General features: G+C 47.0%; 13 protein-coding genes, 2 non-coding genes and 3 pseudogenes across 31 annotated transcripts; 7 read left to right on the forward strand and 11 right to left on the reverse strand.

Moving 5' to 3' along the window:
• Positions 1-529: 529 nt before the first annotated feature.
• LOC120694897 (importin subunit alpha-1a-like) lies at positions 530-10753 on the forward strand. Of its 3 annotated transcripts, XR_005683695.1 has the most exons (11): positions 530-889; positions 1451-1547; positions 1623-1714; positions 1790-1915; positions 1996-2178; positions 2278-2441; positions 2547-2625; positions 3685-3813; positions 3971-4098; positions 4195-4640; positions 10667-10753. XR_005683695.1 is itself a non-coding variant. In XM_039978211.1 (10 exons), exons 1-10 carry the CDS (start codon positions 587-589, stop codon positions 4586-4588), a joined length of 1695 nt encoding a protein of 564 aa, XP_039834145.1. In that variant the 5' UTR covers positions 530-586; the 3' UTR covers positions 4589-4765. The 3 variants fall into 3 exon arrangements, 2 of the variants coding, with proteins under 2 accessions (XP_039834145.1, XP_039834146.1); XM_039978211.1 differs by lacking the exon at positions 10667-10753 and having other exon boundaries at positions 4195-4765; XM_039978212.1 differs by lacking the exon at positions 10667-10753 and having other exon boundaries at positions 723-889; positions 1628-1714; positions 4195-4715.
• Positions 10754-14489: 3736 nt separating this feature from the next.
• Positions 14490-16444, reverse strand: LOC120694898 (transcription factor JAMYB-like). Its single transcript, XM_039978213.1, has 2 exons — positions 15964-16444; positions 14490-15856 (listed from the first exon to the last, which is right to left on the reverse strand). Exons 1-2 carry the CDS (start codon positions 16130-16132, stop codon positions 15093-15095), a joined length of 933 nt encoding a protein of 310 aa, XP_039834147.1. The 5' UTR covers positions 16133-16444; the 3' UTR covers positions 14490-15092.
• Positions 16445-27113: 10669 nt separating this feature from the next.
• Positions 27114-30897, forward strand: LOC120694899 (pentatricopeptide repeat-containing protein At1g13040, mitochondrial-like). The gene is made up of 2 exons (XM_039978214.1): positions 27114-29756; positions 30242-30897. The coding sequence occupies exon 1, from the start codon at positions 27545-27547 to the stop codon at positions 29531-29533; it is 1989 nt and encodes a 662-aa protein (XP_039834148.1). The 5' UTR covers positions 27114-27544; the 3' UTR covers positions 29534-29756; positions 30242-30897.
• A 3352-nt stretch (positions 30898-34249) lies between these two features.
• On the forward strand, positions 34250-35628 carry LOC120694900 (annotated as a pseudogene).
• A 719-nt stretch (positions 35629-36347) lies between these two features.
• On the reverse strand, positions 36348-41189 carry LOC120694901 (transcription factor TGA2.1-like). Of its 5 annotated transcripts, none has more exons than XM_039978219.1 (9): positions 40685-41189; positions 39118-39298; positions 38616-38699; positions 38472-38531; positions 37961-38038; positions 37816-37867; positions 37421-37692; positions 37066-37311; positions 36348-36914 (listed from the first exon to the last, which is right to left on the reverse strand). In XM_039978219.1, exons 2-9 carry the CDS (start codon positions 39181-39183, stop codon positions 36768-36770), a joined length of 1005 nt encoding a protein of 334 aa, XP_039834153.1. In that variant the 5' UTR covers positions 39184-39298; positions 40685-41189; the 3' UTR covers positions 36348-36767. The 5 variants fall into 5 exon arrangements, with proteins under 5 accessions (XP_039834153.1, XP_039834152.1, XP_039834150.1 ...); XM_039978218.1 differs by having other exon boundaries at positions 37804-37867; positions 39118-39299; positions 40692-41111; XM_039978216.1 differs by having other exon boundaries at positions 37804-37867; positions 40685-41111.
• A 427-nt stretch (positions 41190-41616) lies between these two features.
• Positions 41617-41689, forward strand: TRNAA-CGC. The gene has a single exon. It is a non-coding gene; the product is annotated as a tRNA-Ala (tRNA).
• A 114-nt stretch (positions 41690-41803) lies between these two features.
• Positions 41804-45011, reverse strand: LOC120694902 (rhodanese-like/PpiC domain-containing protein 12, chloroplastic). The gene is made up of 8 exons (XM_039978221.1): positions 44660-45011; positions 44318-44443; positions 44067-44158; positions 43467-43567; positions 43270-43380; positions 42490-42598; positions 42234-42284; positions 41804-42130 (listed from the first exon to the last, which is right to left on the reverse strand). The coding sequence occupies exons 1-8, from the start codon at positions 44898-44900 to the stop codon at positions 42050-42052; spliced, it is 912 nt and encodes a 303-aa protein (XP_039834155.1). The 5' UTR covers positions 44901-45011; the 3' UTR covers positions 41804-42049.
• A 197-nt stretch (positions 45012-45208) lies between these two features.
• Positions 45209-47322, forward strand: LOC120696269 (SNF1-related protein kinase regulatory subunit beta-1-like). Its single transcript, XM_039979389.1, has 4 exons — positions 45209-45352; positions 45875-46062; positions 46201-46363; positions 46894-47322. The coding sequence occupies exons 1-4, from the start codon at positions 45209-45211 to the stop codon at positions 47206-47208; spliced, it is 810 nt and encodes a 269-aa protein (XP_039835323.1). The 3' UTR covers positions 47209-47322.
• Positions 47323-49371: 2049 nt separating this feature from the next.
• Positions 49372-54491, forward strand: LOC120694906 (esterase AGAP003155-like). Its single transcript, XM_039978227.1, has 8 exons — positions 49372-49583; positions 50578-50933; positions 51461-51670; positions 51758-51850; positions 52067-52165; positions 53323-53364; positions 53725-53956; positions 54096-54491. Exons 1-8 carry the CDS (start codon positions 49508-49510, stop codon positions 54248-54250), a joined length of 1263 nt encoding a protein of 420 aa, XP_039834161.1. The 5' UTR covers positions 49372-49507; the 3' UTR covers positions 54251-54491.
• An 11-nt stretch (positions 54492-54502) lies between these two features.
• LOC120694905 (CBL-interacting protein kinase 3-like) lies at positions 54503-58959 on the reverse strand. 3 transcript variants are annotated; one of them, XM_039978224.1, is made up of 15 exons: positions 58667-58957; positions 57893-58133; positions 57731-57793; positions 57531-57602; positions 57230-57337; positions 57050-57130; positions 56890-56943; positions 56680-56805; positions 56490-56579; positions 56148-56270; positions 55948-56055; positions 55368-55481; positions 55130-55186; positions 54970-55044; positions 54503-54884 (listed from the first exon to the last, which is right to left on the reverse strand). In XM_039978224.1, exons 2-15 carry the CDS (start codon positions 58079-58081, stop codon positions 54801-54803), a joined length of 1344 nt encoding a protein of 447 aa, XP_039834158.1. In that variant the 5' UTR covers positions 58082-58133; positions 58667-58957; the 3' UTR covers positions 54503-54800. The 3 variants fall into 3 exon arrangements, with proteins under 3 accessions (XP_039834158.1, XP_039834159.1, XP_039834160.1); XM_039978225.1 differs by lacking the exon at positions 58667-58957 and adding an exon at positions 58500-58523; XM_039978226.1 differs by lacking the exon at positions 57731-57793 and having other exon boundaries at positions 58667-58959.
• A 969-nt stretch (positions 58960-59928) lies between these two features.
• On the reverse strand, positions 59929-65495 carry LOC120694903 (alpha-L-arabinofuranosidase 1-like). 2 transcript variants are annotated; one of them, XM_039978223.1, is made up of 17 exons: positions 64696-65491; positions 64483-64537; positions 64086-64297; positions 63830-63951; positions 63591-63744; positions 63320-63389; positions 63082-63227; positions 62956-63001; positions 62825-62877; positions 62037-62181; positions 61691-61809; positions 61536-61607; positions 61345-61448; positions 61112-61168; positions 60724-60922; positions 60469-60612; positions 59929-60350 (listed from the first exon to the last, which is right to left on the reverse strand). In XM_039978223.1, exons 1-17 carry the CDS (start codon positions 64882-64884, stop codon positions 60231-60233), a joined length of 2007 nt encoding a protein of 668 aa, XP_039834157.1. In that variant the 5' UTR covers positions 64885-65491; the 3' UTR covers positions 59929-60230. The 2 variants fall into 2 exon arrangements, with proteins under 2 accessions (XP_039834157.1, XP_039834156.1); XM_039978222.1 differs by having other exon boundaries at positions 60469-60922; positions 64696-65495.
• On the reverse strand, positions 59955-60027 carry TRNAE-CUC. Its single transcript has one exon. It is a non-coding gene; the product is annotated as a tRNA-Glu (tRNA).
• A 1187-nt stretch (positions 65496-66682) lies between the features above and the next one.
• On the reverse strand, positions 66683-69209 carry LOC120694908 (annotated as a pseudogene).
• Positions 69210-69361: 152 nt separating this feature from the next.
• Positions 69362-73341, reverse strand: LOC120694907 (RINT1-like protein MAG2L). 2 transcript variants are annotated; one of them, XR_005683698.1, is made up of 5 exons: positions 73054-73341; positions 72850-72960; positions 72204-72313; positions 69539-71962; positions 69362-69459 (listed from the first exon to the last, which is right to left on the reverse strand). XR_005683698.1 is itself a non-coding variant. In XM_039978229.1 (4 exons), the coding sequence occupies exons 1-4, from the start codon at positions 73283-73285 to the stop codon at positions 69998-70000; spliced, it is 2418 nt and encodes an 805-aa protein (XP_039834163.1). In that variant the 5' UTR covers positions 73286-73341; the 3' UTR covers positions 69495-69997. The 2 variants fall into 2 exon arrangements, 1 of the variants encoding a protein (XP_039834163.1); XM_039978229.1 differs by lacking the exon at positions 69362-69459 and having other exon boundaries at positions 69495-71962.
• A 613-nt stretch (positions 73342-73954) lies between these two features.
• On the reverse strand, positions 73955-74936 carry LOC120694909 (calmodulin-binding protein 25-like). Its single transcript, XM_039978230.1, has one exon. The coding sequence runs from the start codon at positions 74826-74828 to the stop codon at positions 74298-74300; it is 531 nt and encodes a 176-aa protein (XP_039834164.1). The 5' UTR covers positions 74829-74936; the 3' UTR covers positions 73955-74297.
• Positions 74937-82397: 7461 nt separating this feature from the next.
• On the reverse strand, positions 82398-93927 carry LOC120695627 (annotated as a pseudogene).
• Positions 93928-93986: 59 nt separating this feature from the next.
• On the forward strand, positions 93987-99156 carry LOC120694910 (rho-associated protein kinase let-502-like). Of its 5 annotated transcripts, none has more exons than XM_039978233.1 (6): positions 93987-94153; positions 94683-95080; positions 95525-96108; positions 96200-97458; positions 97751-97957; positions 98672-99156. In XM_039978233.1, exons 2-6 carry the CDS (start codon positions 94737-94739, stop codon positions 98984-98986), a joined length of 2709 nt encoding a protein of 902 aa, XP_039834167.1. In that variant the 5' UTR covers positions 93987-94153; positions 94683-94736; the 3' UTR covers positions 98987-99156. The 5 variants fall into 5 exon arrangements, with proteins under 5 accessions (XP_039834167.1, XP_039834169.1, XP_039834165.1 ...); XM_039978231.1 differs by having other exon boundaries at positions 94002-94153; positions 96188-97458; XM_039978232.1 differs by lacking the exon at positions 93987-94153 and adding an exon at positions 94277-94456 and having other exon boundaries at positions 96188-97458.
• A 133-nt stretch (positions 99157-99289) lies between these two features.
• LOC120694912 (ABSCISIC ACID-INSENSITIVE 5-like protein 3) lies at positions 99290-101472 on the reverse strand. 3 transcript variants are annotated; one of them, XM_039978236.1, is made up of 3 exons: positions 100568-101462; positions 100311-100382; positions 99290-99598 (listed from the first exon to the last, which is right to left on the reverse strand). In XM_039978236.1, the coding sequence occupies exons 1-3, from the start codon at positions 101102-101104 to the stop codon at positions 99464-99466; spliced, it is 744 nt and encodes a 247-aa protein (XP_039834170.1). In that variant the 5' UTR covers positions 101105-101462; the 3' UTR covers positions 99290-99463. The 3 variants fall into 3 exon arrangements, 2 of the variants coding, with proteins under 2 accessions (XP_039834170.1, XP_039834171.1); XM_039978237.1 differs by having other exon boundaries at positions 99449-99825; positions 100568-101472; XR_005683699.1 differs by having other exon boundaries at positions 99458-99598; positions 100156-100382; positions 100568-101471.
• Positions 101473-137862: the final 36390 nt, after the last annotated feature.

Here is a 137862-nt window from a genome sequence, read left to right on the forward strand (position 1 = left end):
TAGTCTATGGGTGTGTTTGGATCCCGAGGACAAATAAATAGCCCTCCGAAATCTCGATATTTAGAATTATTAAATGTAGATTACTTGCAAAACCTATTCCATAACTCCTATACTATTTCACGAGACGAATCCAATAGCCTAATCAATTCATAATTTATTATAATAATACTATAGTAATCATCCGCTAATTATGGATTAACATACCTCGTTCGATTCGTCTTGTGAAATAGCCTACAGGTTCGTTACGGCGCTGTAGAAATGGATTATCTCCACCTGGTGTCATGAAAAGATGTAGTGATTCTTTTGGTTGCAAGCCAAAAATTGCTAATATTTCTTTTTTTAAAAAAAGGAAAAGTGTTCAAGCATTCTAGGCCCGTCCCCCAAATTTAGTTAAAGTGCTAATCACTACGACTGTTAAACCACTGGAATACTCTACTAGGTATTATTGTTATTGAATCTGGGATGTGAATTTGATTCATTTATAATCGATGTTCACAGTTTGGTCAAAATTTTCAAGTTGTGACCAAACTGCCCTCCGCCAGCTCCCGGCCGCGGACAGAGCTCACCTCTCTCTCCGGCGACCGGCATGCCGCGCGCCCCGCGCCGGCCGTCCGACGAGGCGCGCCGCGGGGCCTACAAGCCGCGTGTTGACTTCAGCCGCTCGCGCCGCCGCCGCGAGGACGGCCTCCTCGCCCTCCGCCGCCTCGATCGCGACGCCGGCCTCTTCAAGCGCCGCCACGACGAAACCGCTCCCGCCATCCACGCCTCCGATCCAGCTCCTACATCCGACGAAGAAGCCCCACCCGCATACAACGCTCGTCCTCCACCCGGTTCTCCCTCGCCGCCGGACCCATCGGCTCCCCGGAACCGGAATGCCGCCGAGTCAGAGGTGCGTGCCTAGGGTTCCTTCTACTTATTTCGACTGTTCTCGCGCCTTTAATAACTCCTGAAGAAGTTACATGAAGCGAAAGCTCGTGGTGACCTCACTACCTGAGTGAGGCCAATACAATTCTTTTTCTCTTATGCAACTAGTAAGTCATGTCATACATCCACCAGGATTCGGAACCAGTAAATTCAAACTCAGATGATGAACGTAGTTTCAAGCTTAAACATTCATAATTACTTCAAGCCCGTGATTCATGTGCAAAAGAAATTCTCAAGATAATTAGATGGCTACTGTGCCTTTTTTCCACCCAAAACCTTGTTTACACTACCGTGTCAGTAGGTTAACACTTAGTAGAGAGATGCAGAAAAAAGTTATATTCTACTACCTTTTGAAATTATGGACTACTCTCCATGTTTCTTATATGACTTCGGAAATGGTGAATAGCATGCGAGGTGTATGATGTTTTGCTATTTGGAGGTGTGAGAAAAACATGATGCTTTTTTTTAATAAGAACCTTTTGTATTTCTTTTCAATTTCGTTAGTCTGTCTTTTGTATCCAGTTAGCTTGAAGGCCTGTCAGAATTGGTCGACAAAGTATGTTCAGATGACACCACCAGTCAGCTGGAAGCCACAGTCCAGTTCAGGAAACTTCTTTCAGATGGTACTTGACATGTTTAATGCTAGATGCAATTCCTTTCTTTTTGTTATATACATCTGATCTTAGCTATGTCTGTAGAGAAGAATTCAACTGTGATAAGAATCATTAGAGCGGACGTCCTTCCCAGATTTGCTGAGTTTCTTTCAAGACATGGGCTTCCTCAGCTCCAAGTATGTTCCTTGTTTTTATCTCCTCATTTTCTCTCTTTGTTTTCTTCTGTGGTTTACCTCATGTACCTTTTGCAGATGGAGGCGGCCTGGGTGCTTACCAACATAGCTGCATCTGATTATACACTGCTGGTTGCAGAATGTGGTGCTGTTCCAAGGTTGGTCGAACTATTAGGGTCACCAAATGCGAACATCAGGCATCAGGTGAAGCAGTTCTACGCAACCATTATTTGTGTGTGTAACTGTTTGGTCTGTGATATTCTTGGCTTTGACATGTGAAACAGGCTATATGGTGTCTTGGCAATATAGCTGCAGACTTGCCTAGCTGCAGAGACATTCTTTTTGACCATGGTGTTGTTACGCCATTACTTTCTCAATTTAGAGACGACATGAAAATTCCAGTTCTGAGAACTGCTATGTGGGCCCTGTCAAATATTTGTTTTGGAAAATTGCCAGCTGAAGTGCAAGTAGGGTTTTGTCACCACTGTTTATCTTCTGAACTTTCCCTTATTATTTTTTTTTTGAAGAAAGGATTTACTGACATCTGTTTTGGCTTATCATTGCAGGTGAAGCCGATACTGGACATTGTTTGCCAGCTGATTCATTCTGCTGATGAGAAGATACTGGCAGATGCATGCTGGACTGTATACTATATATGTAGTGGTGTAGATGATGCCATTCAAGATGTATTAGATGCTGGGGTCTGCCCTCAACTTGTAAATCTCTTGATGTAAGTTGCCAGATTAATTTTCATAGTGAAAGCTGCACGTTTTATAAAGTTATTACCTGATATTCCTTATAATTAACTGGTCTCTTTCTTTTCTCCTGATTTTAGGCATGCATCAGCTAGTGTTCTTCTTCCTGTCATTATGGCACTCGCAAGAATTTCTGCCGGAGATGATGCTCAAGTTCAGGTAGCTTTATAGCTATTTCATTGTTGTGTGTCATGCCCTTTACTTCACAAATACAAATCCCCGGTGATCTGCAACAACAACAACCACCACCACAACAACAAAGACTTTTAGTCTCAACTCCCGAGCAAGTTGGGGTAGGCTAGAGTTGTAACCCAACACAAGTCACCAACAAAAATGGAAAAGAAAGAGAAAAAAAGAAAATAATATATGTAGGGCATCGATAGTAGTGATATTATTAGGGGATCTAAAGCCTGTTTTCTGGTTTGGGCATTTTAATAGCCGATTTCCATGTGCTGCTCCTATCCAAGGACAACCACGAAAACCAAGAATTCAATGATAAGAAAAGCTCAGTGTGGAATTGCTGGTTGCAGTGATAATGCTTTGGTCTTTTACGACCCAAAGGTTGTATGTTCTGGGTTCACATTTCATAGCTACAACTGTTACAGTACTACTGTGATATGGTAGGACTAGGGGTAGCAAGAACTGGCTAGTCGCCCTCCCTCTCTGTAGGCTGGCTCTGATTGCTTTTAGGGTTCTTCTTGCTTGATTAACAACTGATGATGCGGCTAGGTATTTATAGTAGCCAAGACTAAGCTAACGAACCAACTAATCGAATCCGCAATAACTAAGCGAAAAGTGTGCCCCTACTCTTTTGCGCCGTGCTGGTCCCACTACCATAACATTAGGTTATAGGTCTCATTTGATGCCGCCAATAAAGCTCATCAGTTTTTATCACACCTGTTACTATGCCAGCTTCATCCTCTTCAGACTATTTTTCAATGGTGCAACTGCATTTGTACTTCTCAGGTTCACCTTATTATTCCTTTCATCCTTTGTGTGCTATCCTTCCTCTGATGAACTCTCTGAGGGGCTCCACACGCCTTGACTGTAAAATATTTGTGTATATGCAGCATAGCTGTTAAAGAGGGAGATAAAAGTTTGCATGCCTATCAGAAAATTCTTATACTTCGTCTAATACAGAGGCAGTTCAACATTCTGCTTTGATTTGCCCTAACCTCTGCAAGTTATGCTGAACACAAATGCAACAATGTTTTGCAGGTCTTAATAGAAAATGGCATTCTCAATTGTTTAGCCCAATTGCTCGCGCGAAATTACCCAAAGAACATCAAGAAACAAGCTTGTTTAATTGTTTCTAATATCGCCACTGGCAACAAGGAACAAATTCAGGTATCATAATCTGAATCCTTGTGCATTTCCTATGCAAATGCTCTTCGTGGCATCAAAGGGATGTACATACTATGTAGCATCATCAGTGTTGTCCCATGTCAACTAAATCCTGTACCTGAACTCATTGTTATCTTTTGGCTCGTAATCCTTCCAACAGGCCGTAATTGATGCAAGCATTATTAGTCCTCTTGTTGTCCTCCTAAAGACATCAGAGTCAGATATAAAAAAGGAAGCTGCTTGGGCTTTATCAAATGCTGCGTCCAGTGCTTCAAGTGAACAAATTCAGTATGTTCTGTCCTGTGCTCATAATGTATCTTCAGTACTTTGGTTGACGACATTAGACTTGATCCTTTGAAATGCATGCTTACCATCTGGGTGCAGATATTTGGTGAGCCGGGGATGTCTAGAGCCCCTCTGCAGTGTCCTCTCCTACCAAGATCACGACCTATTATATACGTGCCTGGAAGGTCTCGAGAACATACTCCAGGCAGGCGAGGTGGGGAAGAAGGGCGAGGAATCTGGGACAAACCCGTATGCACAGTTCATTCTAGAGTGTGGGGGTTTAGATAAGCTGGAGGATCTGCAGGACGTCAACAGCGACAGGGTCTACGAGTTGGTCATGAAGCTGTTGCAGAGTTACTGGGAGGAAGAAGCGAGCGAGAACGATGATCCGGATGTCCCAGGTTCAAATGACTCAGCAGATACCGTGGGAACTAAACCTGAAGAAGCTGCACAGCCACCAGAACCTGCTTCCGGCGCAGATGAAGCCGAATGATGGCAGACCCATTTTATTGTATCGATGCAGATAGATCCAGAATCCTTTTCTTACTAGGACTCCAGCGAAGCGAACAGAGCGATCCCGCCGTGGCGCGTCCTCGCCGGCGTCCGGCGATCTCCCTATCCTTGCTTGCTCGCACGGGCCAGAGTTCGATCGATCCTCAGATTGGATGCATTGTGTTGTTGCTCCTGAACGCTGGCATGATTGCTGTTTCTGCTCTTTTCTGTGTCGATGGCGGCTGCTCAGGCTGGACTCGGAGTGCCGGCCGGGGGCGATCGACGGCGGCGACGGCCGGGATGACGAAGACAACCTTCCGGAGACGAGGGCCAGGACGCGCTCCGCGATGACTCACTCGACTCACCAGCCGAGCGGGCAGCCAGCCACCGCCACCGCTGGCATTGGATTGGATTATTTCTCTGGCCATCCACCACGGCGCCGTCGTCGTCGCGCATGCCATGGATATGTGTCAGCGTCGAATTGGGGGCGACACCATGCAACTTCCTAGCCTCGCTCGCCAGCTCCCTTTCTTTCCTGATCGAAGAGACCTGACATCTGCAGGCTGCCATGGCCGCCCGGCCACCGGACAGGCTCGCCTGGCCAACTGCGCGTCTCTTGGTGCCGACCGGCGGCTCGACGTCGCTCTTAGCGCTTACTCCGGAGCATTTTCCCCTCCCTGACCTCGCTTGCCCAGCCGAGAGTGGCCTCGCCGCCGCGTACAGTGGCCGGGGGTGGACTGGTATTTCATTTACCGTCCACCCCCTGGGCAGCAGCTGAAGGGCCGTTCAATCCGCATCGCACGGTCAGGATACATCCGATGCGGGCTCTAGCGAAGCCAACAGAGCAGCGCTCTCGTCAAGGCGTGGCGTGCGTGATCCCGCCCGCCCGCAGCGCTGCTGTCCTCCGGCGAGCTCCCGAGCCCTCACCGGTGTGCGGTGTTGGTTCGCTCCGGCTGGGAAATAAATTGGATGCGTTTTGTTCCATCTTCTCTCAGCAGGTCCTCCTGAACACATCTCAGGGAAGCCAGAGAGAGAGACCAACATGAAAAAACACCAGCAGGCAGAGCCACGCCGTCCCTTAGCCCGCTCTTCAACCGCTGCCGCCGCCGCCGCAGTCTACTTCTCCCTCCACTCCACCACGGCGCCACGCCAGACGTGGGACGGTGGGAGACGCCGCGTTCTCGCGTGCGCCCGCTACTCAGAGCACGCACGCACGGCGCGACGGTGACTGGCAAGGCGCACCGCAGAACGGCATTGCGCGCGCCGCGCGCAACTGGGCGGACGGAGGCCGCGATGCTTGGTGCCGACGCAGGCGGCGGCGGCAGCGGATGCTTCGCCGGCGCCTCCTAGAGTTTGCTCCAGAGAATTCTTCCCTTCGTGGCCTCGCGACCGGACTCTCGGCTCGCCGGCGGGTGACCTTGCCGCCGGACACGGCGACCAGGGGCGGACGGTATCCCAATTCTCAAATACCGTCCGGCGTGGACGGTATTTCATTTACCGTCCACCCCCTGGCCAGCCGTGGGCCGTCCGATCCGCAACCGACGGGCAGGATACACCCGATTCGGACTGCGGCGAAGCGGACGGGGCTGTCCCCGCGCCCCCTCGTCGTGTCGTCGTCGCGCGGCGGTGCCTCGCCGGCCTCCGGCGAACTCCCGAGCATTGCTTGCACGAGCCGGTGTGGGTTCGATCCGGCCGAGAAATCGCGATTGCGTCCGGGCGAATTGGATGCGCTATGTTCGATCTTCCCTCCGCAGACCCTCCTCAACGCCATCTCAGTCTCAGTTCGTTTCCTGGCCATGGCGAGCTGCAGCCGGAGATGCATCGGAGACGTTGCAAAAGCCTTTGTTTCAGTGGTGGAGATAACAATGTGGTGGAGTCGTGGAGATCATTTGCAGGATCATACGAATTCAGAAATTAAGAAGATTCTATCAAGAATTTTGATCGAATATCAGAATTAATATTCATAACAGAGGACAAATCTCAGCCAAAAAATCATAGTACACATACTGTCAGGCCAAGAGTACGGATATAACGCTTAAAATTCCTTGGGCAGTAGGAGCAACAGCATCGTATTGGTTATAGAGTCACATATACAAAATCTGTCATGTTGATCCAAGTAAGAAGTAATGTTTTGTTAACTAAGATTTGATACCCTGGGCTCAGGGCACGCCTTACACTGGAAGTGGCAAATGGCTCTCTTCACCCTGAAGCTGAAGCAGAGGAGCTCGAGCAAGAAAGCGCCATGCCGCCCAACCTGAAGTTCCGCCGAGCTCTGCATCGCCTCTGTTGCCAGTCACCGCAATGCAACACGGACACGCCCGGCGATGGCCTGCCTCACCAGACAGACCCTTTACCTCTCGACCAACCTTAGAAAAGACCAGCAGGCAGAGCCTGCAGCCACGCCGTCCCTTCAGCCCGCTCGTCAAACGTCGCCGCCGCCGCCGCAACCTACTTCTCCGGTTCTCCCTCCAGCACCGCGCCACGGCCGGAGTGGGAGACGCCGCGTTCTCGAGCGCGCGCGCTACTCAGACCACTCACGCACGGCGCGACGGTGACTGGCAGGACGCACTGCCGAACGGCATTGCGCGCGCGCAACTGGGCGGACGGAGGCCGCGGTGCTTGGTGCCGACGCAGGAGGCGGCGGATGCCTCTCCCGCGCTCCTAGAGTTTGCTCCAGAGAATTCTCCCCTTCGTGGCCTCGCGAGCGTGCTCTCGGCTCGCCGGAGGGCGGCGTTGCCGCCGGACACGGCGACCAGGGGGCGGACGGTTCCCAATTACCGTCCGGGGGTGGACGGTATTTCATTTACCGTCCACCCCCTGGGCAGCTGAGGGCCGTCCGATCCGCATCCGACGGCCATAATACACCCGATTCGGACTCTGGCGAAGCGGACGGGGGCTCTTCCCCGCGCCCCCTCGTCGAGTCGTCCTCCCGCGGCGCTCCCTCGCCGGCCTCCGGCGAGCTCCCGAGCATGCCGTGCACGAGCCGGTGTGGGTTCGATTTGGCCGCGAAATCGCGATTGCTTCCCTGCAAATTGGATGCGCTTTGTTCGATCTTCCCTCTGCAGGCCCTCCTGAACGCATCTCAGCTCTCGTTTCCTGCCATGGCGAGCTCGAGCCGGAGATGCATCGGAGACGTTGCAAAAGCCTTTGTTTTCAGTGGTCAGAGCAAACTGAGAAAAAGAAAACGGACCATTCTTGATCTGTAAATCACAGATATAGCAATGTGGTGGAGATCATTTGCAGGATCATATGAATTCAGAAGTAAGAAGATTGTATCAAAGAATTTAAATTTGATTAAAGACGAAAAAAAGAATTTAAATTTGATTTGAAGGGCACACTGCCTCACAAACACAATGTTGCCACTATATTTCCCGTTGTCGTCTCAGCAGGTTAGACAGATGATGGAGATCCCACTGCATTTGGGCAACATCAGTGAGATCAAACTGGAAATGGTAGAAGATACTCAGTTCATTGCAATGCTGTCTTCCTTTGGTACAGCAGCAAAAAACTCTTCTCAATCAGTGCTGATGAATTCTCAAAATAACAGAAAATGTTGGAATGTCCTAAACTGGAATATTAGGGGCATTAATTCTGAAGATAAATGCAATGCCATCAGATCAAAGCTAGATGAAAGCAACTGTGCTATCTATTGCATTCAAGAGAAAAAAAGAGATCATTTTGACCACTCTTTCATTAGAAATTTTGCACCAAAGAGATTTGACAAGTTTGCTCATTCCCCCTCCCAAGGTGCATCCGGTGGTATTCTCTTGGGATGGAACAGCTCCTTATTTTCTGGACAGATCATTCACAACCTCAGATTTGCAATCACTGTGAAATTTACATCAACTCACAACAATGAATCGTGGAACCTAACTACTGTCTATGGTCCTTGCCAAGGAACTGAAAGAGATGACTTTGTCAACTGGCTAAATGATCTGCAGATTCAGGATGATGAAAATTGGATGCTCATAGGGGACTTCAACTTTTACAGATCCTTAACTGATAGAAATAGGCCAGGAGGGGACATTAATGATGTATTTATCTTTAATGAAATTATCAGTCATCTGGGTCTCCAAGAAATTCCTCTGAAAGGCAGAAAATATACTTGGAGCAACATGCAACAAGAACCTTTGCTAGAGCAAATTGACTGGTATTTCACATCTACAAATTGGATCTCCCAATACCCCAATACCCTCCTTCTTCCTCTGTCAAAGCCAACCTCAGATCATACTAGAAACTGGGGCGCACCGTTGGTGCGCTAGTTTGAGCTGGTCCAGTGGATACCGTGTGATAGTATTAGCGCAAGCTATGTTTTGCAAATTTAAAAGGCTATGTAACTATTTGAAACTACCTTGAACGACCTAATTTTTAATTTTTATTTGTATTGTATGAAACTTTGAATATTATTTTGGGTATCGAAATATTTTTTTGTGGTGAAAGAATGGATAAGATAGTTTATTAGGGAGGGCGGAGCACAATTAGTCCGATATTTAATGTATTTGCGAAAACATGTTGCGATTAGTAGAGGTGTCATTTTTTTAGGAAGTAGTGGTTACATTTAAATATGATGTGTTATTGTGGAGGTAGCATGAGAAGCCATAGAAGAATGGTGATCGAATTGTATGTATAGTGTTGCTATTGTATTAGTAATGACGCGGCCTTGCCGCGTGGACCTGTATCCCGCGTTGTAGTACGGTAGCTGATGCGGATTTTAGTTCATGCATGTAGTTGTTGTGTACAGGCAAATGTATAATTTTTTTAAAGCAACTTAGTTAAGTTGAATCCACTGTTCCATTATTTTCGCATAGATGTCATGGTCTGCAGCCCGTTGTTGCAATTGGTATGATTTGAGCATTCAATTGTCGTGATGTTAATATTTAAGTACTATAATATTTTGGGTATCAAAATGGAGGTATGTCATTTGTTGCTGTATTTATTATGGTAAAAAAAGGATAAAATAATTTATTACGGAGGGTGGTGGCGCGGAGCACAATTAGTCGAATACTTAATCTAGTTTGTGAAATCATGTGATAATTAATATATATGATGTTTTTAAGAAAGTTGTAGATATATTAAAATATATCACATTATTGTGGAGATCGCATGAGGAACCGTCAAAAACGGTAGTACAATATTTTTTAACAAAATAATATGCTATGTTGAATGGATTATGGAAATAATTGTGGTGAAAGAAGGGTTAGATAATTTATTAAGGAGGTTGGAGCACAATTAGTCGTGTACTTAATGTATTTGCGAAATTATATTGCAATTAGTAGCGCATTTTTTTTATAAGGGAGCGGTGGTTGTACTAAATAGGACATGTTATTATGGAGGTAGCATGAGAAGCTATAGAAGAATGGTGATACGATATTATATTTTTAGTAAATTAAAATGTTATGTTAAACGAATTATGAAAATGCTTTGAATTTAAAAAACTTTGCTATACAATGAAGTTGTAGATTTTGAATTTTTAGGCAACTTTTGTATTGATCACTTTTTATTTAAAGTTATTTTGGTGTCAAAATTATAGGTGTAATGGGTCGCATGTAAATGTTTGTTTAAATGAATTGCGAAAGCATTTTGAATTTTAAAATTTTCTCTATAATGAAGTTGTAGTTTTTGAATTCTTGATTAATTTTTATGTTGAGCAACTTTTGATTCCAACACGTTTTGGTGTTTAAATTGTAGGTATAATTTTGCTCGTGTGGAAGTAATGGATGAAACGGGTTGTGGTTTGATTCAATTAAAATCTGAGGGTTTTTTTGAAAAAAAAACTGAGAGAGGATAAGGACGTCGGGTTGATTTTATGAGAACTTAAGGTTTTATTTGCAAATTTCCTTCAACCAGCACTGTTGGACTGCGGGTTGATTTCGAGAAAAGTTGAGGGCTTTTTTGCAAAATTTCCTGAGAGAGAAACTTGGACCGCGGGTTGATTTCTCTTAAGTTCGAGGATTTTTTTGCAAAATGACAGGGAAAAGCACGATCAGAGCCATCCGTCTGGCCGATCCGACGGCCGGGAATGGCCGGCGACGTGGCCTGCTTCCCTGGCCTTGGAATTGGCCAGGATTCGTAGGTAGAGATTGCTATACATGCAGGTTGATGTAGAGAGAAATGTGTAGTGATGTGCAGAATTTTTCAGGAAATCTATTTGCCGCATATGCGGCGCGGCGCCGATGCATTGCGTCGCACACAGGGCGGGGAGGAAGCCTCTCGACCCTGCGCCGGCGAGCTACGGGAGGACGAGGGGGAGCAGCGGCCGCCGGGGAGGGGCGGTTGGTGGGGGGAGCGGCCGCCGGCAAGGTCGCTGGCGGCTGGGGTGGTGGCGGGCGGCGGCGGCCTTTAGGTTTTGGGTTGACGGGGTTCCAAGGTCCACCGGACCTAGAGGGGGCTGGGGGGCGGCGGCCCGGCGGTGAAGGCGGGTTGGCCGGCCGAGGCCGGACATCCGGTGGGTGGTGGCCGGCGGCGGGGGCGAGGAGCGTTTACGCCGGCGATGGGACGGAGCCAGGGGAGGCCCCCCCCCCCCCCCCCCCCCCCCCCCGGAATAGACTTCCCCGAATGTTTTCGTTCCTACGTTTGGAGGTCAGAGATGAATATTTGGCCCATGTTAATTTCTTTGTATTGATGGGATGGGTCAAGAATACGTTGTATTTTTCAGTTTTTGTATATGGGTAGACAAGGAGACAGTTAGAGAGAGCACCGCGTGGTGCCAAGGTCGCTCATCGCTGTCAAGAGGTGCCGAAAGTGCCAGATTATTAGTACGAATGAAAATCTGCAATTGGTAGCTGCAGGGGGCAAGTGCCAAATAGGCTTTCCAATATGCAAAGCACTATTCGTGGCTCAGCTGAACTCGCATGTGTGAATTATGCCATCCATTCATGATCTGCCATGAAACTGAAATGCCGTACGGGTGGTGTACGTATTGCAATTTGCAACAACCAAGCAGCCACCGATCCTCAGGATCATTCAGCAAGGTGCACACAAGAACATATGGAATCTGAACATAATGCAGGAAGGCGTAGAGTTTCAGGTAAGCACGACGCGACCGCAACTTCGATAGATCCATGGGCCTGCACGCGCCGCCGGCGAGGATAATTTCTAGTTCCCAATGAGTGATGCGTACGTGATCTATCGCAAGAGAAGTTGCTGCTGCTGCATCAGTGCTGGATGGATGGACTGATGCATTGTACTGTAATGCGCTGGCTTTTCAACTTGTCCAGGGCCGCTTTTGCTTGACTTATTTGCCAACGCAACACTACTATTTTTTTCCAACATATTTGTCCCGGCCGCCGATCCGGAACTTATGAAGGCTCTAGTCCCGGATCAAACGGCTAAGAGACGGCGGGGAGTTGCCACCCAACCGGGACTAAAGTCATTTTAATCTTGGTTGGAGCCACCAACCGAGATGGTTCCAACCCGGATTAAAGGGTCTTTCACAGGGGATTTTCCTCAGAGACTCAGAGGGGTACCGGAGCTCGGGTGTGCGTGTGTGGGGCGTGTGAGTGCAGATGTGAACTCTGGTTGGCACGTTTTCAGACTTCTCAGCAGCCCACCTGCGTTCGAGCGCGCGGTCGGCGAGGGAGTACAATTGAGTTCTTACATAACTGGACAGTGGTCCAGGCAACTTTGAAAAAGAAAAAAAAATGAAAGGATGAAACCTGAAGAAACACACAAGCTAGTTCAGATACGCGCGCGATGGCGACTTGACCAGAGGATGTATGTATGGTGCAGAAGCACTTCGGAAACAATGCATGTATGCCTGGCTGCTGGTCCCCAGAATTCCACTGTCGTTGCAGGCGATAAGGATTTCATCAGATGACGAAACCGAATTGCTAGCTGCTGCATTTTGCTTGTCAGTCCAGTCTTGGAGCACGTACGTTTTGTTTCTGCAATCGATCAGCACGTTCCAAGTTCACTTAGCTTCCATCATCCATGGGCTTGGGATGCACTATGGCATGCAGCATGGCTAGTATTCCAGAAGTAGGTTTAATTTCCTAGCTAATGGACGACCCAGAACTCGACTGATGTTTCAACTTTCATGAGCGAGCAGATGATTAGCTAGCTAGCTAGGCTCGTCAGACGATAGACGATCGGAGCAGTGTGAAGCCCGTACGTGCCGCGCTGCCAGCCTTGTGCATTCAGGCATCAGTGTGAAGGCAGAAAAGAAAAGAAACGGGGGATCGATCGATCGGGATAGGTGTGCGCACGCGACGCCGGCGCAGAGGCGTTCACAAGTCACGCCGTCGTCGTCGCCGTCGTTGGCCACTGCTGCTAGTGCTGCTGGCTGCTCCGACGGATCGATCGATGCAGGAGTAGCACGAACACGCCGCCGCCGCCGCCGGCGGCGGCCAGGAAGAAGGGAATAGATCGAATACCAATACCTGACGTGTGAAAATCAATCAACCCGGCCGCGTTCCTGCCTGCTAAAGGTTAGGTTAATTATTGGCCCATGAGAATTGAGAAGCCAGATTCCCTCCTTCATCTCGAGACCCGCCTAGCCTGACAGAGAAAAAAGGCTTCTTCTTTTTCATTCTTTGCTCTTCCCTTTTCCCATGCAAGCATGCCCCCATATGTACTCGTACTCCTAAAGGGAGCGAGTGATCCACAGCAATCAATCATGCGTACGCGTGCCATCTTCTTATCTTACCGTGCGATCAGATCAATTATTCCTCACAAAATACGTGTATATATGCTTTGTTAATTTCCACTTGGTGTGTGTAGATATAGATATAGAAAGACACACACACATCACTACCGGAATCAGCAGCTTTGCCGAGTGCCAGGGACACTCGGCAAAGCCCCAAAAACATCTGGCGAAGGCTTTGCCGAATGTAACACTTGGCGAAGTGCACTCGGCAAACAAAGACTCAGCAAAGACATATTTGTCAAGTGTTTTCTATCGTGCACTCGGCGAAAACTTTGCTGAGTGCTATATCTGACACTTGGCGAAGATTTTCGAAAAATATATAAAAAAAGCACCGACCCTCTCGGCAGGCACCACCATGTCACCGTTGCTGCCACCACCATGCCGCCGCCACCAGCCCCTTTTCTCTTGACCGTCACCGCCACCAAGCCACCGCCGCTACCACCACCACCACGACACCACTGCCGCCATGTTTGTCGCCGCAGCTGCTGCGCAGGCCGGCTGCACGCCCCCTCACAGCGTCTGCTGCGCCCTCTCGCCGTGGCCACTGCGCAGACAGGCTACATTCGCCGCGCCGCGCCACCGCACAGGCCGTGCAGGCCGCAGGCACCATGCAGCCAGGCCGCCCGGATCGAGCGCCGCCAAGAGAGACGGGAGGGAGAGGAGCTCTCCGGCGGCGCTCGATCCGGCGGGGGAGGGAGAGGAGCCCAACTGCACCTTGAAAGTTGAAAGTAGGGCACTCGGCAATACCCTCTTCGCCGAGTATCCTATTTTCAGCACTCGGCAAAATTTGTGTTTGTCGAGTGTCCTAATTTTAGCACTCGGCAAAGTATGTGTTTGCCGAATGTCTTGTGTTTGCTGTTGGTTTTTTGTGTTACACTCGACAAAGCATGTGTTTGCCGAGTGCCTGATGGAATGCACTCGGCAAACCACTAGGCACTCGGCAAATATGGATTTTCCGGTACTATCACATACCTAAAAAATATATATGACTTTTTTTTAAACAGAAGAATATATATATATATATATATATATATATATATATATATATATATATATATATATATATATATATATATATATATATACATAGTTAGTTCATCATGCGTGCAGCAGACTGCAGAACCAACTAGATGTAAATAAACATATTTAGTTTGTGCGTCAGTCGCCATCAGCAGAACCCATCATCATATCATTGTGAGGACAAACAAACAAAGTTTATTCGCAGCATTCAGCAGATTCAGATTGGTAATGCTAATCAGATCAACAACGCCCCAGGGGCCATTTCAACCTTTTATTTCCATCGGCTTCTTCCAAGATCATCATACATGACACAAAGTTACAAACCAACAACGTAACCACTCCGTATTTACGCACAAAGAATTAAGGGAGTAGTAACTAATGAAAAGTAAAAACAACCAAGCTACTAGCTAGTACTAGTGTAGTTAACCTCATGGCAAGCTAGCTTCGTGCGCTACTGCGTGCTACTCCATACTAGCTAAGTAGAAAGCAGCACATCAGGTGTGTACAGTATAATATAAGAGAGAGACGCACAGAGCGGATATAAATGTGATGGGCAAGAACTGGGGAACAAATTATTGGCGGGTAAAGTGGAATGAAGGTGATCTTTTTTTAATCTTCAAACCAAAGCCCGGCCCCCCAATAATAACCTTCCCCTTCCTCTAGCCCGTCGTCGTCGATCTTGAGTACGTTTCCTAGCTGTACGGGCGTGTGAGATAGATGTTTGAAGCAGCTAGGTGGTCTCATCGTCTGCACCGGCCGGCCGGGCTACATGATGCATACTAGATAGGTACGGCCAAATCAAATGAAATCAAATCCAAGCGGCGGCGGACTTAGCTTGCTTTCACAAGCCCATTATGTGCGTGTACCACAGGTCGTCGGCGCCCCACATCATGGTGTCGCCGAGCTCCGGCAACCCCATCCCCATGTCGCCGGGGAGAGAGAGACCCGGGGCCAGCAGCGACTCGTAGTCGTCGGACCAGCTGCTGCAAGCTGCAGCCTCGGCGGCCGTCGTCGGGTGGTGGTAGTCTGCTGTTTGTGGTGGCTCTGGCTGGTACAAGGTGTCCCACATGCTGCTGCTGTTGTTGCTGTAGGAATAGGAGGAGGATCCGTCGTTGCCGCTGGGCGACACGAGCTGCTGCAGCTGTACCTGCTGCTGCTGCTGCTGCTGCGTGCCGTCCGTCGGCGTCGACACGGAGGACGACGAAGACGCGGCGGTGGTGCAGGACAGCTCGACGTCGTCGACGGGCCACGCCGACGCCGCAGCGGCAGCGCCACGGTGGCCGTCGTCCCCGGCGGAGCTGCTGGTGATGCGCTCTAGCAGGCGCGGCATCCAGAGGTATCTGATGAGGTCCTTGAATTGCTGGCTGTTGACGTCGCAGTTGAGCTGCCTGGCGTGCTTGTGCACCCGCGTGCGCCAGTAGTTCTTGATCTCGTTGTCCGTCCTCCCCGGCAGGTGCTGCGCGATCTTGGACCACCGGTTGCCCCACCGCGAGTGCAGCTCCAGGATCAGCAGCTGCTCCTGCGCCGTCATGTTGCCGCGCCGGAGGTCGGGGCGCAGGTAGTTGAGCCACCGCAGCCGGCAGCTCTTGCCCGTCCGGCGAAGCCCTGCAATCATAAGCTGGGGTCAGTTCAATTTGCTTGCTGTGCTTTCAATTCGACTGATCGATCATGGATTCATGGTCATGGCTAGCAGTAAGTAGATGCATACATACCCGCGCATCGTGCCAGCGCGTTCCAGCGTCCCTCGCCGTGCGCCGTGATGTAGTTCACCAGCACCAGGTCCTCCTCCACCGTCCACGGCCCGCGCCGGAGGTCCCCCGGCGGCGCCACCGCCGCCGACTCCTCGTCGCTGCTCATCTCTCGCCGATCACGCGCCGCCATCTTTACCAATCGATCAGCTAATAATTAAGCTTCAGCTAGCCTTCAGGTGGCTACTAGCTCGCCAATAATCTGGCAGCAAGCAGAAGCAGGACAACCAAGTGGCAGCTTCAAGCTTCCTATCAGCAGTTTGGAGTATGGAAGAAGAGCTGTTTGGAGGCCGGATCGATTGTGGTGAAAAGGGCGGGAGAGCCTTTTATAGATGAGAGAGATGAGTCGCCGATGGGTTTGTTTGGTTGGGTTGGCTTGTGCCGTGGACTTGGAAAGCAGCAGCAGCATGTGAGGCAGGGAGCACGCCGCAACTGTGGATGTGGAGAAAGAAATTGTTTATGCCATCGCTGTTGATCATTGAACTGATTCCAAAAGCCAAAGGCACAGCACAGGGGGGAGATTAATTAGCGATGCTAATCCTCGCGCACACGTCAACTTAATTTGACAGGTGCTTTGACCTCTCACCTAGTCTCATCTCCTGCGGCCTGCCTGCCTGCCTGCCTGCTGCTTAGCATGCATCTCTGTATCTGAAATTCTGAAACCAGTATGTATTTGTTCTGCTCTCCTACTACTGCCAGCCATGCCTGTACAAATACCTTGTCGATCAGATGGTGCTGATTACTGCTTGGGCATCAGGGTGTATGCTTGCAATGATTTTTCCCTTGTCGGAAATAGAAACTTAACATAAATATTTGCACTATATATAAAAATGGGGTTTCTTATTACTGTATGTATTCTCTCTCATTCCTTAGATTATTAGATTCGTGATCTGATCGGATGAGCACCAAACTAAAAATTTGTCATCACGCTACTGAAGATAGCTAGGCTAGGCATATATTCAGAGATTAGCCCGGCCGGCCCTCAATTATTAGCAATCAGCAGTCAACTCGCTGGAGCAAATAAGCTAGCAGCAGAAAGAGACTGATTTTGTGCTCGGCGTCCGTCACTGTAGTAATTAGATGCCAACATCATCAAGTTTGCTGTTTGTGCAACAGATCGGAAACAGGCAGAAACTGATGGATGGTCCGCCGCTTCCACACCGGGAGTTGAAATCGGAATGCTGGGGGTGCCCTGTTTGTCAAAGGCGCAGACTCGGGGTCTCCCCTCTGATGCCGATCGCCGATCCGTCGTCCAACCTCCTTCTCCTTCCCTTAGAAATTCACCCCGACCTGCATGCATGGTATTGGATCGGATCGCATCCAGCCGGCGGTGGGCCGGTGTGGCGGAGCCGCGGAGGTCGCCGGCGCCAGCCTGTCCCCGCCATTGTTTTATCTCGATCTCTCTGTATACGTCGGTCTTGTTCCGATCCGGGTGCCTTTCCTAGGTCGTCGAGCCTGCTGCTGCTAATATGAATGGAAATGTGCCCACGATGGATCGAACGCCAGCCGGCCTGCTCCATCGTCCATGAATATATAATAGATAATGGGTGGCAAAGGTCAAATTATTCCCTGAACCATCATGTGTGTATACGTTGCTGATGGGGGTCGTCGCTCGCCGACGATGTCTGCCGCTTCTCTTCTTGATGCATGTGTGTCTGTCTGTCTGTCTGTCACCGGGGCGGGCATATGCATGTCTCTGCTTGTTCTTGCTAGTGCATGCCTAACGGCACAAGAATAATGATGAATGGATCTCCGGCGATCCATTCATCATTATATTTATATTTTTTTTACAGATCGAGCGCTGCTATGCTAGCTTGGCTGCGCGCGATGAATTATACAGGAGTGTTCTTTATGCAGCAGCAGACTAGCACAAGTTTCAGATGGTTAGAGGCACGTGTGTGCAGTGTTCCAAACCCACTAATGACTTATCTAACTCCTTCCATTCCAAAAAGGAGGACATAGCGAGTGGGAAACCGGCCGGGGCTTAATACTAATTTGTTCCATCATATCATATCTATCTGCAGCGTGCGTGTGGGTCATTGTTTGTAGGCTTCAAAGGGGACTCACAGACTCCCTCACTGGCAATGAGCAATTAAGCATAAGCTTGCTTGTCTCCGCTTAACTGCGGCGCCGCCGCTTTGATTTGACGCCGTACGCGCGTGCTAGTTGCCCCTCTGCAAAAGTACCATACATATGCATTTGTTTGGTATGTCTTACATGAAAACATCTGCCAAGTTAACGCTGTACAAACTAGAACTAGAATTAGCATTAGTGCAAGTCACTAATAAGCCAAACTGTTTTGCAATATCTAATAATAGTTTTTTCTGGCACATCTGTGAACATTCAGAGCAAAAGAAAGAAAAAGCCAGTCATCTGACACACGAAGGACCCTTACTGAAGCCCCACACACACAGAAGAAAAAAAAAATCACACACGTTTGATGAAAAGCTAAGGGCCTGTTGTCCCGATTTTAAGGACAGGCTCAAGAACATGTTCCTTAAAGCAGCAACAACATGTTTGTTGATATGATTAGCACTAAACTTAATGAGTTAGATGTGGTTCCTATGCTGATCATCCCAGCTATAGTGTATAGAATAACATTAAAGTTGCTTTCCTTCTTTGTTTCTTCCTTTCGTTCCCTGTGTTCTTCTCTGTTTTCTTTCGATTCGAGTGGAAGTAAAGAAGACTTTTCTCTTAACTAATCTCCAATTGTTTATACTAGTAGTACCGCAATGTTCCAAGCGAAAGGAACCAGGGAGAAATATGACACATGTCGGAAAAAATGAAGACTACTTAGTACTAGTAGTATGTTCACCCTTTTTGATTGTCCAAACTTGCTAGTAGCTTCTTGCATTGTCACACAAGGATAGAATAGAACATATTCCCAGCATCAGTCTCCTCAGGGATTTCCGAACGAAGCTGAATTTAAGTTTGCTTTGGTCTCTCCAAAGAGCATTACAGTAGTACAGTTTGCAGACTCAGAATATATTCAACTCAATTAGTAGAGGGGCTTGGAACTGCAGGTCTGCAGCATGGGGATTTAGTGCGTGGTCTTTTCATCTTCTAGTCAGTCACCATCATGCTATCTTTACCTTTAAAAAGCTGGAGTTACCTTTGCAAGAAACTTCCTGTTCCCACTTTCACCACCATGTTTCAAGTTCCCATGCTAAAGCAATGTAAGGCTTCCACATGATTGTAAGTTTTTTTTAATATAAAAACAGATTTAACACCATGTGGTTCAATAGGGATCGATCTATACTTTGCATCAAAGCATCTTAGTTACTCTTGTTGTAAGAAACGGAAGAGCAAGGGATTACATGGTTGAGATTCCATATTCTGAATAAATCAAAAAGGAACTCTTTGGGTAGGAAAGTTTAGCACTACTAAGCAAGCATCAACCTGGCCTAATTAGTATTCTGATGCTTAAGCAGTCTGAAAAGTCATGCATGCTAATTGCGGCGAAACTTAAGCAAACATCAGTCTGGTACATATTCTAATGAAAAGCATTAGCAGAGGCAACAGGTGCACTAACACTACCAATTTCTTGGTGAACTCCCAGAGATAGAAAAAAATTGACGAGAAAAAATTTGAAAGAGAAAGTTGTACAAAATCAATTGAAAAAATTTGAAGAGAAAAAATTTTACATCCAAAATAAAAAAATTGAGTAAAAAATTTGTTAAATTTTTTGTATCGAATAAATAAAAAAAATAGAAATAGAAAAAAAGAAATTACATAAATTTGAAGAGAATGGACTCTGGATTAGAGTCGTGTTGTAAACTCTAATTTCTTCTTCTTCTTCTTACAAAGATATATAGCTCTCATGTGTGCATTCTTAAAAAAAGTGTGCATTCTTAAAAAAATATAGAACTGATGCGTGCATAGACATACTTAGTACTCCACCCACATATATATCAATTATCACTTTATTATTGTTTATAGGATTCATGAGGAAATTGTATGGAACAGAACCATCATTTTGGGTAAGGTTCATGGAACAACAACCGAAGAGTAAAGTTTAATTAGCCAGGTTTGGATGGTTCAGTCCACATATGCAGAAAAGTACCCTATGTATCTATATAACCTATATAGATGCACCCCACTAAAAATTATTAACTCAATTTCTCTTAACATGCAAACTATCCACGTCATGTAGAAATCCACTACATCAGACGCCACGTCACCATCCACTAAAACTATCTATTTATTTCTTACATCGATTTTCTGTGACTAATAGCATCCATGCATGCAACTTATTAGTCTTTGCGAGTATCACGCTACAAAATTTCTACACGGAGGAGCCGTTCTCAACAAAATGAAGATGTTTTCATATATAATGTCCTTAGAAAAATAATGTTACCATACAATCATCTTAATATTTCTATTTTCAAATTTCAACTTAAAATTCTATTTAAAAAATTCCCACAGCAACGCTCGGGATATCACCTAGTTCTTTTCTGTTTCATGGGTTATTAATTAGTAAAACTGTAAATGATGTTTAGTGGTGCAAAGGAAATCATGGAAGGAGAAAAAGGTACTACTCACTTATCTTCATATGGAATTTCACCGTGATCGTGTCCGCACGATTGGCAACGGCAACAACTCTGCAAAGCTTTCCAGCGTTACAAGGGATAAGCGAGCCAGAGACCACCAATGATGGCTGTGAAGTTGATATGGCACCATCAACTAACATAATGTAAAAGCAGTACTGTTTATTAGCATTCTACTCCATCCACTATCATTAGATAGCCCCTTCAATTCCTTGGAGATATTATTAGTGGATGCCACGCTATCCTTAGTCACTATGACAGTATAAAGATGATGATGGTGCGTGCTCTCTCCTCGATTCCAAAACGAGTGGCACAACCGCGCAGCCTGTTGGAGAGTAGTGTTGAACTACAGGCAGTGGCGGATCCAAAAATAGTTGAAGGGGGGCTGATTTCTTCTTCCTCTCTCTCCCTTTCTTCTTCCTCTTCTTCTTCCTCGTCATTTCTTCTCAAAATTTTGAGGGGGGGCTCAAGGGGGGCTCCATGGTTTTTTGGGGTCTGGAGCCCCCTAGACCCAGTGCTGCCTCCGCCCCTGACTACAGGCGAATTGACAGCTTATTAGGCAAGGAGAAGAAATAGATAAAGCAATCTATCCTTAGTCATTGCAGTTGTTTTTCTTCATGAAAGATTGGCCATTATTTTTTTACCTCTGGTTTGATGGTGAGACTACTGTTTATTTGGAGCTGCATGCCTGCAAGGACGTTGCTATTGACTCTAGTCCGACTGATAATACGCCGCAACCAGGAAGTTACATTGATATAATAATTCAACATATAATTCAACCTACTGTATTATGGTCATGTTTAGCATGGCTCCAACTCCAAATTGCATAGAACTGAGCTATAGCTATATAGCTGCTAAGCCATATATCTATTACTAAAGCGAGTAAGGTTTCCACCCAAATTTTTTGTTTGATATGTTGGTTTGGACCGCCTATGTTATTGACAGGTGGGCCTTAGTCCATCCGGTATGCGAGTCGGACCAACCCTCTCCATCCACGACTCGATCACGTAGATCACTACAAATTAACACACGAGCTGGCACCAATACGTATCCTATACTTATACCAACTTTGTCCTTAGCAACGCACGAGCATAATTGCCTAGTCCAAACTAAATTAGCATTACCACTGCAAGCATGAAAGTGATGGGTGATATGGATGGGTACGGTGTGCCCTAATTGCTAACTAATTCAGTATTCGTAAGTATGTAGCCCAGTGGTCAGCCTGCTTCCAATGCAAGTTGCAAGCGTCTTTGACCCGAATTACTTTCAAATCTTTAGACCCTTCCATGCATCATGTTAAAATGCATGCATGCGTAGATAAGGGCCGGGTCATGTCCAGCACAGTTTAATATGACATTGTTTAGATGCAAAATTTAAAATTCCAAAACTATCTTGAGGCACATGCATAGAGTATTAAATCTACACAAAATAAGAAAAACTAATTGTATAGTTTGCTTGTAAATTAAGAGACGGATCTAATGACCATAATTAGGCCATGATTAGACAATAAATTGCTACAATAAAGCTGTAGTAAACATGTGATAATGATGAACTAATTAGTCTTAATAAATTCATCTCATAGTTTACAGATGAGTTCTATAATTAGTTTTATGATTAGTCTACTCCCTCCGTCCCATAAAACAAGTCATCCTAAAAATTCTAAGACAAATTAACAAGAAGGTAAAATGACCATATTTGCCCCTATATATTATCCATATTTGGCACTAATTGATTCTTGCATGCACATACACTTTCTAAATAGAGTAGGGTGACTTATTTTTTGGACAAATTTTGAATCTCAGGATGACTAGTATTTTGGGACGGCGGGAGTATGTTTAATACTTCAAATGTGCAAAGATTCCATTTCAAAAACTTTACACGTGCATCTAAACCATCTATCGGAAGCAATGCAACCCGGTGCAGCTCGATCTACTGCTTGGTTTGGGTCCCAGCTTATTAGGCCCTGTTTAGATCCATAAAATTTACACTAAAAAACATCACATCAAATGTTTGGATATATGTATAGAGTATTAAATAAAATTTATTTACAAAGCTTTTTGCACGGATGGACTGTAAATCGCGAGACGAATCTAATGAGCCTACTTAATCGATCCTTGATTTGCAACAGTGATGCTATAGTAATCATCTGCTAATCATGAATTAATTGGACTCATAGATTCATCTCGCGATTTACAATCCTTCCATGCAAGAAGTTTTGAAATGGATCTTATTTAATACTTCAAAATAATAAGATTCTGTTTCAAAATTTTTACCTCTAAAGATCTAAACACGGCCTTAGATGCTTGGTCGCTGCCATGCCCTAACGTCTGCTAGCTACTAACTAGGCTGATAGATACCGACAATTTCAGAGAAAACTGGTAGACAGACACAATATACAGTGCAGTCAAATGCAAGCAAGCAAAACCGCTCGAACGTGGTCGCCGAGTCAAAAATTAAGTGACGCGAGACAGCATTTTGTTTGTTTGTTCATGGAGACAAATGATGCGGACGCACCGCATGATGTGATGGAGGTCTTATCATTATTGAGATAATGGTTGGTTATGCAAAGCACGCAGGACTGCCTGATTTGTCAGAGTAGTCGTTCGTACAGCAGCCATTCTTTCAGGACAACGTCTTGACTTTGCGATGCAGTGGAGTGCTAGCAGTGTTGTGCGTGTTAGGTGAGCGACGATTTTCATATGAAAACTACACTGGGTTCGTTTCGGGGATGTGTTTCTTTATGGGAAGAAATTAAACGGCAGGAGTTGTTGCGAGGGTGCAAGTTTCAATGCGAGGTCCATGCAGAAAAGGACATGCCATTTTGTGTGTCATCTTCTATCTTCTAGAACAAGCACAAGGAATTTTACTTAGTTGGCAGCATAATCAGTGGTGGTTGCAAGCATAATACTTACGTATTAGCCAGGTACGGTACGGTGAAGAAGCACTGATGAGATGAATGGTCTTTGCTATCAAGTTTTTGACAGCTCCAACAATCGTATTTGCACGGCTGATGTAAAGGGACAAGCAGTGACAGAAGTTAAAAGTTAACGACACACACAGGTTTACCATGTGCTGAAGGAAACATGTCGTCAGACTTACTTTGAACGAATTATGACTCTGCCTCGGAGACAAACTATATGAAAGGAAGGTGGCCAATAAGTGGGGTTGAATTGGGACTTTTTCAAATTTCTACTTAGTCTTTAACCTAGACTAGTATTGCCCAATCTATAAATTTGAAACCTAGTCACCAGAGCATGCTAGCAAAAAGTCTTTAGGTAGGTAAACACACTATCATGATCATTTTGTCTAGATGTTTGCACACTAGCAAGATCAATACCTAATCAAGAGATCACACTACCATGCAAGTTGTCCTAGTCAAATTACAAGCAATCAAAAGCAAGAATAACAACAAATGGATTTAATTGCTTGAAATAAAAATAAGAGACACGAGACAACCGGATTTTTTCCCGTGGTATCGAGGAGTTGACGCTCCCCCCTAATCCACGTTGGAGCACCCACACAAGGGTATAGCTCCATTGCTTCATCAAGGAGCAAGTGATCACTAAGAATGCTCCTTCTCCATCTCCGGAACGGCGAGTTTCACACCGTGTACAATCTTCTTGTCATGGGGCTCCCACAAACTCCAAGAGCTCACCAAGAACCTCCCGATCACCAAGACCGGCTAGGTGCCGTCAATCACCAAGAGTAACAAGCTCCTAATCCTTCACTTGACCTACACTCAGTTAGCCCTAACTCAAGCACACTTGCTACACTTGCAAAAGATGAATTCTTCAAGGTTGAAGCACAAACAATGTACTAGATCTTTTCTCTTTTGCTCTAAGCACTTGCTCTTCTTCTCAAGGGTGGCCTCAGGTATTCAGGGTGTCAAAGTCACTTCAAATGAGCCAGGGGGTGCCCTTATATAGAGTGGAAAGAGTTACATAGCCGTTGGAAGTCCACTGCAGAAAAATCGAGACCACTGGAAGAACCGACGGGATAGAAAGTGAAAGCATCGGTTCAACCGGTCTCTCTGTGTCCAATTAGTAGCCGTTGGGGTTCTGACACAGTATCCAGGCTTGCGTCATTGCACCGGTGCATGCTCCGTAGGGGCATCGGTTCAACCGGTGCTGAAGAGGTTCACTGATCAACTCAAACAAGCTCTCTGGAACATAGTATATCCAATGCACCGGTGCTTGATTCTGAAGCGTCGGTTCAACCGGTGCTGAAGGCGAGTTGAGGTCCACCAAAACATGCTCTCTGGAACATAGTACATCCAATGCACTGGTGCTTTGCTTTTGACCATCGGTTCAACCGGTGCTATAGAGATTGTTGATTTCTTTTCTGGCATCCAGAGAGATAGACCAACAGGGCGTCGGAACTTCCGCCAAGCATCGGATGCTCTGATGCCAGGGCATCGGTTAAACCGGTGCTGCTGTTTTTCTCTGTTTTCAACTGAATTGACTTGGATTTGAACGTAACTTCGATTGTTTCTTCTTCCAAGCGCTGTGTTAACTTCTATTGACCATCTTGGGTTGTTTTTTAGTGAGTGTGCAAGATTTCTAAGGCCAACTCAATTTTGGTCAAGCTACTAACTCATGAACCCCTCTTAATAGTACGGTCAAGAACTAAAAACTATAAACCCTAGCTAAATCAAGTGTCCTTCATCTCCTTGTGACACTTGAGACTAGAAAGATCCTTAATCTTTTAAAATTGAGTCCTTGACACGCATGGTTGTTCCGAATTGAGGGGTCTCTTTTCACATTTCATATGTGGGACTAATCTAATCATTAATTTTTCCTTCAAAACACACGTTAGTCGCATATAGTTGTCATTAATCACCGAAACTTACCATAAGCATCTATCGGCCTAGATGCACTTCACTATACATGTTGGGCTGATGATGGATCGGTCTGAGTTTGACAATGTTGGAGTTGAATTACTCTGACCGGGAGACAAATCTTGGATGATGGTTCAGTTTGACGAGTACAGCTAGATAGAAATGCTGCGATTCTTCAGTGCTGTCCATGCAGCACTCCAGAACCACACACACTAGACCAATTTGGTCATAGCTATTTTTAGTGGGTAGGAAGGAAAGAAGACTTGGAAAGGAAATGAGAAGAATATATGGGGTCGAGGAGAGGAGAGGAGAGCTGCTCTCTCTATTGCTCTGACCAAAGAGTCACAATCACATTCTGCCTATTCAATTGTTGCGGTCAGGTCCGACAGTGGATACAACAAGATTAATAGAGCTGGCAAACCAAGGGACGGGCATGATCCTATTATGCAAATACTAAGTCAGCTGATAGACTGCAATAAGCTAGTGTCAGCGTCGTGAGTGAGCGCAAAGGCGCTTCAGCTATCCCACTAGAATACTGAAGAACGTCTAGAAGCTGGAGCCGCAAACGTTGCCTTTGCCTGTTCCGACGAGTCAAATTCAGTCTCAGGCTGTCAGGCATACAAATCATACATTGATCCGGTTAAAGGGAGGCAGGGAATGAAACTGCCTTGGAAAGGAACACAAACATACTCCGGCTATTCTTCCTATGAATCCTATCCAACCCCCTACCGTCATTACCAGCAGTACTACTGTAGCGCAATCAGTTCAGGAGAGGAACATGATCGGACAAGCAGCACGTGGTAGCCTTGTGCTTGCTGCTTGTCTTTTTTTTTTCTTTGAAAAGTTGCTGCTTGTCTCTCTTAAAGCAGCAGCAATCCAGGAATCCAGACATAGCTCACTGTTGTTGCATTGCACCCCGGCGGCCCCAGCAGGTCAGGTAAGCAGGTTGAATGAAGTGCCGTATTAATACAGGAGTAAAATGAAGAGGAAAGCTGAGGCATAATTTTCAAGATACCTTACGAGGGGATTAGATGGGCTATATATTAATGATATAGCTTATATAAAAGATAAACCATTATACAAGTTGGTTTTTAGGGTAATTGATGTGGTACTAGTATAAAGCCAGCAATAGGCTAAATTACGAGCCTTACTCTCATCTCAATTATGCAATTTTTTTCTTCCTTTCAAACATATTCCCTCCGTCCTGAAATGTAGGGCATTCTAGAGTTTAAATTTTGTACTAGGTTGAGAGTGAACTAAACCATCTTAATTGTACATCGTTTTCGGGTCTTTTCCAATAGAAAGATATGCATGCAGCCATGTAGGGGGAGGTGCATGGGAAAGATCATTCTACTTTAATTAGCACATATTTAGTTATCCAAATAGAGTCACAGTACTTAGTAATTAGGGTTAGGAGAGTCTTTTCTCCATCTTCATAATCTGTTAGAAAAATTCTATAATGACCTACATTTCAATTCAAGACTGAGGATTTTTCGAGCCTAATAGGTGAGTTTTCCGGTGCATGGCAGCCCCAGAACCTTTACGTAGGCCTCACTCATTCCAGCCCAAGACAGTCTATATTCCTAACTTTTTTAACAAGAAGAAAAAGGCCGCTTCTTCCAATCCTGCGTGGGCCTGATTTTTCAGCCCGGCCTGCAAAGTTGTCATAAGTGGGCCCCTCCCTTTCCTCCCAACACTGTAAAGAAAGTTGTCAGTCTGGCCCAGTGAAGCCCACCAGTAAACAGGCTGGAGCGCCGCTTCGTCCTCGTCTCCGCCACCCTCCCGTCCCGCGCCGTGCCTCCCCTCCACCCACCCAAGCAGCAAGCACGGCAGCCGCCGCCAAGCTACTCCTCGCCATTGCCCGTCCTGCTCCTGCTCCTCCTCCTCTTCGCATCAGTTAGCATCCGATTCTTTCATGCCCGGTGGACTGCCGATCTAATCCGCCAATCCGTGACTCCGGCCGGTTCGGGCTCATCTTTCTCCTTCGTCTCCATCGCGCGGAGGCTAGATCTCGGATGCTGCCGCTGGAGTTGGAATACGAGGCTCTGGTCAAGCTTATCTATCGAAAAGATTGGGGGTTCAACTCAGCTCCCCATGCCCGGCGCTAAGCCCGCCCCTGTCGGCCAGGTGTTCGACCAAACTCCCGGGAGAGGGATCTGTTATGTTCTTGGCCAAACGACCGCCTTGGTCGTCTCAGATTAGCCGGTTCTGCGTCCGCCGCGCCATTTCCTGGATCATTTCGTGGAGGAGGGTGTGGTACAGTGGCGGTGGTGAAAATGCCACACCAGGGACCTCTGGGCGGCTGTCGGAGCTGTTCTGGCCAGTGCGGGTGCACGTCAGTGGCGCTATTGGGCGTGCTTTGGAACGGGGGAGGTGCTCAGATTCGGTGGAGCTGGAGCTGGAGAGGCTTCGTGTCGACCTGGATCCCTTTGTTGTCAACAGGGTGCTCCGGGGTTTGTCAGACTCAGAGACTGCCGTTCGGTTTTACTGGTGGGCAGAGTCTAGGCCGGGATTTGACCATACGCAGTTCGCGATAGCATACATTGTGAGCCTGCTGTTTATAGATGGTAACTTTTATCTGCTGTCAGAGTTCCTCGAGAGAGTGAGGAGTCAGGGGGTGGCACTGCATCGCTCTCTCTATAGGATCCTCTTGTCCGGCTATGTCCGGGCAGGCAAGTTCAATTCGGTCATCCAGACTTTTGATGAGATGGTTACATCCGGCTGTCGTGAGTTTGGCGTGGACTACAACAGGTTCATAGGTGTCATGGTTAAGAACTGTTGCTTCGATTTGGTGGACAAGTATTATGGCATGGCACTTGATAAAGGTTTTTGCTTGACTCCATTCACTTATTCAAGATGGATATCTGCACTGTGCCAATCAGGCAGGATTGGGCTTGTAGAGGAGCTTCTGGCTGATATGGATAAATTTGGGTGCTTTCCAGACATTTGGGCATGTAATATATATGTTGACTATTTGTGTAGACAAAATAGGTTGCATGATGCCTTGAAGATGGTGGAGAAGATGGGGATAAAAGGAACCGATCCAGATGTTGTCACATACACAACAGTTGTTGGTTGTTTATGTGATAATAAGCAGTTCGCAGAAGCAGTCGAGCTTTGGGAAGAAATGGTGAGGAGGGGCCTTAAGCCTGATACCATTGCTTGTGGCGTATTGATATTTGGGTTGTGCAAGAATGACAAGGTCGATGAGGCTTTTGAGCTAGCATTGAGGATGCTGAGGCTTAATCTAGAACTCAGTGTATGTATTTACAATGCCCTGATAAGTGGTTTCTGGAGATCCGGAAGCATTGGCAAGGCCTTCAAAATCATATCCTTCATGCGGAAAAATGGGTGTGAGCCAGATGTTGTCACATATAATATCGTTTTGAATCATTACTGTGACACCGGTATGGTCAAGGATGCTGAAGACTTGATGAAGAAGATGGAAATGAGTGGGGTAAATCCTGACCGGTACAGCTATAATCAAATGTTAAAAGGATTATGCAAAGCTAATCAACTGGACAAGGCATTTGCTTTTGTTGCTGATCATATGGAGGTTGGTGGGTTCTGTGATATTGTATCCTGTAACATACTGATTGATGCATTTTGCAAGGCAAGAAAGGTAAACTCTGCATTAAAGCTATTCAAAGAAATGAGCTATAAGGGAATACAGGCAGATGCTGTGACATATGGAACCCTGATTAATGGTCTCTACAGTGTAGGATATCACAACTTAGCTGAAGAAACTTTTGAGCAGATGTCGAAGGCTCAGATTGTTCCTAATGTTAATCTGTACAATATTATGCTCCACAACCTGTGTAAAGCTGGTCATTTTAAACAAGCTCAGGAAATTTTCTCGCAGATGATTCAAAAGGAAGTATCGCCAGATCTTATTACTTTTAACACACTCATATATTGGCTTGGAAAAAGCTCAAGGGCAATTGAAGCCCTTGATCTGTTCAGGGATATGAGGACTAGAGGGGTAGAACCTGATAGCTTGACCTTTAGGTATTTGATCAGTGGTCTCCTGGAGGAGGGGAAAGTTACACTGGCTTATGAGGTATGGGAATATATGATGGAGAATGGTATCATTCTTGACAGGGATGTTTCGGACAGGCTAATCAATGTGCTTAAATCAAAGAACAAGTAGGAGTAACCTTCTGGAGAGCTTTAGCCTCTTCGGGATCTTTCGCCTGGTTTATGCTCCCTGAAGCTTCATATCATCAGAGGTCAAAGGCCCGAGTCTCTTCAGTTGCTTCTAAGCTCATTGCTGTGTTATTGAACACAGCTTGGCTGAGCGACTTGTTTCAATGCATGCATCAGTGCTGATGGACCTAACCAGAAAGAAGACCACAAGAGAGACAATGGGCAAGGTATTTTTCATTGTCCTTCTGATTCTTTTGAGTAAGCTTTTTATCATATATTCACTAGACATTTAAGCCAGGTAACTGTAGTTGAACAAGTTTATCAAAAAGTCTAGGTACTAAGGTAGTCTGATTCTTGCAAGTTAACTATACAAGATTATCTAGAGCAACAATGCCAAGGTAATGTTTGCTATGGTGCATGTGAACCATGCCTTGTGCTAACTGAAGACCTGATGTTTAGACATAACTTGAACACTGTCACACCCGTTGTAGGGAACTTTTGTCTTTCTGAGTTCTTATTTAAATTTGGTTGTTGTATGGTTTAAAAGTATTTAAACTAGGGAATTTATCCAACACAAATTTCTCTCAAAGGTGCATGTGAACCATGCCCTGTGCTAACTGAAGACCAGATGTTTTGTCTTCCTCCTTTTTCGGCTACGGGAAGGGAAGCATTACCTGGTTTCCTTAATATGAACTTGTCTGCATTTGGACAGGCTAGCTTCAGTGAACTAGTGCAATGTGCTTTATCAATATCAGTAGGTGCCCTGTACTTTGGAGATGAAGAGTTTTGGCAATTGCGAACTGGGTTGAAGGTGAAGAGCCTTGAGTTTCAGCAACAGAGTTTGATATCCTCCAAATAGCGAGACCTAAGGAATTGCTTCGGTGCAACGAGGTTTCCTGCTGAAAATGTTTGGTCGTACAGATAAGTAAGACGCTGATCTGTTGTGCCCAGCTGAACTCATGGGTGAGGCCAGCAAGGCTTGGGCGGTGGATATTGTTTGATAGGTCGAGGCAAGAGCAAACCAGTGCTAGGACATAGCTTATCGTCTGTGGCAAAGCTGCTCGCTGTTGTAATATGTACAGGAGATGATGCCAGATCATTGAAGATGCTTGTGTTTGTTATTGAACTGCAGAAGTTTTGATCTTTATACGGCCGAGGGGATTTCATTCCTCAATTTTGACAGTGGAAGGAATTTGTAGTTGGCCAGCAGCTAGCTGCTGATAAAGAAAAGAAACTGTGTAGGCAGGCTTTACGCCTACTGATGTTGGATCTGTTTGTTGTACAGTACTATATGTGTTGGGAAACATGAAGACGATCGGAACTAAGGTGGTACTAGCTAGTTTGCATGAATTCTGAAGCTTTGCTAAACGATTCTGCCTGAACGCGTTGTGTCATGCATTAATCACTCGTCCTAGCTAGTAGGAATGAATGTATTGTGATTTGTGAAGAAGGCCTGATAATGGATGGCACATGTGGGTTGGGTCCTTGAGTCAATGTCAATCAATCCAATCCATGGTGGAGATTGAGGCCAAGGCTGTCTGGTGTGGTGATCCATGATATAAGTATACTACTGTAATAACAAATAAATTAAACACGATTGATGATCGATCAGTCTCCCTTATCCAAAGCGAGATTTTGTTGGTTGCCATCGTATTCATTCGTATGGATCGATGATGGCTCCATTCCATATTTCCTCTAGTTCCATTCCATGCTAGCTGTTTGCCGACCTGTAGTTTCGTCCCCATGGCAGCCGTCCAAATCGTCGTCGATCGTGCACGTCGCCGGTAGGTAGGACGGTGCACGTACGCGTCGCCGTCTCGGGGGCTGAGGACGCACCGACCACCGGAGATCGTCATCAGTAGTCACCACCTGCTCATCACTAGCTTAGCTAGGGGTCGGTACGGTACGGACGTTGCCATCCACCATTGACCTACCACCGGCAGCAGGTAGCTAGTCAACCTGATCGATCGAGGCCCGCCCGCCTGATTGGTCCACGCGCGCAGCCACGCGTTAGACCGGCGCGGCAACATGATGTGCAGGTAATTAACTTAATTATTTGACCTGACTGACCGTCAAAAGACACCCAGGTCGGTCGGTCGGTCGGTGCGAGCAGTTGGTTCCACTGATGAATCGAAGGAATAACAGAAGAGGCTTCTGCAACTATCATATCGCCAGCAGTTGCTCACAAAAAGCCATGCGATGGCCATGCATCTTCCATTTGGTCCTCTCTGCTTCTGACAACCACCTGAATGCATTGGAATAGATTAGATTTTTCAGAAAAAAAAAGACCTGCTTTATTGGTCCAAGAGATAAGTACTAGCAGCTTAGTATATTCTGGAGTAAATTCCCTGTATGCCATTGAAAAATGTAACCCATCCCTTCTATGCCATTGAAAATTACCTCATCCCTTCTATGCCATCATTTATAATTTTCCATCCCTTCTATGCCATTGCCGTTAATTTATCTAACAGATCCGTTAAAAGGTACAGGGGAAAAGACAATAATACCCCTCCGTTTCCTCACCGCAATTTTTTTCCCCGAGCGTCCCGCCCCTCGACGCAGTTCACCCGGCCGCCATCCCGCCACGCCTCGACGCGCTCCGCCCGCCGCCTTCCGCCGCGCACGCACGCGGGCCGCCTTCCGCTCGCCGCTCGTGCACGCCCACGGCTGCGCCCGCGTGTGCTCGCCGCCTCGATTCACTGCGCATGAGGCCGCCGCCGGCCGCAGGGGAGGTAGCGGCCATCGAGCTCCACCGCCGCGCGGATCTGCGGCCATGGCGAGGCGCGCGCAGGCTCAAGGAGCTCGGCGGAGCTCGCCGCCGCCGGGGTCCCCCGCGGCGAGGGAGGAGGACAAGGAGGGGCGGCGCCGCGCGAGGAGGCAGCGGAGCTCGCTCAGCGGGGAGGGATGAGGGGCGTGCTGACCCGGCCCGCAGCTCGCCTGCCCGCGCGGCGGCGCGAGCTCGCCCAACGGCGAGGGAGGAGGGGCGCACTCGCTCGGCCCACAGCTCGCCCGCCCGCGCGGCGGCGTGGAGCTCGCCCAGCGGCGAGGGAGGAGGGCCGCACTCGCCCGCCCGGCGGCAAGGGAGGAGGGGCGCGCCGCCGGGAGAAGGGGCGCCGGTGGCCGAGCTCGAGCTCGAGCGCGCCGACGGAGGGAGCAGGGGCCTCCGCCGCCTAGCTGCGTTGGATCCGGCGAGGGGGAGGGAGGAGCCGCCGCCACATCTTCACCTCGCCGCTGCGGCCACGCGCCGGCCGCCCTCCGCCGCAGGCCGGCCGCCGCCGCGCCGCGCAGGTCGTGCCGCGCCACGCAGGCGGGGCAGGCCGCCGCGAAGGCCCCTACGCTGGCCATGGGAGGCGAGGCAGGCCAGGCCGCGAGCCGGAGAGGGGGGCGAGGAGCGCCGCGCGAGACGGTAGCGGGGAGGCGGAGGCCGCCCGAAGCGCGCGTGCACGCCACCCCGAGCACTCGCTCTCCGGAGGCCGCCGGCAGGCCGAGAGTCCGGCGCCGCAGAGGAGAGAAAGCGAAGTCACAGGCGAGTGTGTTGCCGGGGCGCCGGACTGAAGTGGGACGCGCAGCATGACAGCGAAGGGAGCAGAGGAGGCCGGTGCGGGGCCGGTGCGGGCCGGTGCCGTCCGCGAGAGCCGGCCGCCGCCGGTGCGGGCCGTGCACACGCCGGGACGAGCGGGCGGCGAGACGGGGCGGAGGCGGAGCCGAGGCCGGGCGGAGAGGCGGCGCCGCGGCCGGCGCGGAAGAGCTCCGCCACAGTCGACGCGAGCTAAGGACGCGTGGGCACCTCTCGTGCACGCGCCCCTCCACGCGCGGCTGCAAGGGCCCCCCGTGCACCACAGGGAGCTCACGACGGGGCGGATCTGCTGACGGCGAGGCCCCTCCACGCGCGGCTGCACGGGCCTCCCCTTGCGTGCGCAGCTGTTGGCATCGGGGGATAAGGTGACGGAGGGTTATTTTGGTCTTTTCGCCATAAGCTTTAACGGATCTGTTAGGGAGAGTTAACAGCAATGGCATTGAGGGGATGGAAAATTAAAAACGATGGCATAGAAGGGATCAGCTAATTTTCAATGGCACATAAGGGATCATCTCAATTTTACAATGGCATACAGGGAATTTACTCTATATTCTGACGATTCATTGCTGCTTTATGGAGGAAAAAACATTGATCGGTTGTAAGCAAAAGAAGGCACAAAAGTTACGAGACACCTGCTTTGTTTCGGAAATAAAGACAGTAGTGGATATATAATGCATGCATGTGATCGATCTTCAAAATATAATCAAGGCACCGAATCAACAATCTAATCTCCATTTCCGTTTGATCATTTTCAGAATTCAAGATATATAGGGAAAGTCATTGCCATGAATTGAATGAAATCCGAAATGAAATAAAGGAATCCAAGAAAATAAATCATCAAGAGCACAGAAAGGTAAGGATCCGGCCGGTGAAATGGTATAGGGGCGCGGGGCGCCAGATGGAGACTGGAGCCGTACGTAGCGATCTCCGGCGCCTTCCCGCGATTTGATGAAATGATCTTTAATCTGTTCCCCTCCCGTCCTTTGCATCGGGGCCGTCCGCTCCCCCGGCCCCGACACGCGTACGGCCAGGATTAGGATAGGATCCCACGCGGCAACCGGCAGAACCGGCGCTGGTGGACACGACCAGATATCGCTGCCGGCTGCGCGCGGGATGCCTACTATAAAAAGCACGGCGGCCTCGATCGCTTGCCCAGGCATCATCCATCCATCGTTCATCATCATTCATCGATCAAGCGCACGCACACACACAACCACAACCACAACGAGAGAGTTTAATTAGTTTTCTGGAGAGGAAGCTAGCTAAGGGATCGGAGGGCGTACACGATGATGAGCAGCAAGCAGCAGCAGCAGCAGCAGCAGCAGGCGGCGCCGAATAATAAGCGGCGGGCGTACGTGACGTTCCTGGCCGGCGACGGCGACTACTGGAAGGGCGTGGTGGGGCTTGCCAAGGGCCTGCGCCGGGTGCGGTCGGCCTACCCGCTGGTGGTGGCCGTGCTCCCCGACGTGCCGGAGGAGCACCGCCGCAAGCTGCGCGGCCAGGGCTGCGTCGTCCGCGAGATCCAGCCGGTGTACCCGCCCGAGAGCCAGACGCAGTTCGCCATGGCCTACTACGTCATCAACTACTCAAAGCTAAGAATATGGGAGTTGGTGGAGTACGAGCGCATGGTGTACCTTGACGCTGACATCCAGGTGTTGGACAACATCGACCACCTGTTGGACCTGGACAAGGGCCGCTTCTACGCGGTGATGGACTGCTTCTGCGAGAAGACGTGGAGCCACACCCCGCAGTACAAGATCGGCTACTGCCAGCAGTGCCCGGAGCGCGTGCCCTGGCCGGAGCAGCAGCTCGGCCCCCCGCCGCCGCCCTACTTCAACGCCGGCATGTTCGTGCACGAGCCGAGCCTGGGCACGGCCAAGGAGCTCCTGGACGCGCTGGTGGCGACGCCGCCGACGCCCTTCGCGGAGCAGGACTTCCTCAACATGTTCTTCCGCGACGTGTACACGCCCATCCCGCCGGTCTACAACCTGGTGCTGGCCATGCTGTGGAGGCACCCCGACAAGGTGGAGCCGCTCGCCGAGGTCAACATCAAGATGGAGGTTCACGGGGCAGGAGCCCAACATGGAGCGCCAGGACATCAAGATGCTCGTCGCCAGGTGGTGGGACGTCTTCAACGACGACAGCCTCGACTACAAGGGCGACGACGCCGACCAGCCGCTGCTGCGCCAGGCTCTGGCGGAGGCCGGCGCCGCCAACTACTTCCCGGCGCCCTCGGCGGCCTAATAAGTACGTAGGAGTATATATTATTAGGGGGTACCGGTCTGGTCCACATACAGACATACTTTACTACAGGGTTTTGGTATTTTACATCTAGATCATGAGTACGCGCGTAGTGTACTCGTCTGAAGTATTGATCTGCAGGTTTCGCCAACAAGCTAGTACTGCTCCATCTTTTCTTTTGAAAAATTGTGGGGAAAAACAAGAGTTAGTTTGTACGACGACGTACTGCATGCATTTTGAAACCAATTATATTAATAATAATATAAATATTTTTTATAATTTCATGGTACGGTTATTAGCTAGCTAGTTTTGTTTTGTCTTGTCCCTACTAGCTACATATATACGTTTGGCTCATGCTTGAGCATCGGTCAATTCTCTTTGTTTAATTTGTTGCTGCTTTTATTTGGTGATGAGTTTAATTAACCGCGTGTATCGTTCGAATATAATTGGCCTGATGAACTGAGTCCATGTCCATCGCTTCCGCGCTTCGGACGATCGACCAGCTGCCTCGCTACGGTCGGGCCGGTATTTTGGCTGGGTCCTTCCTGTTATAGTCTGCACTGCTGTCGGTCTGCAGCCGCCCGGCAAAGCATCCTGCAACGCATGTCTCCATTGGCTAGGCGAGGAGACGGACTGAACCAGCAACGCTGCCCTGCAGCTGGCCCAATGTCGCCGCGACACGCTGCAGAGGAGATCCTCCGCTCCGGCTTCCGTCGCTCTGCAGCTCTCAAACCGGACACCCAGCAACCTCCGGATCAGACAGAGGACTGCAAAGTGTAAAATGGGTCCATATGGCACTTCACCCCATTTTTTGATAGATAGCAAGCTCTACTACTGATCGTATGCGATGCAATTAACACGACACGAGCAACCACCGCTGATGATTATCTCATGGATGCCTTCCACTCCCACTACTGCTGTCGTATCAATATAATAAGACCGCCACAACTGTAATAAACCAGCAGTCATAGTCGGCTTATCGTCAGAAACAGCAATCAAGTACATAAACATAATCATTATGCCACAAGCAAACTGGAGATTCTGAGATGCGATAATACCAACATATAACAACCAAGGGGAGACTCTTATTACTCTCTTTCTCTTCCCATTCTGCCCCCCATGTCCCAGGAGTTACATTTAGGACTAATAAATCAATTTCTAACCATTACAAACAACAGAGCACTGATCCTGATTCCTCTAATCATTATTGCTAATACACCCACAAATCACCATAACTTACAGGATTAACCTACTTGTACACCACCTTAAGTACAATTCGGACCAAGCAGCAGCTCAAAGTAATTGTACAATCAAAAACCAAGTCGCCAGCGAGCTGTAACTGTAATGCATCGTCGTGAACGAGTGCGCCATAGAATTCACCACACCAGCTCATGGAACTCAACATTGCAGCAATCCTTGGTTATTCACGTGGCCTAGCAAGCCACAGAGAACTTAAAGCACGCAACCGAGAAAAATAGTCATGGATAGCAAGAAGAGCACGGGAAGCCTGTCGGATTGTCAGAATCCGTTGCATTTGATGCAATGTCTGCTGTCGCAGATTGTCCGCCTGCAGAAATTAAACAGAATTACTCTTCAGGTTTTTTTTTAAAGCAACAAAAACCAAACAAGCAGTACATAGATAAGTGATCGCCTAAAACTACATTGGTTGTCAATAAATGCTGACATATTTCCTACAAGGATAAGGAGAGGATGCTTGCCTGCCGAAGAAAATTCTCAAGTGTCCCAAGTTTGCCCATGGCCATGGCCATCTGACCCATGTAGTTTGCCACATTGCCTGAAGAACCTGATGGACCAAGAGATCCAGCCAAAGTCTCTGCCAATGATTGCTGCAGCGCTTCCATGCCCTGTGACAATGCATCCTCTGCCTGCTGGGAAGATTGCTGGAGGTTGGTCAATCCCAGCAATTGCTGCTCAGTTAGGGGCTCGAGGTGATTCGCTAGGAGCTGAAATTGAATGATATATATATATAGAGCAATCAGTAATCTTCTATCCCCGATGAGAGCATAGAAATAAGAAAAAAGAACAAAGCCTGAGAATGAATCCTTCGCTCACCTTTAAAAGCTCAGATGGACGAAAACCCCCAAGCCAGAGGAAGCACCTTTCTGCAGGTGTCTTCCACATGCCTGAAAGTATATGAAATACATCAGCCTTCGCAGCAACACCTTTGACCTTGAATATTTCATCATAATGTGCCATTATGCCATCTACAATAAGTCGTAGATCACTGTCACTTGCATGAGCATTCACTGCAGTCCTCAACTCATTTATCTGCTTATTTTGCTCCTCTAGCCATCTAGTATATTCTATGTCAAAAGTCAACGCTCCTGCAAAGATATGTTTATAATTTCAGATGCACTTCCAATGACAAAGACGGCGCCCAATCATGATAGATTAATCAAATCCAAAAACATTTAGAGCCACACAGATATAATAACCTGAAACATTACCATTTCCACTCATGGCATGGGTTTGGTCGCCAGAGCTGGAAATGAAGATTCCCTGCAAGAAATATTCAATATTGTCAAAATAACAGTACAAAGGTACCATTTTCCAAGCACCCAGTAAACATACATGCAGCCAAGAAAGAAATACCTGCTGGCGAGCTTTCTGGAGCTCCTGCTCCAGTTGCGCAAGTTTCAGCTTACTGCTCTCTAGCTGTTGCACATATGCCTTCAACCAAACAAAAGAGAGACACGGTAGGTTTTTAGTGGCCTTAGAAAAACATTCAATATAGTAGTCCTCATGGCAAATGAAAAGGAATAAGTGGTGGAAACTAGCAACTATTTAACATAACCCAATTGTGTATTTATGGATAATTAAGGATTTATTGGAGTTTAAATTAAAATGAAGCGGTCTCTTGCCTGTTGCATTGTGAGTTGAATTCTAAATGCAAAGTCCCCATTTATTACACAATAGACATAACAGAAAAGAAAACAGACTCGTAATGACATAAAACTACAGAACACAGTAACATGAGGTTCAACATATTGCATATCATTGGAGATTGGACATATAAAATTAGATGCCCAGCTTAATCAGGCTATATAACTAATGTATATTTCCAAATAATAATTGCACTAGAGTGAGGATGAAAGTTTGATACCTTTTTCCTCAGCCGACTTTTTCTTGCTGCCTCACGATTTTGGGCTAGCCGTCGCAAGGTCTATGATATGAAAAAATCACAAATGCAGTTAACAATCAATGCATGGTTACAAGGGAACTTGAGGAAAAAAGAACTAAATATCACCTTTTGGTCCAAAGGTTTGTCGGACCTATCAGACCTATCAGAAGAATTAGAAGGCACAGCTGCCACAATTTGTCCGTTTTCCATCTGCAAATGTTCCGTTAGGCATAACTAAAGCATCAGACAGGCACACAAATTTTCTCATAAAAGTATCAACATATAGAGGTGTACCGTTAATGGATTTTCGAGGTTCAAAGGGTACATGAAAATCTTTATAGAGCAAAAGGATATCTACTAAAAATTATTGGTCAAGCAGAATGTATTGGCCTATACTCTGGTAATTATGATACTTCAGAGTATCAACTCAAATATTGAATGCTGGTATTTAATTTGTTGGCAGGCATAGTGTGACAGACTTACAGATGGTAGCCTATGTTTGGTCCAAAACAAGTATATATATCAGAAGAATATGGAACACATGTAGATGTGATGCTCCAATGGCTGGCATCAGCTTGAAATATATCCAGAGAAAAAAATAACATCATAACTAAGAAAAAGGAAATACCCTCTGATTCTTGTCGTTGTCTTGTAAAACAGTTGAGGTGTCAGTCCTTGAACTAGCATCTGCCATCACTGGGCCTTGCAGGCAACGGTTGCCAGGAGACAGCAAATCACTTTGCTATCTCCTTCAAAGTTGCAAGGTGACGAGTGGCCTAATGTTTGACGTGATTGATCAATGTTGAAATCTATTCATGCCATGCAGTGAAAAAAAAAGAGAGGAGATTATTTTTGTGAAATCAGCAAGTAGCGCATAGCCTGAATTATTAAATGCATACGACTCACAGAAACACTTGGGCTTAGGGCCTGTTCGGTTTGCTTTAAAACCGGGTGGAATGGAGTGGAATGAGGGGGGATTGAATCCTAAAGTGAATTGTTTAGGATTCAATCCACTTCATCCCACCCCATTCCACCTAGTTTTGAAGAAAACCGAACAGGACCTTACTTGTTTCCACGACAGTAGTTGCTCGGGCTTCATTGCAATCATAGGAAAAAAGTGCTATTCTATATTAGGAAACATAAAGTACCATCTAAAGTTAACACATAGGAACGCAAAAAACACAGCCACGTTGCTGTATTTTTGTGGATCCGGAGGGAGGGAGGCCTGCCTGCCCTACAAGGAACCCGACCGGACCACAGCAACGAGGGTAGTGCTACAGCTACTCCCCGAGTGGCACTGCACGTCTCGACGTGGGGCACTAGGGTACGGGGATTCAGTAGAACATCCACCCACAATTAAAAAAAAAAGGCGCGGCAACACAAATCGCAGCAACGTAGTATTTGAGTATCCAACCCAGAGAGACGGATTTGGGCTGAATTGCTGGCACAAAAGAAGAGCAGAGAAGCAGCAAGTGCTAACACAATCCAGCGCAGCGAAGTAAGGTAGGGCTTGCTTACCACCACCAAGCGAGGGAGCCAATCGAAGCCCGGATGGATCTGCACTTCCGGTAGCAATCGAGGAGAGGTGTTGGAGGGGGACGGAGCAGGAGACAGAGAAGAAGAATTCGAAGGGGCCCCCGTCGTGCTCCGGTGCAAGGAGAGACGGCGGGAGCTGAGAGCCTGGAGGAGGAGGGCGCCGGCGACGTGGTCGCCCCGGCGGTGACAAATTGAGGTGGGGAGGAGGAGGACAGGCAGGCTGGTGGAGAGGATTCTCTCGAGTCAAGTACTCTCCCCCCTCGCCTAGACCCTAGTGGTGGGCATCGGGTGCCCCTGCCCACAGAGAGCAGCGCTAGCCTTGAGGGAGGGCGATCGCAACCGTCCAAGCTACATCCAACGCACTGGAATCACACAGCCGACAACGCTGACTTGTTCTCCCCATCTGCTTCTGCTTGCTCCTTGGTCTCAATCTCAATGGACTTATTATTTTGGCAACCAGAAAGCATCAATTCAATCAAGAGTCCGTGATAATCTATTATTTCGAACGAGCAAATTCAACAGAAATATACTAGTAAATAAAATTGGCAATCGATGCAGCCAACCATGTCGATTAGGCAAAGCATGATGAACCCGAACAGTAGAGAAGGTCGTGGAATCGGAGAGCGAAAAAAAAACAAAAAAAAACTGAGAGAGCATACCGTGTTCGTGTGTGATCGTTTGGGCATGCCGCCCGGCGGGAGGGCCACGGCCGTGGAGAGACAGCGCGCTGCCTTTGATTGCTGATTGTGCCGGCGGGCGGAGAAACGGGCGAGGCGAGGCGAGCTCTAGCTGGGAGAAACACAAGGCACCACGGAACCGGCGGTGGTACCGAGGGAAGGGAAGGCAGACACCACCCCACCTGGCGTCGAACCGGACGGACGACGGCTTACTTACTCCCGGAGGAAGCTGGCGGCGCGGCGCGGCGGAGGGGAGGAGGAGCCGTCGCGATTTGGGGAAGCTTCCAGAAGAGAAGAGGCTGCTGCCTGGTGGTGGTGGTGGAGGAAGGAAGGCGCCGCCCGACCCGAGTGATCGATGGATGCGAGGGGGAAGAGTGGCATGTGGGTCCCGCCCGGCGGAGGAGAGGAGGAGGTGGGGGTGGTTGGTAATGGTTGGCGTCGCGTGAGCGTGACGTGATGAGACTTGCTTGCTGGATTAGGTGGCGCTTCCTTGGCCGGCTCCGGCTGCCTGCCTTTCCTCACCAACAACTCCTCCCTTCCCTAAAAAAATACTAAATAATAAAAATCCTCCCTCTACCTGAGGGCTGCCTTCGTCCTTCTCCTTGCCCTGGCGGCTAAACTAACGGTTCTCCCTAATGGATAGGATAGCACACACCGGGCGGAGCGGATGTGAAAGCGAGTCCTTCGTCAATAGCCAGCGCTTGATGGCAATGTTCGTCCTTGACTCACCATCCACACAACGTCAAAGAGTTGAAGGCCGGCAGGGTTTCAAAATTATTTGCTTGGGACCTGCCTGGGACTCCAACATATTCCGCGCGATTAGGCAAAGCTGGTGACGTACACGCGCCATGCACGATACGACCCCTGCTTGAGCCTGACAGTTAACTAAGAAAAGTTAGTGAGGCTGTCACAAAGGGGGTGTAGCTCATATGGTAGAGCGCTCGCTTCGCATGCGAGAGGCACGGGGTTCGATTCCCCGCACCTCCACTCCATTTTATTTTTTTCACTTTCACATTTCACTTGATGATTTGCCATGACTGGTAAAGAACATCTAATAAAGCTCACAGTGGCCCACCTGAAACTTCCCGATGCCATGGTTCATCCAGCAAGCTATTCATGTATCTCTTTTTTTTATTTAAACAAAAGAATTGCCGTATACATTTCGTCCATAGGGTCTCTAATAAACTTCTAAGACACAGTGCCAGGGGAAAAAAAATTGAGCTCTTGATTCTGGCATCGGTCACAAGTCAACTATTGCCAAAATCCTAGAATGATGCACAGATTTTTTATTTTTTTTTTATATATGAAAATCTCCTGGGACATGTTCACGATTTCAATCAGGGTCCTCTAGTAAGTTGGGACAGAGGAGTCGGCTTTAACCGCATATGCATGAATCCCACCAGAGACATTGTAAACTTTTTTGAAACCCTGCAAAATGATGGAACAAGAGGATTACAATGCAATAACGTTTGCATATTGAATGAAGAGTAACAGCATCCTTACGCAGGAGTTATAGACGCACTATAATTACCTGTGACTGCAGCCATTTAGCCACCTGCATGGAGCGCATGCCATGGTGGCACTGAAACAAAACCAGATGGCAAAGAGTCATTGAATAGCATTATGCAATCCTGCTAATGTATATAACAACAAAGTGTCCAATGCTACTTCTTTAGCCAATCGCCTAACCAGCTCAATCTTATTCATAGTAAGTACCGGTGTTTTTTTTTCCTGTTGAAGTTTAAACAGGAACAGTGCTAGTGCTTCAAGCATGGAAATGAATTTACCAGCACATAAGTGTCCTTCTGAGGATTGAACTCATCGGTCATAACTGGTCCCCAGGTCCCAAATTGGCGGAGCGGTAGAACTTTGAAGCCTAGAAGTGAAGCTTTAGCCCTGCCATACAGGTAGTAGAAATTCAACATCGACCCAAATGGAGTGAAAATTAAGAAAAGAATGGAATTGAATTGAGTAACCACCATAGCATTCCCTGGGAAATGCAATAAAACTACATACTAGCTGAATCAAATAACTGTACGCCAACATTCGTGTGCGGCAAGTATGAGAGGAATGACCTGCTCTAAAATTTGTGCAGCAGGGATGTTGCAAGTATGAGGGGGTAACATACTCAGAAGTCCCAAATAAATGTTTGCTTGTTTTCACAGCTTTCGCCTGATAATTTACAAAGTTCATAATTGTTGATCAATCTAACATTTACGATTCAGTGCATTATCTGTGAGATCACGACAATGTACGGATGGGACTCTTAAATGAGGACAAGTCCCAACTTTATCATTCCGGTTAACACATAACCTATCGCCATCTCGCAAAAACAAAAAATAAAAAACATACAGCCATTGTATAAGTTATTGTCCTTCTTACCAGAATGCAAATATCAGCAAAGTATTTGCATCCTCATTCATGAATGCAGATCTAAAATTCAAGGACAAGAGCCACACATATCTCACATACAAAGTTGGGGTACTAATGATAAAATGGCATATTATTTTGATCATTGTGTGACTATAGCTGAGACAAAAAGGAAGTACAATGGTGGAATGTCTTACACTTCATCAGGCTCCCGAACATCAATCAATTGAGCTTCTTCGAGAAAACTAGGATCTTGCATTTTCGTGTGAAGCTCCTCCGGGTCAATGTCTTGCAGAATGCATTGATCCCTGGCATTCAGTTAGAAAGATATCAGTTGCTGCACATGCATGCCAAATAACCATTACACAGTAATTTCAAAGTTAGTACAATCTACCTCTCAGCAAGAACTTGCAATAAATGCCATCCAAATTTTGTCTTACACCGTACAACTTTATTCAAAGGAGCACTAAATGCTGCCTCCTCGAATTCTGGAACCTGTCCAATGCAAGTTTGAAAGTTCAAACTACAACCGAACAAACAGTACAAAAGCATATAAATGGCAGGACATATGAATGGATGAAAACCTAGACAGATAATTTGTGCCAAGGCTTCCATTTTGATTTTTGACACGTGGAAGAATGAAGTGTCTATACCAAAACAATATTATTTTAGTTTTTTTTATCATTATTCGACTGATTCTATGCTGCTGACAACTCCTGACTTTTGCAAGGAGTAAATTCCTTGTTACACTACGTAAGTCAACCGAGTGTCACAGTAGCCCAACACAATGTAGTGTGAAGCATAAAATTTCCAATTTCCTGTACTAACTTAATGGACACTACCCAGGTAAAGGAGATAATCAGTTTATGGCTACATTTAGGTAAACGGCAGGATTATTCAAACAGAAACGATATGCAGATGTCATGTGATACTTTTTTTTTTGAAAATTATACTGTGTACTACCAGTATTCTAGAGAACAAGTTAGTGGCGTACCATCTGTCCCTTTCGAACCCACCCAAGCATTCCACCATTTTCCTTTGATGGGCATAAGGAGTGCTCAACAGCTAAATCACTCAAGTCTGCCCCTGAAATTTTGAGAAATGTCATTTTCCTGGTAAATGCATATATACGGAATTAATCGAAGTTGTGTATGTAAGCTGGGTACACTAAATATGACAATGCAAGGTAGATTAAAAGATGATCCAAAAGTAGAGATAAAAGGTTGTATAAGAACCAGAAGGTACCTCCTGCGATGATGCTCTTTTCAAGATCGACCAGAAGCCTGACATCCTTGTCAGCAACAAGCAAATGCTGGACTAGCAACTCTTTCCCCTCTCTCTGACTAGCGCTACTGGCAGCGGTGCAGAAAACTAAGCAACAAAGCTTCGTTTCAGTTAGTCGATGGTGACCAGTACAGGAACCACAAGGCACGTGCAAGTCGTAGAATCTGGTGAACAGGATACTGATGGCAGTACTAGACGGCTAATAATACATAGGAAGGAAGGAAGAGAGAGAGAGAAAACACAAACCCCCCTAGAATGAATCATTGGACCAGTAGAGACTGTTGAGAAACGATCCTCACTCACCCCTCGTGGTAGGCCTGGAGCTGCTGCCGGTTCCGGTTCCGGTTCCCCCGAGACGCGAGGGCGCGTTCCACCTGGCGGAGAGGGAGGCCGGCGGCGGCGGTGCAGACGCCAGAGGCGCGAGGGCGGCGGGCGGGGAGAGGCGCCCGAACCTCGGAACCGAGGTCGCGGGAGCGGAGGAGGGGGGCGGGGAAGGGCACGGGAGCAGCGCCGCTGCGCCTGCGCGGGCTCGAAGACCGAGCATGGCCGCGCGTGCCGACGGAGGGGTGAGAAGGGGATGAGTTTTTTTTTTTTTTGAGCGGAGAAGGGGATCTCGAGTTGGATGGGGTTCCGTGTTGTTCACTGCCTGCTGCGCTGCTGCCCAGCCTCCTACTCTCAAGGAGAAGTGGCTGGGCTTTGTTTTGTTTTGTTTTGTTTGACAAGGCCCGATGCTCGTGGGCCGAAAGAAAGCCCACGTCACACGCACACCCTACTGGGGCGTGGGTCGCAGGCAGCAAGACAAGAGACGCTCGCCTCGCCCTCGCATCGCATCGTCCAGACAAGAAAAGGGAGATGGGCAACGCCAGCGGCAGGGCGGACGACGCCGCCGACGCCGACATGGACGAGGGCTTCCGCGCCGTCAACCATGTGCGAGGCGGCGGATCCCCGCCGGGGAGCCCCCCGAGGCCGCATTCGCCGCGCATGTTCGTGCCCCAGGTATGTATCTAGTACCATCAGATCAATTCAGTTCCGTTCAGATCACGTCGTCGTCTCGCTCGTCCGGCGCCCCGGGTCTACTTGTACTAGTTGCATGATGGCTTGGGATCGATTCTTTAAATTTTGGCGTCGTCGTGATTCGCGTGCTGCCAGAAACACAAGTGGTGGTACGGTTTTAATTTGTTGCGACCTAGTTGCGGCTTCGATTTATTGTTTTTCAGGTTTGTTGAGGGCTCTGGAAGGCCCATTACGTCAGAAAGGTCCGGGGTGTTTGCTTCAGCCTTATTATTTCTTAATTACTTGTCTCAACATATGTTTGTACGTTGTACCTGAAATTTTCTCCATGTTTGATCAGTATATAATTAAGGGGTGTTTAAGGCAAAATGGCTGGCTGCTCATATGCTATATATGTAGCCTTCTTCATCTCCTGCATTCATAATTAACCTCAACTTTTATTTCTTCATCCCACAAACTCATTTCATTCCCCAGTAAATAAATGAGCTCACATCTTTGATATTGCAGAGTCCTGTGACTCCACTGCAAAGGGCTGCAGAAGTACCTCCTCCTGTGTTCAACCAAATATTGATGAATCAACAACACGACGATTCTGGTTATGGCCCGCCTCAAAAGAAAATTCCTACCTTGCTCACGTGGACTCTTGGAGGGAGGAACATCTACGTTGAAGGATCATGGGATAACTGGACATCAAAGTACATACAGTCATTAAACCGTTAAGAGAGATATATATGTGCAATGCATTTTTCATAACCCTAATTCGTCTTACCCATATATACATTAGAAGGGAGCAGATTCTAATTCTGATTATGATTCTGTTATATTATATATAGGAAACCTGTCGAAAAGTCTGGAAAAGATCACACCATTCTGCTGATGCTTTCATCCGGAGTTCACCGTTACAGATTCATTGTAGACGGAGAAAGAAGATTCATACCCGATCTTCCCTGCGAAACTGACAACATGGGTCAGGTTGTCAACCTTGTAGATGTCCATGTAAGTATTATATATATTCTCCCGTTCATACCAACTATATATTGGATGGATCACCGCAAGTCACTGTTTGAGCTTGAGCTTTACCGAACACAACATGCAGCTTGCTTAGTGTTTATAAAAAAAATATAGGTCGAAAAGAGATTTGACCACAAGGAATCAGGGCATATATATGTAAATGTACTTGGAAGATTTTCAGTTCTGCATACACTTTACATGATTAAAATCATAATATATAGCCGGTCAAGTCCATCTTCTGTCTGAAACTATTGTTGTCGTCATCCTTTGTTGATTGTTAGTACGAATCAATCAATTACCTGACATAGCAATAATTTCTGATTGGCCTTCCGATGGAGAGAAACTAACCCGACACGCAGTTAATTTTGACTTACAAATAGTTAAGTTCCAAGAAAGAAATCAGGCTGCATGTATTTACTGTTCGTTGGTGAAAAATTAAAGAAAAACTCAGTTGTCCGATCCATTTCATAAATAATATATATGTAGTCTGACTTTCTTGTTTGTTTGCCATGCAGGACTTCATTCCTGAAAGCGTGGAAAGTGTATCTGAGCTCATGGCTCCGCCCTCCCCGGACTCGAGCTACGGCTTCCATGTTCCCGGTGAAAAGGAGTTCGCAAAGGAGCCTCCTCAGCTGCCGGCTCAGCTCTACCTCGGCGTGCTGAATTCTCGGAGCTCTGAAGAAGGCTGCGCGAGGCCGAGCCACGTCGTCCTCGACCACCTCTACATCGAGAAGGGCTGGGGCTCGCAGCCGCTCGTCGCTCTCGGCTACACTCACAGGTTCCGCTCCAAGTACGTGACCTGCGTCCTCTACAAAGCCATCGAGCGATAGCTAGATAGCTTCCATCATCCCTGAGCCAGCAACTAGCTACTACTCATTCAGGTTTACAATTCTTGTCTGCTCAATTTGTTTATCTGCTCGTGACCTAAACAGGTCGGTGCAAATGAACGTTTCAGCTGTCAGAGCTTAGCATTTCTGATCCTTCATTATTTATTGGATAATAATGATAATTTTGACGGCGTGGTGCTGAGGACGGTGACGATGTCGCCGTTAAGAATAATTGATCTGGCTCAAGAAAATTCCGGGGCCAGTTGGGCCGAATCTCAGAGGTTGATGGAAGATTAAAAGCCCACGAGCACCAGGCGTGTCAACGTCCGAAAACTGTCGGTACCCCAGGACTGGGGTACCCCCTCTTGCTGTGACTAGGCAAGAGCCTTTGTAGTCATCCTTGACTACAACCAAACAGCCGGACCCCTGCAGTCCGAAGTCCTGTCCTCCCGACAAAGGTCCGGACCTGTTCCACGGCCGGGGAAGGTCTGGGAACGCCACGTGTCCCAGGAAAAACAGGCGCTCAAGCGCAAGCAGCCAGGGCTCCGGACCTCCCAAGGAATCCGGACCCCCGCGGGGTCCCGGACCCCTCATAGGGTCCTGGATAGCAACCGGACCCCTCTCCAAGGGAAAGTTTGGACGCCCCGCCTCAGGGTGGTCCGGGGCCGACACGTGTATGAGGCCCTTGGTCTCCATGTTGAGGTCCACCTACCTTCGCATTTATTGCGGTAGGTGGACGTCCACTTTGATATAGTGGAAGCCGAGGCGTTTGACTGACCAGGGGGTACTATTGATCGCGTATTACCAAGGCAGTGGAGCCGATGGCGCCGCCCATGCCGCGTCTGCCAGTCTGCCGTAACAGTCGGATACGACGGCTCGGCTTCACCCATTATGACGCTACATAATAGCCTCAGCAGGCCACGCCGCAAGCTACGCTACTCCAACGGGCGCCTCGCTGACGGGACAAGAGAAGACCCCCTGTGTCAGAAGAGCAGCAGTACGCATATCGAAGGAAAGATTCGCTACCACTGTAGCCACAGTCACGTTGGGCCCACCTGTCGGGGCATCAACGTTCTATGTATCCGCCCCCCCTTTGATCTATAAAAGGGGAGAGCGCCGTTAGAAAACCTCAGGCTGGGTAAGAGCCAAGACCAGCAGAGGATAGATTCATTCACACAACCAAGACAATACATCTCCCAGTGGACGTAGGGTATTACGCTCCGGCGGCCCGAACCACTCTAAATCGTGTGTTCCTGAGTCCCAATCTCAGCGTAGATCTAGCCCCATCGCCTAGTACTTCCCCGAGTACTCCCTCACTGGGAATAGGCGGGTGCGCTCCGCCACCCGGCTGTGGGTACCCCTGAAAATCCCCGCGACAAAAACTTTACAAATCGAGGGGTCCTTTTGAAAACTGCCAAACTTGATTAAAATTTTGGCACTGCGCGTCTCAACCGCGTGGGGGCTATGTACGTCATTTTGCTCATTTGAAAAATGCCAACAAACTCTCCATTATCCTGATTCCTTAGCTTTAGGGGCCCACATGTTGGCATCGTCCTGCAAAAGTCACCGGCCTGACCTTAACGGAGTAGCTGACAAGTTACCAAAATGCCCATAATTCCTCTCTCGTTCATGTGACGGAGGATGATGATAATAATACTGACATCTATTCTTATCTTTGACTATAGACTTGTTGATAGAGAGAGACAAGCAGTCTCATTGTCAGGGGTAGCTTGTCTGCCATTTGAATGTTGTAAAAAGACTTGGCCTTGTTGTCTTTTTAAAAGGACTAGTGTAATAATATTATTATTTAAGCTAAAATTTCATGTTCAATGAAAAAGTAAATCTTTTCTATTTTGAACTTTGGCAGGTGAGTTTTACATTTGATTTTCATCACTATTCTGCGGGCAATCAACAGCAGTGTTTTTCTCTCACACCAAATCAGCATTAGTCACTAGCCAGATAGCATTACTTTTCTCTCACAGCAAATCAGCACTAGCCACTAGCCGCGGACAGTCAAACAGAGCGAATATATGTTCAATCCAATTTTCGTTTGCCATTTGCGCATTTAGCCGTATGCTTGCCATTTTCGAGGGTAGTTTGGGGATTTGGATGCGCCGAAGGTGACGGCCGCGTCTAGTGGCAGCGCGTATAAATCGGGGGTAGGAAAATTCCTGCGGACGCCACGCCATTGAACGCTCCGGGCCTTTCTTCCCACTCTCGCGTCCGCGTCCGCGTCCATCGCTTCCCTTCCTTAATCCCGCGCTCCTTGCCCCGCTTCGATCCCTCCCCCACCACCAGGCTCATGGCGGATCAGCTCACCGACGACCAGATCGCCGAGTTCAAGGAGGCCTTCAGCCTCTTCGACAAGGACGGGGATGGTAAGATTTCCTCTCCTCCCTCTCTGTAAGTTCGGATTCGGATCGGAGGTCTGTGCTACAAGCGCGATGCCCGCGAGCGGCATTCTGTTTATACGGGTCGGGGGTGGATCCGATCCGGCCCGGATCTGACCGAGTCGGGGGCCGCAATCTGGTCGCTGTCGGGTATGCCGTATGCCTAGTGGAGAACTGGCGATGTAGACCCAAGGCTTATCTCCTGGCTTGACCATTTTGTCACTAGCTGTTCCATCCCGTCCCGTCGTGTTCTGTTAACTAACTAGGATCATTTTGAATTCTGTTTTTTTTACAGCGTGTTTCGAGTTAGATTCACCTGAATTCCATCCCTGTATCCGTAGAGGCATTTCGACCTTTTACTTTAACAAATTACTTGCTCCTCTTGAGATCCCGCGAGCGACTGGAAATTTAGGCGGGAAGTTAACTTGAGTCAATCGTTCTGGCTGTAGCCTGATAATACTATTTTTCAGCAGTTCTCCAATTTAGGCTTTATAATATGCCCCAGGTTGGCCTGAGAGTGGAGAGACTTTAAAAATTTATGCAATCAATTTGTGTATGTAATTACGTGGTATAGCTCCAACCAGTTTCCAGTCACCTTTTCTTTTCTTTTGTTTCAACACCATTCCCCATAGTCCTTAAAATTCACTATAGTTGGAAACAAAAAATAAAGTTGGACTGGTTTATGTTAGACGAGGGTACGCTTAACACTCTGATTGGCCAAGTTTTTGGTGTTACGTACTCATGTTTTGACAAAAGTTTGTCAAAAGTGAATGATTAAACCACTTAGCAACTGCCCTGGTTTCCAACAGAGCATTCTAAAGTTTGACTACTAGAGCCCCTTTTTGACATGTCGATCTCCCCCAAACTTGACACATGAATCATTGCATCATCGATTTTAGTCCACTATATATTTACCTAATTATAATCACAGTACACTCTTCAGGAACTGATTACATGAATTGTTTGCCGGTGCCCTGTGCAGGTTGCATCACAACCAAGGAGCTGGGTACTGTCATGCGTTCCCTGGGCCAGAACCCTACAGAGGCTGAGCTCCAGGACATGATCAATGAGGTTGATGCCGATGGCAACGGCACCATCGATTTTCCAGAATTTCTCAATCTTATGGCTCGCAAGATGAAGGACACTGACTCAGAGGAAGAGCTTAAGGAGGCCTTCCGTGTGTTTGACAAGGACCAAAATGGCTTCATCTCCGCAGCTGAGCTCCGCCATGTCATGACAAATCTTGGTGAGAAGCTAACTGATGAGGAGGTGGATGAGATGATCCGTGAGGCTGATGTCGATGGCGATGGTCAGATCAACTATGAGGAGTTTGTCAAGGTCATGATGGCCAAGTGAGCCACTGAACCATAATCTGAAGGCGGAGAAGATTGTGCATTGCATATTAGTCAAGATGCAACTCTTATTTCATCAACTTGCTGTGAAACATTCTATTAGCTGTAGTTGCTAAAAGGACAGTGCAGTTCCTGCTATGTTCTTCCCTCCTGTGTGTTTTCAGATCTCTTGTTTTATGTGAACCTGTAATGCTCGCCCTGCCTGGTGTGTACTGGTTGCAGTTGCTCCCTTATGTAGTTATATTTTTTTCCATGAACTTCTGCTTGACTACAAAGTATCATTGGATGACCGGCATTTTCTATTGCATTGGTATTTTCTTCAGTTAACAGATGCTGCTGTGCTTCAATGCAACTTTATCATTCTGAATCGCAGGAAAAAGACTGTTTACTGTAAGACGCATAATATGAGCTGAATTTAAAAATTGGTTAAAGCAAAATATGGTATTATCTGTTGTTTTGCTGGGTTTTGGGTAGGTTGCAACCAAATTTTTGTTGGGTGATGGCAACGTTTAGCCTCGGAGTGGTAGGTACCAGCTACCACAAGCCCCCGGGTATTTAAGGTTCCAGGAAGTTGTCTCAATTTGTGCTGCGCCTTGGGGAGTTCTCATGGAACAGGGTAAGAAAGCAAAGGTACTGTGCCTGCATGGCTTCCGGACAAGTGGGAATTTCTTGAAGAAGCAGATCAGCAAGTGGCACCCTTCTATATTCCAGCAGTTTGACATGGTTATGCCCAGGACTCAAAGGATCTGATTAATTGGTTTGCTTTCTGCTTTGTTTTGTTCTTGAACATTTTTTTTTCTGGGTTTTCAGGTATTCCCTGATGGCATCTTCCCAGCTGGTGGAAAGTCGGAAATAGATGGCATATTTCCACCACCGTACTTTGAGTGGTTCCAGTTCAATAAGGTATGTGCTTCAGGTTGCTTCAGATGAAACGACTGAAATAAGCAGTTATCATGGCATTCTGATACCTGATTTATATTTCAGCTACAGTTTGATAATCAAACTTAGGATCATCAAACTTAGTCTGTCTTAGCTATTCATGCCAGAGACGACCACTCTTCCATTTTCCGTTCCTATGAGCCAAAACAGTTCAATGTTTGATTATTTTTTTCTGCACAGGAGTTCACGGAATACACAAATCTAGATGAATGCATTTCATATCTGTGTGATTACATGGTGAAAAATGGACCTTTTGAAGGCCTACTTGGATTCTCCCAGGTAAAAATGAAATCCAATGAAGCAACTATTTTGGAGCACCTGAGAATTGTGTCCTATGTTTTTGTGGAGTTTGAGTTTATTTAGCTCCTGAGATTCGTTAATTGTTAATGTATGATAATACCTGCATACAAACTAGAATATAGGTTCCAGCAAAGGATAAAATGCACTGAACTGACACTTATTGAACTGCTATGAAGTTTGGGCAGGAGGGAAGGTGGAAACCCGTTGATGTCTTGCAGTTAATTTTTTAATTTCCTGCTACCCAAGGTGCACGTCTGACAGGATTATAACTTACAAGCACTTCGACAGGAGCGGAGCCAGAAATGGCTTTCACCAGTGGCCATGTGCTGGATTGGACGAATTCGAGCCAAATTCTAGTGCTTTGGGTAGAAAACCTGTATATATGTACCTAAGATGAACTAGGCAAGAACGGTGCTGCTGCATGCCTAGCACGGGCACTGATCCGGCCCTGCACTAGGTCGCATCAGTTGCACAGTAAAGCCCTGAGAAATTGATTGAGTTGTGACCTTTATTTTTTAATCAAATCTGACTTACTGAAGGATGTTGGGGCTGTCTTTGAACTTGTTTTGAGTGTATGGTGGAGTTCTTTTTTTTTCCTTGAACAACATATGGTGGAGTTATACGGTGCTGAATGTTGGCCTACAAAAAGGCGACATGTCCAGCAACTGAGTGTAGCAGAGATGCGGATGTTGCGGTGGTTTTGCGGGCACACAAGGAGGGATAGAGTCCGGAACGAAGTTATTCGGGATAGGGACGGGGTGGCACCAATTGAGGAGAAACTTACCCAGCATCGGCTGAGATGGTTTGGACATGTCCAACGAAGGCCTCCTGAGGCGCCGGTGTGTAATGGGGTTCTTGAGCGGGTCGATAATGTAAAGAGGGGTAGAGGTAGACCTAAACTGACGTGGGATGAGTCGGTTAAGAGAGACCTTAAGGATTGGAATATCTCTAAAGAGATAGTTTTGGATAGGAGCGCTTGGAGACTAGCTATCAATGTGCCTGAACCTTGAACTTATTTCTTTCGGGTTTCATCTCTAGCCTACCCCAACTTGCTTGGGAAAAAAAGCTATGTTGTTGTTGTTGTTGAACAACATATGGTGGAGTCTTGCAGCTTATTTGTTTATTTATCTTTCTAGGGTGCAACACTTTCAGCCCTTCTGATTGGCTACCAATCACAGGTAAAATTCGACTCCTAAATTCTTTAAAACTTGCGAGTTTTATTCTAGAGGCAGGCAGGTAGCACGAAGGGACAAGATAAAGCAAACTGTGTTTGCGAATATTAATGAATTTAATATGAAATGAAGCTCTATATTTGGTACGAGTGAGTTTTGGCTACTACATACTGAACCTTGTCCTTTTTCTGGAAGAATATTAAAAATGTGAATTTAATAGTCATAATTGGTGTAGCACTTTTATCAAATGTTGTCGTAACATTTACACTGTGGAAACTTAAGCAGTGAAGGTGTTTATACTGAATTTTTCCTGACCATATGCAATTTCTGACACCATATGGATTCTAACTAAGTTGAGCAATTTAGGGCAAGGTTTTGAGTGATCATCCACCAATTAAGTTTATGGTCTCCATATCTGGGAGCAAGTTCAGGGACCCAAGCATCTGCAATATCGCCTACAAGGACCCGATCAAGGTGAAATCAGTGCATTTTATTGGAGAAAAGGACTGGCTCAAAATACCCTCCGAGGAGCTGGCTTCTGCCTTTGTTGACCCTCTCATCATAAGGCATCCCCAAGGCCATACAGTCCCTAGGCTTGGTTCGCACTCTTCCCAGATCTTCTATTCAATTTGTTTCCATGCCTCCATTGAATCAGCATAAGCTTGTTGCTTTCACTCAGCTATTCATCATATTTTGCATAGTACTTTCTTGTTGATGGAATGCTAATTCTTTTGCAGACGATGCATCTGTGAAACTACTTTCTGAATGGAGCTCAAACATCCTGGAAGACCTCAAGAATGAAGATGTTAATGTTACGGAGGCCTTGGATTCAGATGAGAGTGCTGATGTTGAACTTGCAGAAAACAACATGGTGGAACAAGTTGCTGCTTGAGCATACTTGCTATATGATGTGTCTTTGTTTGAAACCCGTTCTCACTTTTCTATAACCTGAGTAATCCATGGAATCCGCGCGATCTATATGTGCGTCCCATTTGCTAAAGAATAACATCATTCTCTGAAGTTTCAGCTGAAACAAGTTGGTTCAGATATACAATGTACAAATACTTGCGTTGGCAAGGTATCCTTGTAGCCGAACATTATTGAGATATGGCGATGGTCTATTTCTGTTTGAACTTCTGCAAGCTAACAAACATTCATCTCCATCATTCCAGAAAGTTTCAGAGAAAATTGAACAAATGAATATGAATAGCTGAATAACATGTCAGTGTTTCACTACAAGAACAACCAACCCTCTGACCTACGCTTCATCTACCTCTTCATTCATCCAAAACCTTAAGCTGCCTTTGCAGTCGAAGCCTATATGTACATTAGGCATCAAACTTCTTTGTAACAAGGGAGCTATGTACAGGGGAAATAAGTTTCTCGTTTTGCCCCCCACCCACCCACACTAAGTTCTGTAAGGTTGAAAGTCTGCAACCGCTTCATGGCGAGGAGGTTCCATCTTTGACTTGATCATCACATACCCAAACAACATCCTTCAGCTCCATGGACAGAGTTCTGTAGAACTGCAAACAATGGATGTGAGTTTTGGCTACTGAATCGATGATTACAACTACTTGGGTCTGTAGACAGAATTTCAAATACTGGTACATTTTGAAACTCCAGTGTATCTCCCTTTGCCTTCTTCAGCTCAACCACATGCAGGGATGGAGCCACTTGGAAAACCTAAACATGCCAAAACATAATATCTCAATTAGTAATTATCTTTTATTTCCATATGTTTTTCTTATCACTAGGTGTCCTCCCTTACCTCAGTGGCGACATTTAGATTTCCTTTTCTTCCTGCTTTTGGGTTCTCCATTAGCATCTAGAAAGAAGAGCGGGGGACAAAAAAGATACGAAGACTTGTCAAGATTCAGTTCATGGTATAGGAGGTCATAAACATGGTTTTATTTATTGATTTCTGATTTTTCTTCAAAATCAGCAGGACTAATCTGAAAGTAATATAGTGACAGTAGGAACATTAGAGGCAAGGATTGCCATCACACCTTGTAGTTTTTCTTTTGGATATCGAATCCAAGTGGCTTAGCAGCTTCTTCTATTCTGTTGATGATTTCTTTTGGAGGACATTCCGATGCAAATCTTGTTTCTCGCTTGTACTTCTGAAAGAGATTAGTAAAATTGAGCTTATCATCACAATGGCACAGTTCAAACTGTTTTATAAAAAACTCGGCCGGGTGGGGAAAGACCGCCCCACCGGTATTATCTAAGAGAAGACTCGGCTTCCCCGACCGAGAAAATCCCCAAACCCTGGCCCCGCCCTGACACTGGGAGACGTAACCCCTGGGGACTACCTGCCTGGGCCATGTAAGGGTCCTCAGGCCGACCTGGGGCCGGCTCACAACCAGTGCTTTGGCACACAGGGCCAGCGAGGGGATTTTTTTTACCCTCAGCCTGAAATTCGCTCCCACGGGGAGTCGAACTCAGGACCTGAGGGGTGCCGCCGGAGTGACTAACCAACTGAGCTAGCATCCTTTGGCTTATAGGTAAAGTGTATAGTAAAATACATTATATAGGTGGTCTAAATTGACTCAGGATATACACTTCTGCAACTCAAAATATTCTTACCTTGTCAGATTCAAAGAAATTCTCCAGATTCAGCCCCTTGCTCATTGAAATCAATTCGAATGCATTCATCGAGGTTGGTTGCCCTTCCATTTCCTCTGTTACAAGTTCCTGGAAATGCATAACACCATTAACTTAATCATCATATGTCAACACGAAAGGCTTAGTACTTTCTAGTGACAACCTGGTTCAATCTAATTCACCTCTGAGTCTCCAAAAGCAGCATGAACATCATCTAGAGTAGCTTGACATTTCTCATTGAAAACAGGTGGCTTGTAGCCCTTTTTGAACCATGGATCCTTTTGTACTTGAGGAACCGTAATCCGCTGGTAAGAAAACAAGTTAAAGCCAAGTAAGACAGCAATCTGCAAGTAACATAGGCATTGACAAGATACTAAAAGGACTTCATATTTGTAGACGAAAAGCCATTCAAAGCGAGAAAATGTTCAGCAACTTAATGTTGAAACTCATGCAGTACAGGGACATCACTTGAGCTTCATGAAAATCGTTCTTATTTATAGGTTCATATTTCAGTAGTGACTTACAGTTGAAGGATTAGGATCCAGAATTCTGGTGACCAGCCTCTTGGCTCCAGCAGAAAACCAAAAAGGACATGTAAACTGAGCTCCTGAGATCTGTCAACAGAGAGTGAATTAAAAAAAAAATCCGAAATGCTAGAATATATTTGAGGTGTTGTTTTTTGCCTAGCATGAGGCGTTGTTCCTCTGTATATACCTTGTTATAAAGGGATGCAATGTTGTCATCCTCGAAAGGCAGATGTCCTGCAAGCAGCACAAACAGGATTACCCCACAAGACCAAAGGTCTGCAATGGCACCATCATAGCCTTTGTCATCAATAACCTACATAACAGATAGCAATTTGTGTTAGGCAAACTTATTTCTGGTAAAAACAAAAAGATGTGGAGCTGTAAAAACACGCATTACCTCTGGAGCAACATAGTTAGGTGTTCCACATGTAGTATGCAGTAGTCCATCGTTCTATTACAATTAAAATTGTTCAAGAATTGTGGTGAAATTAGCGAAATGCAGTGAAACACAACAAAACTGCAATAACTTCTGTAATCTGATTGTTGTCTGATTGTACCTTCACTTGGTCAGATATAGCACTTAACCCGAAATCTGAAATTTTTATGTTTCCAGCAATATCAAGCAACAGGTTCTCTAGCTGGCACACGAGAAGCATCATTGTGTCAATTTCATACTATTTTGCCAGATCATATCTGATGGCACATACAAAGCGCAAAACCAAGGAGCAATACTACACCTTCAAGTCTCTGTGGTATACACCCCTACTATGACAATAATCTACTGCATTTATCAGCTGCTGAAAATATCTGCGTGCTTCGTCCTCCTTCAATCTTCCACTTGTGGCCTGATTGTGAATTCGGACAGCAAATTACCAAACTGCCGTGCAAAGAAAAACAACTACGGTGCTACATAAAGCAGGGAAATGTCCAATATTTGTATATGTAAAGTTTAGGCCAGACGAGCTGATAGGGTGGTACATAAATTTTACGACAAAAAAAGAAGATCAAATATGAGGAAGCAGATATAATAGTACTTACAACGATATCATGGAGCTCTCCACCCATAACAAATTCCAGAACAATGTAGATCCTCCTTTTACTTCCCATCACCTTGTTGTAAGAAAAAAAGGGGGGGGGGATCCAAATGGGTTATGAACAGTAGATCTGGATGTGCATATTTCAATCGCAGGCAATGTAATAGCGAAAAATTATTTGTATATTTGGAGTTTAGGGTTCACCTCATACAGTCGGACAACATTGGGATGCTGTATTAATTTCATTGTGCAGATTTCCCTCTTAATCTGCCATATAGTTTAGATTGAGGCTGGAACTGTTTTTTCCTTAATCTAAAAAATGCACAGTGAAAATCAAGGAGAGTAGCACACAGTTTTAATCCCCACCTGTTCAACCAATTTGTGCTTCTGAACCTTTGCCTTGTCAATGATCTTGATAGCTACATGATCCCCAGTTTCCATGTTCTTTGCAATCCGGACCTTTGCAAATGTTCCTTCCCCAATAGTGCGGCCAAGCTCATACTTGCCAACGCGGCGCTTCACCTTAAGTGAAGCAGCTCTCTTGGCCCTATACATGCTCCAAAGACAGTCTTCCTAATCGCCTTGAAACCAACCAATTGTCAGAGACCTGGTGCAAGGTAAACAAACATTCAGGCTGCAAAAGCAAAGCGAATCAATAAACCGAAACTGGAAGCAGATCACTAGATGGGCAATGCGCGTGTGTCATTCGGAAACGAATTCGATGAATTGGATATCGGCATTCACTTGTTCCGTAGTAAAACTAAAGGCAGGATTTTTTTTTAAAAAAAAGGCCTGAAATTTCAGAGAAATGTGAGGCCTTTGTGATTTGAGTCATCTCCAGGCATCTTTTTTGGGACACATGCACAAAACTGAATCTCAGAAGCGATTCATGACCAAGCACGAAGGCAGATTAGTAACAATTGTGCAGCAACAGTAGGAAAAGCGAGGATCAAGGCGCAGCTAACGCGCATACAAACAAGCCATGGCTGCCTCACTGCTGATCCAAAATTTGGCAGGGAAGGAGACGAGCAGCCCAAATGCGAACTGCAAAGCTCGACTGATAAATATCGCGCGCAGATGTTGAGCCAAGCGGAAGAATCGAAGAATAAACGGAATGCTCAAGTGCAGTACTGTACGTACCTTGAAGAAGCGCGTAGAGCGGCGTGGTCAGGACATGAACATCCAGGAGGGGGGGGGGAGAGAGAGAGAGAGAGAGAGAGCGCGGTAGGAGAGCGAGGAAAGGGACGAGAGAGGCAGAGGTTGGAAATAGCAACAAGACGAGAGAAGACACAAGAGAAAGCAGCTTTTAATGTACAGTAATCTGCAGAGGGATGATGAGATTGCTTTGCTTGTGATTGTTGAACTTGACAAACAATGCCATCTTCCTCTTCCTCTTCAAAGCACCACCCCAGCTTTCTCTGTCTACCTGTGGGCTGCCTGGTTGGTGCCTACGCACACTGAACGGATGATTTTATTTTTATCTTTTTGGTTTACTTACTTATATCTGTAGGTGGTTATTAGATACTACAGTACTAGACACACGGTTCACGGTCTCTTTTTGTGTTGTTTTTTTACAGTGGTCTCTTTTTGTATTGATGATGGGTATTTTCAATCTGTCTTGGACCAGGTGGTGGTGGTTGTTTATTATGTATGTAGGTGTGGGCTGGGCGGGTGGTGGACGTGATTAGCCTGCCCAAGCTAGGCATTGACAGGAATGGGTCACCCGTGTCCAATGTCAACAGCAAGCAAGCAAGCTAGACTACACCCAACGACTGCTGCTGGAAACGCGTACAGTAGATTACAGCTAGCTGGGATAGATGGAGATGCAGATACTCAACACAAGGGCTGTCATGTGTAATGTGAGCACGCACGCGTAACTGACGCGTACATACAACACAATAGTGGGCTGCAGAGGAGATGGAGGGATGGATGGATGATCCTGTCTTTCTTTCTTTCAGCCAAAAGCCAAAAGCCATTATCAATTCAAGTCAAGCCAACAATGCAATGCAATGCAACGGGAAGAATGAAACAGGCCGCCAGAATGCCAGATGGCTTGCAACTGCATGCCATGCGAGTATGCGACGACCTGGAATGGAGTGGAGAACAGGGCAGGGCAGAAAGCTTCCTGGCAGGTGCCTGCTGCACGCACGCAGACGCAGGTAGGTAGGTAGGCAGGCGTCAGTTTTGGCAGTTACTCAGGTCGCCGCCCCCCAACGTAACGGCCTTCCTTGCCTTGGAGGTACAGTAAGCTTGGAGTGTTGGACACAACACACACACTTTGACCAAGCAGAGCGCAGCGAACGGACACGCACCACCGCCTTTTCCTTATCTTGGCACTTGCATTCCCTAGGGAGGCAGGCAGGAGGCTGCGTCCCAAAGGAGACAGACAGCAGCTGCAAAAATGAGGAAGAAAAAAAAGGGACATTCTTTCCGTTGCCGGGACTCGAACCCGGGTCTCTCGGGTGAGAGCCGAGTATCCTAACCAGCTAGACTACAACGGAGCTTGTTCTCCTTGACAATAAGATCCTTTTCTATTACATGAATTGATAGTTAGCATGGAATCGCTAGCATCTTAAACATCAGCCTTACGCAGAGCACATGTTTAATTACAACCACCGGTGCGTACGTATCCAACAGCTACTGATACTCTGGCAATGCAGTACAGTCTTTCCTCGTCGTTGGGTTGGTCACCGCAGCTGCTTCTTCAGATGCTGGCATGCTTGCTCGCCTCCAGCAGCAGGTCAAACGAGGTGAGGGAGTACGGCCTCAGGGACAAGCCCATCTGCGGCTTCGCGTTTGCCAACGGGCTCGACACCGGCGCCACCTGCACAGTTTGATTCACCAAACATGTCTCCTTAGCATGCTACCAGGCTCTACTAGCTCCACAGCTATAACAATAACCTGCATCACTTCTCAATGCCTCATTCAGTAAACCGACCGACCTTCTCTGGCTGCTCGAAGGAGTTCTCGTCAAGTGGATTGCTGGATGTTAGAACTGTCTGTTTCGATCCAGACATCTTGATTCCGTTTGCCAGCCCCACCACAGAGATGTTGAGATCCACAGCTCTGTTCCCGAAATTTACCACCTGCAACAAAATTTCGATTGCCAACGTCCTTGCCCATTCTTGTTTTTCCTTTATTTCATATTTGCTACTTTTCTGATTGTTGAAACATGGAAATTGGACGATGGCGATTACCTTTATTCTTAGGTAAGGGCTTCTGTCTGTAGCATTCTGCAAAGTGATGGCAGACGCAACCAGTTGATCGTAGTCGGAGATCTGAATGGTGGTAGGGTGAAGGGCAGCGCCACTCGAATCCTTGAAGAAGTGTAGCATCCAATAGTTTGGGCATCCATAGTGCTGCCACGAGTTGAAGACGATGGCGTCTGGGCTCCACCTAATTTCACATATTTTTCATTGTAAAGAAAACCATGTGTGTTATTCGAGTACATGGTAGAATGAAATAATTATGAAAGTCGGATTCTGGAACTGATTAACAGAATGCCAATTTATCTTCAAAATCTGTGCAAGGAGAAAGCGAGACTTCAAATTATAACATGTTTCTCTTAAGGTGCTGAGTCTGTACCTGCGATCATTGTCATTTACAAAAAGGGGTGCACAGCTCGCCATCTCGACCACATCACTGCAGTAACCAAAAACAAAACAGATACAAAAAATTTTAGGTTTCAATATACTTTTTCTAATCAAACAAATTAGTATCACGCTTTAAATTTTAAATTTTGTTGCCACAAGCAATGCGAATCTGAGAATTGCTTGTATGACACAACTCTACAATTAAGAAGAAAGAGTAAAGTTAACCTGTTCCTTTCCAATCCAATGAGAAATGCAGCCTCTGCTAGTGCTGCTACCAGTGTTCCTTTGCCAGCATCATTCCCAGTCACAGCATACTCACTAACAATTGCCTAAGGAGTCAGAGTATTTCTCCATCATTTCTATGTGTTAAGTTTTGAAATAAAACATTGCGATATACGGAGAGCATCAGAATAAACCTTGGGCGCACTACGTGGTGTGTTGTCAAACATACTAGTTCTGGAAAACATATTACTCGAAGAGGTGTAGACCTGCAGCCCAAAAGATGATGTTTTTTGTCAACCATGGTAAAAAATTTTCTCAAGCAACCAAGGAAATAGCATAGAGACATTACACGAACATCATACAGATCAGCAGGGTTGGATGGAGAAATAGTCGATCTATCACAACTTGATATAATGTTGACCTCAGGGTATGCAGCTTTAATTGCAGAATAAAACTTTTGGTAATTTCCTATAAAACGAAAAACAAAAGAGCATGAGCCTTCTTCTTTTTGCATAACTGAACATAAAAGGCACACTGAACTATATTCTTACACATCAAAATATGATGACTTAAAAGTAGAACCTATAGTCCTATACTGTTCAGAACCGATATGCAGAAAAAACACTGATATACCAACATGCCAGATCATGTGAGTTCAGGTGTAGTGCAAGTGGGTATATAGCTGAATGGCAAACCTCTGTAGTAGAGCATCCAGCATTCTTGATTTCCTATTGAAACATAATCAAGCTTAAAAGGTTCTGGATGTCCCATTGCTGCACGAACTGAACCCCAAGGTGTTTTGGGTCCTCCCCTGGCAAACTCGATGCCATCAACAACATCCTGAAATAGTCAACGCATAAACAAAATACAGAAAGCAGCAATGAGAAAGTGATAAAAATAGTCAACTTGGATCGGGCAGTACCGATGAATTCAGTGAGTTTGGAACTGAAGTCCAAAGCAAGTTATTACAGGCATCAGATCAGAGTGAATTATGGAAATAGATGAAAACAACAGTAAACTCACTGCTTGTTCAACTAAAAGAAAACTACTTGCCACCTCACATTTTTCGATCAAAGGCAGCTGGCCCAGCTTTTATTGAAAGCTTAGCGAAGCACTTGCCCACCTCACATGTCCCCATCAAAACATCAAGACAAAAATAACAGTAAGCCTACGAGTTGTGAACTGTGTTTCTTATACTAATTGTTTTCCTGTGTTCACATAGCAAGAATCACTTGTTGAACAAGATCATGTTGCCATCTGCATAACATATTGGACATGTTAAGATGTCCTTGTAGTTTCATGATTTCTTCAACTTCAGTTAACAAAAGAGAAATAGGCCTTATGATTTAGCTGTCCAGCATTTTTTTTGTCTAGAATATTAATTAAAGAAATAGAAACCAAGGTTTTTCCTGAAGTAGTTAACTCAGTCATATTCCATTCTTTATCAAAGGAAGATTTGACCATACAATATGTGAGCAAATACCTTAACCAATGATGCTATTGTTGCAGTAGAAACTTCTTCATTAAGGCTTGCTCCTGGATTGTTGAAAAGAATTTCACATCATAAATCAAGTGATTAGCTAGACCTCAAATGTCTTCAGGGACTGAAATTACCATCATTTACCACCCAAACTGGTGAAGCACCGAGGTCTTCAGCCAACTACAGTACAGAAACGATCAATAATAAGTATACTTACATTAGATATCTTAGGTTCAAAGTCAAATTGCGTGTATAACTACCTGAAGGAATTCAAAAAATCCAAGTCCATCATCAGTCCAGTATCCCCAGGCATCATTGAAGTGACCAGGTCTTTCCTCCCATGGTCCCACAGTTTCGCTCCACCGAAATGCATTCCGTAGGTGATTTCCCATGGCATAGTTACCACCTGAACCATGCAAGATATATGTCATCACCATAAGTGCATGTTCCGTGTTTAACTTAACCTTAGACTAGCATAAGAAAATCAAAGATACAAACCTGGAAATTTGAGAAACTGAGGCTTGAGATTGGCCAACATCAAAGAAAGATCTTTCCGAAAACCATGCCCCTAAAACAAAATTTAATGAATAAAGATCAAACAGTCAATGGACCTCTAAGTTGGAGGAAAATAAGCATTGCTTATAAGTTCTAACCTTATGTAACTGGGCCAGTTGAAATAGATTAACATATATGTTACACCAACCACTAAGAAATAAGTTCGCACTAGAAAATAAAGAAAGTAAAAGCAGTAGTGGATACAGTAGGATACCATGTAAGTGTCCAATGGCATGACTGACACTTGATCAAGCCAAATCACCCCGCTCTTGCTGGTTGTAAATTGAAGCCTGGAGTTGGTATTATTTTGCCTGGACTTCAAACTGAATTCTATCTTTGTCCATTTTGCAAAGGATTTCTTGCTACCTCTGAAAGTGCAGTGAAAAATCACATAAGTCTTACATAAAAATGTATGCATCCACTCATGCTAGCGTTAACAGCACAGTACATTACGTGATGGTATGAGCAGCGAGTTTTTGTCGACCATCAGAACTTGTCAATGAGACGGTCAAGGACACCGCATCTGATGACCTAATATGCATGCTCACCTTATAAACCTTCCCTTTTTCAATGTTCTGAAGATGAGAGAAACATATCACACAAGGCAAGGTAGAAAATAGTCACAGCATTTCATAGGATAGATAAATATCATGCCAGCTCCAGAAAAATTTATAGGTTCAGCATGCATAAGTAAATGGAACTGCCATACCATTCCCCAGTAACCAGGATTGTAGACCCCAACACCTCCGGATGGGCAGGCATTGGTTCTTTTAGAATCACAAAGAACCTCCATCCGAAGTGCAATTGGATTATGCGCAAAACATGAAGTTCGATCAGTTCCAACAATGATACTTGATTCATCCCCAATGATCAACCATGGATCGATATTGGAAGGTGTATTAGGGCCACCAGCCTCGAATCCTGGAAACAACTTTGTGAGAGCCTACACAAATTAAACAAAACAAAAGGAGAAGTGGAAAAATGGGCACGTCATGCATCAATACAATCCTGACATTAGCCTTATCAGATGCAGGTGTTTTTCTAGATGCAGTAAACACAACCCATATCAGATGCAGGTGTAGAAGTAAGTGTTTGCTTTTCATTACCTCTGTTGCTTACAAGCTCTGCCCACAACCCACCAGCTCCAGCATGGTTGATCTCCTACAAGTCGATCCGGAAACTTACTCAGATTACCGTCAGAGCAGAAAAATCAATAAAATTCCTTCCATGTTTTGGTTTCAGAATTTCTATTGTTGATGTCACACCAGATGAACTAATGATTCTGCTAACTGATACTACGATTGTAGCCTGACTCTCACCTCAAAAAAGATACCGAACATCTTATCAGGGATCTTCCTAGCATTCTGCAGCGAGGCATCCACTGTCAGCTGCCCAGTTTGGCTCTGGCCCTGCACAAACCGAGCAGACAATGCCCAGCACAGGGCACACACTACAGCCAGTGCATGAAGCAAAGAAGCAGCACGGGCTATCTGTCTCTGCACTCCCATTATTCTCAGTGAGTGATTCACAGCTCAAAAACGCGAAGGGACATTCTCTATATATATGCACACGCTGCTATGTTAAAGAACTAGCAATTTGTGCAAAAAGGAGTTGCACGAGTGGAAGCAAAGCTAACCAATACGAAGATGATGATGAGAGAAAGGAGGATAGGAACGGACAGCATTCTGTTTGAAGCTTACTTCTCCATTCACTGCCGCACGACATCGCGGGGAAGCAACCATGTGCCATCATTTATCAATCCCTCGATGAATCGCATGAATATAAACAAAAAGGAAAAGAATCTACGGTGGCCAATGTCGCGGGGAAGCAAAGCTGCAATTTTAACCCCACTAGGGTTGCGGCGGCTCACCAATGTCGTCAGGACGGGAGGAGGTGGCGCCAGCCGCCAGTGGGGGTCGGCCACGCTGTATCTAGGACTCCGCCGTCCCTCGCATGGAGGTCGCTGTCGAGCGGGCAACGGGGGTGGAGATGGCAGCCGCCAGCAGCGGCGTCAGTGGGATTGCAATCGGACGTAGTTGGTGGTGGCACTGGTACCCATCAGTAGATTCAACAACTGCTGCAGTGCTGCTGCTTCGCTTCTACTGCGTACTAATCTCTCTTCCTCAAGCTGGCTCTAATTGTCTCCCTGACCATGACAGTTTAATGTGAAATTCAATCTGCTTATCACAAATTACAGTGACCAAACGCCATGATAGTGTTCTATTCTATTCTATACCTGCTATATAGTATATAAAAAGAAACAGGAAAATCGATGCTGATGCTAGGGAATTAGGGAAAATATTCGGTGCAAACCACCTTCTCGATGAAAACGTGAAAACCCTTTAAATAATTATAGTTACAAGTCCCTAAAAAATTTCAAACGATACACATCCATAGTGCATCATTAAGTGTGCTTTGTATCAAAAGTTGAGATGCAAAGTCATTTTGAAAAAAATCATATGAAAATAATAAATTCCATATGCAAGTGCACTATAAAGACAAAATTGTCTTCTAGTGCTTTATGCACTTTGAGTTTGTTGTTTTTATTTGAATTTTTATAGATTGAGTTTGCATCTCAACTTTTGATACAAAATACATCTAATGATGCACTATGGATGTGCATCGTTTGAATTTTTTTTGAAACTTCCAACTATAATTTTTCACAGAGTTTTCATGTTTCCACCGAAAAGATGGTTTGCACTCAATATTTCCCCGGGGAATTATTTATGAGTTGTGCGCTCTGCATTGACAATTCTCCCTCCTATTCTCCTCCCAACAATTATGCTCAGGTACTGTAGCAGTCTCGGCAACAGTAACAATGAATTGAAAAAGGCGGACGAGTTTGCGTGCACGACTGAATCCTGCGACGCTGACTGAACAACAGAACAAAGCTGCTCCTAAGTCCGTGGAACGCGCCGTGTTTAGTTCCCAAATTCAAAGTTCCAAAAAAATTTTCCCGACATCTACATGGAGACTTAAATCTAGACGAAATAAAAAACACATTGCACAGTTTGTCTGTAAATCGCGAGACGAATATAATGAACTTAACTTTGAATTTGGGAACTAAACACAGCGAGGGCCATTGTCGAATTTTTCATGCTATCCCATGGTGAGTCAGAGCAAAGCCATCTTTAAAATATTGAAGGCAACAATTGACCGGCGTCTATTCATACACCGTTCTGCACTCACTCTCGTGATCTCATCTAGGAGTGGTACAGAATGTTTAAGATCATATAAGTGGTAATGCAGATGCAGCTGTAGGCTGTAGCAAGCAGTCATCGCTGCCGCCCCTGTGGGTACAGTAGATACAGAAAATATCTCCGTTCCGCTGGCAACCAGCAGCACCAGCCACTGGCCAGCGGTACTTTTCTCTCACAACAAATTAGCACCAGCCACCAATCACAGACAACCAACGGTCCATTTACACACAAATCGGAACTGAAAACAAACCCACGATCCGTATGGAGTAGTGCATACTATCTATATCACCTAAGCTGAATGAATGTCTAGCTAGGATCAAGCGTGTCTGGAACCAAAATTAAAAATACAAATGCCATAGCTCTCTATCCGATCCAATTAAGTCACACTACACTACTGATAGGTCGTGAAACGATCGAGCAAAACCTGGTAAATAAAGTAGTAACTAGCAAGTACAGTAACACCTAGCTAGCTAGCTAAGCTAGCTCTTGGGCTTGGAGTGGCGGCCTGATCTGTGCACCGGCGGCGTCGACGTGTCCGACCTCGACGAGGTACCGGTGTAGGGGGCCTTGTGGTGGTTATGTTGCTGCTGCTGCTGCAGGCGCTCGAGCTCCGGCAGGACGGCGTCGGCCATGGCGGGGCGGTTCTTGGGGTCGTCCTCGAGGCACCGCAGCGCGAGCGCGGCCACGTCCTGCGCCTGCTTCTTGGGGTATTGGCCGCCGAGCCTGGTGTCCATGATCCGGATGAGCTTCCGGCGGTCCCCGAGCTGCGGCTTGGCCCAGTCCACGAGCGCCGCCGTGGACGACGACCGGCCGCGCGCGTCGGCCATGGCGCGGCGCCCCGTCAGCAGCTCCAGCAGCACGACGCCGAAGCTGTAGATGTCGCTCTTCACCGAGAGGTGCCCCGTGGCGATGTACTCGGGCGCCGCGTAGCCGCGGGTGCCGACGACGCGCGTCGAGACGTGGCTCTTGTCCCCCGTCGGCCCGTCCCTGGCGAGCCCGAAATCAGACAGCTTGGCCCGGAAATCCTGACGACCAAGCAATGAAATTATGCATGAAACCAACAAGCTAAGCAAGCAAGCCAACAGCTAGCAGCCGACGACGTACGGCGTCGAGGAGGACATTGGAGGACTTGAGGTCACGGAAGATGACGGGGTTGTCCTGGGCGTGCAGGAAGGAGATGCCGCGCGCGACGTCCACGGCGATGGACACGCGCATCGGCCACGACAGCGGCTGCGTGCCCCGGCGGAAGAGGTGGTTCTCCAGGCTGCCCCGCGGCATGTACTCGTACACCAGCAGCAGCTTGCTGGTGTTCACGTCGTCGGAGCAGCAGTAGCCCACCAGGCTGACCAGGTTCTGGTGGTGGAGCTCACCCAGGTAGGTGATCTCTGCCAGCCACTCCTTGTGGCCCCGGAAGCTCTCCTTCTTGAGCTTCTTGATGGCCACCATCCGGCCGACGCCGGGCCTGGTCGGAAGTCGGAACCAGCGTCGCCTCGTCCATCCACCCCTTGTACACGCACCCGAAGCCGCCCTCGCCCAGGTACGAGCTGGGCCTGAAGTTCTTGGTCGCCGCGCGGAGGTCGCTGATGCTGAAGGACTTGAGGTGCTTGGTAGTGGCTGTGGCGGCCGAATTGTTGGACGACGACGACGTGCTGCTCCTTCTTGTCACCTCTGAACGAATAATGCATCCAGATGGAGGAATCAGATCATAGATCATCGAAATTAAGCAAAGATAGCTTGATTATTACAGTACTTGATTCAAATGGAGTGGTGGAGGCAGATCCCGTGCAGCAGCAGTTCCCCATTGGATTTAATTTGGATCGGCGGAACGGAATACATACAGTAGATATATATGATCAACGTGACGAGATGACCAATTGATGCAAACTCCAAACGGATCGAGCATCATCCTAGATACGGAGGCTCGACATGAATATAAGGCAGGCAAGGTGCGCGCAAAGTCAAGGGAGTGAGATGCTTAGTCGGTGAAAAGTTGTTGGTTTTGGTACCGTAGCACATTTCGTTGTTACTTGACAAATAATATCTAATCATAGACTAATTAGACTTAAAAGATTCATCTCGTGCTAATCAGTTAGACTGTGTAATTAGTTATTTTTTTCAACTGCATTTAATGCTCCATGCATATGTCCGAACATTCGATGTGACGAATACTGTAGAAATTTTTTTGGGAACTAAACAGGGCCTTATAGGTTTCTTTCCAGTACTTCCAAGCATTGCTTGCTGTTGACACGTTCCAGCCGATACATGCACGCTCCAACTGCATCCTATCCTATCTCAGGGCTTGTGTTGCTCAGACATGGATCGACCAGGTAAAAGTCACGGGGTTATATATAAGTTCCAAACAAGATCAGAGGCTTCCTTCATTTGACCTGCTTGCAAAGTTGCAGCTAGGTCTTTGATGAATTCCAATTTCCAAACAAGCTAACGGTCCAAAACTGGGTGTCTGTTTTCACCTCACCTAGCTAGGGATTATAAATAGTAGTTTAAAATCCAGCGTTACTAGCTGAAACAAAGCATGGCCTTTATTTGGTTAGTCAATTCAAACCGATGACGCCACAAACAATGACATAATCATTTGAGTTTTGCGGCATATGTATCTTTGGTGCCACCGTTATCAGCCAAGGAGGATAAGGGAATGCCGCCGTTGGGCCCGGTTGGAAAAGAAGGGGGCCATAAGAAATGGGTTGGCTTAGCTCCGGCGTCCAGTTTCGGCTCAAATATAGAGTATAGAAACTATATATTCCCTTTTTTTCTGAACGAATATAAATGAAAGAGAATCTAAAACTGTAATATACTTACTTCCCAGAAAACTAAATCGCAGGGTACCTGGAGCGATTTAAACTTTGACTTAGCCTTATAACAAATCTGGGACCAATTCAAAAATATGAAAAGTTATCAGATGTCGCAAAACAGAAATCCAGATTTTCTTTTTGAAGAGATCAACCTCTGTAATAAGACCATGTGCATTGACACACAAGGCAGCAGAAACACAGCCATTCTGCACAAGGGCGACTTCAAACAGTTAGATTTTAAAATGATTACATGGTAGTGGAGCACAATGATAACAAAGCTCTGTGAACGGCAGTCTCCCGAGTTGTCGCCTGATGAATTCAGTGAAGCAGGCAGCACAGGTAAAATTCCTGTCATTCTTGGAAAGGATGGTTGCGTGCCACACGTGCCAATAGAAAAGTGACACGTCTCCCAGTATCCTAGTTTAGTGTACAGCTGTCTTTCCAGCAGCCTGGAATCCATAATCTCCAAGTAGAATTTTTCACATCAGGCTCGCTCAATCATGAAATCAGCTGCAGTGTCACTAAACTCATACCAATATATCAGAAGTCTGGCATCAGCACGGCAAAATTAGCTTTCTGATCATTTTCAGCAACACTTTGTGCTAACAAGATTATCCACCAAACTTCCGGCTTCTTAAGATCTTCGCAGCCTGTCCAGCATTTACATGGTGCAATCCTTGATGCTTTAAGCAGTTGTTACTCCTCGTGTCATCTGTTAGCATCTCCAGCAGGTAATGTGCATCTGACTCCTTCATGGTTAACAACCTCAGGGATTCACTTAGGAAAGGGAGAAAAGCTTCAGGTCTTGAACAGAAGGGCCTAAAGATGTGGAGCAGGGCTTTTGTGTCAACTCTTAACTGAATTACTCCTGTGTCAGAGAAATTTAGTTCACCCCACCGTATGCTGCTGTAGATGAAGTAATCAAGGCCTTCTGCTATACTCCTCCAAAGATCAAGGAAATCCTTGGAATTAAGATATTGCTTCAGTTTGGTGGTCCTGTCTGTCAGAACATCTAGACAGGCAATAAAACCAAGAGATACTCCTGCGTTTTCTTCATCTAGGATCTGATCATCTACAGCAGTTTGCCCACTCCATGATCCAATGTTCTGGACATATTCCCATGACAGATCTTCAAATTCAAGCAGAATGGCAGACAGTATCTGTTCCAGATAATTGGTCCCTAATTTAACCAAAAAGCTGATTTCATCTGTAAACAGGGACCCTTGAGGACCCATATCCAAGAAGGTGGTATCTTCATCCCATTCCCGAAGCACATTTTCACAGTACCGTGCAGCGTTAATTGCACATGAAGCTTTTGATAGAGACTGATCTTCTAAAGCCGTATTTGACAATTGCAATGCCTCACAACGATCACGCAAGACAAGAAAAAAATCATTCAGGAACTTGACTGAAGAGGATCTGTTATAGTGGATCTGCATTCCCCTATTTGGCAGAGCACGACCTCTTTCACTCATTGACAAAGCAGTTTTGACAACAAATTCAGAAACTGGTGGAGCTTTGTAGTCTTCTCTTGTAGAGAGAAGAAACTTAATTGAGTTTTCCATGTGACCAAGCTGGTCATGCTGACTATCACTACATGACCAACTTGTCTCATCCTCCATTTCAGATTTCAATTTATCCTGTGCTGAACTAAGCTCGACACTAGCCCATATCTGAAGCCAATCAGGGTGTTCATTATATATTGAAAAGACAGACAATGACCTAGACAGACCTTCAGAAAGAGATGCAATTTTCTGAATTCCTGAATCTGCCAGAAGCTGCATTCTTTTATCAAAAGAAATCATTAGGTCATTGAAGTGCATCCAAGAGGACTCCACTTCAGGTTTGGCAGCAGTAGTCTGATCCTGATTAGAGGTGGCAAGTGCTGGGAAAATTTGCCTCTCCAGGTATCCTACAAGCATTTTCACCATTCCTGTCACCCAAGATTCTTTGGCACTTAAGCCTGCTAGCCTTGCATGATCAATCAGAGGCTGCAATATATCATCCACCCCATCCATGAAATCCTTTGTTATCTTGTAAACAAGGGTAAAAATGAACTCTGGCTGCTCAGACCATTTTGCAAAATGATATTCCATCCTTGAAGCAACAGGGTGAACTAATTCATCAATTGCCCAAAGTCCATTATCCAAGCAAGCAGTTTTATCAAAGTGCTTTGAATCTGCCAGGGCAGGAGTTGCTGCTGCTGCTTGGCATTGGCGCACTTCACGGTTTGCTTGTACATGTTGCAGGGCGCACAGTGCTAGGAAGCTTTGTGAATATTTCTCTTTATTTTCCTCATTCATCAGGACTAGAGGATTTGGGATTTGGGAGTAGTTATCATTCTCTGTGTCTGGTGAGGACAAAGAAGGTGGCCAACCCAGCGCTGCAAGTAGAGCCCGATAATCCGTGAGTGCTTGAGGCCTCAAGATGGCTAGAGTTTTCTCCACTCTAGAATCAACTGCCATGATAAGGCTGGTCCACTTTGGCCTACTCGTGCTGACCCTTACCAATTCTCGCTCAATGTCCCTCACAGCATTGACAGCGGTGAGCAACTTTGCATGCTTCAATTCTGCTTCCTACATTTGAAAAGGTGGGATTAGCACTAATTTGCAGTTTAGTTTGCTGAGGCACCAGCCTCTGCACATTAGTGTGGGAAAGGCTTGGCGCTTAAAACAACCCTTCCCCAGACCCCGCGCAGTGCGGGAAGCCTACGGCACTGGGTAGGCCCCCTTTTTAGTTTGCTGAGACACCTATGCTTACAGCATGGGCTATTTATTAGCTCCATCAGAGATGACGAGTATATGAAGAATAACTCACATTTGATTTTCTAAGTATGGATGACAGGTTCAACTTTGAGGCCTGTCTAACGATGGAAAATGCCACATCTTCCAGGTTGCCAACCAAAGCTTCCAACTGTAGAGTAGCTTCTGGAATGTCAGCATAGCAAAGTTATAGAATGAACTATACATTCCTACACCATACTGAGATATCAATTCATAGAAGATATATAGATGCCACGACATATCCTCTCTGTGGCAAATAGCAAAGACAAGCAGATGTCATGCCAAATCAAAGTTGGAACTGTGAGCTGGTATGGTAAGTTTGACGCTGTGTGGTCTCGACAATTATTCAGATAGTGAACTCAATGTGATGCTAGTTTATGGGGGTAGAAACCTTCCTGAGTATCTTAGTCAGAGACTGGCAGTTAAACCAACACAGAAGGTTGTCAATTGGACAGGATTATTTACTACATTTCTTAGCAATTTGAAAGATGAGTGGAGTGCGTAAAAATGTGCTGCCAAATCTGATTAGATTATGGTGTTGCAGCACAAAAAGCATGCAAGTTAGTATTACGAAACATAACCAATTTGGTGGGTCTATTTTGCGGCCGTCGAGGATTTGGATGATACATTATTACAGTTGGGAGCGACGGAAAATGACGAGGAGAGGAAGAAACGCTGACCCGCGTAGAGTCGAATGGTGTGGATCCGTTGGATCTCCCGCACGAGCGCGGGCAGGCCGAGCTTGCGCACCGTCTCCGCGCCGTCGTCGTCCTCCGCGTCGACGGCTCCGCCTAGCAATAGCAAGCAAAACCCTATGTATGTGAGTATATATGTCGGTAGGGTACCCTTACTAGTGAGGCTGGCATTGAGGGGAGCGAGGGAACCTGTTGAGCGGAAGCGGATGCGGCGGAGGTCGGAGCGGCCCCCGGCGGAGCGTGCGAGCCAGGACGCTGCGGCGGCACGGAGCTGCGCCTCGATGCGGCGGAGGGAGGCGTCGAGCTCGGCGCACTCGCGGCGCAGAAGCTGGGCGAGCGCCGGGGCGGCGGCAAGGTCGTCGGGGGAGGCGAAATGCGCGTCGAGGAAGCCGCGCAGGGTGGCCGGCGGCGGGGTCGACATGCTGCGTCTGCGTGGTGGAGCCCCGCGCGGTGGGAGTGGCCGGACTGGGAGGAGCCGAGGAGGAGGAAGAAGACGGCTTGCCTTGCCTTTGGTTGGTGGGCTCTCTCTCGGTCTGGCCCAGCCCATCCCAGCCCAGGAATAGGAATATGCAGCTATGCTATGCTGCAGCCCATCTCGTGGTGGCCCATGCATCTGGTCCTCTATACTCATGGCCCATGATGGATATGGGCCATGGCCCATGGAGCAGTAGCAAAGCGCTTCCCTTGCGCAGGCCACTCTGCTCTGCTCCGCTCCGCTCCCATAAAATCCAATCCAATCCAATCAAATCAGAATGGCCTTGTTTTTAACAAATGAGGTGCGCGGCTGCATCAAAGTCTTTATACATATGCAGGCCCTGTTTAGATGCGTAAATTTTTGGGTGTAAAGTACTGTAACACTTTCGTTTGTATTTGATAATTATTATCCCGCCATGGGTTAATTAGTCTCAAAAGATTTGTCTCGCAAATTATAGACAAACTGTGTAATTAATTATTTTATTTAGCTACATTTAATATTTCATGTATGTATTGAAACATTCGATGTGATGTGGAATTTTGTAAAGTTTTGGAATTTTGAAGGCAGCTAAACAAGGCCGTAGTGATGAATCGACCCCAGCAGCAGATCATCAAATAAGAGAAGGCAATGCTGATCAAATCAAATCATTCAGAGTTGTGAACCATAAAGACATACAGACAGACAGACGGTAGAACAAGCAGTTGAGAAGAAGATGCATGCTGGATCAGTCGGTCTTTGAGTCTGCACTGCAATGCATACTCTACTGCTAGTAGGCAGCTGCTGCAACAGCTACTCAGACAGATAGCAGGCAGCTCCATCTAAGTAGAGAGTACTCCTACGGAGTAGTACTTACGTCCTAAATTAATCACTACTACTAGTACTCACTAATCATCAACAGTGCTGCAATAATGCCTTGATTGAGCAATATAATTAAATTAATTAAGAGGCTGAGTCAGAGTCAGGGCAGGTCGCTTCTCATCCCGTCGTCGTACATGACGTTCCACGAGTCCAGCGTCGGGAAGCACGGCTGCTGATGAAGCGCAAGCGCCGACGACGACGCCTCCACTCCGGCTTGGGCGTCCGCGGGCAGCAGCAGGGTGTCAATGTCAGCCGCCGTCCGCTGCAGCAGCATGTCGGCCGGCAGCTCGGCCTCCACGCTGGTGATGTGCTGCACCATGATCCGGAAGTTGGCGGGGTCGGTGGTGATGTACGTGGTGGGGGCGCGCTTGGACGCCCGCGACCGCCGCCTCTTCCCCGCGCGGCCCCCGGCCGGCGCCAGCTGCTGCTGCTGGTGGTGGTTGCGGCGCCCGCCAGCAGGGCAAGGCGGCGATTCGGGGGTGAGATGCGCCGGCAGGTGGGCGGCGGCGAGCAGCGGCGATTGTTGGTGGTGCGGCGCGGGCGCTGAGACGAGGGAGGCGGCGGAGTGGGAGGACATGGCCGACAGGTGGAGCGCGCGCGCGATGGCGGCGTCGGCCAAGATGGCGTCCATGCCTACTAGCTTGCTTGGAATTATAAGGTGAGTGGGAATTAATGGAGGTTGAGGCCGTGCGGGCGGGGCGATGGCGTGTTTTTATTAGCTAGCTAGGTGGAGAGGCCGAGAGCTTAGCCGGAGGAGGAGAGGCGGAAACCGCGTGGGCGTCGGTCGGTCGGCGTGCCCGCGCGCGCGGTGTTTGTCGCTTGGTGTCGTCGGTCGGAGGCCACCGGCAGCATAGCGTGTCGGTCCGGTCCGGCTGCGGGCGGGTGCAGTGGAGTCAACTCCAGCGCACGGTGGCAGCGGCCATGGGTTGCATCGTCTCGTCTGCACTCTGCAGTGTGGCAACCGTGCGACGCTTTTCGGCGGTGAGCCATCTGAGAGCATTCCAACATATTACTCGTATCCAAACTATATTCTTTTTTCATTACCAATAACTACTTTTATGTTTTAGATAATAGTTGCTTCAGCATGCTATCAAAATGCAATAATCAAAAATAAGGTAGCGGAAAAATCTCTTTCATTTAGGTAAGAGAGAGAGGCGCGTAATGGAGATTGAATTAGTAATCTGCTGGAGCACCTTCATTATCAAAATATTAATTTTTTTAATATTAGGAAAAATGACGATATGCATTTCCAAATGTGGTCGACTCTACCGACGGCATGTGCCCCTTCACTCTACTGATACCTGTTTTTATTGGGCATTACTTCCTCCGTTCTAAAACAAATGTAATTTTGGGACCGAACACGCAAACTAATGCTATATGTAAAATTATAAAAATACTATTTATCTTTTGTGATGAGTGGATGATGTGTTAGTTGTTTTTTGCGAGAATGTTCCAAAAATTGCTTGTTTTTTTTTGCGATAAGTAGATCAAAATTTATATTTTTTATGGAACAAATTTTGAACTCTATAATTGTATTTGTTTTAGAACGGATGGGGTACATTGCTATTAGGCTCTCCGCACTCGTCGTTCTCTAAATTCACTCTCTAAACAGAATATTCTGTCCTGGTCATCAAGATTCTCTGCTCTATATCCCGCTCTTCCGCACCCATCCACTCTCTATATCAACCACCACGCCATGGGACCCACATTTCAATTTTTTCCACTCCCTCCCCATTTTTCTCTCTCCTCCCCATCTCTTCTCCCCGCCGACCTTCCGCCCCCTTCCCTCCCTCTCCGCCACCGCCACCGCCACTCCCTTTCCGCCCCCACTGCTCGTCCGGCGCCCCCACGGCTCCTCCATGCCGCGCTCCTCCTCCGCCGCCGGCCTGTGGCGCGAGCGGAGCACGGCCGCGGGCACGCGGCGCGACCGGCGCGGCGCCATGGCGGCGGGAGCAGGGTGGGCCGGTGGGGAGCCCACCTCGCTGCGCGGAGCCGTGCGCGGGGCGGCGAGGGCATCGCGTGGCGAGCCAGCGGCTGGCGCGCGCGGGGGCCGGCGCGGGACTGTGGCGGCGGAGCAGCGGCGCCCAAGCCGGCGCGCGGGCAGGCGGGCCGCACGCGTCCTGCGTCCCCCTCCCCCACCGGCCGTCCCCTTTCCCCCTCCCCTGCTGCGCCGGCACGGGGGCGGATCATGGCCACGACGGCCGTGGCGACGTGGCGAGCAGGGCCGGGTGCCGACGGCGGGGCGGGGCAACCTCGGCGGGGCGGCCATGGCTGGGCGGAGCGGGCCCTCCTCCCTGCACCCTCCCATGGCGGCCAGGGCCTCGAGCTCGCCGGCCTCCCTCACTCCGGCGGCGCTCGCCCCCCCACCCTCCGCAGGGCCATGGCGGACGGGGAGCCGGCGGCGGCGGAGCGGCCGCGCGGGCGAGCTGCGGCGGCGAGCGGGCCGAGCGGCCTGCACGGCACGGCGGCTCCCCAGCGGAGCAAGCACGCCGGCAGGAGCGGCTCGCGCGGCAGGCGCACGGCAAGGCGGAGGTGCGGCGAAGTGAGGCCGGCCGGCAGGGGCCCTCTCCGCGGCGCCAGCAAGCGCGGACGGACGGTCGAATCCGCGCGCGGCGGAGGCCATGGATCTCCTCCTCGGCAGCCGGCCTCGCTGGGGTCCTGGGCTCACGGCGGCGGGCCTTGGCGGCCGGCCTCGCTGCGGCCCAGGGCGAGCGGCTGCCATGGCGATTCGCAGGAACAGAGGCCCGGCGGAGCTCTCCTCCCCCACGCGGATCTAGCGCCACCCCCCACGTGCGTCCCGGTCGCGGCCCGCGGCGGAGCTCAAGCCTCGGCCGACCGCGGGGCTCCAGCGCCGCCCCCCACGTGCGTCTCCGGCCGCGGGCTCGAGCTCGGACTCCCACATCCGCGGGAGGCTCGGCACCTCGAGCTCGACGGTTGGGGACGAGCGCGAAGGACGAAGGGGGCCCACGCATCGATAGTTTGGAGTTTCGTCCGTACCGCGCTGTCTGTCCAGAGCCACTGCTCCGTTCGCAACGATGCAGAGCCGTTTAGAGTACCTGCTGCAGCAAAATTTTCTCCATATACTACTGGAAGTTTATGTTGCGGACGGGATGGAGAGTCCACTGCGGACAGCCTTAGTGATCGATCCAAGCAAAGCCGAAGCGGGAATGATACTGGTACTACAGTGGACGGCTGGCTGGCCGACGCATCTCCATCCAAAGTCCAAACGGTAACAAAAGGAATTATCACATCCACCTGCAGCAGTCCTGTCTCTCAGATCACTACCAGGCCTTTTTCCCACCGCGGGCTGTGTTTGGTATTAACAAAAAAACCTCTGCCAACAAGTTTTTTTCACTTACCAGCAAAAACGACCGCCCAACCACCTGGATTTAGGTCAGTCTCAATGGAAAGTGTCATTATACAGTTGCCAAAAGTGCCACGTAAGTTTGACACTAGAATAACATAGTCATTCTCAGTGCACGGTGTCATGGCACAATTTCATGGACACCTTACAACATTAAAATAGTACAATAGTTGTATGATCAAATGTATTAGAACTCAACAAAGACCATTCTCAGTGGGAGTGTCATCCCCGTGTCATAGTTTTGGCAACCGTGCCACGAGAGGGTCATGGTGATGACCCAGGTCATCTCTCTCTCCTTTTAATTCTGTTGCCAAATCAGCAATTTTGCTAATATATCACAGTATTTAATAACTATGACACTCATATGACCCTTGCACTGGGACTAGCTTTATATTCTCAGGCCACAAGGTTTCTTCTTTACGACCTCTCGGACAGTCTGCGTGATCGATTAATAAAATTCTTCTTTATTCAGATTGCAGCAGACAGCAGGCGACCACAACAGACTGTTCAGTTCCCAAATTTTTTTGGAAATTTTTTAACACTAATTAGAAGTATTAAATATAAATTAATTATAAAACTAATTACATAGATGGACGTAAAATCATGAGATGAATCTATTAACCCTAATTAATCTGTCATTAGAGATCGTTTACTATAGCACGACCTTGTCTAATCATGACATAATTTGGCTCACTACATTCGTTTTGCAATTTTACCCGGGAGTTATGGAATGAGTTTTGTCATTAATTTATATTTAATATTTTTAATTAGTGTCCAAACATTCGATGTGACAGATGAAAATTTTTAAGTAGAGAGACTAGATAGGGCCGGATCTTGCTGCATTCAATGTCGTATGCAGCAAGCAGCTCCATATCCAGCTGATCGACAGCTCCTCTTTGGGTGGGCTGCTCCGACTCCCTCAAGCCTACCAAACAGTGTTTGGAAGATGGATACTCCCACAAAAAGTATTTTAAAAATATATTTTAGAGACGGTGCGATATCGGTTTCTAATTTTTATAGCTAAAAATTGATTCGTAGAGATGAACGTGCCCGCCCCTACAAATCAATTTGTAGGAGCGGATGAACCCATCACTCGTCTCTACAAATTATTTTCTAGAAAATAAAAAAATAAAAGAAACTCATAATTAACAAAGTAAAAAAAATAAAAACCTTGCTAACTAGTCACCACCACCACAAGCCCCTATTGAGGTATAATTTTTTGATGAAATATGCACACTTGTATTCAAACCGCTTTCCTCAAGTCTCGCATGTACTCCTACTCCATCACACTACACGATCACTTATGACTTAATAGGATATATTATTATATTATACTAACTCTGAAATCTATTTGCAGGGACTGGTGAGGCCATAACCCGTCCCTACAAATTATTTTGAGAGGCGGGTGATGGTTCTAAAAAGTTATTTAAATCTTTAAATATAGAAGAACAAATAAAGAAAGTGATACTTCTACTGTTCTACACTATGGTTATTGTGAACTATAGATACAAATAATATACCAAATATATTTTAGTGTATATAAATGTTAATATTGTGAAAACTTAAAAATATGACTTGAATTGTATAAGATACTATATAGCCATATATAGGGCACAACTACCAAATGATCTTGTGATACTAAACGGTCTCAAATGAATAATATACAAACTATAAAATTTTAGATCTTACCACTAAAACTTTAATATGAAACTACTCTATATTCTACATCCGTGGTTATTCAAAACAAATCAAAACTCATAGATTTTGAAACTAGAGAACTTATAGTATTTTTTTTGGGCTATTAAATGATCTTAAATGAAATAGTTCTCAACTACGGAATTTTAGATCTCGTCAAGCTCTATAATTTTGATATAAAATTTATCTTCATCCGAGATTATATGAAAATATTATAAATTTTTTAGTGAGAATATTTGTAGGGACGAGTCCTGCCATCACCTGTCCCAAGAAATATATTTTTAGGGCACTGCTGCTGTAAAATGTAAATAGGGGCGGGTGACATGATGACGTCATCCACCCCTAAAAATAGTAGCCATTTCCAGATATGTATTTTCAGGGACGGGTCAATTGCTACAGTAGTTCCGCTCTATTTGTAGAAGCGGGTCACATTTTAACTCTCCTTTGAAAAAAATTGAAATGTTGCGGCAAATTATTTTTTAATATTGAGAGAAGCTCCACCCGAACGTTGTGAGAGCCGTGAGAACGACTTTGACCACGCTATAGTCCCGGAGGGCTTCCGCGGACTATAGCTACTGTAATGCGGAGCGGAGGAGCCAAGAAAACGGGCACTGGTGGCTTCGATGAACAGGGCCTAACACAAATCCAGCTCCGCCTGGTAGCAGCTCCGGCTCCACCCTTCCTGCATTCCTGCCGGGGGCCGGAGCCCTCCAAAGGCGCCAAGTCTGAACTCCCAAGCCGCAACGCAAGAGAAAAGGGGTAGCATGCGTCCCCTACCATCATGAGCTAGTAACAACGCGTTTGTGATCTGTCGAAACAGGCGCGGCCTCTACAGCATGGGCATGGGCTGTGGCAGCACATACAGGTGAGGTACAGAGACGAATAATAGACAGACGACGGTCGAGGAGCACATGACGGCCAGCTGACAGCTCATGGTGGACGCACAAAACAAAACTCAACAGGGTTGACGGGTTCCGACGTTTGTCAGCGTTGAAATCCTCCTCTGCAGCATCCAACCACTCCAATTAAACTACCAAAGCTACTAGTTCATCAAGTCCAAGCTACTAGTTCATCAAGTCCACTGTTCGCGAAGAGCATGCATGGCGTTTAGCTTAGATTATTAGTAGTCAGGCGCGGCAGAACATCCCATGAGCTAGAGCTAGGCAGGCATTCCCTTGTAATTGAGTGCTTTGGAAGACTTTTTTGTTTGTTTGAGCATTGCATTGGGTCCATCAAGGTCTCAATTACCACCACCACGTACTAATCCTACTGCATTGCTGCCCTGCTGCTGGTTACATGGATGGCTCTTCAATCTTGATTCTTCTTCTTGCCAGCAGAGGTCGCTGTCAGTCAGGTAAAAAGCTCAAGAGGAGGAGCTTCCTTGACATACATAACCTCCCCTTCCACTCCTCAATCTGATCGAAAGAGGGGCGTGGGTTGTTGTATTTGGATCATCTCTTCTTCTTAATAGAAATAAAGAGATACACAGCTCTTGTGCGTATTCGAGAGAGAAAAAAACATACATGATGAGTAATACTTTTTCAGTCATCCCTCATCCCAGAACAATTAAACTGCAGTCTGTAAAGCTAAAAGGATCTAACTAGTAGTACAGTTGATCTTCAAGTAGGTGGCAAAAGAATGCATCTCTGACATGCTAGCTTGAAGAGCGACGGGTTTATTATTTTAGGCTCCCCATACGCATCAGATGCTCCCAGCATCCCCCATATATATGTACAGTATAAAAAACTAGTTCGATCATGTGGGTGTGATACTAGCTACGACGCCTGCTGTTTGACTTGTTCCACCTGCTCCCTCACTCGTCATCCACTTGCATTGCTGCTTGTTCATTTTTTTTATTACAAATACATACTAGCGCTCTGATCTGGAACATCCTACCATTTCCAAACCATGTCTAGCTAATGGGGCGATTAGCATTTGAGCTTAGCTTGGACCACCTCCTTGTCGCTTGATTATTCATTCCCTTTATTTGACGTACGTGTAGCTAGCATCATGCAGGGATCGATATGTGTACATCCCTATCCCTTTCCACAGGTCAATACGGCCTGCTGCTGCTGCTGCTGGTGGCCGCCCCATCAGATCCAGATCAGAGACGGGCGAGGGTTTTCGTTCACGTCCAAAAACGATTCCCGTGTGAGCCCCAGATCGTCTCTGCATGGCTTACGCTCCTGGTTTCAAACCTCCTTCTCTCTCATGCATTATGTATACTCCTACTCCTACTACATGCTAGCATCATGCTTTAACCGCAACGTTACACATCAGCATGGCATCGCCTTATTAGTAGTGATCCGGGCATGTTCCATCTGAAAGTTGATGGAAACTTTTGAATTCTTATCCTTTTGGGTTTGATCTGAGCATGCAGATAGCAGTTTCATTCATCAAGTTGTTGCCTGCCTGCAGTGTACGATAAACAAAAATATATGCAGGCGACAGAGCGAGTCGACAAACAGGCGGCACGAGAAACAAAGGAGGCGGCATCGTCAGCGATGGATTCAGCATCCTGCACCTGCAGGGGAGCGAGTGACCGCAACAACGGCTTTTGACTTTGGAGGGGGGAGGCAGCAGTTGGTTGGAATCTGGTGGACCTGCTTGCTTGTTGGTTTCCCAGAGGTCAGATGCTTGCCCGTTGATTCCGTCTAGCCTGGTTGGTTGCTTGGCCCTCGTAGCATTCCTTCCTGCTCTCAAAGTGTCAACCGGTTTGAATGTTTCCCCACAAACTTGCCTGGCTTGGCCACCCAACAACTGTTCGTCAACTCATGCACGCTTGGATTTTGGGTCACAGCTTCTAAAATGATGATAGATGAAATTTAATTCTGTAGACCAAGCAACTCAGAACGGTTACACTCTTAAAGGATTGAGGCAGACAGCCAAGGAATCATGTCAGCAACAGTGCCACGAAAAGATCAAACTACAAAAACTGGAGATGGAGCTTTCCTGCGTACACTGATACTTGCTAGTCCCTGATAAATTGATTCTAAAACTTGACTAGTATACTGCATGCATAGCATGGGTATATCAGTAATCACAATTACAGTGTAATTGCACACACTATATTTGCGCCACTAATTTAGCCCCACATTCGGTTTGACAGAAATCGGTACTGGGACTATACCCGAGGAACTACTAGCCAAACTCTATGCTGTCCCAGTGGACTCTGATTCTTGTACACGAGTTGCTGCGCTGACTAATTGAATCCTTTCTCCTTATCCTCTCCTTTGCTGCGCTGACATTTTTCTGGAGATCAATGTACCGTTGCACTGAAATTTCAGAAAAGGCTTCAAACTTCTCCAGGAACCTCAGCAGACTGGACTGCAGATCAGCAGGGGCATGACTTGTCAGGACATCTCCCCCCTTTCCATCATTTGGCACCTTGTCTTGGTGAGGAATGGAGCGGCTTGTATCTGCTATGAGACCTTCAATGGCTTCTTCCAGATCTCTGGTTGGTAAATCATCCAGAAGTTTTATCCAGGTCTCACAGGTTGTAAACATTGGCGCAACAGCAGGCCCTGTTAGCGAAACGTCAACGCCATTTCGCTTCCTGGAGACCTTCCTCCTTTTCAGGGGCTTCACGCACTTGTACAGCCATAAGTTTAGGATGCAGAGGTATGCCTTGTGGGACGCAATCCAGTTTTGGAAGTTGGAACGTAATTTTCTCAGCTCCACCAAGAGCTGCAGCTTGGCATTGAGATTCTGACTGAAACGATATCCTGGGGCTGCAGCTTTTGGATGCTAACTTGATTATCCTACAATGGCTTTGATGGCACTCAAGCATTGTGGCCCACATCCAAGTGAAACTGCAAGCAGAATGAATTCTCCATCAGATGTTGTCGGTACCCTGCAACTGGGGTACCCACTCCTACTGTGCCAAGACTCGCGTAGTTATCCGTAACTACGCCCTAAGGAGCTAAGCAGCCGGACCCCTGGGGTCCGACTCCATCTCACCGGACCAACGGTCCTGGACCCGCTTCCCGCTCAGTGACGGGTCCGGTGTCACCACGTGTCCTAGAGGTGGAAATGCTCAGTACTTGTGGCCGAGGACCCGGACCCCCGCAGGTGGGTCCGGGACCTCCACGTGCCATCCGGACTCCCGTAGATGGATCCGGGACCTTCACGTGCCTATCCGGACTCCCGTGAGCTCTCGGCTCAGCTAGCTGCTCGGGAGGGGTCCGGAGCCGTCACGTGTCACGCAGACGCAGACGCGGGCGCAGGCGCAAGCCTTCCGCTGGAAGCTCCCTCACCCACCCGCATTAAGTGCGAGTGGTTGAGGCAGGCTCAGCTGCCTCTGGGCACGGGGCGGCTTTTGTCAGTCCACATCGTGGATCGCCAGTTACCGAGGCGGCTCGTCAGTTACCAAGACAAGCATTAAAGACTCAGCGCCGTGCGCATGGGCGACGAGTCATGATGACCAGCTACTGACTGGAGCAACAGTGCACGCTGCTACAGTGGACTGAGTCAGTAGTTCGGCGCTTCATCATGACCTCGACGCGCGGCTGCAGAGGTTAGACTCTACTCTGACAGGACAGCTCAAGACCATACCTGGTCAAAAGCTACGCACGGAAGCGGACGACAAGATCTCCGGATCTGAGGCATTGAAGGCCAAAGTGTAGTTTATAATACATCGCCGGGTCCACATGTCGGGCCCCCGCTCAGTGTACGTGCTCCCCTTGGACATATAAAAGGGAGAGCACGCCCGCTAGAACACAGATCCTCTGACTCTCTCGAGAGGCAGGCAGGCTAGAGCACACGCAGACGCACGCTGGACTCAGTTCCAAGCTCTTCAGTCTTGAGCAATACAGCACACATTGGACGTAGGGTATTACGCTCCGGCGGCCCGAACCACTCAAAACCCAGTGTGTGTTCATCGTGTTCTTGGTGTTCTTGAGCGAGATCGAACTAGCCCTAACTAACCCCCGAGTACTCACCCTCCGGGCTGAGGCGGGTGCATTCCGCCACCCGGCTGTGGTTTGCCACACCACGACATTTGGCGCGCCAAGTAGGGGGAGCTTTAGCTAGTTTTAGCTCATCTCTTGCCCATCTCCATGGCTCGGGTGGTTGAGCACTCCCACCACGACGACGACGACGTGGAGATGACGGAGGGTGTGGCGTCATCCGCGCCACACGCCTCTCGCCTTCCTGCGCCAGGGGCAACCGTGCCCGTGGACCAGCCACCGTCGGCAGCGGCGCGCGCTGCATGCCGGCAATAGTCAGGGCGCCCGTCAAGGGCCCCCTCACAAGCTGCGAGTGGCGGAGCGACAAATCCCAGCTCGCAGCATACCTCACTCATGTGAGGAAGCCCGCTCTGGCTGTATAAGGATCGATGAACCAAGAGGGGGGGGGGTGAATTGGGCCTTTTTCAAATTTCTAAAACAAAGTAAAGCAACCTTAACCTATGCAATACTAGTAAGGCTCAATTCACCAACCGGCTAGCTAAGCAAACTACACAAGCTTATGAAGATACAACTAGATGAAACTAAGCAAGGTAGAGCTAAGCTATGATCTCTAAGGTCAAGCACATGAATAATTGCATGAAAGTAAGTGCTTGAAAGTAAAGAGTGGGCAAGAAATAACCGTATTTTTTCCCGTGGTGTCGATGTGTTGGCACACATCCCTAATCCACGTTGTGACACTCACTAAGAGTCTTGTCACCTCTCAAGTCACCGAGACAAGGGCGCTCACTAAGAGTCTCCGTTCACCATCCCGGCGTGGTGGAGCTCAAGCCACGTACAAATTTCTTCGGGCTCCCACAATCGTTGGCAAGCTCCGGAAGAAACACCTTCAATCACCAAGATCGCCTAGATGCTGCCCATCACCAAGAGTAACAAGCTAGGGCCTTCACTTGAGCAAGAAACGATCACCAAGAACGGATGCACATAAGCTTCTCTCTACTCAAGTCCTTAGTCTTGCTTCTTGAATGATTGAATGAACAAATGTGTGGAAGATTAAGCTCAAGATGGCTCTCAACAATAGATGAGTGTATGAATGTTGCCTAGTGTCAAGAGAGTGCAAAATGACCCATTGGAGGGGTATATATAGGCAGCTCACACGAATAGAGCCGTTGGAGAAAATCTGCCAGAAAACTGCGTAGCGCCGGTTAATCCGACGATCCTCCAATAGCTAGCGTCGGTTTAACCGATGAAAGTAAACTGCCCTTTCTGAAAACTAGCCGTTACAACTTGGGCAGATTAACTGACGTATCATCGGTTTAACCGGTGAGTGTAGTTGTCCACTGATCCACTGAAAAACCAAGTCTCTGGACAACTGCACCGACATTAACTCAAATCTATCGTCGGTTTAACCGGTGAGTACAGCTTCTGAAATTCTTGGAAAACCATCTCACTGGTCAATTGCACCGACGTTTGATTTCAAACACCGTCGATTTAACCGGTGTATAGAACTTGAAATACCCTGGAAAAACCAACTCTGGACTAATGCACCGACGTTAATTCAAACGTCATCGGTTTAACCGGTGTATAGAACCTGTCCAGATTCTGCTGACTGCGTTTAACCGATGTATAGAAAAATGGAAGCATCGGTTAAACCGGTGTATAGACTTTTTCTGATTTTGCCTTTTCTGATTTGAGTCTTGAGTGAAATCCAAATATTCTTGAGATATAAGTTGAAAACCACTTATTTGAACTTCTAGAAACCTGAGTGACCATAGTGTGCATCCATTTTCAAATGACCATGTCCATGCTCAAGTTACTTGACCTTAACCCCTCTTAATAGTGCGATCACTGCAAAACTATAAAACATATACTAACCTAAGTGTCCTTCTCAACCTTACGACACTTAGGACTAGAAAGATCCTTAGTCTTGTTATATATTTGAGTTGAATACCGAGATCACCTTTTCGAATAACGAAATTTAGGGGCCTCTTTTGACATATGACCAAATGAGCGATAATGATCTATTAAGCTGCACAAACTCATTAGTCACAATAATGGTTGTCATTAATCACCGAAACAAACCTAGAGGGCCTAGATGCTTACAGGCGGAAAGCCGACTCCGGTCGCACCAAGCCCGCTCCGGCGGAAAGCCGACTCCGGTCGCACCAAGCCCGCTCCGGCGGAAAGCCGACTCCGGTCGCACCAAGCCCGCTCCGGCAGAAAGCCGACTCCGGTCGCACCAAGCCGACTCTGGTGGCTCTCTCCGATGTTAAACCGACTCCGGTCGCACCCCCGACTCTACATCTCTGTAAGTCCTACCCTTAGAGGCCCAACAGGGAATAAAACATTTTCCTTTGTAACTAGGTAGTACTTCCGTGTGGTCCAGTCCGGTGAGCCTCCCGCGTGGAGGGGTCCGGACCTCTGCGAACCAGGTTCAGGGAAGCGTACTCACCCTCCGGGGAGGTCCGGAGCCATGTAGCCTCTTAGCCTGATTCCGTACCCTAAGCCTGCATGCTCTACCTCCCTAGGGCGAGTACCGTAGTACCTAAGACTGGGGGCCCGGAGGTCCGGACAGCTCCGGCCTCATAAACCCGTGTTTTGGCTTACATCACACATCTCATGTACATCTAGTTATAAAGGAAAAGTTTATTCTCAGTTCGCCTCTAAGGATGTTACATTCCAATTTCAATCTACGCATTCTGTTTGCGCTAACCCCCACGTGGCTTCTTACTCTTGTGCGGTGATTGTGGTCCGAATTGAGTTGGCTAGTTAGTGACTTAGCTCGAGACCCCTCATGGAAGAGAGGGGTTCGGACCCCTGGGAACCTGCAGCTTCAGGGAAACGCACTCATTCTCCGGGGAGGTCCGGAGCCGTGTAGCCGCTTAGTCTGGTTCCGTACCCTAAGCCTGCACACTCCACCTCCTGTGAATGAGTGCCGTAGTACCTAGGACTGGGAACCTGGAGGTCCGGACTTTCTCTTAACCTAAAGGCCGGCCCCATGAGCTCCGTTCACTGAACCTAGCTGTCTGTCCCAAAGGATTACAGCCAACAGGATTTGGGACCCGTGGGCACGCTACTAAGCATCTACCTTGAGTCATGTGCAGGTCCAAACGTGATGATGCAGCAGATGACCCAAAGGATGGACGACGCAGGACAAGACCCTTGCGGTGCGCACCACTGGGCGCCAGAAGCAGCCAAGTTGCTCACAGTAGTGGCCCCACCTGCGGGTTCGTTGCCTCTCCCGAGGCGGGCCAGGGGGTCTCTGTCGGTACCCTGCAACTGGGGTACCCATTCCTACTGTGCCAAGACTCGCGTAGTTATCCGTAACTACGCCCTAAGGAGCTGAGCAGCCGGACCCCTGGGGTCCGACTCCATCTCACCGGACCAACGGTCCTGGACCCGCTTTCCGTTCGGGGACGGGTCCGGTGTCACCACGTGTCCTAGAGGTGGAAATGCTCAGTACCTGTGGCCGAGGACCCGGACCTCCGCAGGTGGGTCCGGGACCTCCATGTGCCATCCGGACTCCCGCAGATGGATCCGGGACCTCCACGTGCCTATCCGGACCCCCGTGAGCTCTCGGCTCAGCTAGCTGCTCGGGAGGGGTCCAGAGCCGTCACGTGTCACGCAGACGCAGACGTGGGCGCGGGCAAGCCTTCCGCTAGAAGCTCCCTCACCCACCCGCATTAAGTGCGAGTGGTTGAGGCAGGCTCTGCTGCCTCTGGGCACGGGGCGGCTTTTGTTAGTCCACACTGTGGATCGCCAGTTACCGAGGCGGCTCGTCAGTTACCAAGACAAGCATTAAAGACTCAGCGCCGTGCGCATGGGCGACGAGTCATGATGACCAGCTACTGACTGGAGCAACAGTGCACGCTGCTACAGTGGACTGAGTCAGTAGTTCGGCGCTTCATCATGACCTCGACGCGCGGCTGCAGAGGTTAGACTCTACTCTGACAGGACAGCTCAAGACCATACCTGGTCAGAAACTACGCACGGAAGCAGATGACAAGATCTCCGGATCTGAGGCATTGAAGGCCAAAGTGTAGTTTATAATACATCGCCGGGTCCACATGTCGGGGCCTCGCTCAGTGTACGTGCTCCCCTTGGACATATAAAAGGGAGAGCACGCCCGCTAGAACATAGATCCTCTGACTCTCTCGAGACTCTCTCGAGAGGTAGGCAGGCTAGAGCACACGCAGACGCACGCTGGACTCAGCTCCAAGCTCTTCAGTCTTGAGCAATACAGCACACAGTGGACGTAGGGTATTACGCTCCGGTGGCCCGAACCACTCAAAACCCGGTGTGTGTTCATCGTGTTCTTGGTGTTCTTGAGCGAGATCGAACTAGCCCTAGCTAACCCCCGAGTACTCACCCTCCGGGCTGAGGCGGGTGCATTCCGCCACCCGGCTGTGGTTTGCCACGCCACGACAGATGTGAAAAGAAGCAGAATATAAACATCTAAACAAGTGCAGATTGCCTATTGCGACACAGTGCATTTTTTAAGACCAAGTCTAGCAGTGATACCTAATATGAGTCATATGACACACCTATACATCACACACCCCTATGTAACATGTCATAATGCACAGAGAAAACATATTTTTACATAGACTGATCGACGCCGATGTAGATAAACATACCATCCAACTAGTTCATCCAGCTGTGGTTGAAGATTTTCATCTCTCAGATCTTCAATTTTCTTAGAAATGAAGTCTATTTTCTGAACAGACACTAGAACTCTGGAATGCAAGTCCTTAACCGCAGAACGGGTAAAATCAATATTCATTTGATTCCCCCCTCTTGATTCCAGTAGTCTCAGCTTCTTACGTTTCTCATTGTACTTCCTGTAGATGGCACTGCTGGCCTAAAAGCAGAATAATATATGTTAGCTCCAGGCGTCTCAATTTCTGATTTTGTTCTGTAGAGTATAAGTAGATCATCCAGAAAATAAATGTTACCTTGACTTCATCATAAAGCTTGCTCTCCCATGAATACAATCTATCAAGTGTTGAGATATGGATGCCAGCATTAATCCCAAGTGGATTTATAGATGGTGACAGTTGTGTATAGACACTGATCTATGCCAGGTAAGGTACTTTATCTCAGCTTGAGGAGGAGCTGCATCGAACCATGGCGCATCACATTCTTTGCACGGTGGGAAAGATCAGGTTTGATATTTTACAGCGCATCCCATCTTGTGACGTTTCGTAGTGGACAACACTCGAGCCAGATCGACTTTATCCTTGCTAGGATGGAGGATAGACGTGATTGCTTAGATTGTAAGGTGATACCTGGGGAGTGTGTTGTCCCTCAACACAAGCTTGTGGTGGCGGACTTTCGTCTTCGGGTACGTGTCCACCGGGACAAACGTGCCAAGATTGCGAGAACAAAGTGGTGGAAACTTAGAGGGGAAGCGGTACAAGCGTTTAAGGAAAGGATGCTAGGTGAGGGGCCTTGGGAAGAAGAAGACGCAGATGACATGTGGCTAAAGATGGCAACATGTGTTCGGAAGGTGGCCTCAGAGGTGTTTGGCGTGAGTAGGGGAGGCAAACAGGAGGGGAAAGACACCTGGTGGTGGAACGGCGAGGTGCAAAGGGCTATTAAGGAGAAGAATGAGTGTTTCAAGCGCCTCCACCTTGACAAGAGTGCAGCCAACATCAAGGGCTATAAATTAGCGAAGAGGGTTGCAAAACGAGCTGTGAGTGTAGCAAAGGGTAAGGCGTATGATGACTGTATCAGCGGCTAGGCACGAAAGAAGGGGAGAATGACATTTATAGGATGGCTAGGATCTGTGAGCGGAAGACAAGGGACATCAACCAAATCAAATGCATTAAGGATGGGACAGATCGACTGCTAGTGAAAGATGAGGAGATCATGGATAGATGGAGAGAGTACTTCGACAAGTTGTTTAATGGGGAGAGTGAGAGCCCTACCCTTGAGTTAGATGACTCTTTTGATGATACCAACAGACGTTTTGTGAGGAGAATTCAGGAGGTAGAGATCGGGGAGGCTTTGAAGAGGATGAAGGGAGGTAAAACGATGGGTCCTGATGGTATTCCCATTGAGGTGTGGAGATGCCTAGGAGATAGAGCAATAATATGGTTAATTAAGCTTTTTAATCTCATTTTTCGGTCAAACAAGATGCCGGAAGAATGGAGGAGAAGTATATTAGTACCTATCTTCAAAAACAAGGGCGATGTTCGAAGTTGTACTAACTACCGTGGGATTAAGATGATGAGCCATACGATGAAACTTTGGGAGAGAGTTATCGAGTATCGCCTAAGAAGAGTGACAAGTGTGACCCAAAACCAATTTGGGTTCATGCCTGGAAGGTCAACCATGGAGGCAATTTTCTTAATACGACAATTGATGGAGAGATATAGAGAGCAGAAGAAGGACTTGCACATGGTCTTCATTGACCTTGAGAAGGCATATGACAAAGTACCGAGAAATGTCATGTGGTGGGCTTTGGAGAAGCACAAAGTCCCAACTAAGTACATTACCCTCATTAAGGATATGTACAAGGATGCGACGACGTTTGTCCGGACATGTGATGACAACACCACTGACTTTCCTATTATCATAGGTCTACACCAGGGGTCAGCATTGAGCCCTTATTTATTTGATTTAGTGATGGATGAGGTCACAAGGGATATACAAGGTGAGATCTCTTGGTGTATGCTCTTTGCTGATGATGTGATGCTAGTTGACGAGAGTAGGGCAGGGGTTAATAGGAAGTTAGAGCTGTGGAGACACACGTTAGAGTCGAAAGGGTTCAGACTTAGTAGGACCAAGACCGAGTACATGATGTGCGATTTCAGCGCGACTAGGGATGAGGGGGGAGACGTTAGTCTAGATGGGCAAGTGGTGGTCCAGAAGGATACTTTTCGGTATTTAGGATCGGTACTACAAAAGGATGGCGACATTGATGAAGAAGTTAGGCATAGTATTTCAGCTGGCTGGTTGAAATGGCGGCAAGCTTTTTGGCATCCTTTGTGATAAGAGGGTGCCACAAAAGTTAAAAGCCAAATTCTATAGGACAACAATTCGTCCGGCGATGTTATACGGTGCTGAATGTTGGCCTACAAAAAGGCGACATGTCCAGCAACTGAGTGTAGCAGAGATGCGGATGTTACGGTGGTTTTGCGGGCACACAAGAAGAGATAGAGTTCTGAACGAAGTTATTCGGGATAGGGTCGGGGTGGCACCAATTGAGGAGAAACTTATCCAGCATCGGCTGAGATGGTTTGGACATGTCCAACGAATGCCTCCTGAGGCACCGGTGTGTAATGGGGTTCTTGAGCGGATCGATAATATAAAGAGGGGTAAAGGTAGACCTAAACTGACGTGGGATGAGTCGGTTAAGAGATACCTTAAGGATTGGAATATCTCTAAAGAGATAGCTTTGGATAGGAGCGCTTGGAGACTAGCTATCAATGTGCCTGAACTTTGAACTTATTTCTTTCGGGTTTCATCTCTAGCCTACCCCAACTTGCTTGGGAAAAAAGGTTATGTTGTTGTTGTAAACCAAAATGCTGAAAAACAACCACTTATCTAAGAAACTAACATTAAAGCAGTAATCACAAAGGAATGAAACCAATATTATGACAATAAATTCAAACAATTTACCTGAGTATGGCATTACGATTGCTCAGTAAAAGAAGTTTGTAATTGTATTTGTAACACAGAAATATCAAAAAACTGCTCCAAAGGATAAAAAAAGGAGGCAAACACATCGTTTCAGACAAAATTAACTCACATTCAGGAAAAGATGTGTCCTCCATGCAGCAAGAAAACAATGCTGCTAGAAAACTCGATGGCTTTAATCCACGTGCTGCAAAAAATCATTTTAATTTTAATATTTTCTGAAATTGCAAGAGAAGCTAAGACAAATGGTGATGATAGAAAGTTATTTGCTTGATATCTAACCTATTTCTTCAGCTAGTAGAGGACGGAACTTGACTTTATCTTCCTCAAGAATCATTGGGACTTCTTTTCCAGAATCACATGCCCGAAAGAAAAATATGTCAACCTTTTTCATGCATGTATTTATATCTCTTACCAGTTACCACATTACTCACATCAGTATAAGGTTTCTTCAATTCGCCATCCACAGGAAGAACGTCCAGTGAAGATCTGCCAATCATTGTCCTCTTCTTTTTGCTGCTTTGATTGCAAGAATCAGTATTTTGTGAAGCAATGTTTCCTAAAGAATGTCGTGAGTCTGAGTGAGTAGTATCAAAAGCACATCATTCCGGTTCTTGAACGCCCGCACCAAAGTTTCAGTGGATGGATTGTCAAAATCATCTTCTGACTCTGCAAAACCACCATCCCCATTTGTTGGACTATTCTTTCCCTCTTCGAGCTCAGGGATCACTTGCTCTTGTCGACGGCGCCTAACATCATCAGCATTTTTAAAATCCTGACTGCCCGCTCTAACACCTGGAAATGAAGATTGAGCAGGAACTGACACTTGCTCAGTAGCTTTCATATTCCTACCTGCATTCATATGATTGAGGTGCAAACGAGATGGTGACACATTTGTTATTGACTCTTCAAAGCATTTCCTTAGAAGAGAATCAGTTTCTCTGAAAGACAGAATATAAGCCTAGTGAGAAGCTGCAAGTGCACATCTTGTATCTAGTGCTTCTCTAACAAAACGCTTCCTCTCCTGGCATAACACAAGGACCTTGTCATCTTCAAGCTTAGAAGGTGTGCCCCCCATTTTGTGGAGAAGCAGCACTCAAAGCCTCACGAACAGTACAAGGATATGACAATTTGAGGCCACCCACTGACGATTTGCAAGTGGCAACATTTACGCGATGGACGTCTGATGCTGCAAGAGTTTGGAATCAGTGAATTGCCACAGCTAAACCATATGCCAGAAATGGCAAATCAATAAGGATATTACAACTACCAAAGTAAAACGCCTCAATGATATGATTTCCTTGATAAGAAGGAAGGATTTACCCCCAAGGCCATCAGTTGGCCAGTGGATTCCGTTTCATGTTGCTGCATCCTGTAATTTTCATTTATAATTTTGGCAGTAAAGGCTAAAAATAAACGAACACCTTTTTTTTTTAAAAAAAATGACTTCCTTTACAATATGGAGGGAGTAGGTGAGATGTGCACAAGTATAGCAATTAACTCACTAAGCACCCACACAATAATATGTCCATGATTAGTAGGCTAGGTACACTATAGACATGGTGGAATTCTTGAGCAAATCAGCCCAAGAACCAAAAAGTGTGAGGACCATACCATAGTCCAGATTAAAGGGCAACACTTGAGCAAATCACTTGCATTGAGGCCAGGGGGCTACTAGTTGGCAGGAGCAACCACTCCACTGGTAACCAATCCGACGGCCGGAACAAACACAGTCAGGCTTGGAATAGCAGCAGCAGCGGCGGCAGCTGGTACAAACTATATAAATCCACAACAAACAAGCCTAAAAAAATTACTATTCACCTTTTTATTTATGGTAGCGGCTTGGAATCCGCAGCCCGGCTTCAAATCTCGGGCGAAGCCGTTGTGGAGTCTGCGTGCCCGAGGGAAACGAAAGGAAGGAGTGCGGAGGCCGACGGCGACTCATCTGCGGTGGCGTCCCCCTCCTCTCCTCCATGGTGACGGCGGTGGAGGAGCATCAATCAATCACAATCCCAAGTGAGCTTTTCATTCTATTCTACTGTGAATGAGGATCCACCCCACCCAGCTGGCCTAGACGGGTCGGTCGGTCCACCTCCGCTCCTTTGGGCCCACCACACCAACCCGCTCGCCGCTCCAATTTCAATTCAAAAAAAAGGAAAGAAGCATCAGCCGCCGCCAGCTGTTAATCGCACGCAATTATTACTATCCCAATCAAATGCCGCAGCCCTCGCCGACCGTTGCGAGCCATCCCCGGATCCCCTTCACCCCATCCATCCATATTCCAGTGTTCTTCCACACCGCCCTCGCCGCGCCGCTCCTTGGATTCTCTTCTCTTCGCTCCCAGCTCAGGTTTGCCTCTTGCTGCTTCTCTACTCCGCCGCTCCGCTCTCCAGGTTCGGGTTTAGTTCCGGTTGGAGTTGATGCGGGGGGTTCTGGATTATTCCGCGTCGGGTTTTTGGGTCATTGGTGCGCCGGCATCCAGGATCCAAGGGCTCCTTCTTTGGGATGCTCAAGGATCCATGGGACATGGTCCGCCACACGATTTTCATTTAGTATAATTCACTTGTCGCTCCTGCTTCTGTCTGGATTGGAGGTTGGGTTGGTGCCCCTGCGTGTAACTTGTTCGACTCATTTCCTACTGGAGCTACTCAGGTGAGCGTTTCAGTTGGGAGGTCACACACAGCTACTTCAACTCCTGCCCATGGATACGTCCAATTACTGAAAACATTTCTTCTTCATTATCAGCTTCTTTTGTCTCCCGGCCCTCCCTGTCAATATTTTTGTTTAGTTTCCAGCTACTTCGTGAAGAAAGGATTTGCTACCTCATGTGCTCCATAGTTTACTCTTTGCTGACCATTATCCAATCTATGCTATGCAGGAACACAGTTTGTGGGGGAATAAAAATTCTGTCAATCTTCCACACTTCTGAACCATGAAAAGATTCTTTTTCTTTGGGTCCTCCACTGCAAATGCGGCTGAGGAAAATGGGACACCGAGCAATGATAGCAGGACCAAGCATCAAAATACACTGGAGGCAGGAGATGAGGGCAAGCCAAGTTCTGGTTCCTGCAGCACAAGCTTGCCAAGCTTCAGAAGCCGTCGTCAAAAGCGGAATAAGGAGGAACCAGGCAATCCGAAGCAGCTCAGGAGGTCCATGTCATTCTCATCCCCGGCCACAAACAGTTGCTTGGACGAACGATGCTTTAGCTTCTCTGGTGATGTTCCATGCTCATTGTATGATGAATCCGATACATCTCAGCATCCCAGAGATGTCGTGTAAGTGGTTTCCATTGCCTCATGATTACTATCACTACTCCCTTATATCTATGATGCATACCATAATTTAAATAATGGTACTAACTAGCTATAAACAGGTGTTGCATATTTTCCATGTTTATACATGTTATTAAATGGGAAAAAAAAAGAAAAAATGCATATAGAATAAGAAAGGAAATGGCAGAATCTGCAAACTCTTCTCGTTTTTTGAGTTATCAAATGCTTATTATTGCCCTGTTTACAATTGTTTTTTCAGTGCACATGCAGATTTTCCCTAGCAAGCATCTATCATCTGTACTGGACTAGATGTAATTGCATACAAAATAATGTTCTTCCACTCTCACCCAAATATATATTCTTTTGATTCAGTTCCACTTTAACATTAGCTCATTATATTCATCATGTCATCTGAGAAATGATTTTAACAGTAATTTTAACTTGCAGTCCCAACATGTGGTCACCAGAAAGAAATCCAGTATTAAGAGAATATGCAATAAAGATCCCGAAAGAACATTCTGCCATGGAAAATGATTCTCCATGTTCAAGATGTCCATGCTCAGCAGGGCACTCTCCTGTTAGCTCTCCCGTTGCTCTCCGATGCAGGCCAGCAAGAGTAAGCAATTTATTAAACAAGAATGAAGTACTAGATCGATACATTGATAGAGTGCATGAAGATGCAACAGTAAATGATAAACAGAAGAAGTACGCCTCTGCCACAGCTATGGTTTCTAATTTGGGAAGGCCACCTCGACCCCAATCAATAGTACCATCTATACCAAAGCCAACGAAAGATACTACAGAGAGCTACCTGGATGTGGACCTAAAAGATGCCTGCCTTCCGCAAATTGCTCAAGAGGATACAGGGGATACCTGTAAGATTACAGTTATGTGCAATGTAGGTAGAAATCAGTTAACCATGTCAGATGCTTTTGAGGGAGAAAGTGCTACTTCTGTTGAAGATATTTATGAAGATTTGAAAGATGCGAGACCTCCAAGTGTTATTTGTCCCTCAACTTCTCCTAGTTCAGGTAAGATCTCAAGGCTCTCCAATCATTGAAGACTCATGCTTTTGTGATGCTTCTCGATATTTTCATGATGATGACTCAGATTTTGCATCAGGGGAGGAAGAAACTGATGACAGGTTGCTTCAAAGAGCTAAAGAAGTTGAGTCAAGGTTTATTGTTCCCTGTGGAGGAGAATATGAATTCAGCATGCTCAGAGATAAGCGAATGAGCTCAAATGACATGTTTCAATTGATCCAGCAATTGGCAGAAGATAGGAAACAGTTAGCACATGAACTGTCTTCACAGATCAAGGCACGTGTTGCGGAAAGATTTTCTGCCAAAGAGCAATACAAGCAATCAAAGAAAGAGTTAGATACCAGAACTAGGAGGCTGGAGAAGGAAAAGAATGAAATACAAACTACACTTGAGAGAGAGATGGACAGAAGGTCACATGATTGGTCTGTCAGATTTTCAAGATTTCAATCTGAAGAAGAGAGGCTACATGAACGGGTGAGAGAACTTGCAGAGCAAAATGTCTCATTTCAGAGAGAAGTCACTTTTCTAGAAGCAAATAAGGCTGAAGCTTCAACTAAAGCTGCAAGTTTGGAAATGCAAAACAGCAAACTAAATGGTGATCTAGAGAAACTCAGAATGGAGCATGAGAAGCTCCATAATTCCTCAGTAGATTTGAATGCTCGTTTTGCTGAGGTCGTGGAGGAAAGGGACCACATCTGGGAATACCTCAAGGACAAGGAGGGAGAGAACAAAGCATTGCACAAAGTGATTGCAAGACTACAAACAATATGCAATGAACAGGAAAGGACAATTACGGGCCTGAGACAAGGATGTGCAGCTGAATTAGATAAGAAATCTGTTGAGTGCGCCAGTGATAAAACAAGGAAATTGCAAATGGAACTTATTAGACTAACAGGTGTGGAGCAAAAGTTGAGAGGCGAAAATCGATCTTGTCATCTTGAAGTAGAGTCCCTCAGACAAGAGACTATTGCACTCCTAAATCGTATGCAAGGTGCCGGAAATGGAGCAACCTTCTGCTCAATTCGCCTTGACCAAGAGCTTCAGGCTAGAGTGGACAGCTTACAGATACAAGGCTTGTCATTGCTTGATAAGATTAGCCAACTTTGCACCAAATTGTTGGATTTGATCAAACGCAAGAAACTTGAAAATGAATCTTTCAGTGGCAATGATGTGTTAACAGTCAGCGATTACACCTTTGAGTACCAGAGCATCAAAGGAGGAATTGAAAATCTGAAGCGAAGTTTGAACACAATCAATTCTGTACTAAATGAAAAGCTAAATGTACAAGAACAATCTGGTGAGATTGCAGCTGGAAGTAGTCCTTCCAGGGAGCAAACAGTGAGTTACTTCTGGTACAAACGTACTTTTTCTGTTTGAAGTATATTAAAAAAGCTTTGATAGTAAAGTTTCTTCATAGTATGTCCTGGATAGTTTCATGTTCTATAGAACGTGCTTTCCTGAAACTTCTATAGTAAGAATTTACATAGGATGCATGTAGTCCAATTAGTAGTGATTTAACTTTATGAAAAATTCCACCAAAAAAAAACTTTATGAAAAGCTGAAATGCTTTAACGGTTTTAGTTTCTTAAGCATATTTTTGTCTACACCAAATGACTTCACTCTTATATAGGATGATTTTGAACTCAAGCTGAAAGAAGAGGCTATGCTGAGCAGAGTACTAAAGGAGGCAGTCTTGTCAAAGGAGCTTGACATTGAACGATTGGAAGCGGATCTAGCATCTTCACTTCGTATCCAAGATGTTTTGAGAAACGAGATCCAGAGAGTTCAGGACAAACTTTCTTGCATCACCCACAAGGCTAAGCAGCTAGAGCTTCAGGTAACATCACATACTCCCCACCCCCACCCCCACCCCCCCACCCCTACCCCCAATAAACCAACAGCTCAATATCTTTTCAGATCAAAGTAGGATTTTGAGAGTGATTTCCTGTTCATCATGTATTACTGTTAAGCTGTCTGGTGTTGGCTAGTTGTAATATTCAGGTTTCAGTATATTTCAAAATACTTATAAGCAGGTGGGTTCTTTTGCTGAATGACTTGGTTACCTGACTGTTCAGAGGATGGGAGATTTAACTTCCATCTCATTGGTCTAAAAATGTTTCAGTTAAGTGTATGAATCCATTGCGCTAGTCATTACTTTTCAAATTTTGACATCTTGCTAAGAATCTACGATAAAATGTGTGCAAGTGGAGATTTAGTCTACTGTGGATGTTCTTCCAATAAGTTTTCTTGTTTAGGATCGTCGATCAGATGTTGTATTGAATGTTTCCGGAACCACTTCTAAACTTAGTCAGCAATTGACCACCAATCAGACTGTTGTGGTTATTCTGGTACCATCCGAAAAGGCATGATTCTGGTACTTGTTCGCATAAGGATTTTGTACCATGTTAGATGCTATATATCTATCTTAGATTTCAGCTTCAAATTCATATGATAGTTTTTCTCGTGGTCCTTTACCTGAAGTGCTTTTTTGATCATCGACAGTCTATATGTATGCTCCATTGTTACAAATTTAGTGCACTGCACTTTGCAGGTATCCAAGAAGGATCAAGTGATGAATGAGATTCAACAAGATTTCCAAGAATCTGCAAAGGAGCTTGCTGCTCTCCGCGGGACACTAAAAACAGTGACCGAGGAGAGGGACCTGTCGTGGCAGGAAGCAAAGCAGCTGAGAAGAAGCATCAGCATCATGCAGAATGAGGTGGTGTCACTGAAGAAGAAGATCGAAGCCCTAGACGAAGACATACTTGTCAAGGAGGGGCAGATCACAATACTGCAGGATAGCATCGACAAGCCATTCGACATCATCTGCAGCCCCAGGTCGATGAGGGAGTTTGACATGGAGTGAAGAGTGTGACGACAAGAACATTTTGTTTTTACAGCATGCATGGTCCTTTGAGATATTATGTTTATTTCCTGAAAGACAGGGATGCTTGTGAATAGGTCGTTCATACGTTCCTACAGAGTCGTCGTGCAGTACAGCATAGTGGCATGTTTTGCAGCTCATTGCCCGGTTTACACCATTCCGAAATTCAGATGAAACCTTCCTCGGAGACGAGCATGGTGAAGTCACACAAGACTCCCGTTCATTCATCCCCTACTGTGACCAACAACTGCAAACACGAAAGGAGAGATCTTGATCTGCACAACAAGCATCAAGCATGGAAGGAGGCACTGCTTTCATTGCATGCAGCACAATCTGCACTGCTACTGCAGACAGAGCAGAGTTGGTTCGTACACATGCGGACACCATCCATCAACTATCCAAAGCACAGACCCAACCCGCTTAACAGAGCAGAGTTAGCTTTCACGGCCCATCGTCTCATCAGAAGGTGGCTGAATTCCTTCGCCGGAGCGGCTGCTTCGCCTCCTCCGGCTGGGTCACCGGCCGCCGCTCATGCTCCGGCTGGGGCACCGGCCGCTGCTCATGCTCTGGTGGCGGCTCCAGCGGTGGCAGCATCTGCAACCAATGCAACCCAACACATCGTTAGCTCCGCAGACAGAGACAGATGAGGAGGCCCTTGTACCATTCCATCCAATCCAATCCAAATTGCAAATGCACATGGTTCATTGGGCTTCATTATTGTTTCATCAGGCTTAATTTGGAATCTTGTTACAGCTTAGGCTTAAAAAACCAACCACAACGCCCTTCCAAAAAAAAAACCACAACCGTCATTGCCTGCTGCCCTATATAAAAGCACATTAATTAGACATATTAGTACACTGCAAATTTATATACGATTGCAATAAGATAGAATATAGTACACCGCAAATGGGCGGGCCACAGCTAGTTGGTACCAATTTTTCTCATCTTTCTATGACTCTGTGCGTGCTTGCTAACATCTAGAAGGGAATTATTGCTATGGGCCGTTCTCAATTGGAACCCTCTCCACTAAGCAAGTAGGAGTAGTAGTAAGCATCCATTATATTAGCCAGTTTAACCCTACATCGATCTTCTTGTAAACAAATAAGGTGCCGTATCTTGCTGCTTTTTCTTTAGTCTAGAAAATGACTCACTTTCAGAGAGAGTGTTCTTGCAGGCTTCAGTCCCCCCAAGACCTCAACGGATGGAGCTAGTAAACTCGATCAACAAATATCAAGGGACCACGAAACAAGACAGGACATTCTTCTTTTATTTTGGTCAATCATTTGGATCGACTGACTGATCTTACCTTGAGCTTCCTGAGACGCTGGTTCTCCTCCTCCAGCCGGGCGACCTTGTTCTCCAGCTCGTTGGTGTATGCCTGGAGCAGAGGACACCTAGTTAGAATGAAAATGAAGGGAACCCAACCCACCATGGAGGTGGAGATGGAGCTGGAGCTGGAGCTGGAGCAATGGAGTACTTGGAAGGGAGGGACACTGGGAAATAATAATAAAACTAAAACGAGAATTAATGTACTGTGGGGGACGGCACGGCACGGAACCCCACCTGCTTCCTGGCCCGGGACCTCGCCGCGGATTCGCGGTTCTTGATCATGCGCTTCTGCCGCCGCTCCACCGTCCTCTCCTCCACCACGCCGTCCCCGTCCGCCGCCGCCGCCGCGCCGCGCTTCCGGCCGGCCACCTGCGATAGGAAAACCCCGACGCCGTCCACCGCCGGGGACCCGAGCGGCACCACGTACTGGTGCTGGTGCTGGTGCTGGTGTAGCCAATGCGGTCCGGCGTCGACGGTGACGCCGGCGCGGGAGAGGAAGTCCTCCAGCGTCATCTCGCCCATGGCCGGCTGCCGGGCGCCGCTGGCGCTCTGGATGTCGCGCCACACCTCGTCGACCGTCTTCTTGGGCGCCGGCTCGGTGGCTGGGGCGGCAGGCAGCACGGTGCGCAGGAGGTCGTCGAGGTTCATGCTCCGCAGCGGCTCGCCCAGCCGGGTCTCCACCTCGGTCAGCGTGAGGTTGTACACCGAGCCCTGCCGCGGGAGGCCGCGGCGGCCGTCGTCGCCGTGGGACGACATTGTCTGAACTCCCATCTACTGACTAGTGTAGGCGCGATATCGATCAGGATCAGCTAGCTGCCAAGGAAGGAAGGAGGGGAGAAATCAATGCTCTCCCAATCGAAACAAGATCTTTGAGGGCGTATGGATGACAAGAAAGGGAGGAGAATCTTGCGAGCAATAGCAAGGATGAACAGGAGGGCTGGGCAACTGGGCAAGGGGAGGAGGGACCAGATCGATGGATGCACCAGCGGCAGATGGGAGCATTAATTTTAGGATTGCCACAAGGGGGCTCAGGAGAGAGGGAGGTGAAGGTGAAGTGAAACCAAAAAGAGGACGGGGGGCCGCCTTTTTGCAATGCCAATGCTCCAGTAGGCTTTGCTGCATTCGATTTTTGTTTTGTTTTCTCAGGAGATGAACAGTACGTACGAGAGAGATTAGTAGCTACTAGTGCACCGCGCGGTGGTGGTATGATAATGGTACCCCACCCAAGTCCAAAGGGAACTCATTAATTCACAAAAGGCGCTGTTTGGGGTTTCCTGCTTGAGATTTTGTTTGAGAGCGCAAGCTGGGAGCCCCATTGTGAAGGATATGTTTTGTAGTTCTTACTCTTTTGATTGAAATGAGTGACATATACTCCGGCGTCTCTAGTGTACTCTGCCGCATGAGAGAGAGAGCGCGCGCTACTAGCGTTGTTTGCAGTAGCTCTTACTCTACCGCAGAGTAAAACAGGCGTCCCTCCTTGTAGCTCTTACTCTTTTGATTGAAATGAGTGACATATACTCTCTTGCACCGTAGACGATACGGGTCAAAACCCATTCCTCCTTGGGACGGCGTTGATGGCGCCACTAGCGTCATTTCCTTCTTGAAGGCGACAGCAGGTATCTCTAGCGCGGATCAGATCTTTTGGTGGTAGGCACTCGGCTATGCCTGGGCAGCGATGTGGTCGTGTTGATACCCCAATCCAACCGATCAGTGTGCGGTGCCGTCGATGTCCCAATCCGATCGGCTTTAGTTGTAAGTGTAGCCGTAGGTGTTATAGTTGTGATGTATAGTGTTCGGGTCCGGTTTACCTATAAACTAAATCAATTCTCTTCTTCTTATTAATATACGTCGAATCGTAAGGTTTAGGATCTTTCGAGGGGGGGGGGGGGGGGGTTGTGACTCACTGCCTCCATCAGACTAGGAAACCTATCCATGCGACTATAGCGATCACATGCAATTTACAGCCTGTCCCATGTTTGTTCTTTTCAGATAAAAATATATGATCGTATTTTATGTTGTAAATATCCTTAATAATTAAAAGTTTTTTGGAACAGAGGTATATATAGGCATGTTAGGTTCATCAACAAAGTAGCATAAAAAACATGATATTTAGACTAACTGAACCAATACACGATCTTTAGAACTAGACCTGATCATTCGGCAGGTCGGGTCGAGTCAAAACAAATCGTCAGGTCAAAATTTTCAGCCTGTGCTCGAGGCGGCACGTGATCGGGTCAGGTAAAACCTGATTTTTTATGTGTAATTTTTAAGTCGGGCTGGGTTGAATATTTTTTGAGTTTGGTTTAAAATTTTCAGGCCAAGCGCAGCCCAACCATTGCTTTCGCGGGTCGTGTTAGGTCTGTTTTTTTTCAGGTCGGGTTCGGCGGGTGGGACGGCCCGTGATCATGTCTATGTAGAACCAACCATTGCTTTCCCGGGAGGATACCTGGGAAGAAATAAACGACGTGGCTGGCTCCTGTGGCAAGCAGTCAAGGGTGACATGTTGCCGATCAACTGGAGAAATAATTGTTGTGGATAAGGCGATCTGACATAGGAGTAATCTGGCTACAAAAGTGAGGAATGTTGAGTACTGTATCCTGCTTGTGATGAGTGAATTGTCAACCGTACGGTGTGATCGTGCGTTTGGTCTTTGGTTGCAGGTACACGAGCGTCAAGTGTCGATGGAGAGTTGCCGTGGAGGAGCTCAGGCCGGGCGGCAGCTGTGGCGTCCACTCCTGGATCGAGGGCGCAAGCGGTGATGGAAGACGGGTTTCTTAGTTTGCGCCACAAAACCAAGGAGGCGGACGACGGTTGAAGACGCCAAGTCGTGGAGGCACGGGCGTCGGTCTCGGGACTGACGGAGGCGACGGGCGTCGACGGCGTCCAGGGCCTCGCTGTGGGCGAGGAGGTGACGGGCGTCGGGCGGCGTCTAGGGCCGTCAGAAGGTCGAGGCAGGAACGGCGTCTAGGGTCACGGCGTGGAGGCGGGAATCTTCCCGCGCGTGGAGTTTTGGCGGTTTTCTCAAAACTGGCCACCTACCCGGGTTTCGCGGACCCTCCAAAACCGCGAACCGGATCTTCATCGACATGGCGGCATCGCGGAGAAGGCTTCGAATCGAAGAAAGAAACTCCGCCGTGAGATGGGATCGTGTACATATTTTCGGTTTTGCCCCTACGGGCGTTTTAGTCTCTAGTTTGAGTCTAGGGGTATTTTGGACCCCTGCGTGGGCACCTTAAATACCCCTCACCCCTCTCCTCTCTTCTGGGCGCCAGCCACAGAGAACAGAACCGCCTCTCCCTTCTCCTGGCGCCACCCCTTTCTCCCTCTCGGTTCCTCGTCCCTCTCTTCTCTAGAGTAGGTTTTGGAATCATGGAGTTTTGAGTTTTTGTACTGAGATTGATCGGGAAAGGAGGCCCAATCCTCCTTGTGCCCTCCGGGGTTTTGAATTCAATGCAATCTCGTACGATTTGTGCTTTGTTTTGGATGAATTCGATTTTCCTTCGATGAATCTTGAGCACGAGATGACTTGATTTGATCCTCCAATCATCAAAGATTCCAAAGGTCGCAGGCTGAAAAGCGTTTCTGGACTCTGTTCTTCCTAGCACCTGATGAACCGACGCTCTGAAGTTGTTCGCGTCGGTTCAACCGGCGAGTAGGCTGTTCTGTGTTAGGGTTTTGATGTTTGACTCGTTACACCGACGTATAGAAATTTCTGAGCATCGGTTCAACCGGTGTTCGGTGTGATTCTCTTTGCAGTGTCTCTGGACAACTGCACCGGTGTTTGAATTTTCGTTACATCGGTTTAACCGGTGCTTGAAATCTCAGGTTTGTTGTCCCTCTGGACAACTGCTCCGGCGTTGGTGTCTGATTTTGCCAGATCATCCGGTGTGTAACACCGGTTGAACCGACGCTGTTCAAACCCATCCATCGGATCAACCGATGCTCACTTTTTCTCTACTACCGGCTCTGCTCATCGGTTGAACCGACGTTGTTCAAATCTGTGCGTCGGATCAACCGGTGAGTTATACCGTGCTGGTTTTTGCGATGTTTCCTCGCGCATGCTTCCGCGTTACTTCTCGCTTGTTCCTAGGGCTGTTTTGTGTTAGTGTAGCTCCTCTATAGCTACTCTACACTTCACCGAGGACTTGAGGGTTGGGTGCGAACTTGGGATTTTACGCCGAGCTTTCGATTGCGAGAATTTTCAATCGGCTCTCATTCACCCCCCTTCGGTCGCCATTTCGGTCCCTCAATTGGTATCAGAGCTTGGTTGAGGTTTTCAGTACCTTAACCGGTTCGAAAACCATTTGACGACAATGGCAAGTCTTGGTAAGATCTCTATGTTTGCCGGCGAGGACTATGTTTATTGGAAGGTGCGTATGCGAGCCTTCTTGCAAAGCATGGGAGTCGAGGTTTGGGAGATCACCAAGAACCAGGCTTACGAGGTGCTTGCCGTTCGGACCTCTCCTCTTCAGGTGTCCGAGCACGAGGCTAACGCCAAGGCTATCAATGTCTTGTTCGCTGGCGTTTCTCGTGCGGAGTTCTCACGTGTCCAGGGTTTTGAGGAAGCCCACAAAGTATGGACGTGTCTTGAGAACTACCACGAAGGCACACCTCAGGTGAAGGCTAGACTGTTCGAAACTCACCGGCGTGAATATGAGAACTTCACACAGGGGCCGGGTGAGAGCATTGGTGACATATTCAGTCGGTTCCAATCGATTGTGAACAAAGTCAATGCGAATAGATCTGCTGATGCTCTTAAGTACACAGAGCATGAGAAGGCCCTCAAGTTACTCTACGCACTTGACCGCTCTGTGTGGGATCTCAAGGTGAACACGATCATCGAGTCTGCAGGCTATGAGACTCTGACCGTGAATGAGCTTTTCAGTAAGCTCAAGGCCACGGAGGTGGATAACCAGACACGAGCCAAGCTCAATGGTGCCCCTCCTTCCAAGAGCATCGCTCTTGTGACAGGCCCAGGTGGATCGAGCTCTAACGCTAACTCTGCTCTTGGTTTTTCTCTTGCCTCTTTGCCTTCTGTCACAGATGAGCAGCTAGAGACGCTGGGTGACGGCGACTTGTGTCTCCTCATCAACAAGCTCCAGTGTGTCTACCACAACAGGCAGAGGAAGAAGAACCCCGGATGCTACCACTGCGGCGATCTGAACCACTTCATCGCCGACTGCCCCAAGAAGTCCGGTGGTGGCCAGAACAACAATTTTGACTACTACCGTCACCGCGACCGCGACGAGGGAGGCTCCAACAAGGAGCGTCGGCGTCACAAGCACCGCAGTCGTGACCGGGGAGGACACTTCGATAAGGAGTCGCTCAAGAAGCGCTTCCAGTACAAGGCCAAGAAGCGGGAGAAGGCTTTCCTGGCGCAGCTCAGCGACCTCGACAAGAGCTCCGACACCGACCGCTCTTCTTCACCGACCTCCGACGACGACGACAAGAAGAAGAAGAAGCGAGACAAGGATGCCACCGGCTTCATCGACCTTTGCTTGGCGGCCGGTCGGCGCAAGGGTTTCTGCACCATGGCAGGTGAGACCAATGGTGCTCGTGCGTCTCCAGGTGGACATGCTACACCGACGCACGACGGCTCTTCTCCTGGATCCGAGAGTGATTCAGAGGTTGGAGGCTTGGATAACAGGTGGATCATGGACTCCGGTTGTTCGCACTATATGACCGGGAATGACAAATGGTTCTCCAGCCTCACCCCAACGCGCCACAAAGAATACATCATTTTTGGGGACAATGGTAAGGGCAAGGTACGTGGTGTTGGCGCTGTTAGAGTTTCTGATCGCTTCACCCTGAGAGAGGTCGCTTTGGTTTCGAATCTTGGTTTTAATTTGCTTTCTATTTCGCAACTTCTTGATGAGGGGTTTGAAGTTCGCTTCAAGGAGGGTTGTTCTCGAGTTTTGGATTCCAGAGGAGACCTGATTTGCCGGATCGTTCCTCGTGATCGAGTTTTCTTGGTCGATTTCTCTGGAACTCCTTTTGGCCCTTCTTGTTGCTTGTTGGCTGGTCCTTCTTCTAATCTGTGGAAGTGGCATAGGAGACTTGGACATTTGAGCTTCGACTTGTTATCTAGACTTAGCTCACTTGGCCTAATCCGACGATTGCCCGAATTGAAGTTTGAAAAGGACCTTGTTTGCCATCCGTGTCGCCACGGGAAGATGATTGCTACTTCTCATCCGCTTGTTAATCAGGTGATGACCACTCACCCTGGAGAGTTGCTACACATGGACACAGTTGGTCCTTCTAGGGTGATGTCAGTTGGTGGGAAGTGGTACGTTCTTGTGATCGTGGACGATTTTTCTCGCTATTCTTGGGTCTTTTTCATGAGAACCAAGGATGAGGCTTTCGAGTTTATTCGAGACTTGATCTTGAGGTTGAAAAATGAGCTACCCCAGGCCATGCGAGCGATTCGCAGTGATAATGGCACATAATTCAAAAAATGCTCGTTTTGACACCTTCTGCAGTGATCAAGGGCTTGAACACCAGTATTCTTCTCCCTACACTCCACAGCAGAATGGAGTTGTAGAACAGAAAAATCGGACGCTTGTTGAGATGGCGAGGACGATGCTCGACGAGCATAGGACTCCTCGGAAGTACTGGGCTGAGGCGGTCAATACTGCTTGTTATGTGTCCAACCGCATTTTCTTGCGTGCTTTCATGCACAAAACTTCTTATGAGTTGCAATTTGGACGCCAGCCCCGTGTTGACCATCTCAGAGTTTTCGGTTGCCGGTGTTTTGTGCTGAAAGAAGGAAATCTTGATAAGTTTGAGTCTCGCTCGTCTGACGGCATTTTTATCGGTTATGCATCTCATTCCAGAGCATACCGTGTGTTGCTTATTGATTCTAACATCATCAGAGGGACTTGCGAAGTCACTTTCGACGAGACTGCACCGTGCAATGCTTCTATCTTTGAAGTTGCAGGAGAAGATGAGCTCGTCACCTCCATCTTTGAAGATGAGGAGGAAGAAGTTGCGGAGGGTGATGCTGAGGCTACCACGCATGCTGTGGACCCAGTCGCCTCTGCCACGAGCTCGGACGATGATGACGGCCCCGATCCTACTACGTATACTTCCCGGGGGCCAGTCGAGCAAGTGACTCAGCCTTCACCAGCTGCACCTGAGGAGGCACCAGCTTTGGTTGAGGAGGAGGCGACTTCGACAAGGGAAGCACCGCGACACATTCAGCGTCGTCATCCACCTCAACAGATGCTAGGTGACCTCAATGAGCGAGTCACACGGTCCAAGGTAACAAGTATCGTTGGCTTTGCTCATTCAGCGTTTGTTGCCTCTTTTGAGCCCAAAGATATTGGACACGCTCTTTCTGATTCAAATTGGGTCAATGTCATGCATGAGGAACTCGAAAATTTTGAAAGAAACCAAGTTTGGGTTTTAGTCGAGCCTCCACCTGCTTGTAATCCCATCGGAACGAAGTGGGTTTTCAAAAATAAGCAGGGTGAGGATGGGTTGGTTGTTCAAAAAAGGCTCGTCTTGTTGCACAGGGGTTTTGCCAAAAAGAAGGGATTGATTTTGAGGAAACTTTTACCCCAGTTGCTCGTTTGGAAGCGATTCAGATTTTTCTTGCATTTGCTGCTTCTAAGGGTTTTAAATTTTTCCAAATGGACGTTAAATCTGTCTTATTAAATGGTTTTATCGAAGAAGAAGTTTATGTGAAACAACCCCCTGGTTTCGAAAATTCCAAGTTTCCAAACGTGTTTATAAACTTCAGAAAGCACTTTATGGTTTGAAACAGGCACCTAGAGCTTGGTATGATAGACTGAAAACATTTTTGCTGGCTCAGGGTTTTAAAATAGGATGTGTGGATAAAACTTTGTTCCTCATGCGGTCTGGCACTGACTTTCTATTAGTTCAGATATACGTGTGTAAGGATCGATGGACCAAGAGCGGGGGGGGGGGGGGTGAATTGGGCCTTTTTCAAATTTCTAAGATAGATAAAACAACCTTAACCTATGCAATGCTAGTAAGGCTCAATTCACCAACCGGCTAAACAACGCAAACTACACAAGCTAACAAAGATATGAAACTAAGCAAGGTAGAGCTAAGCTATGATCTCTAAGGTCAAGCACATGAAAGAATGCATGAAAGTAAGTGCTTGAAATGAGAGAGAGTGCAAGAGACAACCGGATTTTTTCCCGTGGTGTCGATGTGTTGGCACACACCCATAATCCACATTGTGACACTCACTAAGAGTCTTGTCACCTCCCATGTCACCGAGACATGGGCGCTCACTAAGAGTCTCCGTTCACCATCCCGGCGTGGTGGAGCTCAAGCCACGTACAATCTTCTTCTCCGGGCTCCCACAATCCTTGACAAGCTCCGCGAGAAACACCTCGATCACCAAGATCGTCTAGGTGCTGCCAAACACTAAGAGTAACAAGCTCCTAAGCCTTCACTTGACCTACACTCAGTTGGCCCTAGCTCAAGCACACTTGCTACACTTGCAAAGGATGAAATCTTCAAGGTTGAAGCACAAACAAAGCACTAGATCTTCTCTCTTTTGCTCAAAGCTCTTTCTCTTCTTCTCAAGGGTGGCCTCAGGTTTTTTCAAGGTGTCAAAGGCAACTGAAATGAGCCAGGGGGTACCCTTATATAGAGTGGAGGAGGTCACATAGCCGTTGGAAGTTTTCTGCAGAAAAACCGTGACCACCGGAAGAACCGACAGGATAGAAAGTATAGGCATCGGTTCAACCGGTCTCTCTGTGTCCAATTAGTAACCGTTGGAGTTCTGACACAGTATCCACGCTTGCGTCATTGCACTGGTGCATGCTCCGTAGGGGCATCGGTTCAACCGGTGCTGAAGAGGTTCACTGATCAACTCAAACAAGCATTCTGGAACAAAGTACATCCAATGCACCGGTGCTTTGATTCTGAAGCGTCGGTTCAACCGGTGCTGAAGAGAAGTTGAAGTCCACCAAAACATGCTCTCTGGAACAAAGTACTTCTAATGCACCGGTGCTTATCTTTTGACCATCGGTTCAACCGGTGCTATAGAGTTATTTGACTTGATTCCTGCCTGCATCCAGAGAAGATAGACCGACAGGGCATCGGTCCTTCCACTATGCATCGGATGTTCCGATGCTAGGGTACCAGTTCAACCGGTGTTGCTGTTTTTCTTTGTTTTCAGCTGTTTTGACTTGGATTCGAATGTGACTTTGATTGTTTCTTCTTCCAAGAGTTGTGTTGACTTCTATTGACCATCTTTTGCTGTTTTTGAGTGAGTGTGCAAGATTTCTAAGGCCAACTTAGTTTTGATCAAGCTACTAACTCATGAACCCCTCTTAATAGTACGATCAAGAACTAGAAACTATAAAACCTAGCTAAATCAAGTGTCCTTCATCTCCTTGTGACACTTGAGACTAGAAAGGTCCTTAATCTTTAAAATGGAGTCCTTGGTTCGCATGATTGTTTCGAATTGAGGGGTCTCCTTTCATATTTCATATGAGACTAATCCAGTCAATGAGTTTTCCTTTAAAACACACGTTAGTCGCATACGGTTGTCATTAATCACCGAAACTTACCATTAGCATCTATCGGCCTAGATGCGCTACAATCTCCCCCTTTTTGGTGATTGATGACAACACAAAGTAGAGATACACAAGATATGTAAATGAAAGCGATAAACAGGCAAGCATTACTCGAAATAAATCACATGTAGGGACATGTCAACACAGTGCATACACTGTGGCAGAACCGCCTAAATTATCCCGGCTCAAGTGCGTAAACCATCACCATAAAGGCAACATTAGCTTAAACGCACTTCAAACGGAACAATTTTTGGTCTATCGGGTAACGTCCCGATACAACCACCGATTCTCGGATCGAACAAGCATACCCCGCACGAAGGCGAGTTCAGAGATATTACAACCACAATTTTACAACACAGGCATATTAAAGATTACAAACCAGTTCAAAAGATTATTACAAAACCAACTTAAGTAAAACAGTTAGTCAAAACATAAGGGTAAGTTCAGAGTTTAAACAGCGGAAGGTAAAACATGACGGCTACAACTCGTCGCAAAATGGTACCAAGCCAGCCCAAGCAAGGTATCACTCGTCATAGTTATTGCCGGCCGAAGACGTATCCCACTCTACGGACCAGCCAGGAGGCAACGAGCAAGGATAGGTCAAGCTAGCGATCTGATCCTCAAAACTCATACCTGAAAAAAAGGTTTCAACAGCAAGGCTGAGTATTCTAATACTCAGCAAGACTTAACCGACAACGGGTATAAGTAGCCCACCTTAGCTAGACTATGCAAGGCTTTGTAAGGTTCTGGTTTTCCTTTGCTGAAAAGCAACAAAGAGTAGGTCCTTACTTTCAAGTTTTAGCTGCAAGATTCTAGTTGATTAACCATTCTATGTAAGCATCTACTATCCAATCATGGTGGAACTTCTAAGCAAACATCAAGGTTAATAAGAATATTGTTGCTCTTATTACTCTGTGTGGCAAAGAGATCAAGCAGTCTCATTTCATCGTGAGAGGCGGACGATTCTGAATCGAAATTCAACCTTGCAAGGGTAACCTAGCACACACGTCTGGAATACCGTCGGGTCATTCCCAAACACCCGTTAACCTTTCTTTCCGGCTTGTGGATAGTGCCACTCTCCCCGACTACAGGGCTCCAAGGCCGAACCTTGTCCCTAGAAGTCGTAGTGTTGCGCAACATATAAAAAAACCTATCCCTACTGAGAGAGTGGGAGGTATATCCACTCCCCGGTCCAATCGGCTACTAGGCTTGCCGCGTACCATATTTACGGCATGTGACTAGTACTTTCAAAAACTTAACCAGCACTACCACACACCGCGACCTTAGCAAGTTCATCAACACAGACGGGGTCTTACATAGGACATGATATCGAACACAACCCCGTCCGTCGTCCTTATATTGATAACAGAAAGTAAACAAGCAATTCCTATAAAGCTCGCGAGTGACAGGCAATCACTCGACTTTTACCATTCCTATAAGCTTAGCAGATAGTCGAACTCAGGTCTAGTGTTCAGTACATAGGTTCCTAGGATCATGCATCTAGGGTTTCAATTCAAATCCTAAGAACTGTAAATGCACAAGTAAGTAATAACAGTAAATGATAATAATTTGAAATATAGGTTATGTCCGGGGCTTGCCTTCTCGGTAATTGCTAACTATTTCAGCGCTAGGCTCTTCCGAACTTTGGTTCGGGGCTTCAGTTAGTTCCGCAGTGTTCACTTGAGCTTCTAGATCACCTCCGTCAGATTCCGGGATCAGCTCGTACGTCCCGTCCGATAAGGCAGTCGTGTCTATATGTAATGCAAGAACAACATTATAAACAAACATGGGCAATCATTTATAGAGTAGTTAAATAACACACTTAACTACACAAGGCATCATGATCAACATCACAAAAGAAGTTAACTAACTTCATAAAATGAGTGGTGGGGATTTACTATACCACTAAGTCATGGTTTGTAAACAAAACAATAAATCAGAGTACAAATAGTAATAAATTCTACCAAAATTATCCTAAACAGAACATTAACATACTAAGCAACCCTGCAAAAATCATGCCAAGACATGTAACCATTTAATCACATTAAATCATTTATGCAGGCAACACCTAGCACAAGCTTGAATTATACAGACTAAAATATAGCAAAGTAGAAGCTCAAAAATTAACAAGAGATCTACACAGGGATGATTTATCTACTGTGAATTTCTCACGATTTTATCTACACAGAAATAGTTCTGAGAAAATAAACAAAACAGACATCAGTTTAGAAAGATTCAATTTTAGCTCCTATTCTAGCCATTAACTGATTCTCAAACTTCCTGGACAAGTTAAGATATTCTAGATAAATACTCAGGAATATTTTCAGGATTTAACAAGAAAAGAAACTATTTATCATAAATAAAGTATACTAAACAAGGATTAAATCAAATAAAAAGCTACAACCAAGAACTGATCATGAAATTTTTATAGAAAAGCTAGTGTAAAAAGAGTAAACTACCACCAAAATTTCAGAGCAATATCAGCTTTCAAGTATCACATAAGAAAAAGATTAAAGAACTAGTATTTATACACCTAGTAACACAAAACAACACCTACAGCAAAAACTTGCAACTAAAGCCTAACATATTATAGTTCTAATGCATAGAGCTCTTCAAGAGGATTCCAAAACATCAAGATTTGCTAATTTACGAATTTTCTACGAATTGATATTGAATTTCAAAGATCACTGAAAAACATTGCAAACCAGTCCCTAAGACACTATTGCAATGAGTCACTGACATTGCAGATAACCCCCTGGGCTTTCTCAAATTCAAGCACGCGGTCCTTGGGTCGGGTCAGAGAGGGGAGGCGAGGTTTGACCGGCCGTTTCCCGGCGAGGGGCTCACCGGCGGCGAGGGTGGATGGGTGCGTGAGCCTCACGGGTTCAAGGCGCACCTCTGGGTGCTTGGAATCGAGGCTAGGGCGGTCGGAGAGGGGGTGTCGACGGCGAGCGGCGGCTTGCGGGCTCGGAGCACGGCGGCGGGGTGGCTCCGGTGGTGTTCGGGTGAGGGGAAATGGCCTGGGAGCTGCGCGAGGTCGAGGCGGTGCTAATGGTGGGGGATGTAGGGGTGGAGCGGGTCTGGGTTGGCGGCTCCGCGGTGGTGTGGAGCTCGCCGGGGTTCAAGCAGGGCGGCGGCGGCGTTCTGCGGTGTGGGAGCGAGGGGAGAGGAAATGGACGAGCGAAATCGACCTCTGGGGTTTAAGTAGTGCTTAAGCGCTCGCTAGAAGAGGGCGGCGTGCTCTGCAGCGGCCGTTCCACGGCGGCGTCGCGGTGGCGGCCGTCGGGGAGGTTCTGGGCGCGGCGGGGGTGCGTGGCGAGGGGTGGAGGCTCCAGCGTGAGGCAACAGGAGGGGGAGGAGCTCGCCGGCGACGCGTGGGAGCCAGCGCACGGCGAAGTAATGGCCGGGAAAGCCGGGAAGGCGTCGGCGGGCGGCGCTGTCGGTGGCCGGCGGCGAGAAGCAGAGCAGGGAGGGGGAGATGGTCATAAGGGCGATTTTGCAATTTCCAAAAGTTCCAGGGACCTTTCTGTAAACAAGCAATAACTTTTAAACTAAAGCTCAAATGAAAAAGTGCCCAACATGAAAGTTGTTCAACTTTTCAAGATCTACAACTTTGATGTTGTGCAAAAATTTATTTGACCAAAGAATCAAGAGCTAAAATTAAAATCATTGAAGAGATTTTGAATTCTAGGAAATTTGTCTTTTTCAAAGCAAAATCACTTCAAATGTAGACTTACAAGCAAAATGACTACCATGCATTAAATGCACTGAAATTTTGAACAAACACCCTCCACTAAAACTATACTTACACAACCCATTCAACACAACTGCAAAAAGGACCTTGCATAAAATCATAATTACACATATAACCTTTCATAATTACAAAAAGATCCTTTTTACGCATTTCAAGCACAAGATGCATAGCAACAAATACAATTACTGTGTAGACACCTATTTAATTACTGTGTAAACACCCGGGGTGTTACATACACAATATCCAAATAACATGTCCATACACAAAATCCATGAAGATCCAATCACGCCACAAACCACCAAGCTCCCCCTATCTCTACTCCCCCTATCTATCTCCCCCTTTGGCAACAAAGCACCAAAAAGGAAGGCAAACTAATCCTGAGCTGGAGAAGGCGGGGTCTTCCGGCTGGGTCCGGTGGAAAACTGAGCGGCGGAGTCGTCGGCGTCGTCGTCCGTCCAGTCATCATCGACCGAAGAGGACTTCTGCTCGACCGGAGTCGTCGGAACAGCAGAAGTAGCTGGTGTAGCAGTAGAAGCTGGCTCGGCGATGACCGTGGAGTCCGTCGGAGGAGCAGATGTGACGGGAGTCAGATCTGGCTGAGTGGGGCGTACGACGGACGGACGGAGCACCTCAGGCTGTGAAGGTGACTCGAAAGTGAGGGACTGAGCCGAGGGGTGCTGGAGCTGGTGTAGGATCTGCTACTGCCTAAGAAACTCTGCACGCTGCTCGGCAGTCCAAACACTAGGTTGTGAAGCAGGAGCCGGAGCAGCAGTAGGAACAGGACTGGCAAACAACCCGGTCTGAAGGAGTGGTGACATCGGGAAGGATGACAAGGGTGTCTGCACGAAACCGCCAACAGGAGGAGCGGGAGCAGTGGGGTCGAACTGGAGCTGCTGGGTGTAGGGAGCTGAGGCTCAGGCAGTCCAGTGTGACGGTACAGCTGACCGAAGCATCCCGAGAAGAAAGTGAACATCTGCTGCTGGATCTGGGACTGCTGCTGAAGCTGTAATCTCATGGCCTCCTGCTGCTGCCGAATGCCCTCAAGGACAAGTGTCTGGGCCTCCTGCTGGCGAGCCTGCTCGGCCTGCATGCTCAGCTGAGCTGCAGTAAACCGGTCCTGCTGGTCAGAGAGCCGAGTAAGTATCGCTGCAAGAGAGTCTGGCTGTGTGACCTGTGCAGTGGTAACTGGAGGAGCAGGGGCTCGTGCTGCACCGGAGGATCCTGCCTCATCGTCATGAGCACCTCGAGGAACAGTAACAGTGGGAATGAAATCCTCGTCATCCTCCGAGTCCTCTGAGTCAGTGATCTGGTAGTGTGGGAGCTGGGCCTCTGCTGCTGCTAGTGAGGCATCCTCGGCTGCTGTCGGATCGTCTGCAACTCTGCCCTCAGCCAAGAAACGCTCATCCAGATCCCGCTGTGCTCGGCGCTGGCCTCTCGAGCCACGACGACCGTCTCGAGGAGTAGCAGGTGAGTAAAAACTGAAGTGTGTCCTCGAGTGCTCCAGCTCATCCATATGCTCATTCTGACTTAGCTGAGCCAGAATCTAGCAGATCCAATGAGCAAACGGATGACGACGGTGAACTGTCATCCCATCCAGAATCACGTCCTCTAGCTCGCAGATAAAGATGTCGACTAGGTCAAAGTCACGACCTGTCATGATATATAGTAGGAGCCACTGCTGCAGAGCTGTAATCCCCTCGTTGTATCCAATCCGGAACAGCAGACTCTTCCTCAGAGCTAGGTGGATAGAGTGTGCCGCATGAGTCAGCCTGTCCGGAGTCCTTGGTGTGCCAGGCAGGAAGGGCTGCTGAAAGAGAACACTGATCTCCTCGTCAGATGGTACGTGAGACTCATGAGGACGACGAGGAGGCACCGTGCTGCCATAAGCCTGATAGTGCACGAAGTGTGGCTCCTCGGCAATCTGAACTCCAAGGAGGGTAACCAGACGAGCTCGGGTCAAACGATAGTGCCTCTCCTGGAACATGAAGTCAATAAACTGTCGGTCCTCCTCAATAAACAGAGTGGCGTAGAAGACTCGAACCCACTCCCGAATGTATCTGGACCTCTCACTGAGTAGAGTAGGCAATCCAACATATCTCTCGAAAAGAGGAAGCAGTGGAGTCCCACCTGCTGCTACACGCATAGCCACCCAGTGGAGCATCTTGTGCTCACTGATCTTGATATCCAACTCGCAGTAGGCATGGTAAAAAGACTCCTGGAGCAGAGTGTGAAATCGACGATCAACTACAACATCCCTCTGCTCGGGAAACCACTGCTCCGGGGTCACATATCGCAGTCTCTTGACCCTAGGTCCTGGAATACCCCTGAGATCGAATAGCTCAACCTCGGGCAGCTCCTCACCACTGTCCTGACCTCCTATCTGAGTGCCACTGCCGGTGTGCTGCTGCTGTGCATGGCCTGCTCCTCTCTGAGTAGCACCACCTCGAGTCCGTGGACGAGAGCGGGACTCAGGTGAGATCTGAGCTGTCTGAGTACGTCTTGAGCGATGTAACTGCTGCTGTGGCTCCCCCTGAACCTGAGGATCCCTGATCCTGAGCGATCCCTGCCTATCTGCTGCATCTGCAACTGCCTCTGCTTGCTCTCGCTCGCGGTCCTCGCGGGTGCGCTTCTTCTTCTTCTTCTGCGCTACCATCTTACCCTTGCCCTTCTTGTCACCAGCCATCTGACATAGAGAGGCAAAACAAGGATTCGATTTGAGACTATGGCATGAATTCTAGTGGATAACCTCTGAAAGAACACACTAATAGAGATCTTATCTAGACAAGTGTAAGTGTGTGAAAGATAAGTGTTATGTGAGGTGCAAGGGGCATACTAGTGGATAAGTACAAAGGATGTGAGATTGAGGGTGCATCAAATGCATAGAATGGTCAGGAAAGTACCCTTGTAGATCAGAGACGAAGCTGAGTCAAACTATGACGAAAATTGTCCTTGAGACAATTCGTCGAACACCTTGAGGGCGCCTGATCAAAGGGTGAAGGGAATGAATCAGAGCTCTTGCTGCGGCGCGAGTAGGGCAAAAGGGCGCGCGTGCGAAGGTGGGAAGGTGCTGCGAAGCGGCGGCGCTGGTCGTGGAAGGCGGCGGCGCGCGGTGCGGGCGGCGCAGTAGTGGCGCGGGCGCAGGCGCAGCGGGTGCGCGGCGCTGGCGTGGCGCGTGACGCGGCGGCGTAGTGGAGCAGGAGCGGCGCGCGTGCGGCAGCGGAGGGGCGGCGCAGGAGTGGCGGCGGCGGAGCGGCGTACGGGCGAAGGCGCGGGTGCAGGGCGTCGGTTTCGCGAGGAGGAAGAAAAGGAACCGCTGAGACTGACGTGCGGGGCCCGCAGACAGGTTAGTAAAACAGGACGAGCGGGCCCGCCAACCCTTAAGGCATCAGAAGTTCCGATGGTTCAGAGAAAAGAGCATCGGTGTAATCACCGGTTTGAATTTGACCAGATCTGATTTGGTTGAAAACGTGGTCAAAAAGAGGCACCGGAAGATCCGCCACTGAGGCACCGGAACATCCGATGGGCGTCGGTGCATTGGCAGGAGTAAGGTCCAGAGACGCTGCAAGGGCCAAAACTAAACGCAGTAGCACCGGTTGAACCGATGCAAAGGCGTCGGTTCATCCGTCAACCATTGGAAGCACCGGTGGCCATCGGTGTAATGGTCGGGAGATGTTCCAGAGACGATGCATAAACCAAGCCACGAAGACTTTAAGCACCGGTTGAACCGATGCAGTGCAAAACCAGGCGTCGGTTTAACCGGTGGTTAAGGAAATTTTCTGCTGAACTACAAACTCTACTTCTGATCCAAAATTGCAAAACCAAAGCCATAAACACTCAATTTGGATCATTTTCGAGAGACAACCTCACCCCTCAAACACTCATACTAAGTGCTCCCAAGCTTTTACATAAACATAGGCAAATTAAGAACCAAGCGAGGTTTAAACACAAAAACCAAATGCATGAGCCACATTGCCTATGAACTTAGAGATTGAAACTTTAAGTTCGATAGGACGTGACTCAATAGGCATGAAAGCGCAACATTGATCTTATCACCCTTGTAGAGATGATATTTCATATTTAGCATGAATATCTTTCTCGAAGTGTGATTTGCTCCCTTGTGATGCTACTTAATGTGATGCAATGCTAGTGCACAGCTAGAATTAAACATGGATGCATTCTATATGACGAGCACATGCATTGCACAAAATTAAATCTATCTTGTCAAGTTTGAATCCTTGGCAAGCTTCTTCATGATGAACCATTCTTCATGCCATGAGCGAAACGAAGACCACCGGCTCATGCAAGACCCACGTTCATCACTATCTTGACAAGGTTAGACAAGTGTCCTATATGTATGCATTTTTCTATATGACAAAGCAACTTACATGACGTTTGCCGCATCTAATACATTAAGCTCATTCATTAGCCTAACAAAAGTACTCTCGTCTAAAGGTTTTGTGAAAATATCCGCCAATTGCTCCTCGGATCTTACACCTTGAAGAGATATGTCTCCTTTAGCTTCGTGATCACGCAAGAAGTGATAGTGAATATCAATGTGATTTGTGCGAGAGTGTTGAACCGGATTTTTGGCAATTTTTACGGCACTTTCATTGTCACAAAGGAGTGGGATCCTATCTAGTTTCACACCAAAGTCCAAAAGGGTTTGCTTCATATATAGGATTTGGGCACAACAAGCACCGGCCGCTATATATTCCGCTTCCGCGGTGGACAAAGCCACGAAATTTTGCTTCTTACTCGACCAAGAAACTAGAGAACGCCCAAGCAAGTGGCAACCCCCGGAGGTACTCTTGCGATCCACCCGGCTTCCGGCAAAATCCGAATCCGAGTATCCCAAGAGATCTAAGCTAGCGCCTTTGGGGTACCACAAGCCTATGCTTGGGGTGTGCTTGAGATACCGAAGGATCCTATTCACAGCCGAGAGGTGTGATTCCTTTGGGTTTGCTTGAAAGCGGGCACACAAGCATACACTAAACATTATATCGGGCCTAAATGCGGTAAGGTAAAGCAAAGACCCTATCATAGAATGATAGAGGGATTGATCAACCGATTTACCGTCCACATCCAAGTCGAGATGCCCATTGGTTGCCATGGGTGTCTTGATTGGCTTGCACTCATCCATCTTGAACTTCTTCAAGATATCTTTAGTATACTTTTCTTGATGGATGAATGTCCCTTCCTTCATTTGCTTGACTTGAAAACCAAGGAAGAAGGTCAATTCGCCAATCATGGACATCTCGAATTCCCTAGACATCATGGTAGTAAACTCATGGCTTAGTAAATCATTAGTTGAGTCAAAGATAATATCGTCAACATAAATTTGACAAATGAAAAGATCCCCGTTGACGTCTTTTGTGAACAACGTGGTGTCCACCCTCCCGATCTTGAAGCCTTGCATGATTAGGAAGTCACGAAGCCTCTCATACCAAGCCCTTGGAGCTTGTTTGAGCCCATAGAGTGCCTTGTGCAACCTATAAACATGATTAGAATTCCTCGGATCTTCAAACCCGGGAGGTTGCTCAACATAAACAAGTTCGTTAATAACGCCATTTAAGAATGCACTTTTCACATCCATTTGATACAACTTAATGTTATGATGTGAAGAGTAAGCAAGAAGGATGCGGATAGCTTCAAGTCCTGCGACCGGAGCAAAAGTTTCACCAAAATCCAAACCTTCGACATGAGAAAACCCTTTTGCCACAAGTCTAGCTTTGTTGCGTGTCACCACCCCATGTTCATCTTTCTTGTTTCGAAAGACCCACTTGGTGCCGATTATGTTCTTGTCTTTCGAAGGAGCTTCGAGGACCCAAACTTCATTGCGGGTGAAGTTGTTCAATTCTTCTTGCATGGCCATCACCCAATCCGAGTCCTCAAGCGCTTCCTCTATGCTAGTGGGTTTAATACAAGAAACAAACGAGTAATATTCGCAAAATGAAGTATGCTTGGAGCGAGTTCTTACTCCCTTGGAAGGACTACCAATGATTTGACCAATTGGATGATCCTTGGAGATGCGACCATGCTTCACTAGCGGTGCTTGCGTGGATGCTTGTTGGGGTGGATCATGGGTGACTTGTGCTTGTGGTGGAACACTTTGCTCTTCTTGTTCTTAGACTTGGGTGTTGGCGTTGGCACATCTTCTTGAGGTAGTGGATCATCTTTTTCTTGATCTTCATCCACTTGGGGTGCCGTAGAGGTGCTTGGTGTAGATGAGGAAGGTCCTCCCCCTTGATCATTGCCTTCATGCAGCTCTTCCGGCTTGATATCCCCAATGGACATATTCTTCAAAGCTTCATCAATCTCGTCATCACCTACAATGTCATAGCCAACAACCTTCTCTTGGGAGCCATTAGATTCATCAAACTCCACATCACATGTTTCTTCAACTGACCCGGAGGTTTGATTGAATACTCTATATGCTTTGGAGTTTGATGCATAACCAAGAAAGAATCCTTCATCACATCTACTTTCAAACTTACCGAGCCTTTTCTTCTTATAGGTGAAACATTTGCAACCAAAGACTCGAAAGTAGGAGATGTTTGGCTTCTTCCCGGTGAGGAGTTCATATGGCGTCTTCTTGAGGAGTCGGTGGAGATACACCCGGTTGGACGCATGGCACGCCGTGTTGATTACTTTCGCCCAAAATTTCTCGGACGTGCCATAGTCATCCAACATTGCTCTTGCTAGAGTGATCAATGTCTTGTTCTTTCTCTCCACCACTCCATTTTGTTGAGGCGTGTAGGTGGCGGAGAACTCATGCTTGCCACCCTCTTCATCGCACCATTCTTCAATTCTCATATTCCTAAACTCGGTGCCGTTGTCACTCCGGATCTTCACAATTGGGGAGTTGTACTCCCTTTGAGCCCTTCTTGCAAATGTCTTGAAGAGTTCCGGAGTTTCACCCTTATCGCCTAGAAACATAACCCAAGTGTAACGTGAAAAATCATCAACAATTACTAGGCAATAGAGGTTACCACCAATGCTCTTGTATGTAGTTGGACCAAAGAGATCCATGTGAAGTAGCTCGAGCGGCTTGGAGGTAGACAACATCGTCTTGATGGGATGATGTGTTGCAACTTGCTTTCCGGCTTGACATGCACTACATAGCTTGTTCTTGTCAAAGGTGACATCCTTCAAGCCGGTGATCATCCCTTTCTTGTGGGCTTTCTTGAGGTTGCTCATGCCGATATGAGCAATTCTTCTATGCCAAAGCCACCCAAGAGAAGACTTGGTGAAGAGGCTTGTCATGGTGGTTGTTTGCTTTGAAGAGAAATCCACCAAGTAAATGTTGCCATGCCTAAACCCCGTGAATACCAATGACTTGTCTTTTTCATGAGTTACTACAACACCATTCTTGTCAAAGGCACACGTTAGTCCAAGATCACACAATTGAGCAATAGAAATGAGATTAAAACTAAGTGCTTCTACAAACAAGACATTAGAAATAGATAAATCTTTAGAAATTGCTATTCTACCCAAACCTAAAACTTTTCCCCTTGAGTTATCACCATAGGTGACATGTTCATGATCGCCGGGGTCTTCAAGAGTGGTGAACATGCTATCATTGCCGGTCATGTGTTGAGAGCAACCGCTATCAAGTACCCAATGTTTTCCACCGGCTTTGTAGTTCACCTTTGTTTTACCTTTTGCCATGAGGCACATGGGAGGTGGAGGTAGCGATGATTCTTCATTGGTGAGGGCGATGGTGACGATATCTTCTTCCTCATCACTTGACTCTTCGCTTGATGAGACATCGGTCACCCACTCTTGTTTTTCTACCAAGAAGCTTCTCTTGGTGTTGCCCTTCTTCTTCGGGAAGAGCTTGGTCTTCTTGTCATGGCTCTTCTTCTTCCCAAATTTCTTGTTTTTATTCTTCTTCTCATCTTCATCATCATCGCTTGATTCATGGCGATGTTTGCTTTTGTTGTCCTTCTTTCTCTTGTCCGGCTTGGGGCAATCGGGAGAGATGTGGCCTTTTTCTCCACAATTGTAACAAGTTTTGTTCTTGACATCTCCCCATGGTCGGAACATTCTTCCTTTGGGGTCAAAGTTGAAACCCTTCTTGTTGATCTTGTCATTTAAGCGTGTGAACTTTCTCATCATGAGAGCAAATTCTCCATCATCTTCTTCATCAGATGAGCTCTCATGATGATCTTCTTCTTCATTGCTTGAGCTTGATTCTTGCTTGACCATCTTGAGCTTGCGGTGTTTGTTGGCCTTGGTTTTGAGAGCAATTGACTTGCTTGTTGTTGGCTCTTCGGACATACCAAGGATACCCATTTCATGAGCGCGAATTTCGCCCACAAGCTCTCCCACTTCCATTGTATCAAGATTCTCCTTTTGAAGCATAGCATTGATAATGTTGTATTTGGGCTTCGGAAGGAGCATGAGAATTTTGCGGTTGATGGAGCCACTGTCAATTTTAGAAACTTCAAGAGCATTAATGTCCTTGACAATGACATTCAAGCGAGAATACATATCATTACAATTTTCATGAGCAAGCATCTTAAAAGAATCATACTTTGCTCTAAACAAGTGATATTTTTGTTCACGGACTTTTGTGGAGCCTTCATGAATTTCAATTAGCTCTTTCCATATATCACTTGCTAAGTCCATGCCATTTACTCTAGCAAAGACTTCCTCACTAATGGCTTCGAAAATTGCATTTCTAGCCTTAGCATTCCACTTTAGTTGTTCGGTGGTGGGAGTTCCGGTGAACCCGGTCTTAGTTGGCAGCCACACTTCGGGGGCAATCGCATCAAGGTATGCGGCCATGTGAACTTTCCAATAAGCAAAGTTCTTGCCCTCGAAGTGAGGCGGCGAACCACCCATCTTGGCCATAGCTCTAGGCGGTGAAGCCTAATGATCCAAATGAGCAACGAGGCTCTGATACCAATTGTAAGGATCGATGGACTAAGAGGGGGGTGAATTGGGCCTTTTTCAAATTTCTAAGATAGATAAAACAACCTTAACCTATGCAATGCTAGTAAGGCTCAATTCACCAACCGGCTAAACAACGCAAACTACACAAGCTAACAAAGATATGAAACTAAGCAAGGTAGAGCTAAGCTATGATCTCTAAGGTCAAGCACATGAAAGAATGCATGAAAGTAAGTGCTTGAAATGAGAGAGAGTGCAAGAGACAACCGGATTTTTTCCCATGGTGTCGATGTGTTGGCACACACCCCTAATCCACGTTGTGACACTCACTAAGAGTCTTGTCACCTCCCATGTCACCGAGACTTGGGCGCTCACTAAGAGTCTCCGTTCACCATCCCGGTGTGGTGGAGCTCAAGCCACGTACAATCTTCTTCTCCGGGCTCCCACAATCCTTGGCAAGCTCCGCGAGAAACACCTCGATCACCAAGATCGTCTAGGTGCTGCCAAACACCAAGAGTAACAAGCTCCTAAGCCTTCACTTGACCTACACTCAGTTGGCCCTAGCTCAAGCACACTTGCTACACTTGCAAAGGATGAAATCTTCAAGGTTGAAGCACAAACAAAGCACTAGATCTTCTCTCTTTTGCTCAAAGCTCTTTCTCTTCTTCTCAAGGGTGGCCTCAGGTTTTTTCAAGGTGTCAAAGGCAACTGAAATGAGCCAGGGGGTACCCTTATATAGAGTGGAGGAGGTCACATAGCCGTTGGAAGTTTTCTGCAGAAAAACCGTGACCACCGGAAGAACCGACGGGATAGAAAGTATAGGCATCGGTTCAACCGGTCTCTCTGTGTCCAATTAGTAACAGTTGGAGTTCTGACACAGTATCCACGCTTGCGTCATTGCACCGGTGCATGCTCCGTAGGGGCATCGGTTCAACCGGTGCTGAAGAGGTTCACTGATCAACTCAAACAAGCGTTCTGGAACAAAGTACATCCAATGCACCGGTGCTTTGATTCTGAAGCGTCGGTTCAACCGGTGCTGAAGAGAAGTTGAAGTCCACCAAAACATGCTCTCTGGAACAAAGTACTTCTAATGCACCGGTGCTTATCTTTTGACCATCGGTTCAACCGGTGCTATAGAGTTATTTGACTTGATTCCTGCCTGCATCCAGAGAAGATAGACCGACAGGGCATCGGTCCTTCCGCCATGCATCGGATGTTCCAATGCTAGGGCACCGGTTCAACCGGTGCTGCTGTTTTTCTTTGTTTTCAGCTGTTTTGACTTGGATTCGAATGTGACTTTGATTGTTTCTTCTTCCAAGAGTTGTGTTGACTTCTATTGACCATCTTTTGCTGTTTTTGAGTGAGTGTGCAAGATTTCTAAGGCCAACTTAGTTTTGATCAAGCTACTAACTCATGAACCCCTCTTAATAGTACGATCAAGAACTAGAAACTATAAAACCTAGCTAAATCAAGTGTCCTTCATCTCCTTGTGACACTTGAGACTAGAAAGGTCCTTAATCTTTAAAATGGAGTCCTTGGTTCGCATGATTGTTTCGAATTGAGGGGTCTCCTTTCATATTTCATATGAGACTAATCCAGTCAATGAGTTTTCCTTTAAAACACACGTTAGTCGCATACGGTTGTCATTAATCACCGAAACTTACCATTAGCATCTATCGGCCTAGATGCGCAACAACGTGGATGATATTATCTTTGGTGGCTCTTCTCACGCTCTTGTCTCCAAGTTTTCTGAGCAGATGTCCAGAGAGTTCGAGATGAGCATGATGGGTGAGCTGCAGTTCTTCCTCGGGCTGCAGATCAAGCAAACTCCTCAGGGCACGTTCGTTCATCAAGCGAAGTACACCAAGGACTTGCTGCGGAAGTTCGACATGAGTGACTTGTCTCCTCAGCCGACTCCGATCAGCACATCGACGACGCTTGATGAGGACTTGGACGGTGAGGCGGTGGACCAGAAGGAGTACAGGAGCATGATCGGCTCTCTCCTGTACCTGACGGCGACGCGGCTGGACATTCAGTTCGGCGTCGGCCTCTGTGCGCGGTATCAGGCTTCGCCGCGCACCTCCCACAGGCATGTGGTGAAACGCATCTTCAGGTATCTGAAATTTACCCCTGAGTTTGGTCTCTGGTACTCTGCGGATTCTTCTCTGGTTTTGGTGGGCTTTTCTGATGCCGATTTCGGTGGGTATCGGTTGGATCGCAAGTCGACATCCGGCACTTGTCAATTTCTCGGTACATCTTTGGTGTCTTGGTCCTCTCGCAAGCAGACTAGCGTAGCACTTTCTTCCACAGAAGCTGAGTATGTTGCCGCTGCTAGCTGTTGCTCCCAAATACTTTGGATGAAACAAACCTTGCAGGATTTTGCACTGAGTTTTGATAGGGTTCCCATTTTTATAGACAACATGTCCGCTATTAGTATTGCGAAGAACCCTGTCCTACACTCCAGAACCAAACACATATATATCCGGTTCCACTTCCTGCGAGATAATCATGAGAGAGACCACATAGACTTGATCCATGTCCCTTCAGAGAGGCAAACCGCAGATATCCTAACCAAACCTCTTGAGCAGGACACCTTTGCTCGCTTGCGAGGGGAGCTTGGGGTTTGTTACCCTTTTTGATCGCTGACTTTTCTTTGGTTAGCTTTGTAGGTCTTGTTTCTTTTTCTCTTCGTTTTCTAGGTTTGGTAGTTGCATTGTGCATATGCATTGTACATTTCTGCATTTTGCATTGCCTCACTTGCACTAGCATTCTTGTATACATTGCTATGATCTCCTAGTGCTTGATAGTGTGAGTTTATAAATGTGATCATGTATAGCTTGCTCCACTGTGTATATGACATCATCTGAGTTAAGCTATTTTGATTTGAAAATTTGAAAACTTGGTCACCCTGTCTTGGCTACTAGTATGTTAGGGCGTGTTGATATGCTTTGCTATCTCATTCATGCTAAGTGTAGCCTTTCGTTCAGCAATTCATACTTGACATGATCTAAAATTGATAAAATTGCTTGAATTGTGCTTGAAATGGAATGGAAAGATCCAGGTGGGATTGCTTGTCGTACTGATCGAGCTTTCGGGATGGCTCACTTTGCACTTGTGAGAACTCGGGTAAGGCTGTGTATGACTGAAACGAGTGCCTTAAGCTTCTGATTGTCCTTGGGCATAGGCTTGGTCTCGTTGCTACATAAAGTATGACAAGCTTTCAATCCCTGGCATTAAATTGCTTGATATAATGAGATTGCAAAATCAATGTTTACAACATGCTTTGGATGTTTTTGACTCACCTGTATGAGTTTGATTAGCACTGTCTTTCATTCCCTACTTGCTAGTGCTAGATCAAGGGTGATGCTTTTATTTCTCTTAAACTAAACCTGCCTAGCTCTAGACTGATTTGATATACCCTGTTGAACTAGATGCAGGTCTTGTTTATGGATGCACACGTGCTTGTGACTAGTTGTTGCTCATATCCTTGTATCCCTGAATGCTTTCACTTACACCTCCTGCATTGCATTCATTGCATATCATATGTTCAGGGGGGGTCTCAGTTTCAGGGGGAGTTTTAGGTCCTTTTAGCCTTGATGTGTGCATGTGACAACAAGGGGTTGAAGGTTAGTGATCGAACAAAAACTTGTAGTGCAGAGGGCTTTGAGAGTGCATACATGTGGTGAGAGTTGCACTGGTAAGGGGGAAATGCATTTCAGTGGGAGTTTCTGCTTTGTTTAGCTCCTGGTTTTCCCTTCGCTTCTGGCATGACTGTGTCGAGCCCTACCTCTGTCTTTGAGGAGTCATGCTTGTGTTTGATCGATTGCGTCGAGCCGTTGCCCTTGTCTGAGGGAATCGATCTTTGCTTGGTCAAGTGACTTGTTCTTGCTTCTTTCGAGCTTTTGTCACTTGTTCAAGTTCTCTCTTGCTTCTTTGTTCTTCACTATTTTTGTTTCAATCTTGGTTCGTTTGTGGTGTGTTGACAATGCACTCATCAAGGGGGAGATTGAGGAATATTGAGTACTCTATCCTGCTTGTGATGAGTGAATTGTCAACCGTACGGTGTGATCGTGCGTTTGGTCTTTGGTTGCAGGTACACGGGAGTCAAGTGTCGACGGAGAGTTGCCGTGGAGGAGCTCAGGCTGGGCGGCAGCTGTGGCGTCCACTCCTGGATCGAGGGCGCAAGCGGCGATGGAAGGCGGGTTTCTTGGTTTGCGCCACAAAACCAAGGAGGCGGACGGCGGTTGAAGACGCCAAGTCGTGGAGGCACGGGCGTCGGTCTCGGGACTGACGGAGGCGACGGGCGTCGACGGCGTCCAGGGCCTCGCTGCGGGCGAGGAGGTGACAGGCGTCAGGCGGAGTCTAGGGCCGTCAGAAGGCCGAGGCAGGAACGGCGTCTAGGGTCACGGCGTGGAGGCGGGAATCTTCCCGCGCGTGGAGTTTTGGCGATTTTCTCAAAACCAGCCACCTACCCGGGTTTCGCGGACCCTCCAAAACCGCGAACCGGATCTTCATCGACATGGCGGCATCGCGGAGAAGGCTTCGAATCGGAAAAGAAACTCCGCCGTCAGATGAGATCGTGTACATATTTCCGGTTTTGCCCCTACGGGCGTTTTAGTCTCTAGTTTGAGTCTAGGGTATTTTGGACCCCTGCGTGGGCACCTTAAATACCCCTCACCCCTCTCCTCTCTTATGGGCGCCAGCCACAGAGAATAGAACCGCCTCTCCCTTCTCCTGGCGCCACCCCTTTCTCCCTCTCGGTTCCTCCTCCCTCTCTTCTCTAGAGTAGGTTTTGGAATCATGGAGTTTTGAGTTTTTGTACTGAGATTGATCGGGAAAGGAGGCCCAATCCTCCTTGTGCCCTCCGGGGTTTTGAATTCAATGCAATCTCGTATGATTTGTGCTTTGTTTTGGATGAATTCGATTTTCCTTCGACGAATCTTGAGCACGAGATGACGAGTGGTTTTCTGATGATCGAGTGACTCTTTGTAGTGATTCTCATACATCTAACCTAGTGCTAATCCCCCTGGAATCACGAGTTCACTCGAATCGAAGTTCTTGGCGTTCTAAAGAAAACCCCTGTTTTTGCTCGGAATTCTTCGATTCCTCCCAAACCATGGACTGATTCGTCGATTCCTTCCGTGGACATGTTCACAAGTCCTTTATGATTATGCCTGCAAAATTTGAGCTCCTTTGGACTTGATTTGATCCTCCAATCATCAAAGATTCGAAAGGTCGCGGGTTGAAAAGCGTTTCTGGACTCTGTTCTTCCTAGCACCGGATGAACCGACGCCCTGAAGTTGTTCGCGTCGGTTCAACCGGCGAGTAGACTGTTCTGTGTTAGGGTTTTGATGTTTGACTCGTTACACCGACGTATAGAAATTTCTGAGCATCGGTTCAACCGGTGTTCGTTGTGAATCTCTTTGCAGTGTCTTTGGACAACTGCACCGGTGTTCGAATTTTCGTTACGTCGGTTTAACCGGTGCTTTAAATCTTAGGTTTGTTGTCCCTCTGGACAACTGCACCGGCGTTGGTGTCTGATTTTGCCGGATCATCCGATGTGTAACACCGGTTGAACCGACGCTATTCAAATCCATCCGTCGGATCAACCGGTGCTCACTTTTTCTCTGCTGCCGGCTCTGCTCATCGGTTGAACCGACGTTGTTCAAATCTGTGCGTCGGATCAACCGGTGAGTTATACCGTGCTGGTTTTTGCGCTGTTTCCTCGCGCATGCTTCCGCATTACTTATCGCTTGTTCCTAGGGCTGTTTTGTGTTAGTGTAGCTCATCTATAGCTACTCTACACTTCACCTAGGATTTGAGGGTTGGGTGCGAACTTGGGATCTTACACCGAGCTTTCGATTGCGAGAATTTTCAATCGGCTCACATTCACCCCCTCGGTCGACATTTCGGTCCCTCAAAAAGTCGGTGCGGTAACTTTTTTTTCTGATCCAATTGATTGGTTGACGGGTCGATTTTTCTGTGTCCGCTAGTCTCAGCTCTCAAGCAAGGGCCAATGGATGGTCGTCTATTCTGTCGAATGGACACTGTCAAATTCCCCGTGATGATATAAAGTGAATGTGCTCGGCTTTCCAAAGCCAAGAAATTACTCGGTTCTTTTTACCAGGCCAATGCAACCTTTGTGGCTCCCCTTTCTTTTACAGCCTTCAATTCAGGAATATCTTTTTATTTTTCTTTTACGGTCACCCGTGCAATTCCTGGTGAACGGCTGGACATGGAATCATTGTGACCAAAAAATGAAGCAGGATTCCTGGGTGTCATTAGACGTCCGTGTCGCCGGAAATCCCCTATCCCTTTATTTGCCAGCAGAATATAAATTTATTAATTTATTCATCGGTTCCCGTTGTAGTATGAAATGAAACAAACAGCATCACCTTTGGATTGAAGAATCACGCATCCTACCTGCCTCGCTGGCCCAATCAGAGGCCAGCCAGATGCACTAACAGCCAGATTATTAAGCCTCTCTTGTAAGCAAAATTTGGGGGCAGCTAATGATGGTAATTATTGCACCTTTGAACCAAAGTTATCCCCAGCTGCACATCATCACAAAAAAAAGAAATATTCTGAGGTGAACTTGTAATAGAGACGATAAATAAAGAGTAATTCTACTGTATGAGTGGGTTAATGTTGCAAGCAAGCCCGGTATATAATAAAAATAAAAAAGGAGGGTAAGAAAAAATGGTACAGATATTTTTCACGCGAGTGTAGTGTGGGCCAGAAGAGAAGAGTGCCCACTGAATCTTTCTTCTCCTTCCTTTTGGGATTCTTTTTGGGAGTGAGGGATGAGGACAGTGGTGTGTGCCCGCTTAACTGATGAATCAAGTGCTGTTGGTGCCCTACTGACAGATGTTGTCACGGCTGGCTCCAAGCCTCCGGGGACAAAAATTCAGAGGGGAAATTCTTTGGTTGTTCCATGGGCAAGGGGGCCCGGCTGTCTGTAGCGATTATTGGCACAGACCCTGTTGCTGCACTAGGCGCCATGGTTTCTTCATAACTCCTACTCCCTCCGTCCAAAAAAAACTGTAATTTTTTTGACTCTTAGAAACTGCGTTTGACTGCTCGTCTTATTTAATTTTTTTTACAAATATTATCACTTTTGTTATGACTTATTACATCACTAATAATATTTTAATAATATTTTATTTGTCTTATAATATACATAAAAATTTTAAATAAAACAAACGGTCAAACACAATTTCTAAAAATCAAAAAATTATAATTTTTTTGGACGAAGGGAGTATACATTATTGGTGGCCAGGAGCCTGCCAGACTCCTATTATATGCTGAATCTCACTGAAACTGATAGAACCGTTTCGAGCGGTCCTACAAGCTTTACAGTGGCAATGATCGAGCAGCTGTCTACTCGTAGTACTTGAAATTACACTACAGGAGCTCACTTGCTAGTAGTATCATGCAAATGTCAGGCGCCATTATCCACGCTGCAAAGCACATGCTGGCTGCTACGGTACCGTTCATCTCACTCGATTGTCATTCTTCAGATAATTTTGAGGTAGCTGAACTTAGAGATGCTGCACATAGGAGTACTAGTTGGTTAAATTGATCGAGGAGATGCAGAATTCAGGCGTTATTTGGTTTCCCCCTAGAATTGACTATAAGGTAATTTGACCGCTAATTGGGGTGTCAAACGACGATCGTTTACAAAACCAACTTCAGAACTCTTGCGCTAGGAATCTTGATCAATCTAATGAGGTCTTTGACCGTGTGGTTTGAGGATAGTTACTGTAACATTGTTGTAGCCAATCATCGATCAATTACCATCATTAGATTCGTTGCGAATAGTTACGCTCATCCATAAAAAATTTTTACAAATAGACTTCATTTAGTACTTCAGTCCTTTATCTGTGTAAATTTTTTTTCTGTGTTCCAGAAACTCTAGTAGATAAAAAAATGCATCAGTCCTCAAGCCAGCAGAGGCGAGCGCAGCGACTGCAAGGCTGCCAGCAACTGGAAGGGGAGGCCCGATGGCCGAGACCGAGACAGCACCCCACGAGGCGCGCACTCACGCACACTGATGGGCAGCTCGGCTGTCGGGTGAGGGTGTCCAATTACTAGCTACTAGGTGAGATTTCTCAAAAAAAAATTACTTGGATGAAAAATAAAATAAAGATTATTTTATATTATTGAACTCACATATTCTTCTCATATATTTTTAGTCTATATAAAATAGATCAGCTATTTACTTATCACTAATGAGTACTCTCTTTTCTATTTTTTTTATTACCACATCAAATTTATCTAGATAAATAGGTCTTCTCCAACGATGTGACGAAATCGACTGGTGACGTGTATGCGAGAGAAAATGAAAAACATATAAAACACTCAAGGCACTCTAATCTAAGAATCCAGGGTCAGGATGTCAGAGTATGTGAGATTCTCGTGGAGCGTTCTCGCTTAGCGACTGCAAACTCGCTAGCGGGATAATTTTGTTTGGTTCTCTCCCCTGCACGTTGGCTGTGTTTACTACCTCCAAACTTTTCAAACTTTCTGTCACAACAAAATCACATCAAAATATTAAATATAACAAATGACATATGCATAGAATACTAAATGTAGGTAAACAAAATAACTTATTGCACAATTTGGATGTACGTTGCGAGATGAATCTTTTGAGCCTAGTTAGCCCATAATAGGACAATAGTTACCACATATAAACGAAAATGCTACAGTGCTTTTCAGCTTCACTTTTCGCAAACTTTTCGCATCTAAACACAGCCGTTAGAGAAAAGCTGCCATCTGCTGGCGACTTCGACCGTCTTTGGAGAAGACCATAGCTAAGAGCATCTTCAAGAGACTCTCTAAATCACACTATTCAGATTCTCATTTAACTAGTCATTTAGCTAGAATTTGCATTCTATATCTCTTCTTCCTCCAACAAACTAGCTAAATCTCCCTCTTCAGATCCAACTTTCATTTCTCCTCTCCTCTCTCTCCAACTCACTGCCACCTAGGTCCCACAACATATCTACTCCTCTCCTACTTCCCATCCATGGCGCCAGCAGAGAGCTCGCCTTCCACCGCCGCTGGGAGCTCGCCCTCCACTGACTGGAGCTTCCCTCCACCGTGTAGGATCAAGAACACCGACTAGAGGGGGGTGAATAGGCGGTTTAAAATCTAAAGCCAACAACATTAGAGAAATTTAATTAGTAACAAAGGAAAGCCCTATGTCATGCTATTACTATCTCTAGATGGGTTTGCGACCTAGGGTGACAAGATACAAATCAAGCTCTAGTAAAGTAAATTGCTCAAAGTAAAAAAAACAAGAATTAAAGTGAGCAAGAGAAGTAACCAAGCTTGACACAAGAATTTATCCCGTGGTGTCGATGACTTGCCGGTCACCCCTAATCGACGTTGAGGTGGATTCCAAGAATCAACCACTCCTCTATCAAGAACCTCTTGATCTTGAGCCGGCTTGAATCAAGGAACCGCTCCACACCTCGATTCCACTAGAGTTACTCTTCACCACTCCGGTGAGGTGAGCACAAGACCTCTCACAATCGAAATAGGGGCTCCTCAACAATCTCCTTGGAGGTGCTCCACGAAATCCTCTTCTCCAAGCCGTCTAGGGAGCAGCAACTCCCAAGAGTAACAAGTTGATGACGCTTGCTTGAAGTTTCCCTAATGCCACAAAACTCAAACTCTTGATGCAATGCACTAGGAAACTCTCACACCCTCAAGAATGCAATCTCTAAACAAGTGTGTGTGAGAGGGATGTCTTAGCTCTATAGTGTCAAGTATGCAGTCTAAATGGCCAAGAGAGACACCCAATGGCCGAGCATTGGGTATATATAGACATCCCCTAAAAAACTAGCCATTACACTCTTTTCTGCGAAGTCCGCCGTTATAAACCAGTGAGTCAGAGTGCATTTAATGCGTGTCAGAACTAGCCGTTACAGCCCTGGCGGACCGTCCATGCCACAGGGGCGGACCGTCCGCAGTTATGAGTTCCACACCACCAGAGACGAACATCGTATCTGGAACAATTTGAAAAAGCCCTGCGGACCGTCCGCGCCCAAGGTGCGGACCGTCCGCCGTTCAACCTTGAAAACCACCAGAGACAACAATGTCTCTGGTGCAAATTGTCAAATAGCCGGCGGACCGTCCGCTCCCCAGGGGCGGACCGTCCGCCGCACAGATCATAAGCCCAACCAGAGAAAACACCCTCTCTAGTACAATTTGAGTTAGAGCTGCGGACCGTCCGCCCACCTAGGCCGGACTGTCCGCCAGTCACACCTAAATTCCACCAGAGCCAAACATGCTCTCTAGAACGATTGCGGACCGTCCGCCTCCCAAGGAGCAGACTGTCCGCACTTGTGCAGTCAGCTCTCAAACTTGATCTTTTTCAAATCTTTTTAAAACGTCATTAGCCCTCATGCATGCACCTAGATATTTTAAGCAGAATGGCACTAAAGACCCGTCAAACACGAGTACACAACCACTCTTGATAGTACGGCTAACTATCCAACAAATCCGGTCACTTTTCATCCACTAAACGCCTTGTGACCAATAAAATACAAAAGCCCTATTTTATACCTTTACCTTGAGCCCGAGCTTTGCTCATCATCTCCAAAACTCCATATGTTCACAACCAAATCTCTTTCATCCGTGGATCAACCTCTACCCATTATCTCAAATGAAATCGTTAATCCACAAATCGTTGTCATTAATTACCAAAATTTGAATTAGGGGCCTTGATGCTTTCACACCGCCACTGGGAGCTCGCCCTCCTCGGCCCCTCTATCGCCCGCAGCCGCCCGGAGCTCGCCTCTCCACTGCCCACAGCTCGCCCTCCACCGCCCATAGGAGCTCGCCCGCCGCCGGGAGCTCGTCCTTCGCCGCCCGGAGCTTGCCCTCCGCCGGGAGCTCGCCCACCGCCGCCCCTCCTTTGCCCGGAGCCCTCCGCTGCGGAGTCCGGGCCGCCCTCTACCGCGACCGCGCCCTCCGCCGGCGGTAGGGGAGCGGTGCGACCTCACGAGAGACTAGAGGTATGGAAAGAGAGGGGCAGGGGTGATAGCGAGCTGAGGGCGCTCGCGGAAGATGCCGAGGGATGCCCTCCTTGTTCACTGGGCTGGAGTTGGAGCTGGTGGCTGGAGTGGTGTGAGAGAAAAATACTGTTGACTGGCTGGTGGCTGGAAATTGGTGCTGGAGCGGTGTGAGAGAAAAATACTATTGAGCTGGAGGCTGCTGGAGCTGCCGAACAGAGTGAAGCTTTTTGCGAGCCAGATGCCAAGCGGGAGGTGATAGAGAGTTTGTGAAATGCAAGTTTTTGATGTTTTTATAAAAATTTACTTATCCAAAAGATAAGTTTTTGAGAGTCTGTTCGGCAGGCTGGAGTTGGAGTGGTGTGAGAGTAAAACACTATTGCCAGACTTGTGGCTAGAGGCTGGTGCTGGAGCGGTGTAAGAGAGAAATACTGTAGGGCTGGAGGCTGCTACCGAACACGGTGTACTGAGCGAGCAATAAACCAGGCAGGCAGATCTGCAGCAGTCAGTGGGAGGAGAGTTGCTCGCAACCTCGGGCCTGGTTAAAAACAAAAACAAAAGTCTGCAGCCTGCAGCAGCATCGATACACTACCCTTGAGCAGCCGTGCGTGCCACTTGGCAGCAGGCCCGGTCCTGAGTTTTTGGTGGCCCGGTGTGTAACTAAAAAGAGAGGCCCCCTAACAATACTATGAACTAATAATAACAATAACAGTAGTAGTCAAAAACACTTTAAAGTGTCCAAAGCAACATTTATATCATACAATTTATACATATTAGCTTAAAATTTCTTTTAGCATTTCTCAATGTGAAATCATCGATGATGGCATTAGTGGTGATCTACCAATAATTTATTCTCAATGCATAAAGTGGCCAAACCATTTAACCTTTTTTGAGATATTACGGACCTGAAATAATTCTTCAATAGTTTTAACTTTGATGGGTGTCTTCTAGATGACATGAGGGCTCTGAAATTTTCAAAAAGATAATTATCACACGTAGATATAGTGGGTAGATGCTAATAGATGAATTCTGACTTCAAAGACGAAGGATCAATGAAGGGGCTAGTATCAGTCTATCAGATGATTTACGAGTTACGAGCAGTGAGATTGGAATCCAATCAGGGTGAGTGAATGAACAACGACAATGAGAATTCAAGGAATCGATGAGTCGGCTGGCAGCGTGGTACGCAATTGCCAATTAGACAAGCATGACTGCGTGATTAGCTTGTAGGCTTTCTAGCGTTGCTTCTTGCTTGTCGTGTGAACCTAGCCCATTTACAAGTATACGTATATATGTATGCGTGTTACCTTAGGAGGCCCCTACGTTTTGGGGGCCCGGGGCGGCTGCACAGCTCGACCCCCCTCAGGGCCGGGCCTGCTTGGCAGTTGAGCATTTGAGGCCATTTTCCCTTTTGGGAACTCCAGCCCAGCAGATGCTCCACGCTTTGGCAATAAAGGCAAGCAACCCATCTTTATTCGGTTTTGTTTAAGCACTAATCGGGGGGGGCAGGGAAAATTTTTGTCAAGCCCTAAAAACAGCGAGGCACCGCATCAACTTTGTACCACTATACTATGGTTGCTGACAGTGAGCAAGATACTCCCCCGTTCCAAAATAAGTGTTATTTTAAAAAAATTCAGAAACATTACTCATTCTAAAAAAATACTTTGTTGCCCCTGTTGACAGCCAAATTTGGCACCTGTCGAGGCCGACCGGTCTGACCGGTCGGGTCGACCGGTTAGACCGGCCTGGTATGTACAGTCCGAGTAGAATTAGGTTTTTTGTAAAGAGTCCTCATGTAATCCTACTCATGAACGGGTACGTCTACCCCGGCCTATAAATATAAAGACTAAGACCGATTGAGGTTGTTCCCAATCGAATCAATACAAAAATCGCATTACTTTTTATCTCTCAAACCCTAGCCTTTTCCAACCCTAGATTGCTTTCTTCCTTCGTCTCGACGGCGTTTGAAGACGTTCTGAGTGGCCTGCCGACCTCAGAGCAACCCTACGTTCACGAGCTCCGACGGGGTCCCTCCCGAGCTCGCTATTCTAGGTCTTCGCGAGCTCCCTGCTTGCACCGTTCAGACCGGTCGACGAAACCGGTCAGACCGGTCCGCCCAAGGTTTTCACTGTGTTGATCGTTTTGACGATCGTTGCGTGCTCTAGCACATTCGAGTGTGTTGGCGCGATTCTGTGTCAACATACTTTTTGGTGACTCCGCTGGGGAATAGATTAATCTGGTTTTTAAAACCGATCTAATCCAACTTCTCCGGAAAGATGGGTACTCATGGTGAAATTCACAACGACAATGTCATCAAGGCGACCATGGAGGAAATCACTGAAGACGAGCGCATGGCCTACCTCATCGCTGAAGAGCATCTTAAAGAGCAGTTCCTTCAAGGATTCAAGAAGGAGCAAGGAGGCCTATTCAAGAGGGTCGGGGAGTTCGTGATGCCATCATTCAAGCTGAACCAAGACAAGGTCGAGGTACTTCCTAATGATCCCTCTGAATTAGTGAAGCAATTATCTCTTATGGTAGATTCGAAAATATCCGCCACGCAAGTAGCTGCAGGAGAGAGTTTTGCTGGGCTCAACGATCAGATTGAGGCACTTAAAAAGGGCAAAGGTGTCGAGGATGGCATTTATATTCCAGAAGCGAATTCGGCTAGCACATCTGCTACCCAGGATCAATTCTTTGGGATGCCTCCGAACTCGTTTCCAGGAAAACACCGTTGCCATCTATTGTGCATGCGCCACTGGTCCCACCGGTCTCCTCGACCGGTCAGACCGATACGGGCGGTCAGACCGGTTACATGATCGGTCAGACCGGTCCAACAGGACAGTGTCCAGTGCCCTCTGCACTGCACGCTTCTATTCCAGGTTCGGCCGTCCCTAGCCGAATCAATGAGATAGTGATGCATGCCGGGCCTCATACTACATCACAGCAGGGATCTGGACCTCATCGAGGGCCGATTCCTAACACAAACATGACTTACACCGGTCCTACCACGCAACGTGTCTCGGCCTCTTCGCATGCATCGGCCAGCGGTACTTATCAGGCTGATTTCAACAGGTTTAAAGAGGATTTGGCTGGTGTACTTAAATCTAAACTTGGGATTGATATGGGTGGGTCATGTTTATATCAAAAGCCGTATCCTCCAGAGTTTGATTTTGTTTCATATCCTGCTGGTTGGCGCATTCCCGAGTTTGTGAAATTTAATGGTGAAGATTCTCGTACGACTTGGGAGCATGTTAGCCAATATGTCTTGCAATTGGGAGAAGAGGGTCTTAACGATGCTTTGCGCGTTCGCTTATTTTCTTTATCTTTGACCGGAACCGCTTTCTCTTGGTTTTCCTCGCTTGCGCCGAGATCGATTTTAAATTGGAATCAATTAGAGCGCAAATTTCATGATCACTTCTTTAGTGGGGAAGCCGAAGTTAGATTGCTAGACTTAAAATCGGTTAGACAAAACCAAGATGAATCAGTTTTGGATTATTTCCAGAGGTTTAAAGCTTTGAAAAACCGTTGTTTCAATTCGTCTCTTTGGGAAAAAGTGTAGCGAAAATGGCCTCTCATGCCATATTTCAATATAATGTTTTGGCGATTAATGACACACACAACACTTAGACTAATATATGTGTTAAGATGATCATTATCAGTCTTATATGTCCAAGGGATGAAAAGATACAAAACCCCGAAGAAATCAGGTCGAAAGGTCCAAGACAGAGGTAATTTGCACTCACCGGTTAAACCGGCGTGAGGCAAATTACACTCACTGGTGCAATGGGCTCAGAGAAGACTCAGTTAGCAGAGTGCACCAGTTGAACCGACGCTGAAGAAAGTTGAATACGTCGGTGCAATGGATCCAGAAGCTAAGGCAAGGTCTATACACCGGATGAACCGATGATTGGATCTTGGTGAACGTCGGTGCAGTTGTCCAGAGAGTTGGTTTTTCAGAGTTCACAGGACAACTACACTCACCGGTTAAACCGACGCAGCATCGGTTGATTGCCCGTACACGTAACGGCTAGTTTTTGAGGCGGGCAGTTTAGTATCACTGGTTGAACCGACGATGGCTATTGGAGGAGCGTCGGATTAACCGACGTTAGGGGCTTTTCAGGCAGCTTTTCTCCAACGGCTATATTTGCTTGTGCTGCCTATATATACCCCCATGATCGGTTGTCACATATGGTTGGAAGCCTCAAGAGCTGAAGAAAGTGCTGCCCAAGCAAAGATCCATCACCAACCATCCTAGAAGTGCTTAGTGTCATATCTAGCTTGTGAGAAGCTTTGAGAGAGTGC

This window comes from Panicum virgatum, chromosome 2K (assembly GCF_016808335.1).
Source record: "Panicum virgatum strain AP13 chromosome 2K, P.virgatum_v5, whole genome shotgun sequence".
NCBI lineage: Eukaryota > Viridiplantae > Streptophyta > Magnoliopsida > Poales > Poaceae > Panicum > Panicum virgatum.

Coding starts and splice junctions, on each gene's coding strand:
- LOC120694910 (XM_039978231.1), top strand. CDS start 94,737: ATGAAAAGATTCTTTTTCTTTGGGTCCTCCACTGCAAATGCGGCTGAG. Junction 95,081..95,524: donor CAGCATCCCAGAGATGTCGT/GTAAGTGGTTTC, acceptor TTTAACTTGCAG/TCCCAACATGTGGTCACCAG. Junction 97,958..98,671: donor CTAAGCAGCTAGAGCTTCAG/GTAACATCACAT, acceptor TGCACTTTGCAG/GTATCCAAGAAGGATCAAGT.
- LOC120694905 (XM_039978224.1), bottom strand. CDS start 58,081: ATGTATAGGGCCAAGAGAGCTGCTTCACTTAAGGTGAAGCGCCGCGTT. Junction 56,944..57,049: donor CTATATCTGACCAAGTGAAG/GTACAATCAGAC, acceptor TAATTGTAATAG/AACGATGGACTACTGCATAC. Junction 56,056..56,147: donor CTGCTTTTGGAGACTCAGAG/GTGAATTAGATT, acceptor ATGCATTTCCAG/GAACTTGTAACAGAGGAAAT.
- LOC120694897 (XM_039978211.1), top strand. CDS start 587: ATGCCGCGCGCCCCGCGCCGGCCGTCCGACGAGGCGCGCCGCGGGGCC. Junction 1,916..1,995: donor ATGCGAACATCAGGCATCAG/GTGAAGCAGTTC, acceptor CATGTGAAACAG/GCTATATGGTGTCTTGGCAA. Junction 4,099..4,194: donor GCTTCAAGTGAACAAATTCA/GTATGTTCTGTC, acceptor ATCTGGGTGCAG/ATATTTGGTGAGCCGGGGAT.
- LOC120694902 (XM_039978221.1), bottom strand. CDS start 44,900: ATGCTCGGTCTTCGAGCCCGCGCAGGCGCAGCGGCGCTGCTCCCGTGC. Junction 44,159..44,317: donor AAAGAGCATCATCGCAGGAG/GTACCTTCTGGT, acceptor TCAAAATTTCAG/GGGCAGACTTGAGTGATTTA. Junction 42,599..43,269: donor GTTCGGGAGCCTGATGAAGT/GTAAGACATTCC, acceptor CCTGTATGGCAG/GGCTAAAGCTTCACTTCTAG.
- LOC120694909 (XM_039978230.1), bottom strand. CDS start 74,828: ATGGACGCCATCTTGGCCGACGCCGCCATCGCGCGCGCGCTCCACCTG.
- LOC120694903 (XM_039978222.1), bottom strand. CDS start 64,884: ATGGGAGTGCAGAGACAGATAGCCCGTGCTGCTTCTTTGCTTCATGCA. Junction 63,745..63,829: donor CTCGCTGCTCATACCATCAC/GTAATGTACTGT, acceptor CTGCACTTTCAG/AGGTAGCAAGAAATCCTTTG. Junction 63,390..63,590: donor TGCCATTGGACACTTACATG/GTATCCTACTGT, acceptor ATTTTGTTTTAG/GGGCATGGTTTTCGGAAAGA.
- LOC120694912 (XM_039978236.1), bottom strand. CDS start 101,104: ATGGGAGTTCAGACAATGTCGTCCCACGGCGACGACGGCCGCCGCGGC. Junction 100,383..100,567: donor GGTCCCGGGCCAGGAAGCAG/GTGGGGTTCCGT, acceptor CCTCTGCTCCAG/GCATACACCAACGAGCTGGA. Junction 99,599..100,310: donor AGCGTCTCAGGAAGCTCAAG/GTAAGATCAGTC, acceptor CATTGGTTGCAG/ATGCTGCCACCGCTGGAGCC.
- LOC120694907 (XM_039978229.1), bottom strand. CDS start 73,285: ATGTCGACCCCGCCGCCGGCCACCCTGCGCGGCTTCCTCGACGCGCAT. Junction 72,314..72,849: donor CACCATTCGACTCTACGCGG/GTCAGCGTTTCT, acceptor CTGACATTCCAG/AAGCTACTCTACAGTTGGAA. Junction 71,963..72,203: donor CCATACTTAGAAAATCAAAT/GTGAGTTATTCT, acceptor TTTCAAATGTAG/GAAGCAGAATTGAAGCATGC.
- LOC120696269 (XM_039979389.1), top strand. CDS start 45,209: ATGGGCAACGCCAGCGGCAGGGCGGACGACGCCGCCGACGCCGACATG. Junction 45,353..45,874: donor CGCGCATGTTCGTGCCCCAG/GTATGTATCTAG, acceptor TTGATATTGCAG/AGTCCTGTGACTCCACTGCA. Junction 46,364..46,893: donor TCAACCTTGTAGATGTCCAT/GTAAGTATTATA, acceptor TTTGCCATGCAG/GACTTCATTCCTGAAAGCGT.
- LOC120694898 (XM_039978213.1), bottom strand. CDS start 16,132: ATGGCGGCGCGTGATCGGCGAGAGATGAGCAGCGACGAGGAGTCGGCG. Junction 15,857..15,963: donor CGCGCTGGCACGATGCGCGG/GTATGTATGCAT, acceptor TTATGATTGCAG/GGCTTCGCCGGACGGGCAAG.
- LOC120694901 (XM_039978218.1), bottom strand. CDS start 39,183: ATGGCAGATGCTAGTTCAAGGACTGACACCTCAACTGTTTTACAAGAC. Junction 38,039..38,471: donor AAAGTCGGCTGAGGAAAAAG/GTATCAAACTTT, acceptor GTTTGGTTGAAG/GCATATGTGCAACAGCTAGA. Junction 37,312..37,420: donor GTCCATCTGAGCTTTTAAAG/GTGAGCGAAGGA, acceptor ATTCAATTTCAG/CTCCTAGCGAATCACCTCGA.
- LOC120694899 (XM_039978214.1), top strand. CDS start 27,545: ATGTTCTTGGCCAAACGACCGCCTTGGTCGTCTCAGATTAGCCGGTTC.
- LOC120694906 (XM_039978227.1), top strand. CDS start 49,508: ATGGCGGATCAGCTCACCGACGACCAGATCGCCGAGTTCAAGGAGGCC. Junction 51,851..52,066: donor AGTGGTTCCAGTTCAATAAG/GTATGTGCTTCA, acceptor TTTTCTGCACAG/GAGTTCACGGAATACACAAA. Junction 53,957..54,095: donor CCATACAGTCCCTAGGCTTG/GTTCGCACTCTT, acceptor ATTCTTTTGCAG/ACGATGCATCTGTGAAACTA.